Source organism: Scleropages formosus, chromosome 19, assembly GCF_900964775.1.
Source record: "Scleropages formosus chromosome 19, fSclFor1.1, whole genome shotgun sequence".
Taxonomy (NCBI): domain Eukaryota; kingdom Metazoa; phylum Chordata; class Actinopteri; order Osteoglossiformes; family Osteoglossidae; genus Scleropages; species Scleropages formosus.
The window spans coordinates 5,782,340-5,907,844 of record NC_041824.1 but is presented as its reverse complement, the minus strand read 5'-3'; the positions used below and the strand labels follow the sequence as shown (position 1 = coordinate 5,907,844).

Here is a 125,505-nt window from a genome sequence, read left to right as displayed (position 1 = left end):
ACGGACCGCCCGGAAACCTGGGAGACAGACTTGATGGCATCGTCACAGCAACCGGCTGCTGAGGTGTTCTGCTGTGTGTTGGTTCACATCCTTTGCACTGTGTTTGTCTAATTCCCATTGGCCGCCTCGTCAATGAGTGTGACCCCACATGAAGCACTGGTACTCGGATCATCCCGACATCGTTCCAGATGCTTCCGCGCGGCACCCGCAGCCCTGAATTGGCACTCACTCCTTCTCTGGAAGGATCCCGTTTCACGTTACAGGCAGTACATTCTTAATCCAATAATGAGCAGGATTTGCACACGTCTGACAGAATAATTACTCTGAACCCAACAGTTACAAAACACTGTGAACGGCACGATAAAACATAGTAATTACCCGGCGGGTTTAAAGACCAACTTGAACCAGCGTTTCGCCGCAGTTAAATACGGTGCTCAGTCACATCAGAGCGAGATGAAGCTAAATTCCGTAATTCTGGATTAACTCTGCTTAATGGGGCCGGCCGTGTAAATACACTGAATTTAGTTCACATATGTACAGATGTCCTCAACTGACCCAAAAGAAAGTTGAGAGTAATTAGTGTGGCACTGTATACATATACATACATATATTTGTGTGTGTGTGCGCGTAAATACTTACAGATAATAGACATATATATATATATATATATGTATATAAAAATTTATTTGTTGAGATCAGGAATATGAAAATGAGGCTATTGGTGCTGCCGCATGACCTCAGGAGGGTTGCAGTCCTTGTAGGTCCACAGTTGCTGTGGAATCAGGATGAGAAGGAGGACACTGCTGTCACCAGGGTCCCACCAGTGGACAGGGTTTAAAGGGCAGGGTCGCTCTCCCTTACTCTCCGAACAGACGGACGGGGATTTGTTGGTCAGACTTTGGGTTTTTAATGCACCTTCGTAGCAAAAACTGCTTCTGTTCGTTTTGTATTCCTTTTCAGGGTGGCACAGCGGGTGGCGCAGCTTGCTCTCAGTACCTGAGCTGTGCATTTGGGCGTAGATCGGAATCCCGCTCAGGGTGTGCAGTTGTGTCTTCTCCCCATGTTCACAATCTTGAGACACGTGTAGAGGCAGAGAGCGGTGAACCTCCTCCGTAGCTTCCCTTACTGTGACAACCACGCCAGTGGTCACCGTAAGCCAAACCCGGCTTGACAGCACTTACGTACCCATGCACAGAGTGGCTTATTACACTTATTTTTTTACATCGTTTTTACAGCTGGGTTTTTACTGAATCCCATTATTTTACACACCTTTCTCGAAAGCGAAGCGGGAGGGTGGGCTTCATTCCTGCTCCCAAGCTCAGCTCCTTTGACCACTACAGCACATGGGGGCCCCCGATGAACTGGGAGTCAACATGGTGCGAATGGTGCCACAGTTTTACGTAAAATATTCAGTTATACAGCGATAAATTATTAAAAAGGGTAAAAAATGATCAAGGATGAAAGTTGTCTTAGAGCTGTATTGTAAGGGCCATTAGGTGTCATGTATAAGTGTCTTTTTGTTGCCATTAAAGTGATGTTGTGTAATACTGAGAATGGTAAATACTGTGTGGGCACTTTCATCGATGATCCCGACATCCTGTAGCGTTATGTGAAGACACAAATACGCACTTATACTATAAGCTACTGTCATTCTGGGGGGGGGGCACATTTCAGCCTTTTTCAGTTTTCACGTTAAATGTTTTCATTTAAATGAAAGTGTTTCTTTGGAGAAGAGCATTAGAAGCTGACTCTTAAAATTTTTCTGCAATATAGAGACAAATCTGAATACTTCTTACTTTTATGTGGGTAGTGAAGGTGATGGCTTCTTCTTGTATTTATAATGTAACAGAGTGCACTGCGAAGTATTAATTTACATTCATTCCCTTTAAAGTTAGATGCCACTTAGTCACCACGAGGTGGCACCATCAAAGACCAGTGGGGAACCTGCCCTGCTCGCTGGGGCTCTGGGACTGGTTCATCCAACAGTGGCTCCCAAATGTTTTTGGTGGTGACCCTGACCTGTCGACCTGCAGACCCTGCAATGTCAGTGACCAACTTTGATTTGCTCAAATTATTCAAACAGATTTATTGAATTTATTTCCAACCCCACAATGATTTTTGCAGAATTCTTAATTGGACGAAATCTGAAAAAAATTGACATGAAAATGACACTCAATTACACAAAGATTTTCTCGGTGGCTACTGCGGTGCTGCTTCATTTTGTGAATGAGCTCCTTTACGTGTGGAAATATTACAGCTCCTTCTGTAATATTGCATTTAGATGAGAATGCAGCTTAACAACAGCCTCTTCTTTGATCTGCTTGATGCACATGTGCTGCACGCGAACGGACTCGACCATTTTTATACCATGCATGGATGGATGCTACATTATCCACAGTCTCTCTGCTTTAAGTACTATTTCAATAATACAGTAATACCTTGATTAGCATTCTAGATGCATTCTTGAGAAATGGGGTGCTAAATTACACACCCCTATAAGAAGTCATTAATTCATGCATTTCAAAATATTTTTTGCAATGCAATGTCTTACAACCGCTCGTCCCAAGCGAGGTTATGGTGAACCGGAGCCTATCCGGCAACACAGGGCGCAAGGCTGAAGGGGGAGGGGACACACCTTGGACAGGATGCCAGTCCCAAAATATTTTTAAAATTTCTTAAAATATGGTAAATTATTGTGTTAAATTACTCAAAAGGCAGAAGTAAGAGCGCTATAGCAAAATAGTCCTATAGAAGGTAGTGTTAATCAAGGTAATACTATACTGCACTGTGCCTGAGAATAACCCCCGTTATACGGTACTGTTTGGGTCACGACCCTGGGTTTGGGAGCCACGGTCTTTACATGGTAATGGTTTTACCTGTTGATAGTTTTATATCTTTGTAAGATAACTAGTTTACCGGTATGCAGCTAAACATTTTACAATACAAAACTTGTTGCCTTCGACCTAGAGTGCCATTTACAGTGTGTTGAGTTACCGAGAGCAAAGCAGGATGTCTGGGCAGAAAACTTACACCTGGTTTACCTTCTTTGCCTTGTTTGAGCGTCATATCAGAAAAGGCCCGACCCAAAGTGGTTTTCCAGCAGTTGTCCATTAACTGGCTTATCAAGGCTTTCATAGGAGACCAACCAAAATACGTCTCTTAGGTGCCCTGTCCACCACATGCAGGCCTTAAGCGGCTTTGGCATTTCACTAGAATCTAGAGGGTGTCGGCACAGAGCAGAGATTATCGCTCGTGCTTTTGCCACGGGTGCTTAAAGTCAGCAGAGACGTGTAGAAATTGGTTTTCCAAGCTTTCCCTCCAGGAATCTTTGAGTATTTCCTTTCCCTGGAGATGAGGTCTGACAGCATGCTCTGAAAGTAATGCAAGTATGTTCAGGTGCACGAACGATTTGAGAGTAGAGCATCCAAAGCAATGGTGGGCAATACGTCCACCAACTGCCGCAAGTGGCCGATTTGTAAAGATATAAGGCCAACTTGATTTAGATTAACAAAATTATTACGTCAATAGCATTAAGTATTTCCGAAAAACTGTTGAGTTACTATATGAGTCTATGTTATTATGAGATTGTTTATTGGACTATCCTCGGCATTCAGAAAATTTTTATTTTTCGTTGTTTTCGATACCACTGTCATCTGACGGCTTGGCACGAAGCTAAATGTCAGTGCTGCGGGTGACGCACTCCATCCACGAACTTCGCAGTCTATTATTATTTTTTGTAGTTTCTGCTTTATTAGGTACATCATCTATATCACAGCATTACAAGATGATGTATAAAAATGTTAAAGATAAATGACTTATAAAACAAAAATAAGCAAAATTTAAGTTTTTATTGAAGCAAAATACTTTTGTAAATTCAGTATTACTAATATTTATCTAGCAATTATCAGATAGTTCATGCGAAATTTTAATATATTAACTACATAATCCCTATTTCAGTCATGGATAAATTTTTAACAAGAGCTGTGAAAATTTTTCGGTTACCTCTAAAGTTTAGACATTGTGTATATATTTGAATTTGAATGTCATCAGAGTTCTGAAATAAATTTTAGGGTCTTTTTTCTTACATAATAATATTGTGTCCATTTCTGCGGTTCGCTGGCTACGGATATGGCCAGGAAAAAATTGGTTGCCCACCGCTGACCTAAAGGCTATATGGGTTGGAGTGTGAGGAAATTCATTTTTTGTTTTTGCCAAACTACATATTGACAGCGTATAACCTGGGGCATTGTGGGAAGGAGGAGGAATAAGTTCAGTTGAAGACCCGCTTTGGTCATGCAACTTCTACACACTCCGCTATGCTGGATAAGACAACATGTGTATCCAACTCATAGGACTGAGTGTGAAGATGGGTGACTTGTCACACTAGATCCCATTACTGAGCCTCGTGGGTTCGACCCCCAGCCGTGCACTAGACCTATAAAAAAGCACGGTTGGGTCTCACGAGTTCTCTGCACTGTACAGCCCAACTGTGGTGCATCACCATGTGATATCCCCCGTGCTCGTGACCCACAGGAAACACTTGCCGTTTCATCCAATATCACCGTGAATCACGACAGGCACCGAGATGTCGCCGGGCCCAACCGATGAAGATCCCTCTTCCTTTCTTGTTGGTGTCATGTTTGATGGCACCATGAAAAGGCTGTGGAGCCTCTGAAAGATGTAGCACTGATTCCAAGCTCACAGGGGTCCCTTTCTAAACCCACACAAGCTCTTAATACAAAACAAAACATGCACATTCCTTGAATATATGCAAAAAATATGACTTGAATCTTACTCATTACTTACCGTGCTAGATGTGCATCTGTGTGATATGGAGGTAAATTTAGGAATACCAGTTAGTGTTGTGTATATGCTTAAGGGCTACCGCTTTGCTCAGAGAAGTCATTTGCATGGGAAGAAGGTCCATTATGGCAGCGTGAATGAACCAGGAAACCACAAAGACCCAAAATGAGAGCTCCCACATGCCTGCATAGGTACAGTTTTGTCATTCATAACATGAACATAAGCCAAAGATTCGTGTAGAGCTTCTGTTATGACTTACCATGTGTCTGAGGATTGTGTTTGAGTGTCTGTTGCTGTATCATACTGTGAATATGTATACTACGTTGTATTCTGTGTCATATTAAAATAAAATATATGTTTTTTGTGGGACTTCATGATTTTTTTCCCATTAATTTATTGAAGTTACATTAGGATTAATTATGCAAGAGGAATTGTGTTACTTTTTAAAATTACTGCAACGGGAAGCAACCTGACTTGAAACACACTTATTTGGGTAAAAGAGCTTTAATTAGCACTGCTGGGGTGCCTGATTTACAGGCTTAATTGGCTAATTTGTGTGAATAAGTATGCAGTAAATTAAGCCGGTTAAATAACTCGATCACAGATGAGAGCTGAGGAAATGAGCACGAGAGAACTGAGAGGCACTGGAACGACTCGAGGCTCGCGGTATTATTAGGAGTCGTGTGTGTGTCCGCGTACGTGCTCCAGTTATTTGCGTAAGATATCGTGCGCTTGCGGCTGCTATTCTACAGACATGCATGCAGTTATTTTCTTTCTTTGTAACTGTTGATAGTAAATGTTCAGTTATTTTGTTCACAGTGGTCTGAGCATGTGGGTGGCTGTTGATGCTCATTGCACATGTCATCATTTTCACATTTTTTTAATGTGTTTATTTTTTCTTATTTTTTTTTTTAAGATAGACATTTTTTAATCTAATTTCTCTTTGTGGGCAAAAAAAAAAATGCTCGTTAACATTGTGAGACCAAACCTACGGGGCCACAGTGATGACCATAATACCACTTCCCTCAAAGCATAAATTTGCACTCCCCCCAAAGTCTCTGTTGCTCATATTCTTTTTCGGTTAACCTCGTTCCTGGTACATACACACAATGAGCAGATTAACATGAATGCCAGAAAGAACAACAGTGGAAGGAGTTAACGCAAGTAAAAACGTAACGAAGAATAATAACGTGTACCGCATTTGTTCTTGCTTCGTGCCACCACCCACTGTCTCTCGGGACGTGTTTATGAGAGCCAGCTTTCAGCAGTTTTGCTATTCTGATTCCATCCTCTGGAAAAGATCTGAGGCAGATTAAGATCTGCAGATTAAAACTGCAGGGATAAACTGTCATGATCCTTGTACACGGTGATTTTGCGTTTCATTATCTCCTCTTTGCGCAAGATGTCGAGTCAGTGTTGCTGATGTGGTAAGAAGAGCCTTGCTGTGCGGAGTAGTTCGGACGAGCGCCTGCACATCCACAATAGGTGTCCCTCTATGTTTGGTGCCCCGATTTCCTCGCCTGGGTGACCCCTTGAGTTTTGAAAAACCTCCAGCGCTGCACTCTGACAGATAATCCCTTCTCACTGCCTCCAGGAGCCACATTATGCCAGCAGTGCTTCTCATCTCCGGGGCACTTGAGCTTGATGAGATAAGTGTGTGACAGCTGGAGAGGCGGCGAAGCTGCCTGTGTAGGTTACACCTTGTACCGGCTCGCTCTCACAGTACCTTTGCGAGGCCTCCTCTGCGCTATACCCCTATGCTGTTGCACCTGTCTGCAGGTCCGGTACTGCAGCCCTGTGGTCACTGTACTTGGCATACAGTGGACCTGAGATTGTCCTCCATCCTGCCTGGACAGTGTGTTAGAATGTCATCCTGACACGAAAAAAGGTCCAGCAGCCGGCAATGGGGGAACAAAAAAAAAAAAATGTGTGTCTCCCAGGGCATCGTCTTATACCATTTGATGACACCATTCTTAAACTAATAAGTGTGAAAATCTATTTTAGAAACACACCAACTATATTCAATCTGTACACTAACATTTGGCTTGTCCTGAAAAAGTTTACTCTTCCTCCCGTGTGTTAGAATTTCAAAGTTTATTTTTTTAATTTATTTTCCTAGGTGTGAGCAAAGGCTGCATCCTTCTTTTTCGCTCTGTTTATATGATGCGTGCAGAACGTGTCCTGGGTGAGCCGGCTGCTGCGATAGGCAGGGCGGAGGTCAGGGTAGGGCTTGTTATCAAAGCAGTGATGCGTTTCACTTGAGATGGTTCACAAAGGGGCAGAAACGTTTGTATTTCTGTGCCTCGCCTAAACAAGAAAAAAAAACATGGAAACAAATAACAAACAGGAGCACTTTTCCTTCACACTTTTGTAAAAGGCAACAGTCTTCTCAAAAATCTCAGCTGCATATTCAGACTCGTAGTATTTGATCTTATAGACTGGCGATGAAGTTAACATTCGGGTGGAGAAATGTATTAGAGGTGTGGTCTGAGTTACTGAACCATGTATGTGTAGGTTGTTCTGTGCAGCAGATAAAGCATAATGGAGATTTACAGATAGAGAATGTTCTATTTCAATGCTGTGTGATTTTTTTTTTTCTGCCAGCTGACATGCTGGGCGAGATGTACCAAATCCCATGTGCTCCAAACTGCCTCCAGATATTTTCCACTTTCATTTGTCATTCTGAAATCTGATGTTGTCAGCTCTGCTGCATGGTACCACTGCAGACTACCTTAAGTACTTCCAGAAGTCTGCTTTTTTGCTTAATGGCATGATCTCTTTATTGTTTATTTAATACTGCCAACAGTGATTTCCTCACTGATAGTTAGCTGCAGTTCAGTGGGTCTTTACATTTATGCTATCACATGAACACGCATGACTGGGGCCTCTTTGGTTAATTTTACTTTAATTTTATTTAGCTGTTATTTGTATACAAAGAAATTTTAACCTTTCAACTTATAACATTTTAACTTTTGTTATATTTTCTGTTTGAACATTAATAATTTTTTATTCTTGCATTTTGCATCATAGCTTTGACAGGAAGTCGGGAGCATTGTACTAATGTTGGCTATAAATGTGTCTATTCACCTTTACAAAATGCCTGGTGCTTTGTGGAAACCAAACGGTAATGTCAGATACTTGTATTTTCCATGCCTTTCTATTTCTAGGTCTTTGATGGTGACCCATATTTAGCGATCTTAAAAGTTTATTTCTTAAGGTAATTTCCTACCAGGCTTTCTGTCTATTTTCAGGGTGAAGATAATAAAGTGACGAGAACACAAGAAAAGTTTGTTTAGATAAAGTCTTTATCGATTTTAATTTATTTCGAAATAACATCGCTATAGTTAACATGAGCAGTTCTCTGACCGACGTCTCATTCGAGACGAATCCTGATTGCCATCTGCCCTTTGCTTCTGCGATAGGCTCTGGATTGTCACAAGCTGATGCTGGCGAACGAGAGGGAGTAAGTATATCTAGGTTTATTGAGAACCTAATGGGTAGATAAATTTAAGGGGCTCTACATTATTACACTTTTGTTGATTATGAGTTATGAGTAAAAGTGACTTTGGAGAAACAAACAAAACTGGTTACACACAGCCCTCAGGTCCCAGGCTAAGGAGTTAGTGTAATCTTTCAGCCTGTACAACGAGAAACTCACCGTGTACCTTGTCAGTTTAAGACACCAGCTGAATGCGACAAATTTGTGTATTAGCAGAAAGTGCTCCTGTGTCAGTAAATTCTGAAGAAAGTTGAGGTGATTAAAAAAGAAGAAAAACTGCTTTAAAAATGTCTGCATAACAATTTTTACCTTGCCAAGGATCACTGGCTGCCATCAGAAAGCGGCAGGGAAGAGGAAGCACATTAACCTAATAAGGGACATCTGGCGGCCATTCATTAACTTGACCATTCTCCCATCCTGAGCCTGAAATGTCATTTTTCACTTTGCCAGTGTCTGTTTCACGCAACGATGGTCTTCAGCTAAAGAACAACAAACAGCAAAAGTGAGAGGGGTTCGGGCCAGTTCATTACTTTTATTCGCTATTCACAGTAGGGCAGCTTGACGTGAGCTGTGCAAAAACGTCAAAGGAGAAGACCGTTGGCGTGTGACGCAGGGGAGAGAGCAGGTGGGGTACGGGTTGAAGGCTGCCTTGTAGAGAAGGTCTCTGTGCACGGAGCGGCACGCTGGCATGCATCACTGGGCCGACCTGCTTCAACACCAATTTGCCAGGTGAAGCACGTCTCGGCCTTCCTTTCACGCACACAGTTGCCTGCCAGGCTTGCTGCCTTACTCCTTATCGACTCGATTTCTCCGCATATATGGCACGTGCTGGTGGGAAACTGGTCCCTCGTTGTTCGAACACGCAAAGGTTGCATGCAAATATTTCCATTACAACCAATTACGGGGCATTTATTACGAGTGATATAGCCTTTGTCACTCTCTTCATGTATAAATAGAACTCTTTTTGCAGCCACAGCAGCAGAAAGTGCTTCATTATGGTGTTTCTTTGATCTTGCCAAGAATCCCTTTCCCTGGTGGAGTCTGACCTGACTGTGAATCTCGCTCTTCACTCCTATGTACCCCGGAGGCTCCCCATGGCTCTCTCACCTACTAATTTGAGGGCAAAGGCCAGCAACAGCGTAACTATAGAAAAGTAGAAGATTCAGGATTTCAAACCAGGTGCACATGATGAGAAATGATGCTGAGAACCACAAAAATACACTTGATAGACCAGTTAATAACAAGAATTCAGAAACTGAGACATAATAGGGACAAAGAGTACATTTAATTAAATCAAATGAATAAAGGCTTTCAGACTATAGTAACTGACATTGCGTAGTCCACATACAGCATATAGACTATATAACTTCGTAAGGCCTTGCTAGATTTTAGCTCCACATTATAAAATGTTACATAAAATGTCCTGTGTTACCTGATGATATTATTTTGCATTCATGCCACTAAGGCCGCAGTACATTTCATCTAAATGTTCCTGCTATGAGGAGGTTGAATTAGCAAAAAAAAGCCACCAAAAATAAATTTAAATACCAAATGCAGGACAGTGACAACACCAACATGTTTTATAGTTTATATTATAAAAGCGATCATATTCAAATATTCCTTTCTTGTTATATTTTCATTCATCCATTCATTAGCATTTACTTCTTGTCATCTAATGGAGAGTCACAGAGGTCAGGAGTTTGTTCAGGAAGTTTGGGGCATGATACAGGGTTCACCCTGGATAAAGACATTTTTATTATTTTGCCCACACATGCACATTATACAAATGAAGTACACAAAATCACTGCGTATGTATTTCTCTCTGCAAGCCATGCAAGCATTATGCCGTCAGAGGTGATGTAAAGGGTTCGAGTAAATGTTTGGTGATTATTTATGCTAGTGTTAGGATATTCATATTATTAAAGCTGCTTGTATGATTTTAATAACTGAGTTAAAAGATGGTGGTGGTGGTGGTAGGACCACTGGGCAAGGCCCGACCACCAGGTCTGAACCGCCCGCCCCGTGAGTTAAAAGATACATGAATATAATTTATTTCCAGTTTATTTCTATACATTAGCTACAGTAAGACCCCAGTTTAAGTCCCATTCTTTCTTTATTACCTTTGTGCAAGTTAGTTACCCTGAATTGCTCCAATACAAATTACCCTAATATGTAAATATGTAAATAATTACAAGCAGCTTAGCACTGTAAGTCACTTTGGAGGACAGCGTCAGATAGATGTGATAATAATGGTATGCAGCTATATTAGTTGTGATTTATTTTTTACCTTAAATCTTTACCTTAATTTAACTTGATGAATGACTGACTGGTTGACTTGTTATGGAATGAGTTTTAAAATGTTAATTAACTACTTGAAGAAACACAACATGTTCATAGTGAAAGGGAGAAGTCCAGCCAGGGTGGCGTAGAGGTCAAAATAACACATTTAGACAGAAAACAGCTGGACCAACGCAGTGAAACCTTTCACGTTTTAGACACCTAGTATGTATCTCTGTCAAAACATTTGATAGAAGTGTCTGATGCAAGCCATTGTACAGAATAAAATACTCTTTGTGGAAGTAAAATGGTCACATAAAGGGCAAAAACAACACTGTACTGAATATGTGCTGTAAATGAATTATACATTGTATGAAAAAGGGTATATATTTTCATAAGCTGTCAGAGTGCTCTTTTGTTGTATGAGATCACATCATATGAGGGCTTAGTACATATTATACATTTAGACTGGACAATTTTTCTTTGCACTCCAGTGCCAGCGACGTTCAAATTTCCAACGCTGCCACCCTTGATGTTTAAATATATAGAAGGTTAGTTAAAGCTTGTTCAGTATTGAATTACCAGCGATTGCGATCTTCAAAAAAACTGATCAACTTTGCTAAAGATGCACAAATCTTTAAATTACGTTTATTACGTTTACGAGCAAATACGTTAAAAATCTTGCCATGTAAACGTTCCTACCTATGCCATGCATTCCTGGTTGGTGCTTCCTCAGAAGTGAGGGGCGCTTGGCGCACAGGTTCAGTCACAGCACGAGCTCATTTTGGCAAATTGCCATGGTAACGGGCGCCACAATTTTCGAACATAAAACTGCCAATCCTCAGTGGTCCGACACATGTACCGTGACCCAACTGAAAAGTAATCAATTAGCATGTTGCCAACTTTTTTGGCAGCTCTCACCGGCAGAGCAGTTTCCGTTGTATCGCAAAACTTTTTTGACCTTGACATGCCAAAAATGTGGATTACTGTCAAATTTTAGCATCAGCTAGATTCCCCTTTCACTTTTACCCACTTTTGTATTGCTGTCATTCAAAACAGAATGACAGAAGCTGGATGTTTCTACTTTCCCCCCTTCAAACAGGGGAAAGTAAATTGGACATGGCAGTCTCTCAAACATTTGCTATTGTGCCAAAATTATAAGCCATGAAAGGAAACACAAAGGACACCTTGTGTTGCACCACAATTTTTCTTTCAATAACATGTGACCCTGATCATCCCGGCCCGTCCAGCAGTGTTTATTCTGCATAGCCAAGCAACAGACTGTTTGCGCTCGCTAAGCGTACACGGCTGCGCGGGCCGATAATCCGACGCTGTGTACTCATGACGCGTGTGCTTTATGTGCTCAGGTTGCTCGTCAGAAAATTTGAGGGCTCGGCTATGAAGCAGCCAGGGCTGAATAATGATTAACCTTGAAACCATTAATGTCACCGGCGCAACTGCGAAGAGTACTGGCGGAAAAGGGTTACACGCTGAGGTCTGGAGAAGTCCTTGCAGTGCCTTGTCTGTGAGAAGATCTTCGAGGTGCAATAAATTTTCCTACAAAATTAGAATGCAGGGAGAAAACATTTCTCTAGGTTCAGGAATCACCCATCTGACTTTTGATAAAACTACAAATACTACTACTACTGCTAAAAGAATAATATGAATTATTAATAATAAATGTATACATATATTTACATAAATAAAAAGATCTAAAAAAATTATCCATCCATCCATCCATCCATCCAATTTTAACCATCGGTTGTCCTTGTGAACCAGAGCCTATCCCGGAAGCACTAGGTGCAAGGCTGAGGGGTACACCCTGGATGGGATGCCAGCCCATTGCAGCGTGTATTATTATTATTATTATTATTATTATTATTATTTCTTCTCAAAGGGTCATGGTTATTTTCTCACAAAGTTATGATGCCATATAAAATGAGAACAAAAATAGAGATTTATTGCAACGAGGACTAATCCAAATTAGAATATAATGTATTTTCCTTTTGACTATAAGGATTATTTGCACACCAAGTATTATTCATTCCGCTGTCGTTGGCTCCGTAATGAGACTGAAGTGGATGTGGGTTCAGGGCAGCTGCAGCCTCTTGCTCAGCAATGCCATGGAGATCACCATGGAGATGTCGAGCTAATTAACAACACCACAGGCTACTTGGGCAGGTACACGGGTACGGGACGTGTGGGTTCGATGACATGATAAGGAAAACAACTGCGTGACTGCAGTGTTTAGAAACGCACACATGTGTGACTTCAGGATGACATTATTACTGGCTACTGCTAAAGGTTTAATTTCACAGTACGATATAACATTCGGCAACTTGTAAAGCCGAGAATATAGTCCATTACATTTAGCTGACACTTTTTTCCAAAGCAGCTGAGATTGTTAAGATACCTACAACTATTCACCCATTTATAGAGGTGGGCACTTTTACCAGAGCAATTTTAAAGTAAGTGGGATTCCAACCTGCAACTCTTGGGTTCAAATACAGCTCCTCTAGCCACTATGGTACCAACTGGCACAAAGATTTAAATGTTATGGTTGTGTCAATAGAAATCTATGCAATCTAGAAACCTTTCGGATCATTTGAAAGTATATAAGCGTGCATGTAACGTACATTTAAGCATATTTCATATTCTTATTATATCCTATCTGCTTACTCCCATATTCACGTATTTGTCCCAAAACGCATCATGGCAAAAATTTTCATTATCAATAACATAACCGAAACCCACAAAGCATTGTATTGATCATTGACCAAGAATAAAAATATTCATGTTCATGAATAAAAACATTGTTTACCATAGTCTGCCCAGAATAATTGTTAAAATTCTAATTACTCCAAAAATTATACAGTGAAATTTTGTATTGGCTATGAGGGAGTTAAATGAATAGTTTGAGAAGTTTATTAAAAGAAGTTTATTCTGAACTGTCTGAAATATCCCCCATAGTTTTCTCATAGACCAAAGTCAGCTCAGCTGTCTGAACTGTTTTTGAAATATTTTTTAAACAATTTTACATGCTATTTTGACTTGTTTTGGAAGAACAAGCACTTTGCCTTTGGCTCCCGTTGGACTTGGTGTTGCACTGCTGATGTATAACCACCTGCAGAGAAATTCTGATGTTCTTTTTAAGCTTGATGAGAAGAACTCATTCCTTTTTAATCACCATGTCCTTAGTCCCATAAAATATGTCAAAAAGCTCTTGACCTCACCGGTGATATTTAGAAATACAGTCAAACAGTTTAAGTCTAAAAACCATGTTATCAGTTTTAAACAATTTATACTATCTCCTATACCAGTGATGCTATATTCCCATATATTAAAATATGTGCACGCACACAAAGTGTACTGATAAATAGTTACAATGTGTTTTAGACTCTAGTCCCTCTTCAGGTTTTGTGAGGAAATGCTGTGTTGGACAAAGAAGCTGCTTCTCAAAGATAGTTCACTTCCAACAAAATTTCTCAAAGTACTTCCAAGGTTCCCAGGTGATTCTGGCAGAGACACATTTTATGTATCCTCTTGGTTCTAAAGCAACATCTTACTGTACTTCAAATTGACCTTTTAGTTTAGCCTTTTGGGGAGTGCGGTGGTGCAGCGGGCTTGGCAGTGTCCTGCTCTGTGGTGAGTCTGGGGTTCGAGTCCTTCTTGGGGTGCCTTGCGATGGGCTGGCGTCCTGTCCTGGGTGTGTCCCCTCCAGCTTTACACCCTGTGTTGCTGGGTTAGGCTCCGGTTTGCTGTGACCCTGCTCGGGACTAGCGGTTTCAGACAGGATGTGAGTTTAGCCTTTACTGATAGAAAGGTCAAATTCTAAATTTAAAATAGATAGATATAGAGATGAAATAATAAACCCATCCATTTTCAGTTACCGCTTGTCCTGATCAGGGTCACACTGATCCGGAGCCTATTCCGGAATCACTGGATGCAAACGTTTTGGAAGAGCACTGTCTTTGGCTTCTGTTGGACATGCTGATAATTATATAATAATTATAAGTGACAATATGGATTATATTCATGCTTGATGTGCAATATGAGGATAATGCTTAAGAGTATATAGATCCCAGTGGTTAAACTCGTTTGTCTGGCTGCTCGCCTGAACGTACGTTGAATTATTAATTAGACTAAAAAGACATGGTTAATGCAAACCTAGCACTTATAGATTGGAATGTTTGAAAAATAAAGATTACTATTTAGGAAGCCTGGGGCAAAAATCAATGTTTGCATGCTTTTGTTCACTCTTTTCATTAATTCAAAGACACCGAAGTGCTGAGTTTATGTTGTGAAATAGAATTTTGACCAAAATCGCTAATCAAAAAACTTTTGATGGGATTGTTTTCTTTTTCCTTCATTTCTTCCTGCATTTATTGCCCTAGTTTGACTGTGTTCTTGGAAGTCGAAACATGAAAAGCATATGTGTGTGTGTGTGTGTGTGTGTGTGTGTGTGTGTGTGTGTGTGTGTGTGTGTGTGTGTGTGTGTGTGTGTGTGTGTGTGTGTGTGTATATATATATATATATATATATATGTCAACATTTGTATATATGTTGTGGGGTAGTGCAGTGGTTAGAGCTGCTGCTTTTGGACCCAATGGTTGCAGGTTTGATCCCCCCATGGCTGTAGTACTATTGAACAAGGTATTTACCCTAAAATTGCTCCAGTAAAATCACCAAGCTGTGTAAATGGGTAAATAATTGTAACCTTAACAGTATACGTTGCTCTGGAAAAAAGCATCTGCTAAATGAGTAAATCTGTGTGTGCAGGTCGTCCCTGATTTATGATGGTTAGTTAACAATAGATATCCAGTGGAAACCCTACTTTGATTTTTGATTTTTCTTCCCGGGACAAGAGGTATGTGGAGCGATACTGTCTTGTGATGCTGGGCAGGAGCACCGATCTGCATCTCGCAGTCTGTCACACAGAGGTATGTATTAGGTGTATTAAACGCATTTTCAATTTACAATATTTTTGACTTCCAATGAATTTTGCGGAACATAACCCCATTGTAAAACGGGGACATGTTTCTCAAAATCTTAGACATTTTGATCTAAAGGCATGTGCTTGAATCCTTAAAACTGGTTTCTAAGACTACACACACACACACACATTTTCAGAACCGCTCGTCCCTTACGGGGTCACGGAGCCCACCCGGTAACACAGGGCGCAAGGCCGGAGGGGGAAGGGAACACACCCAGGACGGGACGCCAGTCCGCCGCAAGGCACCCCAAGCGGGACTTGAACCCCAGACCCACCGGAGAGCAGGACTGCGGTCCAACCCACTGCGCCACCGCACCCCCGTTTCTAAGACTAGATATACCAAACTGATGCCTATATATGGATTTCTTTCCAAAGTTCCAAAATTACAAATATATATGTATATACATATATTTGTCGTAATTCCCCCCAATAATCAGGTTTCGTTAAGAACTTTAGTAAAATTTACAACTGGAAAATGTCACTCTACCGAAACCTAACAGAGATGGTTTGGGATGAGATGGAGTGGAGAGTGAAGGAAAACAGCTAACAAGTGCTCAGCATGTGTGGGAACTGCAGGAGATGCATCCAGGGGGCTCCTCATGAGGTTGGTTCAGACAATGAGTAATGCTGTGAGACAAAAGGGTGGCTAATTTAGAAAATCTAAAGTATAAGATGGTTTTGATCAACACTTTTTCGGTCACTGTGTGTTCGGCCATGTGTGTTATTTCATACGTTGTTTTGACGTCTTCACTATTATTCAAAAATGTAGAAAAAGTGAAAAAGCACGAAAAGTAAAAGCCATGTGGTCAGTCAGTGTCAGTTCTTATCATTGACATTTATATTAAGGGACATTAACATGATAAAATAATTGATGCATATGCTTAAGCACTCTGGTCAGCTGAAGCCATTTTCTATGGAAGATTTCTTCCTTTACTCACAAAAAAATTCCATCAAATGTTCATTTACATACATTCACAATCATTTTTTGTTTTATTTTTTAATGATCAATAAAATAAAAATATATCGTATTATCAGGACCTAATACACTCGAAAAACAGAAGGTATACATAAGTATACAGTATATTTATTATTGTTATTATTATAGCAGTATAATAATAATAATAATAATAATAATAATAATAACAACTTGCATCAACAGCAATGGCTGCAGGCACCATAAAATTAAAAGGCTCAAATTCAAAAGATTGTTTTTGCTTGTTAGAAGTGTTTGACACTAACACTGTTTTTATAAGAAAATTAAATAATTTAATCATGAGATACAAAATTAACACAAGCACAAATAAACAAAATTATTTCAATTATTAAGAGCCTATCTTGCTTCAAGTCTGTGGAAATATTTCTGAAAACTGTTTTAATTCCTTCCTTGTTACAGATGAACTGTCTCAAATTTTGACAAGAGCTACTATGTACACTTTGAACATAGCCTCTCAGCAAGACATCAATACTTGTTAATATTTAATCTCCCCCACTGACAGTGCATTTGAAAAAGCAAAGGAAAAAAAAACTGAAAACCTTACTGGAATAAACTCTGGAGAATTTACAAACAAATATGTAAAAAGCCCAGCACATTATCCAGCATTTGCTTATTGCAGGTTCTTCTGGAAGCTTAAACTATCAGTATCTGATATGTAAAAGCAAAGAGTTATGTACGTATATTAAAATGTACAGTGAAAAACCTGATGGTTAAATTGTCCCACCGGACGACAACTTTTTATTGCGTAAGAACTGAACGAAATTTTGTCTGCAAGCGAATCGCTTTGTGAAAAGGATAACACGGATCCTTTAAAACTGTTTAACTAATCAACCTTCATTTGGAGAAAAAGAGGACGGTCATTATTTAAAGGTAACAGGAGGACTCCTCGCACGGTTCCTGAAAAGCATATTTAGTTTCAATATTTATTTACGTTGTGCCTACGGTTGCGAAGACTTCAGTAATATACCACGACCACATAAAATATTTTGTGTGCTGTGCATCGAGTGAAAAAGCATTACACTTGACACTGACGTTGCGTGCGCCTTCACATCAGTTTTCAATACAGTTATTATATTTTTATACATTTTCTTCACAATTTCAACGGCATAACAGGGGTCGGTAAATATCAGCAAACAGTAACGCGCATTTTCGGGCCTGGAAGAGGATGGAAACAAACGTGTTCCGTTTCGCACCCCGGTCCTTTTCAGGTGGGACGGCAGATGTGATGCTGCGTGTTGTGAGCGGACTGTTCAGCAATATTTTCTCCTTTTCGCAGCAGAGCTGTGATTCCAGCACCAAGCCACCAATAACCAAGAACACCGACATCACTGTTTTATTCGTCTCTTTTATTCACTTAGATGTTGAAGTGTTAAAGCAACAAAAACACTTATATTCTCCTTTGGTGGATTCTTATTACATTTCAGTATATATGTAAACTCATGTTCTCCGATGCCAGCACGCTGCAAATACAGAGGAAACGGCACAAACAAACGAGAAACCGAAACAAAAGATGCTCTCAACCTTAATTTTCATCTGAACTCTGTTCCCGAGTAGCATTTTGTCATTAATTGGTGCTTATTAAAGTAAATTCTATGATTGATAATATCACTATGTAAAGAAAATAAAACGTATACGGAAGTAAATCCGTACGTTTTCCTCTAAGCACTTCTGCTTATGAACAAATCTGGGAATGCAGTTCTCAGCAATGTGGGTTTTCTTGTGGGGAAGGCGGTTTTACACCTTTGTTTCATTGGTACTGGGAAAATAATCTGTCTGTCGACAAGGGGCACGGCGTAGGATTCACAACAGCACCGGCGAGGTGGACGGGGGGGGTCACGTGGGAGGGACAAGTGTGGCCGAGGGCCGTACGTGGCAGGTTTCCTCATACTCCCCAAAGCTCTTTTTTTTTTTCTTTTCTTTTTTTAAAACACAGGAGCCCGTACGAGCGGGATGGTCCTTCACCACTTTGCATCAGTGTAGCCCGCGCCGGTCCAGCCAAAACTCAACACCCGCAGCAAGTGTTGCACATCGTTTCCATCGCGCGGTCACGGCTGCGGTCGCCGTGGCGACGCTCAAGCGCGGAGCTCTGCCATCACCATGCTCTCCTCGAATATCTTCGGTCGCTGGCCTCCCGTTTGCTGCCTTGTCAACTTTACGAAGCAAATTCTCAGTTATTATGTGAAATATGCCTTGATTTTTTTAAAACGTATATATATATATATATGTTTTTAAATTTCCATATTATTTTTTTTATCACTTTATTATTATTACTATTCTTTTTTTAAGTAAAGTTTGCTGTCATTCTGGCACATGTGTTGTCCACAGCCTGTGTCCCGTGCGTGATGGACTGCCGGAGAGGGCAGCGCCGCTGCGGTCCCACATATCCGTTGGGGGCCTCAGAGAGGGGCGGCCCAGGCCGGCGCCAACAGCAGCGGCAGCAGAAGCAGGGGGGTCGGCGGCAGGCGCAGGGCGGCTTGGCCCGAGTCGGGGTCCCCGCAGCCCGCGGCCTCGCCCTCGCACCGCGGCTTCTCGCACAGCAGGCCGGTGAAGGCGGCGGGGCACTGGCAGCGCAGGTTGTTGTGGCACACGCCGCCGTTCTGACAGCGCAGCAGCTCGTCACACACACGCGCTGCGGAGAGCAGCAGAGGGACAAGGTGAGAATGCGGGTGGCCCGACGCAGCTGCCACCGGCCTCCGTGACAATAAGCAATAAATTGAACTTCTCCTGCGGTCTGATTCATAAGCGCAGTTTGTAGAAACCATACTGAATTTACTTTTCAATTTATTCAATACCACACAGGAGCAGGATAGTTATGATATAGGCTGAAAAACACGGTAGCATTTTGTCACACCGAATACAGCACCAGTCAATAGTCTGGGTACACCTGGTTAACCCCGGCTACACCTGTATAGGACAGATTGGAGGGAAGAGAGAAACACACATGGGATGACATGGGGGGGGTCGTTTCCTGCTGAAATATTCTCCAACAAGCGTACTCAAAATTTTGGGAGATGCTGTATGTTAACTTCCGTTACATATTTTTTTTTGGCCTGAACAGAGCGATTCGAAAAGGAGAAGGTTGGACAAAACTAGTACAGATGTTTTCAATAAAGAAAATAAAACGAAAGGTTATAACAATTAAAAAAAGAAAGTTTTAATGCGCAATAGCGCTTATCATATCTGTTGTGTGTCAAAATGAATGCAACTGGTGGTTGTGTGAACTTTTCAAGCGGCCCGTGTGTGTTTTGCGGGCAGGTCGAGAAGCCGAGCGATGAGGATACAATAGGCGTCTTTTTCCGTCGAGTGGAATCCACTGGAGGAGGCGATGCTGAATGGGGCCCCTCCTGAGCTAATCGCTTGTTAAACCGGTGTTGTTGCGCCTCTGCGGAGCGACACAGTCCAGCCTCCTGCACGCTCATTACAGTGCGCCTTTAACATGCAAATCAGTGCCGCTGCCCCTTTCTTCACTGCGGCACACGCCACCTCCTGTACCGCGGTATTCTCGCAAGCTGCTCAATCGGAAAACGTTTCATTACCAAAGGGTTGGAAATGTGTCCGTCGTCGCAACACGTTTAGCTCATGTGGAGCACACCGAAACATTTTTAATCTAATAAGAAGCCCGGTACGGCGTTGCAGTTAAAGAATACATGGGGGTCATATTCCCACCAAAAATCAAAACCACTGATATTCAGTGAGAGAACGCAGCACAGTGCAGCTTTACTTTAATTCTAATCCATCGAGAGCAAAGTTCTGCACTTTGCATTGAATTTTATTTTCACCCAAGTTCAGTTTCTTCTAAAATTTTTCCCACTGTGTGCTCCAACACACCAAACACCTGACCGAAAAAGCTCAGATTCATGATGACATGGGTGGTACAGGTTTCTTCAGCTGCAACATTTAATTTTCATGCAAAAAAGCAGATTCAACAGGTACAAATTTATCAAATGATTTGTTGTCTGTGAAAACTAAAGTTTGTAATGAAGTTTTTTGTCATCAAATCTCCCTATAACGCTACACACAGCTACTGTAAACATAACATTTGACAACAGAAACAGTGGTGTTGGACTAATGGACGATTGTACTATTGGACTAATGGACTGATGGTCTATTGGACTAATGGACGATTGGACTATTGGACTAATCGAGGATTGGACTATTGGGCTAATGGACTATTGGACTAATGGACTGATGGACTATTGGACGATTGGACTATTGGACTAATGGACTGATGGACTATTGGACTAATGGACTAATGGTCGATTGGACTATTGGACTATTGGGCTAATGAACTCATGGACTATTGGCCTAATGGACTTTTGGAATAATGGACTAATGGATGATTGGACTATTGGACTGATGTACTGTGGGACTGTTGGACTACTGGACTAATGGACTGTACTTTGGCAGTTGCATGTCTGTCTATATCCCTCCAGTTTTTGGTGAAATTCAGTTGTGTGAGATGCACATCACTTTGGAGAAGGGCATTTGCTGAATGAATAAATGTAAATATAATAACAAACGTATATTAAAAAGATTACTTTTTTATAATTCTAAACATTCCATCACGGGTTTGCAACATCAATAATGCTCAGCCTGTTAACTCAGTATTACCAATAACTATTTTGGGCAAGTCAGGGTCTTGGTGTTTCAGAACCTATCCTGGAAACACAGGATGTGAGGCAGGGTGCATCCTGGACGGGACGCCTGTGCACCGTAGGTAACACACACATACTCACACGCTACAGGCAATTGAGAGTCACCAGTTCACCTTGAACACATATCTTTGGACGGTTTGAGGAAACCAGAGCACTTGGTCGAACCCCACACAAACCATGGGGGAAAAGGCAAACTCCTTACAGAAAGAATCGAATGCTATCCCACATCCAAATGCACAGCCCAGGCGCTGAAAGAGATTTTACATGCGAGGACAAGAGGCTGTTTGGGATGGAGACAGACTCCTTAGAGTTGTTTGCATTGTGAACAGTGCGGTTATGGGTATGGATCGGACACCTGCTACTTATTTGGACGCCCTGGCGGGGCTTTCGTTTGCTCCGACCTACAAAGGTTTTTGTCTAGAAAAAGGCCCACACTCACCCATTGTCCTCCTGGTAAACTGTCTTCTCTTTTTCCTCCCAACTGTGTCAAACCCCTCAATGTGTATCTTTCAATTTCCCTCCAAAAATTGTCTTCAATGTTTGAACCGATTCGTTCGTTTGCTGCGAGCAAAAACAGGCAACACCCACTGTATGGGAGACTGGGAGAAGGATTGACATTCTGTCGCTGCAGGAAATTGATCTCACGCCATCGCTTATCATGTTCCAGAACATTCTACAACCAGTTCAATTCAAACAAATGTCAGATGTATGACAGTGAATGCCTTTCTGCTTTTCAATTTATTTTTATATTGGTAAAACATCAGGTAGGAAACGTGTGACAGAAGACAGTGTATCTCTGCACTGGGTGTCATGTAGAAAAGAATGGCTTTGACAAAGTTACAGTTTTCATTATTTACAATATAACAAAGACTTTAAAGAATGGTGTAGCCAGATATTACACATAACACAGTACTTTATTTAAAGGAATACCCAGAAAATGTATCTGGAAATGTATTAATATCACCTTCAGTATCACCTCCAATCTGTCCTGTTTACTATTTCCCATAATGCAAACAAGACCCACAGCAACAATAAACTGTGAGATTTATTATGTTTGCATTACTGCGAGGTGTAATATCTACTGAGAAAGTGAACAGAGTGGGCGCGACATCCGAGTGAGAGGGGACTGTTTGTGGAGAGATTTTACTTTTAATTGCATAAGTCTCTTTGCATAGAAATCATTTTTCAGACCTCTTTTATGCACACGCTTCTTGAAAGACCTGCATAGGAATAAACAAAAAATAAATAAATAAGTGTACCAAGTCTATATTCTGGAACAAGAGGAGGTTACTGGAAGTGTGGGGTTATAGGAGTCACTGCTAAGATGTGTCATATTTAATGAGCATTTCTAATAATCATTCAGTCTCAGCATTATGGCTGTTAAAATGTGCTACGAGTCAAGCGGCTGTTCCGCTGATGACAATGTGACCTCCCCTTCATGTTATCAGGAAGAAATGGCCAACAACAACTATGAAAGAAAAAAACTGTGCTGCGAGTATTTTTGCGCTTTGACGTCCAGGGACACTTTAGCATCTGACACTGTTTATAAACTTCGGTGTTTATATTGATTCGTATGGATCAGATACTAAACGGACGTAATTAAACCGGTCTTATCACCGTAATTCCTAAAAAAAAAAAAAAAAAATTAAAAGGAGTATGACTGCAGAGGGCAGAAAGCATCTCCCTTCTGACGGCTTTCATCGGATTTTGCCTGCAAAGCAGCGAAGCATTTTCATAAGTCGAAGCACAAGATAATTGAGGTTAAAGGGGCTCATGAATATTTCTTCAGCACCTCTCCACGTTTATCCCTCCTCCCCTTTCGTTTGATTGCTTGGAGAACAGTATTTGCACAGCAATAACTAGTGTACATGATTAGATTAAGAGGTTAAGCAAGTGCTTTGTGTTTTTGTCTCTGTCCCGAGAGACCAGCAGCTCTGGAAGAACCATCGATGCTGAATGCCTTACATGGCCTTGAATCATTTGTGAGAGTCTGAATGCAGACAAAGTTCGCATAATGCTTATATGAGTCTCTTGAGCTCATTATGCTGATAATATTTGGTTTTCCTTCAGTTATAGGATTTATTTTGATGGAATCTACATACAGATGATTCACCGACCATGGCATCAAGCCTTGGTGAACATGTCTAGCACCAGCTACTGGTTTTCCATTATGGCTGGTGCAGTACTGTATATATGAATACCTGTACTAAGCATGATAACAGCAGATCAGATTTATGCCTACATAGGTCAAGATGTGTTTACCAGCATCCTATGAGCAGTTTTTGCTCTGATTTGCTGTTCTATAAACACTAGCACTTGTGCATGAGCTGCCTTGGGAAATGCACTCGAGTCAAGACGTTCCGGGCAACTGCCGTCTGGAACGGACTACAGCCGTTGTCAAGGACACTACCCATCAGAATGGGGCTTTCTGATGTGTGATTGATCACTGCAACAGGATGTTTACCTTCACGTATTTCAAATAATAAACAAGCACACTGAGTTAAAAATCCAGATGGAGAAACACTGATGTTTTGCACCAGTCTTCTATAGCAAGAAAAAAAAGGTTTACATTTCAAACATGTTGTTTTTTTCCAGAAAATCTGCTCCTTCTTGGCACCCATACTTTTGCTGGTTATAGTGTATGTATATATATTTTATCGATTAGTAAAAGTACAATTGTAAAATTATTTGAGAATAAGCTGGTGGACAAAACATTAAATAACCGTTATGTTGTAGATGTACAACGCAAAAAGATGCGGCAGGTGGTTAATATGAAATCAATTGGTCTGTTTTGCTGGTGAGTAATTTTGCAGTGCATGAAGCCCATCTGCATGCACAGCACATGCCCATTTCTAGCTATAAGAAAAAAAAAACAAATGCCGCAGAGTCAGCAGAAGCAGCTAATCTGTAACAATGTTAGAAAAGTGACAAGTTAAATACAGCATTAGACCCAAAAAGCATTTCCAGCTGTCAATGTCAACACATTTTTTACACGCTGGCATCTTACGATCAGTTCTAGGTTTGGGCAGGTAAAGAAGAGGGGCAGGAAATGTAAAGGTTAGGGGCGTGGCCTGCAAGATGGGTGTGGCCCGCAAGATGGGCGTGGCCTGCAATATGGGCATAGGCGGGGTCATTCTACTCACATTTGCAGCCATTGTTCCACAAATATCCCGGCTGGCACTCGGTGCACTTTGGCCCTGTAGCTCCTTCCTTACACTTACAAAAGCCTGTGCCATTACAGCGATCGCTCTCTGAGCCAAACGGGTCACATTTACACTCTGCAGAGACAAGACACACACACTTTCACACACACTGGACACTCCTCTGTGATGCAGTCATTCGAACCGATAATCTGCTGAAGCAAAAACAATATATAAAACTAAACGAACAAATCATTCTGTGGCTTTACCGAAAATTAGTATTATTTCAAATGAAATTAGATGTTTTAAAGTATGAGCTACATTGCATTGTGAAGGTAAAGTTAATAACTTGCTTACTTCTAAAGTTTATAATAAATAAAATCAGAGATAATCCAGCGTTATAGTGGAAAGTTTAAACATGCTAAAGATGGTAACCTAAATAAAACATAATTTAACTTCTCATTCAACATTCCCCAAATTGACGTTGTTAACCGTATAATTGTCATGTGTTGTCACAAACAATCAGTGTGCTGGTTATTACACAGCTTTTTATTTTTCAGGGCATTAGAGTGTTGTCTGAAAATTTTAATTTACCGAAAATGTATTGCTAAAAATTCCTGTTTCTTCCTTGTTTTTTGCCATGCTAATCTATCAGTCTAACGTGAGGACACTAATTTATTATCAATGAACTATACATGCTTGTCACAAATACTGTTTTTAGTATTATTTTGATCAAAAAATGATGCAGCAACTAAAGCAGTGATTGGTGGTAGTTACGTGGATCACTGTTGTGATTTATGGCCATGTCAATATTTGTATGGTTTTGGATTCGTGGTCAAAACATAACAGAAAAGAAAACTGGTGACTGCAAAAAAAAAAAAAAAAAAACCATTAGGTTACCATCTTTTCCAAAGCAAAAGAACAAACAAACAGACCCATTAAATAAATCTTGATGTGTACAGTTTCATGAAGAATGGAACACAAACATAAAGAAAATGAAGCTGGAGAAGTATGAACACGCGAAGGGATCTAATGGATGGATGGGAGTTATAGGTTTTATGTACAAGCACTTCCTATTGATTTATTGTACATGGAAATTGTTTTTGTTATGTCTGCAATATCTAAAAATATATTTTTCTTCAAAAGCAGAGAGTTCTTTAGGGATTATGAAACTGCTTTATCAGACGCTCACTGAATAGTGGAATATTGAATCCACATGATTTAAAAATACATCTGATATTTTATAACAAATATGTATTTGTATTCATGGAGACTGTAGAAGGTAATGCAATATTCATGTCTTCTTGGGCAATGCCCATTTAACGGAAAAGTAATACCAGGCTGGTTAGGCCAATATATGTTTAAAATGTCAGGTGAAACTGCAGCTTTATTCAGTGATCAGTGGACCCTGTAAAATGCGGCAAAACAAAGAACCCCTATTTGTCAGGCTTCTTGCCTTGGCTGCAGGGCCAGTTTCACAACTTGGCAAAGGTAGGCCATTGTCCAGGGGTGCCAGATTTTGCAACTAAAATTAAAAAATAAATTGCAGAAAGAAAAAATTTTTAAATCTCGTACAATTATAAAGAATCAATTTTAATACAAAATTGAAGCTCTGACACCTTGTATATGATTTAAACACGTTGTGACCCATTTGCACCTCGTGTCTTTGAAATGTTGCGCCTTGGTAGGTGACATTTTCTATCAAACAAACTGTTGCTCTCTGCGGTAAATAGTGTATATCTCTTTACTCCCTTCGCGGACATAAGCCTTGAAAATGAAGATATGTGTGTGTACCTTCATTAAATTTAGAGATAGAAGTGTAAGGAGCGCCAGATTGATTCTTGCCTAGGGGCACCAAAACCCAGAGCACCGGCCCTGCTTAGGTGGAAGCTAGCACAAGAAGGTGACAGCAAAGCATCTTGTCCAGAATATTCCAGATGAGGCAGTCAGAATGAACTGTTGTGTAAAACAAATACTAATTATAAAAATCACTGCAGTCAGCAACCAATACTAACTAGGTAGTGCACATTGTAATAAACATCCAAATGTACCAGACTGAAAAAGGCCAAAGCTTACATCCTTCTTCGAATCATTTTATGTTTGCTCACGTCAAAAAAAGTCTGATTTTACAATACGCTGATGTTTGTCATGTGAATTTCAATGTTCGCCTAACTCTTTCCTAATAACATCGTCAAAATAGCATGGACAAAGCATAGCAAACGGACCTCTGTGGTTCCGGCTCAGCGGTAGGAGATACTTTTGATAGCGCGATGGGTGTGGTGTCAACGTGAAACATTTCCGGAGTTTTCTTCACAGCATATTTTTGAATCAAGAAACTGTGGACCTACAGCGACCGGGCCTCATGAAATAGGTTTAGCTGTGCTACACGTGGCACTTAATGACCCACAGCGATAGTAAAAAGTACAACGCATATGTGTACATGAAAACACATGGGCATAGCTAAAAAACATGTATAAATACATAAATATGACATACAAATGACATTGTATGATTAAGCAGCTTGGGGAACGCAGTTTAACATGTGCCAAAGTACAGCGTGAAATAGACAAATGGAGAAAATGAAGAAAGGCAGAGGTGTGAGAACCAAGAGCTGTAACTGAAGGGCTCACGGTGGTGGGACTGACCTAGGCAGACATTCTTATCGTCCAGCTCGGCCGTGGCGTTTCGGTAGTAGCCGAGCTTGCACAGCTGGCAATGCTGCCCCCTAGTGTTATGCTTACAGCTCACACAAATCACAGTGTTTAGCAGCTCAATGTAGCTGCACCGGTTGGAGTGGCCGAAGCATTCGCAGTCTTTGCAAAGAAGAAGAGAGGCGCGTGTCTGCGGCGGCACGCCGAGGCAAGGAGAGAGAGAGAGCGACGTCGCATGCGTGGCTTCCAACGGGCCACAACAATGACTGCAAGCGGGCACATGTAGCAATGCCAGGCTGCGGTTGCTTTCATACGCGGGTGCGGCGCGGGACGCCCGCTGGGGGGGAAGCTGCGTTAGTGGCATGGCAATGAAGAGCGACGGATAGAGGGACAAGCTCCGAAATGATGCAGGAAGCGGCGTCACACCAACAACGACAAGACGTCAGGCAGTCAGATGTAATTTTCAGACTCGGCAAGGTGTGTGCGCTCCGCTCAGTTTGAAATTTACATCTAGATTGTGTTCCGCAGGTGGTTTCTCGCGGAAGCGATGGGCCACTGTCCAGCGTGAGTAAGAAGAATGTGGTGGAGGAGCTGGAACTTTCCCACGTGGATGTGTTTCTGTTGCGCTTACTCTACTCTCACACCATCTTTGACTGGTCCAAATGCGAGCGGTGCTACTCAAAATGATGGCTCTTGCGCAACTGGTCGACACTGTAGTTCACTTTTTGTATCACGGTAAAAGATGCAAATAATGTACAGGCCTCAACCAAGGCTACTTTCTTAGAAAGAATGGCTCACAGAAGCCATGAGCTGCCACAACTCTGTCACCAAGGTCAACTTTGTCTGATGCTGCTCTCCATTACTTTAAAACTCAGGTCAGACAGTCTATTGCGTGTTGATTATGGAACGAGATACTTTCTCCACAGTGCAGTACTTTTCTATTTTTTGTTATGAAATGGGTTTTGAAAGAAAAAATGTGAGAAATATCAAACGCGCAGCAAACTTATATTGCTTATTCTCTCAAATAAATTACAAACAATTCAACAATTCGGTGGTGAAAATTCCACTTCCGGATGTGGCATGAACAAAAAGATGATGAAATCTGCATGTATCGCCTTGACCTCTGTATCCACATTTTTAGAAAGGGGCCATATTTTTTCACTGAATCCACAGTGAATCCACAGATTTGTGTGGATACATTAGAAGCGCTTAGCTGTAAAAATACACAGTAAAGTATATTTTGTGTTTATTGTTCATCTGATTAGGACAGGCATTTTTTATTGTTCAACTTTTATGTCTATACAGTATTTTTACAGTTATTATTGAGTTGCCACCTTTTAATGTACATCCTATCTTCAACAGTCTGCACCGTTGTAATGAATGTACTTTTTAATATTTGTGGGTCACACATTTGTCTCTATAAATATTTCTTATGATGTTACAAGGACTGATAATGTATTTTACGAGCCTTAAAATTCAAAGATGAGATGTGATAAACCCTTTGAGCTATTTTTTCATGAATGTGAAAAAACATCATGTTGTCACCGAGCCTTCAGACGGCATCGAAAGCTGAATGTGCTGTTTTTTTTCATGAGATAGCTATTTAAACTGTAAAGTGTTACCGATTCATTTTCATTATGTGTGAATTTAGTATGGAGGAATTCTTCAAAATATATCCCTTATTTAACATTTACTTCCAGGCAAGAATAAGACATTTCACCACCAGTGAATTCAACACAATGACAATAGGAGATATTTGTGTCGAGATACAATATGCAACACTTACTAACATCAAAGGAGGACTGTGAAGCCTAACACTCACACACACACACACACACACACACACACCCACACACACATCTCATTCCAAATTCATACAGGGAGAATCCTTCAACACACACTAGCACAGGGTGCACTGTATGAATGTTACATGAATTCCTACCTCTCTTTCTGTTTGCGACTCGAACGGAAGGAACAGTTGACAAAGCAACTTGTGGAGCAACTAGGTAATTAAAAAAACAGACACAAATTTAAAAGAAAAAAAGAACGAAAAAACAAAACGGGATTGTAAAACTATACATATTCTAAAGAGTCGAGAAGTACTAAACCTTAAAACTAGCTAAAATTGTCAGTTTGTAATGTTAACCTGGACAGAATTCTTGATTTTAGCTGTGTTTCTCAAAGGAAACAGCTTTTTGTTTGCTGATGAAAGCTGCCACCGGGTATCGGATCTACAGCAGCCACAACACGGCAGCCATAGAAGAATTCAGAATCAGAATCAGTTCAGGGTGTCGATGAGTCATTCTAATATTTTATTGCCCAAAATCATACTTTGGGAGAAACGATTTTGATTGGTTATGGGACCAGAGGTGCTAAAGAACAAATGTACCACATTACATGTATTGCATGGAGTTTTCCCAGGTAAGTGTCCTTAAAATTTGTCTTCATTTCAACAATGCTCTCTTTGAGTCAGTTTCCAAAGGTCAGTTTCAGCAGTCGTTGAGGTCAGAATACAAACTTTGCATCACTTGGTTAACATAACTAGGTCCAATAAGGTTCTAATTTGTCATCATATTGCATCAATGCACTTGTGTGTCAGATTCCCCAATACTGATGTATCCATCAACACCGTAATCTCCCAAATGCTTTTAGTCAAACTGGATAATACCACCTACCATGTGAAAAAATACATGTACAAGTAACTCTTCTTCCTGGAATGTGGTATATGGAATAAACGGCTGTCCTCACTTTGACTTAAAGGACTATATAGGGGAGGTTCACCTGTAAAGTACACAAGTCCACTACCAACCATTATAGAAAAAAACCTTGGGGAATATGATAGTCCACTGGAAGTTCTTTTTAAAATTAAATTCCTTTCAGTTAAATTCCTTTCTGCGATTCTCAGAAAGCCATCCAGCAGTACGAGGGAAATGCAGGGCTGCTCTCAGATGTTTGCACAGCACATCTGCGCTGAGGATTAACTCGAGATCAACTGGAATCAATCTACGCGAAACCTCTGCAGTTCTCTGTGTCACGTCAGCTGGAGATGGAACTGAGAGTGCCTTGAAGGGCTGCGCCTAATTAAAACGGAGGGGATAATCAAAGACTATTGAAATCAGCAAAAGAGTTCGTTTAATTTGGCCTGATTCATGGATATAGACCTTGTTTGAGACTGGAGGGGGACTGCAAAGAAATCACAGCTCAGGCCTCTAGAAATAATAATTATCCTGTTAATGGCTGCTTTATAATTTCTTCTCCAGAATGAAAGGAAACATACGTTTACATTTTAAAACAGACATTATTAATCATTCATGACAAACAATAAACAAGGAAAAAATCCATAATGTCATTGTTGCTTTGGCGCAACTATTTCCGTTTCCGATGTCTATTGTCTGTTCTAACAGTTGTCATTGAGCTATGAAAATACTCAGTCTTAGATTGAGGTATCCTACCTTGATTTCGATTTGCAACCCCTAGGGAAGACACATTCTGCCGAACTGCGTGCAATTGGGAGAGATGAGGAGTTATTAAAAGCACTGCTGCTGTTTTCAGACTAGTAGGGCTGACGGGTTGACAAAGATCTCCAGACACACTTCTATGTGTTTTATGCCCTATAATCCTATTGCATAACATGACTGCCAAGCACTTGATGCATCTGCAGACCAGTGAAAGTATGTAATTGTGTGGTTTTATGGCTCATATGGCATTGAGTATGACATTGGCAATGATATTAAACCCTTGGAAGCTAACCCTTATGTTAGATAGCATGGGGATAACTCTGTGTCCCTCACATTTTTAGAGCTCCAGAAACAAGTTAAATTGATTTTATTGAACAAATAAAAAATAAATGTAAATTCTCAATGGTGAGGACCAATTTTCTCAGCTTTGGACCTCAACAAGATCGGCTGTCAGCCAACAGTCATGTTGCTTTACTCCAGCAACATGACCAGCTTGTTTCCAGACAATGTTAATAATTTAATGTTATTTTGTCCGTGGTTCTGTGGTATTCCATTTAGTATTACTCTCTTTTGAAAAAACAAAAGCTATTGAGTTTGTCTTGACCTACAGACAAAACTTTATCATCTCTATTTTCTTTGGCAGCACTGGGTGATTCTTTTGCAAAACCACTGTCCATTCATCTATTTTTAAAGAACTGTGTTTTGAAATATCACTAATATCATCAGACTCAAGACTTTGAAAAATAACTATTATCAATTTCTGTCCAGTCTGCAATGAGTTTCGCAGCTTCTGCAGGAGGAAGCCTCACCATCTTGCAGTCACAGAACAGCAAAATGGCTGACAGGAAATGTGTCAGTCACATGACCATATATTAAAAAGGAAGTGGCATCAGTAAACAAATTAAAAAAATTAAAAAAAAAAAAAAAAAACCTTTCCAGATACCTTGTGACTTTTGGAGGTTTGAAAAATAACACTGCAAAAACTTCAAAAAACTGGTATTGAGGTCTGAAATGCACCCCATTTTAGCCTCCAAGGGTTATGCTAAATTGAGATGCTCTAAGCATAGCAAACAAAAATAAGTATGTCAAGTATAAATTATTCATTACAACTAAGAAAAAAAAATGACACAACTGGTTTATGTTATAACCTCATAATTACATACAACTGCTGATTTCCGTTTTGGGAAATAGCGGCTCAGTGTCTTGTCAAGCAGATGCAGCAAGGACTAATAAGCTGTTATAATCCAACCCCCTCAAGACCTTATAGCCCATCCCAGAACCAGCCTCTTTCGTGTGTGTTCTCGATGATACAGGAATGTCACACTAAACAAATTATAATTTTTCATTGCTGGTGCTAAGTATGTCTTCATCTTCAGAACTTTTCCCGGTAGTTCGAAATTACTAAATATACCTGTTTTCTTGTGTAATACATGAGCCTGACTGCTAACAAGGATTCGACACAAACAGCATCTACTTTTTAAGGCTTGAGCTGAGAACGTATTACTCTTACATTACTCACTGATTTACTTGGGGGAATTGAATGATAACAAAAAAATGACAGAAACTCCATATTCCCTATCGGTGAACTATAATGTATTGTGAACAAGACATACACTGTGACTACCGATGGTTTCCAGATTTATAGTTATTTGGTGTTTTATTGGTTCTCTTGTGCTTAGTGTGGTGCATTATGTGGAACTGAGTTTACAGTTCCAGCTCCTGCAGTGTTGCTTGCTAAAAAACAAAAGTTTGTATTTCTGCCATCGCTATATTTTATTAGGCAGTCCATCAATAGCAGCCTTAATGGGAGTCTTTCGTTCACTGTGAAAAATGGACCGAACCAAAAGACAACGTAAATAGAAAAGACACACCGCTGTCATAAAATATTAACTATTAGTGTATATACAGTAACTGTAGAGAAATCCCAGATTCAAAGTGACGGTGCTAATTTTTTCATTTGGTATGTGAATTGATTAACACCTGGGATCGTCAGATGCACTTTTCTCAACAGAAACCTATCCAAATCTGATTAAAAAATGTAAATAATTTGTCTTGTATTAGCAATTCATTTGCTCCAGTAAACATCACAGCTGTTTTTCTGTATTTATTTGAGCGATTGTTAAGGTAGGTGAAGTCAAATGAAAAGTGGTTTTAATCAATGCCAATAATGCCATTCAATCTCACGCAGCCGGAATCGTTTTTAAAATATTAATTTCATCTTAATGGCTGCATTAGGCAATCCTAACTATTTTAATAAACTTGAACTACAATTACACAGAGTCAATAAAGAATTCAATTATGTTTAAATGACAGTACAAAAATAGCTCCATTTTATTTTTTCTGGGTAATTTGTTCAAGGTTTGGTCTGTTTCTTTAAGCTCATTGAATGGCTTTCTGTTATGTACATTTTTTTTCACTGTATCTGAACAAATAGCTTGGTCTATGACATGCTCAATTTTATTCCTTTATGATTAATTTCATGACATAATAAACCTTGCAAGATCAAACATATCAATGCTTATTTTTAATGTCAACAATTTTTTTTTGAAGAAGAAGTAGCCTAAACCACAATAATTCATGGCTGAACTGAACAACAGATATAAAGGCCTTCTGATAATTTGTCCATTATGTGCGGCCCAGGTGCAAATTTTTATGATGAGACTCCACATTAAGGATCGAGCAGTTTTGAACTTGCCGAATTTGACTGCACGTGATGACATGATGCTTGAGTGACACTGCAGGCATGCAACACGGACACTACAGCTCATGCAGGTGAAACAACATCAGGGACAAGCAGCACTTATGTCTAAAATTCCACTTTGTCTAAAATTCATTTCTTACATAATGTCAGTATTATCATAATACAGTATTTCCCCAATATATATTTTTTATACAAGGGAAAAATGAGAGAATAAAAATGATAAATACATAAATAATTGTTTTTTAATGATTTATATTTAGTCCAATATTTTTTATTTTTATTTAGGCTCTTGACTACAATATCTGTATCTATATCTGTATCTATCTGTATCTGTTTCACATTTACAGAACACTGTAATAATAATACCTTGGATTATTGGATTTATATTAAAATGACCTTTGTACCATCAAATGGGTGTATTTGGTATGTATAATTTATGTATAGTTATATTATAAACGTATATATAATTTATACATTTATAATAATTTTGTCAGTCTCTTGCACTGTTGACAAGGCACACAATTTATGTTCCAATAAATATTAATCATGTTAGCTTTATATTATGGCTCAAAATAACTTCTGCAAAAAACTTTAAAAATTATGAACTCAAAATTAATTTAGGGACTAATGAATTGTCAAAATACTCAATGAAATAACTGCAATACATAAAAATTAGAAATGAATGTTAGAAATCAAAGTGGATGACATCATCAATTAGCAGAGCAATGCAGTTAGAATTTTGATGTTTTTCATGTTATCCATTTACTTACTAACTGGACCAACAATACTGGGGACACCTGAAAGAGAACAACAGAACAAAACTGAAAAAGCACAGCAGTGTTTTTCACATTTCCACTGTGAACAGCTATAATCACATATGTCTCATATACAAACACAATTAGGCAAAGAAAGAAAGAGAGAAAAGGTATTTAAATATAATAACTATGGACTTCATTTGCTCAGAATTGCTACCACTTGACCAGTTTAGAGTCATGGTGGTCCGAAGTATATCCCAGAAGGACAGGGCACAAGGTATAGAACAGCTCAGGCACCCCCATACTTTCACTGTGAAGTTAATAGACTTCATACAACCCTGACACTGCTGAAGATCTGGAAACAAATTGTGAGCAGCTTGTGTACATTTGGGTTGCAGATGTTTTTAAAAAGGTGCAACAAGTTTCTGGGAACAAATGCTTTGCTGGTTCACAGCACCAATTACATTTACATTTATTCACTTAGCAGATGCTTTTCTCCAAAGCGACTTACAATGGATTCTATGTAGTGTTACTAACTCACACGCCTTATTCACCAAGGTGACCTACACTGCTAGATACACTACTTACAGTGGGTCACTCATCCATACATCAGTGAAACGCTCCATTTTCCACAAGAAATGCTGCAGCAGAAATGTTAAAATATATACGAATGTGCATTTCATTTATGGTTTCTTTTTTTGTGCTATTCCATGTTTCGTAGATACAGAGGTGAAAGTGCTTCTACACAAACTTGCTCTCGCTGGGGACGGAGGATATGCCCTAATCCCACTCCATTTCCGTCTTCTGCAGCTACAAACGTGGCCTGGAAGATGCTGGCGCCACCGGCCTTGAAGCATGAGGGCTCCTCTGTGAACCCATCTCCTCCACTGATCCCCTGTCTGATGGCCACAGCTGCCACTCAGATGTCACTTTCAGGAGGGAACACGGACGAGGTCATATAAAAAAATGCGGCGGCCCAAAGCAAATGCTTGCACATGGGGAACCAAGAGAAGAAATTCAGGGAAAAACAGGACGGAACTCAAAGACGGGTTCGGACATCAGCAGAGTTTGCCCTTCATAAAGAAAATCATTTCAAAGCTAGGAGAAGCAGCAGGAACTTAGCATTAAATATAAAAATGACTTGTAATCGTGTATCATTGTTGGCTATGACACAGCAGATGGTGGCCAGGATTTTTTGCACAATTATAAGACTTGGGTTACATTTTATTACAATTCATCTCTTAAGAGATGAATAACCCTTTTGTGCTCAACAAAGCAATTATCCGCTGCATATATGAATGTAGGGGGTTATTTGATGAGACAGTTTCCATACAACTGGAGCAAATCACATACTCTGAATTGGCTATATTCCATTTTACATGAACACATTCATTATGCGTATGATATTGAACTAAAACGCACACGCACACACACACACACACACACACACACAGTAAGAAACCGCCCGTCCCGAGCTGAGCCGGAGCCCAACCCGACAACACAGGGCGCAAGGCTAGAGTTCTCACTATGCTGTTTATGTTTCCTTGTTTCAAAAACTTTCCAACAAATTCATTAGATCAAATTTTATTTAAAGTGAGTACGTACAGCAGATGCAGTTAAGTCTCAGTTTTTTTCTCCAGAACTTCCAAGTACATTGTAATAACTGTAATCATCGAATATAATGGCAAACATGAGTGCCGTCTGGACATACAGTTCTCCGTGCCAAAACTGTGCAATGATGCTTCACACTACCTGAATGTAGTCGATACTGGGTTCTGCTGTGCTTAACTTTACCTGGAAATACTGCAAGAAACCTGCAGAGTGTTGTTTTCAAGGCCCAGAAGGACCAAAAGGTCAACAGTACGACCATCTCACCAACAGTGGAAATTGAGCTTTTGAAACTATTTTAGGAAGCTAATAAATGCTGCTGTCCTCCACATCGTTGACGTCACTTAGGACCTCTGTCATGGTCCAGGAAGTGTGACAGAGCTGCCGCCACGGCAGCCGTCAGAGATGACTTCCTATGAGCTGAATTTCCAATCACAACCACAGTCACAAGCATTCAGCCCATCTAACGAAATCAGAGAAGATCCAGACCCATCTAATGAATTCAGAATGCAATTATTTGATTATTTCTGAGGCTGAAACAATGAGAAAAAAATTGACTTAGGAATCAATACATTGAACGAGAGCAATTTTAATGAGCAATTATTCAATTAAGTCATTAACGGACTTGACAAAAGCACACAAGATTAGAGGGCACTGCCGTTTCATACCACAGCAAAGCCCTTGTTCTTATTTGCATTCAAAAGTACAAAATTTAATAAAGCCGCATGAATAGTTTTCCAAGTGACGATCCATATAACATTAATAGGTTTTTATTTCGTTATTTATCCATTTGCACAAGGCATCATCATGATGCTATGCCTCTTTATATATTTATTTGCTTTATGGACTACATGCAGGGAGGGCAAGCTGTTGAAGATCATATGCCACTTCATTAGATTAATTTTCAATCACCGTCATTTTCAATCCCCTTTACTTGCCGATTATCTCCATTATGCTCCATAACAGGAATCTAATTGTGCAGTATAATAGAGGAGCGCATTAGGCTATTTGTGTTTACCGTTCACCTCATTGATTTTCATCGTCTTCAGCCCCTTACCTCTACCGGGCTACGCTGCTATCTCGTCACGGAAAAACTGAAAACGGGGGATCCTGCACGCACACACGGCCTGAAATCACAGATTCAACTGCAACCTTTTACTTGACAACTTTTTTTGTGGTCACGTTTGTTTTTCTACACTTTTGCTACTTGCATGTCTGCCAAAGTGACAAATTTACTCAAATATCCTCCCCCGTCAGAATTAGATCGCAAATTTGTTGAAATGTTGCCTGCACACCTAAACACACCTGACAGTTTCTCCAAAGTGCTTCAGTAAGTTGATGGAATGTGGCTGACCCTTCTTTGGCGGGAGAGCATCTGTGGGCACTTCTGCCCTGTGCAATATAACGGATGGATTTGCCCGTCCAGGCCGTAGGCTCCGGGGCATCATTGACACACACACACACACACACACACACAGAGCACTGAAGAATCCATTTTCTCTACCGCTGAAGGCCTAATCCACCAGCGAAGCTTTTCTCCACGTAAAGTCACACAAAACGGCCACGAGAACATACCGGCCTCCTTATTACCTCACGTAAAGCTGCGCTGTGACCTTCACAAGGTCCTGAACGCTGTGTCCACCTGAACTGTCCACAGAATCTTATCATCTGAATTTGCACCACGGGCGAGTTTAGTAATTACGTTCCTGGCTGCTTCTGTCCTCTGGCAACGTATGAAACCTCACCTGGTTGAGGCAGAGGCAACTGCAGTCATGGACAACGATAAAGAAGAGGCAATTCCACGTTTTACTGGGTGAATTTTACATGCAAAAAATGTATGCAATTCATGTCCATTACAGTCCAGTCCAGGCCACATGGAATACCTACTTTTTCATCTTGTTATCTGGGGATGAAAAAGCTTGTACTGAAGAAAAATTTGAGGTTGAGTCATAAAGTATCTGCAATAATTTGTATATGACTAGACTTTCCAGTATTGCGGATATTTTTTTTACTTAGCCTCGTGTTCAAGGGAAATAACAGTTCAACAAGAAACAAAATTATTGAGAAAAAGTGGTCAGTAACCTCTATGTTGAAAAACATGACAGCTGCCTTTGTGGTCCAACGGTTGCAGGTTCGAAGCCCACCTCTAGCTGTAGTACCCATGAGCAAGGTACTTACCCTAAATAACTGCAGTGAAGTTACCCTGCTATGTACATGGGTAAATAATTATAACCTTAACACTGTAAGTGTAAAAACACTGATGTTACAATTCTAGAAATTTAAAACAAAAAGGGCTACATTTCATTTCAGTGGATGCAAACAGATAATATCAGAACAGAGCTAAAAAATGTGCAGGCTCATAGTTTTTGTCTAGAAAAAGTGAGTTAAGCTTTTTCTTTAGAAAAATGCAGTATTTGTGCTTCCTATTAAAGTCAAATGCCACGGGTCACCTTGGCTCTAATTACACCGTCCTGCGTTCGCTGAAGTAGCAGTTGCCGTGAAGGTTTTCCTTAATTACAGTTCAAGATTGCACTCGGAAGGATGTCACATTTGCAGGGGTGGAAGCAAAAAAGTTTATTAAACACCTTGCAGTGATTAAGAGCTTTATGAGAAAAGGGCATAAAAATGCCAAGGAAGCCATGTAACAAGGGTTTGAGTAAACACTGCGACGTACTTCAGACGTGTGGAAGTACTGTGGTCAGAAAAAAAATCATCTCAGAGGAATCATGTTAAATTTGTATAGATCTGTACAATATATTGTGGAGGGTATAGATTAGAAACTGTTATTTGGTCTTTTCAGTGGGACCCGGGATCTACATTTTACATTGACATGTATTCATTTAGCAGATGCTTTTCTCCAAAGCGACGAACATCTCATAGAAAATACAATGTGTTCATTACATGAGCAAGAAGAGACACTTAGATGCAGATGTGTGATTCTTCAGTGCAGTTATTTTGTTTCTTTCCACCATATGAGCTGATGTTCATCACACGAGTGGCTGCATAAAACATTATCAGAATATCGAGGATTCCTAACCACCTTCCTAGTAATTTTTAAAATTATTATTTATTTTTTTTGAAAATACTTATAAACATTTACGTTACATTACACCTATAATATTACACCACATATAATCCATATGACAAACTATAATCTTACAACAAATGTGTGTAGTTAAGAATTAATTACCACTACTGGGTGCAGTTTACAGAGTATAGAGGAACGAGGATGATAGACAGACAAAGTGAATTTAGCAGTAGAAATCTGTCCACAGCTCAATGTTCAGTCTCTGAAAATACGGACGATAACATAAATCAGTAAGCAGCCTGGAATTTGGTAGTTGTATCTGTGTATGAGTCATAATCGAATAAGCGACTTCACCCTCCCTGCGGCTGTCACCTCCCTCACCTCGAGGCGCCCATTGAACGGTCAGCAACAGCTCCAGACCGTCATTCAGGTTATCTGCATGTTGCGTATCATATTTAACGGCAATCTTCAGAGATCCCGTCAACAATATTTTATGCGGAAAATAATACTGCAACAGAGAATAATTAAATGCTAAAAAGCTGTAAAATCAATAATTCACATAAAAGCTTATATCATGTTCAGCTCTTATCCCCGTAGACAAAAGTCTAGGTCAATGTGGAGTATTTAATCCTTGAAAATCCTCTTTGGAACATGTTCTACTCATACTTTTATCTGATGAAATTTACAAGCCGAAACTTGCTGATTTGAAGTTGTTGTTAATCCTGGCAGGAGAATGGAAGTTCATATATAGAGACATCTTTATTGGGCTCACATCAGGAAGCCCACGGAGTAAACACCTTTAAAAGCAGTTCAAGTCTTTCGGCAGGCAAACTGTAAATTGTGAATATTAGTTTTATTTAGTGCTTCAAAACAGCTGTCACCCCGAGGCTGTGCTTACTGAAAATGTGTCTCTATGAGAGTAACTCGTACAGATTTATAGAATTTATGAAGTGTCAGCAATGAATTCAGAGGCACAACCTGGATTTAAACCACAGCTGTAATAGCTCCATAAGCATATCTGAGTCTCACTGACACCGGCATACTCACACACCACTTATTTGCATTTTAGGGCACAAGCTATATACATTTATTCATTTAATTGATACCTTCCCCAAGCAAATTATAGGGTTCAGGCACCTACAATTAATTCCTAATTTATACAGTTGGACATTTACTCATTTACATATCCAGCTGTATTAATTCAGGGCTGTTACCACGTTTAAGGGCACTGTGGTAAGAAGTGGGGCCCGAACCTGTATCCGGTGAGTTTAAAGGCAGCAGATATAACCACGACCTCACCTGCCGGCCAGTGCCACGCACTTGGCATAATTCATTACTGACTCTTTTTCAAGCAGGGAGGACAGGGTTCCGATGAGATGCTGTGCTCACGCTTCGTACGGTTCAAGTGCATAGCAATACACGAAATATTTTTGATTCTGAAATGTGACTCTGAGACCATGGAGGTCAGCAGGGAGCACCCAGAGCAAGAACAGCACAAACGTGGGGGTCTCCACATCACACCCGAATGTTTAAGTAGAGCAGATTCCCTGCCGACCTTTAGAGCACAACACGGGGAGGTGCCCCCCCCTTATCAGCAAAGCCACCCCGCAGGCTGGCATCCCCTTTCACACCCTTAAAGTGGCCTGTCAGAGATGATTCCGGAACTAATCCTTCTCCGTCCCTCTCCACTGACAGACACAGAAATTCCTGTAATGAAGAACGAGGCCTTCACCGTGACGCCGGCGGCTTCCGCTCGCTCATGTTGCCCTGATGTTCCAAAACTGGAGCTCCTGAACTCTCACTGTATCAAAAAGCTGACATCTTGTTGTATTGGCTTTAATATATTATACAATGATATAACACAATCCTATGGAACTGCTAATTATAAGTGTAGTGTTACTATGAAGAAAATCACTTTGCATAAGTGCACTGGTCTGAAGTTTGTCTGTTCATATCTATGCATATATGTACATATACACACCATTAAGACACCGTATATATAAAAAACTGATATCCTGTTACAATGGCATGACTGTATTGTAGAAAGATACAAAACATACAAATGAATGAATGAACACACTAATTATAAGTATTATATGTATATTAAAGCAAGGAAGAATTTCATTCTTTGATGTACATTTGTAATATATACATCTGAGAATAAATGTGAGTTGAAACTCAAACCCATTGTGTTCATTAAATAACAGGAAAAAATTTAATAAATTGTGAAAATCACAAATGTTCTCTGTTTATGTGAGTTTCACATGTGAGTGGTCTCTTTTGGAATTGCAAACTCCACCATACAGGAACTGTTACTGAACAGCACTGGCTGGTACTACATTTACATTCACAGTTATTTAGCAGACACTTTTCTCCAAAGCGACTTCCGACGAACTCTATGTAGTCTTATCATCCCACACACCTTATTCACCGCGGTGACTTACACTGCTAGATACACTACTTACACTGGGTCACTCATCCATACATCAGTGGAACACACTCTCTCTGTCTGTCACTCACACACTATGGGGGAACCTGAATAGCATGTCTTTGGCCTGTGGGAGGAAAGCCACACAGACACTTACACTTATTCATTTAGCAGACACTTTTCTCCAAAACCAACGTACATCTCAGAGAAATACAAAATGTGCATTGATGGAGAGAACATGCAAAATCCACACACAGTGAGTAGGGATTGAACCCATGCCCTTTTGCACCACCCAGGTGATGCAAGACAGCGGCGCTAATCGCTGTGCCACCATGGTGCCCATGTACACACGTAAACTGTGTGTTTGGGGCTGAACTGCCTGTTCTCTGGCCATCTGAACCATCACCTGCAAGATATCGCTCAACCAGAATTACGGTGTGTCTTTGGCTTTGAATCCCACCTCTTGCTGTAGCACCTCCAACCAATGTGCTGATCCTGAACTGATAGAGTAAAAATTACCTTGGTGTATGAATTGGTAAATCAGTGTAAGAGGCATAATACCGTAAGCTGTTTTGGTCAAATGTGTCAGATAAAGGATTAAATGTAATATAAGGTTACAAAGAAAAGAACACCCCCCCACCCCCCACCTCAGCTCCTCTTTCCAACAAGATTATCCCAAGGAAAAGGGGGGGGGGGGGGGGTTGTTTTTTATTTCAAAATCTGGGTGGTCAAAAAAAGGACCAAACAAAAAAATTACTGAGAAGAACTCAATCATATAAAGATTATATTTCAGTTTTTTTTTCACTTACATTTACATTTATTTGATTTAACTTTACAATATCAATTTACCTACACTTATTTACCCATTCATACAGCTGGGTAATTGTACAGGAGCAATTTAGGGTAAACACCTTACTCAAGAGTACTACAGTCGGAGGTGAGATTCTTTGGGTCCAAATGCAGCAGTTTGGACCATTACGCTACCAGCTGTCACTGAGAGAGAGAAATGGATAAGGAGCAGGGATAACCCATGATGTAAACAATAAGAGCAGATTGAATTACACGGCCCAGCTGTCAATAGTGATCTGTATTTTCCACTTGCACCCCCTATGAAGCAGGGGGTGCAATAAAAGGGCTACTCACAAATATTGGCTGTTCCCTTTGGGATGGGCAGATAGGAGCCCGAATTCCATGCCCGCCCTTGGTAATTTTTCTTACATCTCCCGCAGTCGGGCCCGGTGGTGTTGTGCTCACATTCGCAAGTCAGCTTCTCTTTGTCAAAGACGCAGCTGTTGGCGTGAAGGTTGCACTTGCACCTGTCAAGAAAAAGAAAAGTGTCAACACTTGTAAATTTTTCAGTTTCAGGCTTCAGTTATTTGGGGGAGACGGCGACTCCGGAATGCACCCGAAGGCCAGACTGACCTTGACTCATATTTGCATCTTAACGCAACACAAATTTGCATGCTGTGCATTTTTGTTTCCCACAATCGACTTCGCTGAACTACTGAACAGCAAGTTCTGCCAAGATTATTTTCTTTTTCTTGGAAACATGAAATATTTTAATTATCCCTGCAGAGAAATGTTATTCCAGTGAGATCGCTATTATAGTAAAAGTACAAGGAATCAAAAGAATGAAGAGCATCTCAGCAAAACCATGCTGCCAGTATACACAACTGTAAAGTCTTGTATACACAAAAGAGAATATGCTTATGGGGAGAAAGGCCAAAGCCATTTTCATGAAAAACATTCATTTTGAAAAGAAGTCTAAGATCTTTACAATCGAGAACAAGCACTGCTAAACACAAGCAGCATCATAGTTTTATATTTTATTCAAAAAGTGTCCCTCTGCATTACAGAAGCAGATTTATTTACTACCTATAGAGCAGCATTAATTGAAAAACTTTGAGTGCATTTTTTAATAGTTATTTGTACTCTTATTAATATAGCTACAAACAGATTTGCGATGCATTTGTTAAAATCTCTCTACACGTTTCATGTTGCCTAAATGTTGGCAATAGCTGCTTATGCATTGATTTTAATACTCTCGTTTTCTAAATATAAAACATTATCATTGATTTTGAAGCATGAGTCAGAAGGTTAGAATTATGCCACACATAACCGATCTTGCCAACACAAAAGGAGGGAAACTGAGGCAGTTGGCGATGTAAGTAATCATACTCTCCTAGTGGGAATTTATGGACAGTTTAATGTCATGTATACATTCTTTTCCCCTTTTTGTACAACTTTACACTGGTCTTTCTGGATCTCTTGCTGGAGATGAGGCAAGTTCTCTAATCGCTAGATCCACAATCGGCAATTTGCTGCGAACATGAGACAGACACATTACAGAAATAGCTAGAGAGGAATTCATTTTAATGAACTGCCTGCCAATTGTGGCATTTTTCATACATTAATAATTCGCTGCTTTTTTGGCCTGGAAAAATAATCTACAGTATTGATTAGATAAATGAAAATCAATGTTTTCAATTATGTAGATCCTTTCAATCATCAACGTACAGCTGCCTCTCCCTATAGAGAGAGAGGCGCAGCCAGGTTAACAAACACTGAAAGCACTGGTTCGAAAAGCAGTTTAAAAGCTATTTTCATAACCGCAGCTTTGTGCTATCAGATGGTGGGACCATTTAGGGAGCAGTGTTTCCTAAACCGTTTGACTTTGATCCTGTGTTCCACTCGTACACACACTTGATTTAGCTACGACAGTCATTATGAGACTAAACGGCTGCGCGATACATTTCATTTCTCCTGTGCGTGTACAATTTACACAGCTCAAGTGTAGCCCTCTTTTCAGACCTATTATCCTGCCGCATCAAAGGCCACGCATGTAGGAATTGATGTGCATAATGCACTGGACTGCTCCTCCGTGACAAATGACTCCCGTGTCCCCCCCAGGTATACATGGATGGCATAAATGATAGGTCATTATTCTCCAGAGGGGCTGATTTGCATCTCATTATTAAGAGGTTCTCCAGAAGGGTACTCTGAGCCCACGACAATTGAACAGAACCACGGCGTCCCCAAGAGAGACAGCTCTTCATGTGTGTGTGCACAGTTCTGACACACAGTATAATGATGGGCACACCAAAAAAAATGTACAAAAAGATATATAAACTCAAATTAATAGTTTAAAACCTACTATGCCATCCACAAATTATAGCTAAAAGGATGAAACACATACAGTTCAAAATACTTTTTTCTTTTTGGGGGGGATCAAAATTCAGGAGGGGATAGTAAACTCTGAAATAAAATTTTACCATCAGGTGCCTTTCAATATATATTTCCTTAAGATCCAATGTTAGCATTTTTTGACAAAATGTATATCTATTATAATACAATTCTCATCACACAACAGATACAATACAAAATGTGTCAAATGTGTCAATCTTATGTTACATCTTCTAGCGGAAAATCAAAAGTGAGGGATTAAAATCAATAATAATAAATAATATAAAAAATAAAACCAAGTCAAACAAAATTTTGCCATTGATATTTTACGCCTTTAGATTTTTTTTTAAATACAAAGTTTATATTTATTTGAAAAATGTAAGCCTATCATAATGCACAACTCAAAGCTCATTCACAAATCATATCTTAAACAACATAAATACAAACATAACAGGGACATACTCTGGTATTTATTTCACAAAGAGGCAAGGTGGACAAAACAATGTGAAAACCAGATAAATTATTGTTTTTGTGCTCTTGAGTCATCATCATTCAGCCAGGCCCCTTTTATTAGGCTCCTTTTAAATCCGTCAAACACATGTACTAATGTGCGCTAAAAATGAAAAACATAAAAATCAAAATAACAAATTGAAATAGAGAGCACAGACAAAAACACACACTTAGGGAGTCTAAGAGCAAAATTTTCATTGTTAGCGAGCAAAAATTTAAGTTTAAGACCTTCATTTTTTTTTGCCACAATCTTTCTTTTCTTTGCTACCGCTTTTGATTTATGTAGCAAAGCATTATTATTGCGAAAACTGACTGACAATGTTACTTATAATGTTAAGCTTCAGCATGAAGCTGGTTACAATGATTTACCCATTTATATATATTTTTATGAGAGCAATTTTAGGGTAAGTACCTTGCTCAAGGGTAGTCTTATGTGTTTCCCAAGAACTGCAGCCTTGTTTTAAAAATCCGGTGAAATGATATGGCGCCAAAGACACCATGGAGAATGAGCGTTGATCTCGGGAGCTGGGTCTCTGCCGCAGGGCATGTTTGGGTGAAATTCAAAAAGCTCAAGTACATCATCCGTTATTATTATAGTGTTATTAGGGGTGTGGTTACTGCCTAGTATAACCACACTCACAGCAGCCCTCTTGTCTTCCATCCATTGTTCTCTACAGACCAGACCCTACTTTTCACATCAACAGCTTTAAAAAAAACAGCTGGTAGTGTAGGGGTTAGTATTACTGCCTTTGAACCTAAAGGTTGCAGGTTTGATCCCCACCCTTGGCTGTAATACTGTTGAAAAAAGTTCTTACCCCAAAACTGCTCTGGTAAAATTACTTGCTTGTATAAGTGGGTAAATATGTGTAAGCTTGTAACTTCTTAACATCGTAAGTTGCCTTGGAAAAAAGCATCAGATGAATGAATGTAAATATGCAGCAATAAAAATGAATGGCATGACTTTCAAAGAGTACCTTTTCACATCTGCTTAGATTATGGTATTTTTGCCAAACTTATTTTTAATATTGCAGAGAACTGAATATGTTGCTGAAGTGACCTCTTTATTTATTTAGAAGTGGAAGCCACTCCGTGTGCAAACACACATCCCTCCGGATGTCGGCGTGAGGCTGTGACCTTCGCAGTAATGGAATTCTGATTGGTAATGGGGACGTTATTGCTGTTCCTCTCCAGCTTCGGGAAGGAGAGGGAAACAAATAAGACAGAGAAAAGCACAATGCAATGACTTTCAGGATTGCTTTCCAGCACTGGGGGAAAAAAAAGCAACTTCAGGTCCAGATACCAGCTGGTTCAGCAGTTTTTTCCGTTTTTCTTTTTTTTTTTTTTAATCTCATGCCGAAATTAGTTTCAGACACCCTTAAAACAACACCATCCGTGATGAGTTTTCCACATGATTTGCCAAACAATTCTCGGGCACACAAACAACACTGGGTTTCAAACAAAGAAAACTTGGTTCAAGTATTACTGAAGCACACGATGAAAAGGGTGGTCCAAACACAACCGTGATAGGTCTTCTGTGGGGTGAAAAAAAAAAAAAAAAAAAACTGCATACGATACCTGTCAATGCACACTGCCTCATAATACATTCTTTATCACAGACTCTAAAAATTATTAAAACTTAATAGATTTTTGATCGATGATAACGTATCAGTAATGCCTGCTAGATGTCAGAGTGCATATGATGAATTGTTATGTTTTATCTTCGTGAAAGGGCATCATTTGTTGTGTCTGGTCACATGGTGCACGACAACGTTTTATAAACAGTCTACACATATTCCAGAGAGATCATGTGTCACCATCTACATTTAGACTAGACCTCTACAAATACTCCCAAACTGAATATCATGAAAAAATCTGTTAATTGAATAATTGCGAGTGCAACACGGCCAGGCAGGCATCAAATTAAAAATGCAAATACGTGATTAATATGTTAATAATGTGTCATCGTGAAACTGAAGCCTTTTGAACCACGATGAAACCAAGTTATTGTGCTGAAATAACTGTAGATTCGGTTACTTTCTCATAGATAAAATATTTTTAATGCCCCAACCTTCACCTTTCGTGTCATAAAAAAGTCTGCATATTCATCCATTTTCTTGTTCTTTCACATCTCCAACCACTCCCGAGTGTCAAAATGAATAATTCACTGATAACTTTCACAGTCACCTTAGACAGGCAATGCAAACGATGTCTGAAATCGACAGTTTGTATTTCTTCTCACTATGGAAAGTGGGGTAGCGTGCAAATAAAAAACAACATTCCTCGAACACTCACACATACATATTCATTATTTGGAATTTGACTGAACAGGATCTGTGTAACCAAAGCTGTGGGACAGATTCCAGCTGTTTGTGTGTATTATTGTAAAACCGCGTGCTGTCTGGGTTGTCACTCGGGACAATAGTTTTTTATAAATTTTCAGAACCGCTCGTCCCATACGGGGTCACGGAGCCTACCCAGCAACACAGGGCGTAAGACCGGAGGGGGAAGGGGACACACCCAGGACGGGATGCCAGTCTATCACAAGGCACCCCAAGCGGGATTCGAACCCCAGACCCACCGGAAAGCAGGACTGTGGTCCAACCCACTGCGCCACCGCACCCCCCGGTTTTAAATATTTTTCTTTATTTACTTATTTTTTAATTTTCAAATTATGCTAAATCTGAGACTTTCTGCTAATTTTTGACTGAATGGCCTCCTCTATAAAATATGAATTGGGGAGCTTCTTTTTATTTCTAACTGCATCTCCTCTCAAACAAGATTGCTCTATTCTCCCCACCTACATTTTTGGCTTTTCGTGGCTCATTTTACTCCAAAACTTGAGTTTCGTCACCACACTGGGCTTATAATTATGGACCACATTACATTTCTGTAACGATATTGATATGAACCGTAAGTCATGCTTGGCAAGAGCACATCCTAGGCTGCATGATGACAACACGAATAATAAATGTGCAGAACAACTCAAAGTGAACCAAATGAATAAATCATGGCCCTTAAATGAGCTAACTAGTTTCCAATTAAATTTAATCACAGGTGCAGCTGTTAATCACAATCCAATCAAGTCAGTTACACATAATTAGGTGAAATTTTATTAAACTAAATGTTGGTTTGTGTCGCTATAAAGATTCTGTTTTGTGAGCCATTATCCAGAACAACGGTACAATTACACAAGTCTACCTGGGAGTTAAGGGCACCCTGGGAAGGAGGGAGGGTACATTAAAGCTGTTTTATTGGATTGGACAGGCATGAAACATTGCTTTGTGAGACACAACAAATTGGGGTTTGGAAGAATGACTGCTAACGTGCTGGTGCTTTTTGTTTTGTACCGTTGAGTCAAATGCCCTATATGTGTAAAAGAAGGGGGATTTACTTTGCAATATTTCTTATTGAACAAGCAACATTAACTAAATAGTGGATGTTTTGTCGGATTGTCTGTCACTCTTCTCGTTGACGTGTCTGTGTATTCTGGTTATATAAAGGAAGTCATTGCGTCATTAGCAGTGCAGCACTGCCCTACCTGGAATGTGTGATATAATGTGTTTTAATAATACATAAGAAATCTCAGTTAAAATAGGTAACAATACCAGAGAAGATTTGCTCTTGTTGTATGATTGTGACATTTCCAATTATGAAAACTCACAAGGGTGTGTGTACTCCAATGCCATTCAAGAGACCTAAAGATATTGACTATTTCCCAGTTGTTTTCCAGTGTTGTGTTTCAATGGTATCTGTAAACATAATCAAGTGAAAATTCACTTCTCCAATTATGGACTCAAACTGAGAGGAGGAAATGAGCTGTGAATGGAATTTTGGTATTCTACCATTTCTTTTTGGTGTCCAGCCATGAGGAATGACCATTTTTAGATCATTGAAATTTGACTTGTGATAGACAAAATAGTCAGGAAAATACTTGAACAAAGCCAACAGAGTGGATTTTTTCCACCTTCGATGCTTCATTCAGCACATCAATGGCGAGACTTGACGTAGACTTAACTTAGAGCAAGACATGGTAGCTGATCCTGTGTAGTGCCACGACCACGCCAGCACCACAACCAGTAGCACCTTACGGCAATAGGAGCAGTCAGCTACAAAAACCATGCCCAGCGCCTTGCCACTTGTGGAGTTTAGATAGTCAGTCCTCTTGTGATGATGGGCTGTCCATAGTCCCCTACCTGCTCTCTCCTGTCTACCTCCCTCCTTGTTCCTTTTCCTGCGTACTGCGGCATCGACCCTCGCGACGTCCTCAGATCCTCCCCATGTACAACGTCTGCGCCTCAGTTTCACCCCGACTGTCCCTGGCTATGAGTACTGCCTTGTCTCAAGAGCCTTAGCAACAAATGATCCCACGATTGGGTCCACACCTGGGTCCCCAGTCTGCACGGAGTGACATGTAGAACGAATGAATATACAGGTGGTCCCCGATTTACGATGGGTCCACATACAATTTTTTCGACTTTACGATGGTGAGCTGGCGATAGACATTCAGTAAAAACTGTATTTTGAATTTGAAGCTGCTCACGGCCTTTCTTCGCGGTCCACAGGCTAATGCACACGTGTATACAGAGCGTCTTCCCTCCTCCGGGGCTGTGGCATTGTAACAGTACACGGGGGAGAATTAACTGCCCCAGTATTCCCAGATCCCTGGAGCTGTGGTCATTTAGGGCCTGGCTGATCATGGACACGTGTGAGGCGGAAATACAAAAAGGTCTGGGGGCATGATTTCCATGGAGTGACAGACACAGATCCTCTCCGTGGCTAGAATAATGAGAAGAAATTGAGAGGTAACAGACAGAACAGAGAAAGGTCTCCCAGCTAAATATATCAGTGGCTAAATATAGCAGGACTGGCAGTGCAGAGCTGTATGTAGAACATGATTATTGCACGATATTAGACCGAACTACTGGGGCTGTGCCTTTGTGCTCCTGTGTTTGGCCTTCAGATACCGTCTCTCATTTTCTGTTTTTGTCCAACAATAAATGTGCCTATTAGCCCATCTATGTAACTATGAATACTAATACAAGGATATTAATTGTGCCTTGTCTTGAACGTTATCATTAACTGTTATATGAAAATCATAGCGCAGTCTGAGTAGCAACTCAACAGAGCTTATGGTTTCATGAGCGATGTTATTTTAACCAGCTCAAACGTGAGCGCTGCTTTCGAAGTGCCACTGGATCTGTTGATATACGAGTGTTTACTTTCCCTTGTCTGGTGGAAAAAAGATGATCTCCCAAGAGATCGGTGTCATGTTTATGTATTCCGAGGCGAAACCGGCTATCCCAGCAAAGGCCAAGTTGCTCCGCTTCTGATCTGATGATTAAAGCACTAAATCCATCAGCAAATCTCTAAGATATGTGTGTGCGCTTGGGCGACCGCCGCTGCCAGATGTGCCACGCATCATGTGCCAGCGGGTCTTCCACATCCAGCATCCCAGTCGTCTCAGACTCACGTTTCTGCTGTTGCGTTTGAACGCTGACCAGCTGTGGCGGCAGAATTTAATGGACAGAAAACACGAGCCAAACTGCTTTAAGTTGGATAAAGCTGCTCACTTAAGCTTTTTTCCCCTCTTCTTAAGTTAATTGAAATGTTCCACTTTTTTTGTGTTTCTTTCCGTTAACCGTCCAAGTAATCGCTGAGATACAGCAAATAATTTGAGGCAGGAAGATTGCATTATTACTGGCACTATATTATTCTGTCAATTACGGTACCTCTACACACCCATTTCTTGGTTTACGAACGACTTTGTTCCTGATATCTGTTTGTAAGGCAAAATGCACATCGAAACAACTAACACCATTATTTCTTATGGAGAAAATTATACCTCGTTCCAAGCAGGACCCAAGCACGGTCAGAAATTACCCCAAAATACAAATACAAAAAGAAAAAGTTATTACAATTAATAGTTGAAAAGTCAGTTATTATAATTCCCAACTGTTATTAAACAATTACAGTTAACCCTTGAACAACACGGGTTTCAACTGCGTGGGTCGACTTATACGCAGATTTTTTTCAATAAATAAATAGGACAATTTTTTTGGAGATTTGCGACAATATGAAAAAACTTGGGAGGGCGCGCTGGCGCAGTGGGTTGGACCGGGTCCTGCTCTCCAGTGGGTCTGGGGTTCAAGTCCCACTTGGGGTGCCTTGCGACGGACTGGCGTCCCGTCCTGGGTGTGTCCCCTCCCCTTCCGGCCTTACGCCCTGTGTTTCCGGGTAGGCTCCGGTTCCCCGCAACCCCGTATGGGATAAGCGGTTCAGAAAATGTGTGTGTGTGGAAAAAACTCGTAGACAAACCGCGTAGCCTAGAAATATCAAAAAATTTAAGGATTAGGTATGTCACAAATGCATAAAATATATGTACATACTAGTCTATTTTATCATTTACTACCATAAAACATACACGTAATACGTATAACATCTGCAGTGTTTTGTATCATATAAGACAATATTGATTTAGGTACTGATAGACAGACGATTCATCTTGTAAACAGATGACATAAACTTGCGGTATCGATAAATACAGTACAGTACTGTGAATATATTTTCTCTTCCTTATGATTTTTCTTAACATTTTCTTTTCTCTAGCTTACTTTATTGTAAGAATACAGTATATAATACTGTACATATAACATACAAAAATGTGTTAATCGACTGTTTATGTTATCGGTAAGACTTCCGGTCGACAGTAGGTTATTAGTAGTTAATTTTTTCGGTGTCAAAAGTCATACGTGGCTTTTCAACTGCGCGGGGGGTCAGCGCCCTTAACCCCTGCATTGTTCTAGGGTCAACTGTACAAATACTGTGGTAATGTACAGTACTGTACATGCATGCAAATATCTATATATACTTTTATGTATGTGGGCATGCATGGTGAGGAGAAAGGAAGGAATATTAGACAAAATACTGCAAATGCAAAAGATTATTCTTGTTTTATCATGAATTATCCTAAACATAATAAAGAAAGATTAAGTAGTTAGCTACTTAAAGAGACAAGAATGTGACTAGCCTAGCAAATTCTTTATATTAGTTGGATTTTTAACAACAAATAATCACAGTACACAGCATACACTGCCACCTTGAAGGAAAGCACAAACTAATATTGTAATAACTGTTGGTTCCCACAATCCTCAGTACCCGAGAGATACAAACACTGGACTACAAGGTACCAGATGAGAACAGAGTCCAATCTAAAAGAGTTCACCATAGTGTATGAATTACTTACTAATTTATACCACTGGGTCCATTTTACCACATTGCATCAGGGCAAGTACCTTGCTGAAGGGCAGGACAGTAGGGGGCAGGATTTGAACCTGGGTTTTTTAGGCCTAAAGGCAGCAACTCAAACCATTTTTACCTCCCACTGGTCCAGTTAACTCCTTTTATAAAATGCTGAATATTTAAAAAAAGTTGGTTTGGCTGAAATGCCTGGTATGATAGTACAACACTCCTTTTGTGACCGAGACCAACAACCTTCAGACTACTTGTTGTGTGTGTGTGTGTGAATGTGAATGAAAACACCCATTTTTAGAAGAAGGGGATATTTCACATGTACACATGAACTTTGAATGTCCTCGGATGAAGGCCGTCATGAGATGTGGTAGGGCGGCAGATGAAGTGAAGGTGAGGTCAATGAGAGGATTAGTCATTAATATGTGACAAGAAGGAACATTTAGCAGCCTGAAGCAGACCCCGCATAATAAAGAGGCAGCGTTGTTTCATGTCTAAAAGTGCTCTCCATTAATTTAATGGGTCACTCCATGAATGTTGAATGTGGCTCTAAATAAAAAAAAAAATGATGTGTTCAACGTGACTGACCATTTCTATAATGCAAAATGTATGAAAAGGACCAAATTCCAGCGAGAGAATAAAATACTAAGAAGCCGAATATATACAAATGAGAATGTAAATGGCACAATTGCGGTACGGGGCATTTATATATTTTCAGATACAAATGGTACCTGCAGATAAAAAGGGTCATTCACATCCACAGATCTTGATTATACAGTGATTTTCTGAGATTTAGCTGGAATTTCAAGAGTTCCTTCTATCACATTACATATCCTTTTGTAGTTTTGTGGTTGGGTGCAAGACTTTGAAATCACACACTCCTCAATCAAACCATGGTGACAAAACCGCTATACTGTTTAATTCTCTATGTGAACATATAAAAATCTGAGCTATTTGATTTTTCTGTTATATATTTTATATATTTGATTGAATACAATGGAAATAAAGTATCTTAATCATATTTCTCAAACTCATTGAAAGCCGGTATGTGTAAGCGATGACTACGATGAGGCTTCCTGAAGACGAAGGTTGAGGAGGCCAATAAAAAGCCTCTTTAATTTGGACTGGAAGTGTTCTAAGAGGTGACTTCAGAAGATGGTAGCTGACTGTGAGCAGCTATTATATTTCAGTGCTCTTTCTACACTAAGCGAGACCTCTCACACGGATCTGAAAGGCTCTGAAGAGAGACATTCAGCCTGGCACACTCTATCTGACACCCTTTTCCGAAGATAAGGGTCAACAGAGCTCTGAATTTCCTATTAGGACAGACTTTACAGACTCAAAATCCCATTTATTGTGTCTGCGTGTTACGTGATAGCTCTGCCATCTACCATCTTAATTTACCACATATAGGCGTAATGTTATTCTGACTTGAGAGCACTAGCACAAAGTACTCAAATGCATGATTAGTCGGTGAGTTATGCTTGGACTCTATTTTACTCGTTTCTTTCTGGTAAAACTCAGGTAAGATGCGATGAGCTAAGAACACCTTCTCCAAGGTTCATTTGATGCCATCGCCATTAACGTGGACTGTCGGCACATCTTCACACATCTTACATTCCACTTTCTTTAAGTTTTGAACTCAAAACCAGGTAAAGTTGAACTGTAAAATCTATTTGTGTGTTACTATTACAGTAAATTAGTTTCATCATCTGGTGCATTGCTCCATTTACCCTTATTCATTTCAGATTAATATAACTAATCTTTGCATAACATTTTTACTTTGCTTAGTAAGTAATAAACCAAACCATGTAGGATTCCCTAAGTTACTTGGGAAGTACCGGTGCATCGGCATTTAGTAGCAGCTTTTCGAATTAAATTAGATGCATAACAGTAAGGTCTGATTTGGATCAACAGCACCAATGGCTGTGACCTGTTTCCATGACACTGTTTATTAGTGAGGCTTGCATTGATCACGTCTGTAATATGTTAATGGGGGTTCCTGTGATAAAAACACAAATGCGTATGGCTGTTTCAAGATGTGTAGTATAGTGGTATTATGCAGAAGTATAAATGGGTAAATTAAAGTTTGAGTTATCTTACTCTTGTAAGCCACCTGAGAGAAAAAAAAAATAAAGAAAAAAAATTGAAAACACAAACTTGAGACTTGTGCACCTTTATAGGGCAGGTAGTTTGAAGCAAGGATTACGTCAGAGCACTTGTCTGTTCTTTTGTTTATCAGATGTGTTTTTCTTAAAATAACAACAAAATCAGTTAGAGAATCATTGTGAGCCTGACGGCTTTTGTCACTCGGCCATTATGGAGAACCGCTTGTCCTCGGCACGTTTGCAGCGCTCCCAGAGGCTATCGCAGAAGTCTACGGTGGTAGGCTAGGCAGGATACACCCTATATGGGATGCCACATAAATAGTTAGTCACTGTAGCAGCTGGGTGTGTGGTTTAGTGATTCACGCTACTGCCTTTGGCTCCAAAGGTTGCAGGTCTGAGTTCCACCTCTAGCAATAATACCCTTGAGTAACGTACTTACCCTTAATTGCTCCATTGGAATTACTCAGCTGCGTAAAAAATTCAAAGTATCGTAACACTGTAAGTTGCTTTGGAGAAAAGCGTCAGGTAAATTAATAAATACAAGGGCAACTTTGATTCACCAGAAGCAACATGTCTCTGGACTGTTGGAGGAAACCTGTGCAATTACTAGGTAATACTGAATGTATGAATCTTGTTGTATTAAAATTTACAGTCAATTAAATATGTTGTGCTCAGTGTGACTTCAATTTTTTTATTTCTTTGTGTGTTTATTCCGACACTTTCAGAAACATCAACAGCTACATGATGCTGCAGTTCGCAAAAGTGGCAAGCGGTGGAAGAGTGTTTTTTTTTTTTTCTCTCTTCGAAATTTTAGTTGGCCAGCTGAATACTTTGAGAGTCATGCTTGAGATTTTACCTTGGGGAGAGTTTATATTTGCTGCAGAATCTCTAGCTGCTCGTTTATTATTTACCAAAAAGCAGAGTTCCTAATGAGAGCTAATTAAACATCTGAGCTGAGAAATGATTGGCAGAAAACATGGCAGCATATGACATGCATCTGCTTGAACAAGCGCAAAATGAGGGGGAAAAAAAAAAACTGCCCCGTAAATCCCGGATAGGAAATGAGAGTTTTGGCCCTGCGTTGCCAGGAGCCATATGCACACGACTGGAATCTGGCAGCTGGGCGTGCTTGATATTGCATGTTTCACTCTAATGCTGCCCGCCAACTGGGCTGAGAATTTTCCTCTTTTTTTACCTTCATGGTCCACAGGTGCGGGGTTCGAGGAGCCTGTAGTGCTGTGAATATCCAATTAGGCTAAGCTAATATGGATGTTGGCTATGCTCTCATATCAGCGACCTGTCCGTTTATGTGCACAAATTTGTTTGATCCAGGAGAACTGGAGGTGATGTACTTTAACATTCCTGGTTGGTAACAACTTCCTCTTATTTATCTGGGGATAAAAAAAACTATGTAAATATTTCCAGAGTGCGTAGTGATTACTGCCCATCTTTGCTCCTTGCTGAAATCTATTAAATACCTGTCAGCTTATTGCATTTATCACACTTTTATTGGGAAAAAGAACTTAAAATATTTCGAAAGTGCAGTCATTGTTACACATCTTAAACATCTTTGAGTCAACGTCATACCGGGGAGTTTAATGCCTATAAAGGAAATAGAGCAAAGTCTTCATCTCTGTGAATCTGGACCACAGCTGAGTGAGAATGAGCATAGCTGCCATCCATCGTCCAATATGTTATTCTATTAGGTGGCACAGTGGTGCAGCAAGTAGCGCTGCTGTCTCAGCCCCTGGGTGATGTGAGAGGACATGGATTCAATCCCTGCTCAGTCTGTGTGGAGTTAGCATGTTCTTCCCAGGTCTGCATGGGTTTCCTCCCACAGTCCAAAGCCATGCTGTTCAGGTTCACCCATAGTGTTTGAGTGACAGAGTGTGTGTGTTCCACTGATGTATGGATGAGTGACCCATTGTAAGGAATGTATCTAGCAGTGTAAGTCACTGCGGTGAATAAGGTGTGTGGGCTGATAACACTACATAGAGTTCATCGGAAGTTGCTTTGGAGAAAAGTGTCTGCTAAATAAATAAATGTAAATTAGCAATTTTAGTCCACTCCATATATTACTGAACTCAAGTTTACAGTTTTTTTTAAAAACATATCCTTTCAAATGAGCACTTGCTCACTCCTTCACATTAACTGCCTGTCCAATCCAGAGTCACAGTGGTACAGAGCCCCAGAGGCACAGGATGCTGCTTCACGAGGGGAATTTGGGGTTGCGGAAGTGACTCGGGCCTTTTGTCCCTGAAAGGATTACATTTCAACAATGCCTCGAATAAACGGGGTAACCGCATGTGCTTATAGAATTATTTCCCCGGCTAAGATGACAAAGGAAAATGCTATTTGAAGGAAGCGAGGTGACAGCATGATAAACGACATGCCAGAGTCAAGGAAGTATGTAATTACACATTAGCACTGCCTAATTTTAATAGTAAGGTATAATTTCCCAGCAGCTCATGTGGCACGACGGCGCAGATTCTGATACCACGCATCACGAAAAACAACTGGTAGGGTCTAGATGAGCAACAAAGTCCTTTGAGGGAAAAACAGAATATAATCACGGATGGGCCTATATATAAGTCACATCCTTCAAACTGCAAGTGCACAGCTTAATAACAATATAAAGGGCTATTTTTCTGCTTACATGACGAGTGCACAAATGTGCTATTGCTCAGCATGGTAAACATGGTAAAGTAAGAACATAACTGCACATGATGCATTGAGTGTTTGTTTTAAATACCTGCTGCCGATGCCAAGCTGGGCTAAATGTGCACAGCGCAGCAGAGGGTGTGCAACTGTTTAGGGGGGCTGATTGAGACATGACTTACGACTTACTTGGGGGTGGAGAAAAAAACGTGGAATTTGCACAAATGGATTAGTTGTCTGTCGTTTTCAGACCGCGGCAGAACCGCGGCAGCAAGGAATGAAAAAAGAATTGAACACCCAGGCAACTCCTGCACAGTCTAGTGGGAATTGTGATTAAACAATTAATCATCTCATCATCAATCAATAAGCAAAAAAGATGCCATTAAAGCCTGGATCGTAGTGGTTCCTTGGAGATTCCAAACTATTAATGTTTTCTCTTGGTTTTCAATTACTGGGTTGCCAAGTTTTCATTCTGCATCATTTAGTTCTCGGAAATATAGTCATCATACGTATATACAGAGCATAATAATTTGCTACTAACTGAATTATTACAAAGGCCAAGTATGATGATTTATAGAAAACATGATGTAAAGCAGACCGCATATCCAGGCTAGAGAGTAAAAATGCAAAGAATTGACCTCAGTTTCAGCTTTTATAGGCAGGATGTGACATGAGAAAACAAAATAAAAAGCAATTGTTGAAAACGTAAAACATACCTGTCTTGGCACGTAAAAATGAAAAGAAATCTCGTGATAGGCTGGAGGCATCTCGGACTGTACTCCTGAAGAGCCGGGGATGGTTCCGTACACCAACCCAGCTCACCGATAATTATACAGTCAGTAAAGTAATAAAGCAGGTAACTATAACTGCCTTGAGTACCACTTGGCCACCCCGTTGTCTGCTCATAATCTGTCAGCGATGGAAATGTTAACAGTCATCAGTAATACCTATAAAAGGTCTCGTGAAGGATATCAGCAAGCAATACGCAATACTGTCATGGTGATATACTGTATATCCAAAGAAAGGTCCAAAATTCACTCAACAATGTGCATCTGAAGCCTCAGACACCACATGGGGAACTAGGTCTGTGATTCTGGACAAGCCCTAAAGCTTTATTCCAAGTTATTTAGCATTTTCCGAGGTATTATACAATAAGCTTATGAGCCGCGATACGGCCCCGTAATCGTAAGTTCATAACATCTTTTCAACAATATGAAATGGATCTTGGACGCAATTCTGTATTGGAATTGGATGAAAAGAGCACACTGTTCTGTCTGAAACGATTCTTCACGGTAAAAATATCATCAGCTTGACATTGATTTTGCATTATTACCCTCGGGTGGACACAAATTAAATTAGCCACAGGTTCTCGCGATGTTAAAAGGCACTGTGGTGAGAACGGCGATCCATCGCAGAAGATTTTGCCGTAACAAAATCGGGATTCGTTCTTTAACTTATTGGTCCGTTTCTGTTTTTCGCGGCATGTTTTGCTGTCTGGGGGTTTCTCACTGGATCATCTCAGCTGCAGAGTAATACAGATGGTGGTCTTTTGCCATGTTTAATTCAAGGGGGGGTTTGCAAGGTGCCACACTGTCAATAGAAGGCGGCACCCGCCTGCCTAAGTCCTGCTTTAATTACTCACTGCACATCAGATCACAGCCACAGGGACGGGGGGGTGGCAGTGAGACCAGATGCTGTTGAGACCCACACAGCGTAATTAGAAAAGCACATCTATTTTATCGTTATTATTGTCAGCTATTGCAGGATAGCTGAGACAAGGCAGGTTGCGAGAGCGACAAATTAATTTCGATCAACCCAATATGCATTATTCAGTCATTCTAAATAACTTCTCGATTTTTTTAATATGCTAAATCGGTCCTTGCAAACACTCTTATATATTCCCATTGCCACACATCTTTACGTATAATATATTTCAACGCACAAAAAAGTAATTTTAAAAGATAATTTTCAACTTTGTTTCAATGTATAGCCTTTGTTTTGTTTCTGGCTTTCGAAAATACCACAATAGCAATTTCCTTTGTTTCATGCAATTGTGAGCAGAGCATTACAGGCCTCTTAATGCCAGGGAGGACATTGTCCACTATATTTTACTCGATACTCCTTCAGGAAATTGCCATTGCCGTGTCTAGCATAATAGTGTTTTGCGTCAGGAAGTGCATATATCTTGTGTCCTTTTCATGAGGTATTGCTATATAGTGAATTGCCATGGGATTAAAACTATAATGAAAAACCTTTTGTGCAATACATAACATTAACCTTGAGCTGTACTTTACATTTGCTAAACAGTAGGTGTTGTGGAGAGGACCATACCACTGGAAACAAAGAAGTGGGGGGGGGCCTTCAGGGTGTGAAATAAATCCCCTAAATTTAATTCAGGGGACAAAAAAGGAATATCTTGAATTTAATTCCCTCACTATTAAACAGCACTGAGTGGATGTGTGAATAATTTCAAGTGCAAACCAGTACAACTTGCCATGTCAGATGACCTACAGTCGTTTTGGAATACAGTGCAGACCGTTCACAAATAATTGTGCATGGATGTTAGACGGGGCGCAGCGGGTTTGGCCGAGTCCTGCCCTCTGGTGGATGTGGGGTTCGAGTTCCGCCTGGGGTGCCTTGTGACGGACTGGTGTCCAATCCTGGGTGTGTTCCCTCCCTCTCCAGCCTTGCGTTCTGTGCTGTCGGGTTAGGCTCCGGCTCACCGTGACCCCGCCACGACAAGCGGCTTCAGCCAACGTGTGTGTGTGGATTTTGAAAACTGTTACTCTCACTATACAATGTTAATTTTAGCTACGACTAAACTCTTTATTAACAATGTTCATTTGTAAGTTTTTGCTGCAGATCTCTCCCCCCCCCGCCCCCACAAAGTATTGACTATTGGGGGGGCGTGGTGGCGCAATGGGTTTGGCTAGGTCCCACTCTCTGGTGAACCTGGGCTTTGAATCCTGCTTGGGGTGCCTTGCGATGGGCTGGTGTCCCGTTCTGGGTGTTTCCCCTCCCCCTCCAACCCCTTTATTTATTCATGTATATACAGTATGTATGTATGTATGTATGTATGTATGTATGCACTTATTTGCTGTATCTGAAAAGTTATTCTTCCACCTTTACATAAACCTAAACCTAAATTTATCCAGCAGTGTAGTTTCATTTTTACAAAACTAATTTGTAATTCTGGCTAATGTCCTCTGAATGTCGGTTGTCTGTTTTAAAAATGAACATATTACTGTTAATTTCCTGTTCTCACTTAAAGCCTTTTCAGTAAGTGGGATATTTAAAGTATAAAACATAACCGCTTTAAAATGTCTCTTAAATAATCTTTATACTAACAAGGAGAAATATCCTTTTTTTACAATCATCTTGGGACTTCATACATCTGACACTAATTAGAGCAGATCTCACGACCTGATGGATTTGCAGGTACAGAATTAGTAATTCATAATTAGGAAAGAGCTATTTAGTCAAAAGGCTCTGCTTTAAACATCCAGCCTTCATCAGCATTTTACAAATTGACTCAAGCAGCCTGTAAGTTCATTTTTCAACAGAGGTTTTTATATTTTTTGTAATGGTTATAATTTATTTACAGAATGATGTTATGGCATGAGCAGCAGAACTTTTTATGGCATAGGCAGCAGCAAAACCTGCTTTAAACAATGATGTTCAGCACTAAGTCAAAAAAGAAACTATTACGAATATGGAGAAGGAAATTAATATTTTCCACCTTTGCCACTGAGAATCACCTCGTTGCCCAAGGTCTGCCATCACAAGTCAGTGAAAGCTGTGTGTGCATTCTGTATTTACAGCTGAAAGTGTATTTAGTTTTAAGAAGTCAAATATCTTTATTTTACCTTCCTTGGACTTTGATGTCGGATATGGCGTAGAAGTATCTGGACAGGTTATTCTCGTCCACCATAGTGGCTCCAGTGGCTGGCCTTAGAAGCCTGATCCTGAGGTCAGTGATGGTGAAGAAGTCCCTCAGATTCTTGGTCGTGTCCAGCTGTCCATACAGAGACGCCATGTTGTGCAGCTGAGGTCCGGCGAACAGGGCAAACCTGTCCTTGATCTCAAAGCGGACCGTTTTATCGTACTTCCACACGTAGCCCCTGGAGTAGTCCTCTGTGCAGATGATGTCCAGAAGGGTATGCTGGGTGAGATCCTGCACCGTCTTGGGATCCATAGTGAAGGCGTCGAGGCAGTCGGTGGCGTAAAACTGGTAGGGCTGCCAAGTTCGCCCGTAGTCCAGGGACTTCTCCAGAACCATTTGCTCTGGGCGGCCAGACTCGAAAGTTATTACGATGTCATCTGTCAGCTCAATAGTTTTGTTCCAAGACATGGTGATGTTGACCAGCAGAGGTTTTGGGTATTTCCTCCACGAAGTGGACTGCCAAAATGTAGTGGGGTTTCGACCTTCGAAATCAAACATCAGTTCAGGGGGGTGGGCCAGCTCCACCGTGTTGGCATCACATTCGTTGTTACACATGTAAGGATTTTCCTAAAATGAGAGAGAGAGAGACAAGAAGAGAAGGGAAACATTAATGACACAATATTATTAACAGGCATCATTTATCTTTCATATGGAGCTTTGCTGTTTCATATGTGAAGACACGGACTTTAAAGGTCAGTCTGTATGTATGTCCTGGAAGATATGGCAGAGCAACAATGGAAATTAATATGCTGTTTTGAGCATGTTGATCTTAATCTGCAGCTATGGAGGAAGTGAACTCCAGATGAGAAGGTGCCGTGAAATACCCAAAGAAGCATTTATTATATATACACTCTGTGTGTGTGTGTGTGTGTGTGTGTGTGTGTGTGTGTGTGTGCGTGTGTGTGTGTGTGTGTGCGTGTGTGTGTGTGTGTATTTTATGGAGCTGTTTCTGTGAATGCCCACACAAACTCAGCAGAACAGAAGTCAGGCAGCAGTTTTGCATTTTAATGATCTACCCTCTGTTATAGGTCACACTAACAGCCTTTAAAAATGCTTAAACAACTACTTTGATCATTTATCCTGAGATTCATCTTGACATTTCATAACAATGGTAACAATGGTAAATTATAATGCAGTAAGAAAATTCCACGGGGCACCACTTTTAGTGGCTGAAGACCATTTCTCAAGTAATGCTATGAAGTGAAATCAGTGGGCAAAAATTTCTAAAAATATTTTCATAAACAGATAAAAGCAGTATCCCATAATAGACAAAACTGGTTTCCAGTTACTGAACTCATGAATACAAATGATTATGGAAGTTCTTCACACACACATTGGCTGAAGGTGCTTGTCCCAAGCGGGGTTGCGGCAAGCCGGAGCCTAACCTGGCAACACAGGACACAAGGCTGGAGGGGGAGGGTACACACCCAGGACGGGACGCCAGTCCATTGCAAGGCACCCCGACTGGAACTCAAACCCCAGACCCGCCAGAGAACAGGACCCCTATTTAATTCAGTAAGGCTGTGTTCTACATTTCCCTAAATGTGCAATAGGAACACATGATAATGAAACATTAAAGTGGTGTTATACTCTGCATATATAAAAACATAAACTTCCACATGAAAAGAAGTAAATAAAGACAGTTAAAGTACGTGGCCAATGCTGTTTAGATGATTTCCCTTTATTTAAGTTTGCCTTACTTAACATTCTGTAATTTTATTAATTCAGACTATGATATTTACAGTTATATACCAGTGGCAGTAGCATACCACAACATTGTGTAATTTTAAGACACTGTCTTCCTAAACCAGTATATAATGGTATACTAGAATTATTAAAAAAAACAAACAAACAAACAAATAAGTGAGTAAATGGAGGTCAAATACACCAAATGACTTTGTTGAATTCAAAGGTTATTCTGATGGCTTTCTGCCATACAAATAGTACTGTGAAAATTGGGCCTTTATGGCATAATCGTTTTTAACGCTATGCGGTAAAAGTTGTTTTTACTTTTAAAATGCCATTTCATTGGTGAAGGTGAAACCTATAATGAAAAAGGGAAAGTCTCAGGATGAGTTGTGGCAGAATGAGAAAATATTATATTTTATTTTTTTTTCTCCCCTGGTTTTCATCCAACTATCTTTGTCCATTTCTTGACATCCTCAGCCTTGCCTTTGGTTAATTTAATTCTATTGATTTGGCGCAGCGGAAAAAATTCATAAATAGACAAATAATAAAACAAATAAATGAATTAATAAACACATTAAAAAGAAACACTACTTTTCTCTTACAAAGGTAAGGAAGAACCTTGAAACAGTAACAGAGGCCTTGGAGCACATCTGAATTATCAAGTTGTTGTCGTCACAGAATGTCTTAATGAAAAAGTTTCAATGTTTGCCACAAATGATTTTGTCGTATTGTACGGAAATCTCTGGGGCACCTTCTGAATATTGTGCCGGCCAGTTAGTTGTGGGCAAGTAGTGGTATTCCAGAAAAGGACAAACTGATCCATGCGTGACCTGGAATACAGGACCCATGAGGACAGAGGGAAAGTATAGTTGCACTGCAAGGCTTTGACTTTCTTTGTAAGCCAAGCGAAGCAAAAATTGAAGCAATGCAGCAGCGGCCGACGAGACTTCCAACATTAACATTAATATCCACTCTATTAAGGAGACAAGACTCTCGACCTAAAAATGAGCTTGCATGCGCAAGCAGAATTTTCCATTTTGATCCTAAATGTAACGTCCCTATTAAAGATCAGTTGCCATTATTTATCATCCACAACATTACAATAGAAAAATGAAACATGCTTTTGGGAGCGCGCATATTTACATAGCAGGAAATAGTACACAAATGACGTTCACCCACTATTTCCAGAGCTGAACAGTCTTTTGATCACTTAATTTGTACAAATAAGAAAAACCTTTGTTATGTATAAGCTGTAAAAGTACACACTTTTACAGTGAGGTGTGTATGCGTTCCGTTCCACCCACTACACTCATCTGTTCCCTTAAGAGGATTAGAAGTGGAACATGAGAAATTTTCCTGTCTAACATGTATATCATGTTATTCCACTGTAAGCCTCTCTAGCGTTAAATCCAGGGAATTATTAGTAATTACTCATTGCTAAGACACTTCACATGAGAAAAATTATTTCAAAGTTAGCCATGTCTCCGTTTTCTATCTATCTATCTATCTATCTATCTATCTATCTATCTATCTTCTGGGAGCATTCAAGGAATTATTACCAGTACAGTGTGGACTTTAAGCCTCATGGTTGTGCTCTGATGTGTGGCAGCTTTGAGCCTTGATTCAAAAACTAAGACCAGCGCTGTGGGGGGAGGGGGGGGGGTGCCTGGGAACAGCACAACGAGAATAGTGGGAAGGAACCAAGACACAATGTTGGAACTTTAACTGCACAAGATGCACATTTTATACAGGCTACCAGCTATTGATCACATAGTTACCTCAATATTGATGCATCAGAGAGCAAGTCTCCAAATTCTGAGGGTCTGCCTTACTTCTGGCATGCAATATGTTAAACATCAACTAGGTGTTACATGATTGGTTGGTTTATGCTGCTTGTTGGGTTATTTGAAACATTCCTGAATTAGGCAGAGTTTAAAATTTTAGGGTTGATGCTCCAATACTGTTGGCTTTATGGTTTTACAGCTTCATGTACTTAATGGTTACTGGTCCCTTTAACTATCATGCACTACATTCTAGACACGCTAAACCATAGCAACTTCATGCTGGGTTGTGATTAATCAGGGGTGACTGTTCGGAGGGTTCAGCATGAGAATATCCCTACAAGTGTAAGACTCAAACTAGATTGTGTAGCATATTGTTGAACTGAACACAATTTTTAACCCTTTTGCTTTGAAGGTGACAATGGGGACATTGTGGTACAGCAGGTAAAAGCCAGTGTCTTACAGCACCTGAGCAACTCAGTTGGCGCAGGGTTTGAGTCAAGCTCAGGGTGTATGAAGTTTGCATGTTTCTCCTCATGTTTCTACCCCCTGGACATGCATGGAAGAAGGCTCTGACAAACCACTGCTGTTCCTCTCTTGCGTTGGAGACCTCACGAGGGGTGGCTATGAGTCAGACTTAACTCAATGGCACTTCTATCCATCTGTTTCTGGAGACAGCTTTTCGTTTCTGGTTTTCCCTCCAAAAATTGGGCAGCTCATTATAACTGTTTACAAAGCAACTTAAAAACACAGATGCTCTCCTAATGTTGTTCCAGATTTTAACCAACTTCATTCCTAGTCATTATCACAAGTTCTACACTTTTTAGAGTTTATAGTCTATAGACTTCATTTATCTGAAATGATATTACTCGTGTGTGTGTGTGTGTCTTGAACTTTTGAATTCTGCATCTGGCAGTCTTTGTTCTTTATTATATTATCATCCATTTATTTCCTATGATGCCCTGATCTGAACACACAACACAGATGTAGAAAATGTGAAAAAAATAAACAGGTGAAATTCAGTGAAGCTCGTGATCATTAATTGTATGTGGTCAGATGGCTGGTGTGGAGGATCTCATGAAAATCTCATATGATTATCATATGAGATCAAAATTTGATGATCATCATATCTCATATGATCATCGGATGACAGAAACCATATTTTGGATAAAGAAAAGTTTTAAAAAGGTCAAATTTTCCCAGAACATGACTTAAGTGATAAGCAGCTCCTCTTCATACACTCAGCTTTATGCAGCGGAAGTGGATAGATAACATTGACTAGTATATACCGCCATTTAGGTTAGGCCCCTTCATTAGCGATACAGCTGGTATACATTTAACAGCGAAACAGTGCCACATGAAGATGTATTCCCTTGTTGTTCGTCGTGCTGAAAAGCACTGAGCACAGGCATCGGAAATCGATGGGACGGTTCCGTTTTCCTTAACAGCGCTGAGTGCTCTATTAGGGGATTAATGGTTCGGCACACATTAAAATAAATGAAACGATTGCAACGGCAGACTAGATCTGTAATCATCGGCGATCCCCCTATTAATCCTGATCTGATCAACATGACAAGATATCGGGCGAAGGCGTGTTTTCCAAATTACAATATATTTATATATTTCAAACAGATGTCAGGAGTCGCTTCGCTTTAAAGGTTGCATTAAATTGCGGCTAATGAGGTCTTTCCCGCGAAACACGCAAGGTTAACCCCACGACAGTGATGAAGTGGGGACGAGCCGTGGTCTGAGTGCCGCATCCCTCATAACATCCAGCAGCTGCGCCAGTCTGTCGGCCGCCTTCCTCCTGGAGAAGCACCCTGGGCCATTCTACTGGCCCACCACAGACTTCACATAACAAATTGAGGTAATGTCACCTTTAAAGCAAGTGTGTTTCCCTTCCTTCTTCTTCTTCTGTTTCAGTATAATGAAGCTATTCAGCTTAATTTTTTTCTGCCCGAGTTATTCACAGGTAAGTAATAATGCACAGAACACCACCCCAAATATAAAATTAATACTCAGTTTTGGTGATATGGGGGCTCAACAGGTCGTGGCATTGTTGGCATCTCCAGGACTGGGGGCTTGAACGTGGCTTTGTGGAGTTGGGGTGCTCAGTTTGAACTATATGAATATATTATAATCAAGCTCTCATGAGCCAAAGCAACCTGCTCAGTGTGTGGGACACCACGAAGGGTCAAGGTGTGTCCTGCTTCACACTCTCACAAAATGGAATTGCTGTGATCGTGATAAATAAATAGTTGCTTAACATGGTACGAAATACTCAGCTGCATCCAAAACCATATTTTCACTACTGTACATATACACACAGTCCACTTTGAAACGCTTGAGCATATGCTTAGGTGATATATTTGAGTTTTCAGTGATGTGTCACTTGGATCTCAGCAGAGCAGTTTTAAAGTGAATAACATACAGCTTTTTCAGACTGACAGCTCTGGACCCCAGATTACATGATCACCGACAGAAGATTTGACTGGGGAACATAAATTTACTCTCCACTGACGGAGAAGCCTGAAATATGGGTCTGACTAATCAAACGAACCCTTTTGTGTGACAGATGTTTCTGCCTCCTAACCCAGATTGCATGTTGCACCCTTGCTTCCTCTTCCCCTCATCCCCCTCTCTGTACCTAACATAGAGATGATCTCTCCTTCAAGAAACTTAATGATGGTTCAGGATGTCTGGCAGCACTTTTACTAGTTGGCAGTAAAATGGGACTGACAAAATGACAGTGGACAGCAAATATAAAGGGTGTAATTATACACAGTGTAGGTATAAGTCTCTTGATCCAAGTACATAACAAGAGGAGCTACAATGTCAATATCTATCTATCTATCTATCTATCTATCTATCTATCTTATTCTTATACAAAGTATTTAATGATTTTAAAATTTAGAATGTGCATTTTCCATACTTAGTGTGTTAAAAACCAACACTGAAAACAATGTATTCCAGATAATCTGTACATCTTAGATTGGCCTAGTAAGTAGAACCACCACCTTAAGACTCTAAGGTCTCAGGACAGAATCTCACATCCTGTTGTAGTACTGAACTCCATGGAGGCAAACAATGGGGGAACTTCGGATCCCACCGGCAGTATCGTTGCTGTTGCAATGTCATTTTTCAAAGATTCATTGTTGAACCATGCGCTCTCAGATATCTGTCCTTGATTATTGCATTTGTTGATGTCACTTCCTTTTTGATATACAGTCATGTGACTGACATAATAAGTACTTCCTGTCAGCCATTTTGTTGTTCTCTGGAAAGTGGTGAGAAGAAGTTCGGTTGCAGAAGCTGCAAAACCCATTACAGACTGGCCAGAAAAGGATGATAGTGACGTTTAAAATGTTGAATTTGATGATAATAGTGACATTTCGGAATAAGATTCTTTATGAATAGTTGTGTGTAGAGTGATTTTCCTGTACAACTGTCAAGAGCGAGGGGGCGCGGTGGTGCATCGGGTTTGGCCCGGTCCTGCTCTCTGGGGGGTCTGGGGTTCGAGTCCTGCTTGGGGTGCCTTGTGACGGACTGGTGTCCCTTCCATCTCCAGCCTTACGCCCTGTGTTGCCAGATTAGGTTCCGGTTAGCACCGCTCCAGATAAGCGGTTTCGGACAGCATGCGTGTGTGTGTGTGTAATTATCAAGTGCTGCTGGTAGAAATAGAGTTGGTAATGCTCTGTCTGTACATCAAGACAGTTTTTCTTTTGACAAAACATCATAACAATAAATGGAGCACTACAGTACCACGGGCACAAAAGAAACGTTCAGTTACTGACAATACAAAGCTGAGAAAATTTATCCTCACCACTCTGCATGTATACTTGTTTGTTATTTGTTCAATAAAAACACTGTAACTTGCATCTGGAGCTCTCAAACTTCTGAAAAATTCACCCTATTTCATCTATTACATGATTTTGTAGGGGGTTAACTTCCAGGTTAATCAATGTAGTTACCCTGAACTGATACAGAAAATGTTGCTCAGCTGTGTAAATGGGTAAACCGTTGTACGTCTTTTGACAGTCGAATCTGCAGTATAAAAAAATGTAAAAGCTTTGTTGCAGTGCAGGTGTATTCTGTCTCCAGGTGATGCTAAATGCTGACTCACAGGCCCGGAATAATCCAGTACCCACACAGTGACACCTCAGCTGGCAGATGCAGAACAGTCCTAAAAGACACACTGTGTCTAAGACTCACTGACGTGGACAGGTGACAAATGGATCACCCTGCAAATCTTGACACCGAGTTATGGTTGTGATTAATGGTTCCATGTTTTGTACAGTTTCCCTTTTTTTCCGAGGATGGAGGAGCAGGGTGACTCAACCCATCTGACATATTTCCACGAGTCACGTCACAAGAAACCATTGGTCAAAACCTACCGGCTACATGTTACTGTGCCAAAAAACATGACAGATGAACGAGAGGTACTGTTTAGCTTCCTGATTCCATGTTTAGGAATCTCGGGGAGAAGGTGGTCTGTTCCCTTCTCAGACAGCTTGCTGTTCCTCCTTTTGCTGTAGCTGAAGCCCTGTCAGTTGAATTAGGTGTTTCTACTCTGGCACCAAACCTTGTCGAAGCTGCTTGTTGCAACCTGTTTTTCAGCTCAAGTGGTCTGGCACCTTGGAGATACCGTCGCTGTTTGGTAGAGAAGACCCGCAGGCTTGACGTTGATGCCGCCTGAACAGTGTGTTGGCTAAGGTATACTTATAAGGTACACAATAAAACTGCTGTAATTTGCACACGAGGTCAGGTAGGAACACATGGGTTTCAAAATGAGCAGTGATCACATTTCGTTTGACTAGATTTTCTAATCATAGTGACAGAGGATCGGAAATGAGTGCTGATATTGGATCACTAGACACAAGGCGAAAGTGTAAAGGTTACCTGGTGAAACACCATAAGTGTTAATGTTTCACTTGTCACTTATGGACTTATGAGCACTCTGGCACTACCTATCTGCAGATGAGGTTTTGGTGGGTTTTGATCAGTGTTTAGCTATTCCAATATCTCCAGTAGTTATGGCTGAGGGTCACTGGTGTATTAAGGTATTACAGTCATGGCAACCAAGTTCTTTGATTTCTTAGTCCCTTGCAGCCTAAAACCGTTCAGGCTCAGAGAAATTGTCGTGCAGTGCTTGTTAAAAAAACACAACATGTTATAGCACCCTTTAAACAGAACCAAAGGCCCCTCTGAGCAAAATAAATGTGAATTTGAGAGCTCACTAGAGCACACTGTAAAAATATGGAATATTCTGAGGCACGCTACATTGACCACATGCCAGCTAGAACCACACAGACCTTGTTAAAAAGCCATGAGGCACCAGTGCTACCTGCTGAGCCACTGAGCAGCCCCACATTACAATCAGCAATGTATTATTTTGCTAAGGAATAGAAGAAGTGATTGCAACACCTTATGAAAAAAGCAAGTTTTCCTGTTTTTTCATGTTTCAGAAGAGAGGGAAACTCGCTGACAAGGGCTGCAAAATCTTTTGCACAGTTAGTAATAACCAGAGTCAGTTTTTCTCCCAGGACAAAATGATAACTGCACGCTCTCTTCTCACAAAGGAGCTATGATTCAAACTGTGGCAATTATTTTAAGGATGACTTAAAAATCTTTACATGATTTTTTAGCTCATCTCTTGATTGAATGGTGCTTCACCAGCACCAACAATGATTTTGAGTATATATAATTACCCATTAGATAATTACAAAGGCAAAAAACACCCAAATTAGTCTGAAGATCTCTCAAAAACTCCTGTCTCGACAACTTCCCTTTCAAACAGACAAATCCAATCAAGGTTTTCAACACCTGGAAAGACTTTTTCAGTTGGATGAGTGTATTTTTAGATGGAAGAGCAGAATCAGTAACAAATTATCTATCTATCTATCTATCTGCTGCTATTCACCCCCTTTTTATGTTGTATTGTTTTACAACATTGAATCGCACTAGATTTCATTTTTCTGACACTGATCAACACACAAAACAGGCTAATGTAAAAGAGGAAACACTTAGAATTGTGATTTAATACTGCAGAACATTAAAACACAAAAAAAGGGTTATTTATACACACACACATATTTACTTTTTAGTGTTTAACTGTTTCACAGTATTTGTGTGTGTGTGTGTGTGTGTATAAACTAATTTTGATAAATTTAATTAATATTATATTTAAAACCTTATACATATAGGGTTCCTGAGCTGCTTAGTGTCCAGCTCAGGTTGTCCGGAGTTTGCTTGTTTCTCCTCTTGTTTCATCTTCATTACTTCTTTATATACACTAACCAACAGAAAAGTACTCTACAGTGACACACACACACACACACATCTGAAACCACTTGTCCCATACAGGGTCGCTGGGAGCCAGAGCCTAACCCAGCAACACAGGGCGTAGGGCTGGAGGGGGGAGGGGACACACCTAGGACGGGGTGCCATTCCATCGCAAGGCACCCCAAGCAGGACTCAAACCCCAGACCCACCGGAGAGCAGGACCCGGTCCAACCCACTGCACCACTGCACCCCCCCCCTACAGCGACACAGAGAAAATTTTAAAAATCTATTAATTTCAAATATATAACAAAATAACTGAGAGCATACATATTTAAAGAGATTTGGGTATTTTGTACTCTGCTAAATTAGCACAGTATATGTAATACATGATCTCTTTGTGTTATATGTTTTACTTAATTCATTTTAGTTTAAACCACCTTCACAGGTGAGTGTGCTGGAAAAATTTTCTTTGGCATTTTTCACACCAGCAGAGTCCATATTCTATTGACAGCTACTGTGCTTCCTTACAATTTTTTTGTGATACCCCACCATGGTCATTTAAAATGCTGCCCTTGCACTTGCGCAGCAGCCAGCATATAATCACATGGAGGCCAAATTTCTGCCAGATGAAGGCGACTCCGGGACTCCTTGACCCATACCAAGACACAGCCGCACTGCCCCGGGGATGGCTTGCAGCTGAATGCTGGTCTGGAAAGAATGAGCTGCCAATTAGCCCCCACACGACTAGCAGGAGCAGCCAGGAAGAGCACAACTCAACAAGTCTCAAAGTAACCAGTGGTGGGTTCTATCCAGTTTGCCCAACAACCTATAAACTCCATGGCAATCTATGAATCACCCTTCTCCCACTGATAAGGTTTGCTTTTCTGATTTTTCCTGATAGTTACTTCAGGGTAAGTACCTTTATCAAGGGTAGTACTGCAGCAGTTGGGTTTCGAACCTTGATTCAAGTGCAAGGCAGCAGCTCAAACCTGCTGCTTGTATGACATATTGTACATGAAATACAATAATACAGATATATAAACCTTTTAAATAAATGTTTCATTATGAAGTAAAAGGGTATTTATAAATAATATGCACTTAGTTTATAGTACATTTAAAAAAAGTATTCACCCCCTTGCACTTTTTCAAGATGTATTGTTTTATAACATGGAAACACAATGAATTTAATGGCTTTTGTGATACTGGTCAACAGAAAATATTCTTCACTCTAAAAGTGAGAAATATTTCAACAGTACTTCTATGTGTCTTCATACTGGCAGTATTCTTCTGATGATCAGTATCAAAAGAATAATTAAAACCATTGCAGTTCAAAGTTGTAAAAGAATAAAATATGAAAAACATCGGTGTGTGTGTGGAGGGGGGCGGTTCAATATTTTTTACGGACACTGTATTAGTTAAACATATCTAATGCAGCGTGGATCTTTATAAACAGTCTGGATTCTTCAAAAGATGACTTCTAGTTTCTTGGTTTCACTTCATCCCAAAGATGCTGTGCTGGGTTGAAATCTATATACTGTGTAAGGCACTGGATTAAAGTCAATATCAAGTTTGTATGCATGTTGTGTGACATGGTGCACTTTTCTTCTGGAAGCATCCTTTCGATCAAGTATTGACTGTGGCTATGATGGGATGCACCTGCTCAGCAGCAGTGCTTAGGTATGCTTTAGTGTTCAACATTGCTCAGCTGGTAGTTACAAGCCTAATTAATGGTATGAAAATGCCCCCCACACCAATACACTACCACCACCAGTTAGTACCATTGATACCAGGCAGGATGGATCTATGGATTCATGTTGCTTCTGCCAAATTTTAACCTTTCCATCAACATGTCACAACAGAAGAATTTATGAAATCAGTCAGTGTTTCCATATTTCATATTAATTGTCCAGCTCTGATGACCATATGTACTTTGTGTGGCCCTTTCCAGCATTCAGGGACACAGTAACTAGAATTGACTGCATGCTTAATACTATGTGTTTCAGGCAGTTCACAGAGTTGTTTGAAGAGAACATTACACGTGTTAAAGGGAAGGTGTACCTGATAAAATAACCGATGAGAGTATATATCCAATTATGCATAGTACAATTTTGTTTCAGTAGTGTAAAGGATTAAATTCCAGTTTCAGTCATTTAATTTTTAAAAATATTCCAATCAGAGAAGTCTCTATAGTCTCACAGAACATAAATTGCTCTCTTGACAAGTCATGACCTGCTTATAATCTGCAACCCATTTGAGATTTCATTTACATGAATTTTTCATTAATTTGCAGCATGTCATAGCAGTATACCTTAATGAAGATTAGCAGATGAAACAAAGGAGTTGGGAAAAAAGGAGTCTGAGATGTGAATGACAATCGCAAACCCCACCTCAAACCACACATCCCCGAACCAATAACTGATGCCTAGCAGATCCCACCCTGAGCCCCTGTTTCATCCTTAGTACCTTCACCCCATAATAACCCCCTTGGGTCACAGATACCCCCCTTAAAACACTAATTCTGGCATTTTTAACACCATTGGAATTGCATTTGGCTTAAATATAAAAGTCCAAATATAGGCACATAATCTATCTGGATATAAATTTCTCAAAACAATGTCATAAAGTTACGACCATATGATTTTTTTTTTTTATATAATTATACAGCGTCTTTGCAAAGTTTGCAAACACTGACTTTTAAATTTCCCTTCTACGAGTGATAGTCTGTTGACCATCTATCTGTGCTCATACACTGGGGCATTTACTTTACAAGTTCGCAGTCTCTTGTTCTGACGAAAAGCCATTAAAAATTAACAAAAGGCGACAAAAAGAGGGTGCTCTAATCAGCTTCACTCCGTAGAAATAAAAAATGAAAGAAGTGCCCAGATACCGATGAATGAAGTCATGAGGCTCAATTAATAGGTCCGCACTGAACAACGTGAATCTTCTCGCTCGAGCCACTCGTGCTGGACATTCCTCCAAAGTACCCTGAAGAACGAAAGCAGCCCAATTGTGTGTTTCAAGTACAATCTATTTAATAATAGATCTGGAGAGAAGCAGCCGCTGCTCAAGTGACCACACAAATTCCACACTCCAAAATGTTCTCTGAAATATCTCATTTGAAATTACAGCTTCTTTCGTGAATTGATTAAACCTTCTATGATAATATGAACTAAAAAACTTTATAGTCTCTCATTTTTACAGTTTGGAGGGGGATTTTACGCTGTCATTTGGGACCACCAAAAGGTCACTTTCTGGTAGAATTAAAAGATGCTTATAGCTTTAGGTATCAGTTACTGTAACCTTGTTGAACAAGCCAAGGTAAACGTGAACTGTACCAGAACAATATCCTGCTATTGAAAGGACAAAAATGAAAATACAGAGGGGGTGCGGTGGCGCAGTGGGTTGGACCGCAGTCCTACTCTCCGGTGGGTCTGGGGTTCAAGTCCCGCTTGGGGTGCCTTGTGACAGACTGGCGTCCCGTCCTGGGTGTGTCCCCTTCCCTCTCCGGCCTTACGCCCTGTGTTGCCGGGTAGGCTCCGGTTCCCCGTGACCCCGTAAGGGACAAGCGGTTCTGAAAATGTGTGTGTGTGTGTGAAAATACAGATGCTCCTCGATTTCCGATGGTTCGACTTGTGATTTTTCGACTTTGCGATGGCAAGCTGGCGATAGACATTCAATAGAAACCGTACGTCAAATTTTGAATTTAGATTTTTCCCGGGCAAGCGATATGCGGTGCGATACTTTCTCGCGATCCTCATCTCCCATCCTGTCACGTAGTTGCAATACAGATACCCCCCTGTACCTACGTTGTGTTTTGTGGATCCATAATGTCACAGAAGCATCCATCTGTGTGTCCTGCTACTGGTGAGAAGAAGAAGAGGAAGGCAATTACTTTTGAGGAGAAACTCAAGATAATTGTCCAGCATGAAGACAGCAAACCCATAATGGCCATCGCATATATGCTAGGCGATGATGTTCGGTAGGTTAGGTGTATTAAATGCATTTTCAACTTGGATATTTTCGACTTACGATGGGTTTCGTGGAACGTGACCCTATCGTAAGTCAGGGACCACCTGTATGTGTAAAAATATGCACTGTTTTTGATCGTATCAGCTAAGCAACAGAATAATAATTTTAATAATATGAGATTTGAAGACACAACTCCAGACAGCTGAAAAGTGTAAACACATTAGTGACTCTGATTTTCTTTTTTATTATTTCATAGCAGAGGGGGCATGATGGTGCGGTGGCGCAGCGGGTTTGGCCAGGTCCTGCTCTCCGGTGGGTCTGGGGTTTGAGACCTGCTTGCGGTGCCTTGTGACGGACTGGTGTCCCATCCTGGGTGTGTCCCCTCCCCTCCAGCCCTGCGCCCTGTGTTGCCGAGTTAGGCTCTGGCTTGCCGCGACCTTGCTTGGGACCAGCGGCTTCAGACAGTGTGTATGTGCATTTCACCCCATAGTATACAGGACATGTACACCCAACTGTTGTGTTTGTGGTGAACATATAAGGTAGTAATTATTGTGGGTCCAGAACACACAAACACCAGAGGATGAATGACTTCAACACCTGCCATTTCTATGTCCTTCAACAGAACAATACACAGCGCCCCCACTCCATTTGGAAGACTCCTTACAATGAACATTTTAAACGTATAACCACAACCTGTAAGGTACAAAAGTATAAAAGTGGACAACTTTTACCTAATACAAGATTTTTTCATACATGTGCATTGGGATTATATCAGGTACTCTGAGAAAATATATAAATATATAATTGAGAAGCAGTTAATAGAGGCAACTTCTGAACAAGAAAGGGTGCATAGTTGAGCTGTACACACAAAAGTACTGTAATATGTTAAAGAAACAGACATGACCATTAAATAGTTTGATATTTTCAGCTACTATTTTAGAGAGCCCTTAATGTGAATCATAAGAGTAATATTACCCTACAGTATAGTTGTGTTTGACTTGTCGAAGCGTTCCCATGTATCTCCTCTACTCGTTTCTCTGCACTAGCTTCCCATAGCTGCCCGGATAAAATTTAAGATGCTGATTATGGCCTAAAAATGCATCAATACAACTGCACCCACATATCTAGAGGACTTGATCATTCGCTACACCCCAACCAGCCTACTACGCTTTTCCACATCTGCCCGCTTGGTGGTCCCACGCACGGAAGGTAAAGCACGGAGGTTCACGGTTCTGACTCCGTTGTGGTGGAACGACCTCCTCCTCTTACTCAGAACTGCCAAATCTTTGTCCACATTTAAAAAGGGTCTTAAAACTCATCTCTTCCGGACTCACTTTGCCCATGATCTCTTAAATTCATGTAAGGTGTAAATGTTCATGGCTGTAACGCATAAATGTTCATGATCATACCCAGGTCAATCCTTTACATGGCTACTCCTGCAATGTAACATAAATGTTTATATGCCCCTCAAAAAAAAAAAAAAAAAACTACTATGAAGGTGATTAGGAATCCTCGATATTCTGGTAAGGTTTTATGCAGCTACCTGTGTGATGAACATTGGTTCATATGGTGAAGGAAACAAAGTAACTACTTAAGAATCACACATTCGCAGCTATGTCTCTTTCTGCTAATGTAATGCACAAATCGTGTTTTCTATGAGATGTATGTTGCTTTGGAGAAAAGCATCTGCTAAATTAATAAATATAAATGTAATGTAATGTAATGAAAACTGGCATATTAGATCATCACTGCTTCATATCTCTGGCACCGGGGTGATGCTGGGACTTGCAACCAGTCAGCCATTACATCCCAAAGGAACTAGGCTTAGACACTTATTTTATGATTCAAATGACTAATTTTGAGCAAAGTTTCTTGGACAAATATATGCATGGGATATTCACACATTTTATAAACATATTAACTACTCAATGATCTGACTGGGAGAATTAAATTTAAATTCAAGTAATGTAATTATTACAGATATCAAAACTATGAATTATAATGTATTTGTCTATTTATAAGTCTAAAGACAAAATAAAGCTCTGTCAAAGAACTTACGTTCTTATGTGATAAGTCAGTCGGCATTGGATAGGAGATTATGCACTTTTTTTTTTAACTGTCGGTAGTTTTACACTTAATTTTAATGTTGTTTCAAATTAATAAAAGATGAAAACTGAAAAGTCCACCAACGGACTGGATCTCAGCAAGTTTCGAGGGCAGCCTTGAAAACACAGTGACTTCCCTCCATAGGAGGAGCAGCTGAAAATGGAATAAATACTGTTTTACACACACACACACACACACATTTTCAGAACCGCTTGTCCCATACGGGGTCACGGGGAACCGGAGCCTACCCGGCAACACAGGGCGTAAGGCTGGAGAGAGGGAGGGGACACACCCAGGACGGGACGCCAGTCCGTCGCAAGGCACCCCAAGCGGGACTTGAACCCCAGACCCACCGGAGAGCAGGACTGCGGTCCAACCCACTGCGCCACCGCACCCCTCCAAATACTGTTTTAAAGAACGTTAAAAAAAAAAAAAAAAAACGAAAATAAAATGTACCAGATTTTTACAGACAAATTTACAAACAGACTTCTGTTCCATGTTGTGCTTGTAGGAGTACTGCAGAACCTTAAAATTCACGACAAAGCACAGTATGTCTGTATGCACACAAATGATTTTAAAAGATAACCTTGCCGGGCTAGATAATTTCAACTCGTCATTTCGCAGATAGCGATTTTTTTTTTTCTGTTTTCAGCCCCAACCTCCACATGATCACTACGTTCTCGTTCCTCTGCACCATTCTCTGCCGCGCCCTTGTTTTCTCTCTTTATTATTATTGTCAAACTGCTCCTGTTTCCTTTCTGTTGTCCTGCCTATTATTCTGAAGGCCTTCGGCTCCCTGGATCTCGCTTTCTTTCAGCCGACGTTTCCTTGCCGGAGATCGATGGCGCTGACAAGCGCTGACAGAACAGAACAAGGAGTTTGAGGTTTTCTGAGCCCACTCTTTCCTGCTCAACACAACCTTCAATGGCACATCTCTGTAATTACTGGAGCGCGCTATATTTTAATTAGCCCGTCCCTCATCCTGATTTTGAATAATTTTCTTAGATCGCCTAGCGAATTAGATCGTCCGCGGAGAAACGCAAACATGGTATTCAGGCGGTATTGAGAACAGCTGAGACAATCTCTACAAAGGACGCCCTTCTGAGAACTGTTTGGACAACATGCCGTCTTTCTAAAGCGATGTCAAAAGTGAAGCCGACAAAGAGAACATGTCGACCAACATGTAAAACACGCGCTTTTTCTGATGTGTCTGATAGGCACAAATGGCTGTCGGTTACAAACCACTAAATTTAGAGTTGTTGCCATCCAACCAGCAGTGTTTTTACCTCACTTTACCATCCCGACGCTGCTGATGATGTATCGCGGCCTCTGCTGCCTTTCCCCTCAAGTGGAGCAAAGAGAAAAGTGAGGGATTCACGCGCAACATATCTCATCCTTCCGAGTGCAGAATTTGCAGGCGAGCCAAAATTAATAATGCACTTTGACTGCTGCTATAAACATGGGTTCGCCGGCACTCTGTGGCTCCTAAAAAAAGACAAGTAAAGACACGGAGCCTCGTTACAAACTGCTGTCAGTTTACCGCAACCCTCGGTAGGTTTGTATAGTACATGCGAACATATATTAATAATGACACAGGGAGATGCTACTGGACAGTCACCCAGTCTGGCTGAGTAAATGCAATTGAGGTTGTATTTTCCAGTGTCATCGTTAACCATTCCACACACACACACACACACACACACACACGGAGGCATGGTCAGCCACATCAGCTTGGCTTTAACAGATGAGAGAGGGGTTCCACAGAGGGGCCGGAGGATGAGATATGATTCACAGCCGTCTCCAGCCGACTCCGCAAAGGATCTTGGGAGGAGCGGAGCAGCGTCTGGCAGCCAGGAAGAGCAGCCTTGCCAAGACCTCCCTCTCTCTCATTTTTAATCAAAATATGGCCATGGTTGCTTATAATTAAATGAGACACCGTGAACTTCATAGCCACGGATGATTAGAGGTGGGCCTTTAAAATAGCATCACAACTGTGCACGCTCACTCTTATACTGCATGCTCTCATCTTTATATTGGTTATTGTGGCAGGTTGTTTATTTTATTTTATTACATCTTTATCGCACAGAAATTGTGGTATTGGTCACTTTAACAATGTAAATTTCAACGTTTCACACAATGAATGCAAAATTTCCGGGAACTAGAGCAGAGAGAAAATGTCTGACAACATTTTTTAAAAAAAAACATTTACTGAGATTTATAACTGTGAGAAAATGATAGTTGACAGCAAATGTAACTGGTGTAATTACGTATTATTGTCTAAATGTAGATTTAAATGTCTTGCACCAAGCATGTAACAATGGGAGCTACGATGGGGAAATGTCAATATCTATCTAGATATCTATCTATCTAAGGAATCCTGTATAGACACATTACGTTGTACCTTACTATCTATCCATCCACACACACACACACACACACACACACACACACGCACGCACGCACACACACACACACACGCACGCACGCACACACACACACACACGCACGCACACACACACACACGCACGCACACACACGCGCACACGCAGAACTGCTTGTCCCATACGGGGTCGCGGGGAACCGGAGCCTACCCGGCAACACAGGGTGTAAGGCCGGAGGGGGAAGGGGACACACCCAGGACGGGACGCCGGGACGCCAGTCCGCCGCAAGGCACCCCAAGCGGGACTCGAACCCCAGACCCACCGGAGAGCAGGACTGTGGTCCAACCCACTGCGCCACCACACCCCCTATCTATCCATCCAGTTATTTATTTATATTCTAAGAAAATTTTTCTAATTTTTTAAATGAAATTTTAATTTTTTATTAAAATGTTTCTCTTACAGATTACATTACAGCAGTAATGCTGCACACACACTTTCTGCACAGATACCTAACAAAAGAGAAAGTCCTTCTACAGCTGGTGCCGATGGTCAGCTAAGCAGACACTACTGCAGCCGCAGACTCCCTGCAGATTGTTCTCAGTACAGCCGAGGCGTGTGACATCTCCAGCATTTCAGAAGTACATAGAAATGCCGAAGAGAGCTGGTGAAAACGGTGGCAGAACTCCTGCCACGGCAACAAAACCAGAGCACGTGGCAATGATTTGCGGTGTTTTTCAATAGTGAAATTACCTGATTACTGCAAACACAGAAAGACAGTGTGGGTGGTATGGTAGCACAACAAGTAATGTTAGCACCTAGGTGGTGTGAGACAACGTGGGTTTGATACCTACTCAATCTACAGGGTGTTTGCATGTTCTCCCTGTGTCTTGCCGATTTCCTTCATGTGCTCTGGTTTCTTCCCACAGTGCAAATATTTGCAGTTTAGGTGAATTAGGGACTCTGAGTGACTATCATACGATGGACTGGCATCTCATCTCGTTTATAATCTTGAAACTAGTAATTTTTTCATAATATTTGTAATATCATTACATTCAATTTATGACAAATATGTTTTTTATACATCTTAAGTATAAATGTAATATTTTCAGTACAGTTTGTTAAATATAACATCTAACATCATTTGACCGTTTGGGAAAGCTACTATTAGCTGTAATGGATAATTAATCAAGCAGTTCTATACTTGATGTTGAAAGTGAAACAGCAGAAAACTTTGTAGCTCTGAAAACAGCTATATAATAACCATTTACAAGCATATGAAAACAAGTGTAAGATTTTAAGGACAATGGGGGAATATTGTATGCTACAGTCTATAGCACTCAAGAGGAGGTAAAGCAAGGGAAACAGGGAAGGGCCCAGATTCATACATCTACTTAGCAGATGAATGTCTCCAAAGCAACTTACAATGGATACTCTGTAGTGTTATCAGCCCACACACCTTATTCACCATGGTGACTTACACTGCTAGATACACTACTTACACTGGGTCACTCATCCATACATCAGCGGAACACACACACTCTCTCTCTGTCACTCACACACTATGAGTGAACCCGAACAGCATGTCTTTGGACTGTGGGAGGAAACCAGAGCACCCAGAGGAAACCCACACAGATATGGGGAGAACACGCAAACTCCACACAGACCGAGCGGAGATTGAACCCATGTCTTCTCTCATCACCCAGGCGCTGTGAGACATTAGCGCTACTCACTGTGCCACATTGATGATGTTCTTGTTTTCAACACTGTGGACTTTCCAGACAGCACTCCCTACACTCCCAGGCTGTCACTGGAGTAACTGGGCTTCTGCTGAACAGGCAGCTTGTGAAGAACATTAACATGGAGGCAGCTGGCACCGTAGCAGTAAGCACTGCTGTCTTTGGACCCAGAGATTACAGGTTCAGCTCCCAGCAATAATACCCTTGAGCAAGGTAGGTACCCTAAATGACTCCAAAAAAAAATTAAAAAAAAAACTACCCAGCTGTATAAACAGAAAACAAAATTTCAAGCAGTTTAACACTGGAAGTTGCTCTGTAGAAAAGCAGCAGATAAATGAAAAAATTCAATATTAATCCATTTCCAGCAACTGTGGCGTAATATGACTAATCTCTTAATTATTTACATTTGTGAAAAATAAGAACTTATATACAAACTTTCATTTCATATAAATGGTGGTGCCAGTTCCTCTTTATCTGAGCGGTGATTTTCTGACTGCACACACAGAAACAAAAAGAAAAAGGTGAACATTTCCCACATACAGAACACGGAAGAGTAAATCTAAGTTGTACAGCTACTCGAAGCTTAGATGTTCGTGAATTAAAAAGCGGAGGTCCCTTTGTGACAGCCGTCACAGTCGGTGACGGAGCCGCTTGTGGATTTCCGACTGTCACGGTGAAGGCCAGCAGACGTCGGCGTGAGCGATTGTTTTGGAGGATGTTTTGTGGCTGCCAGTCTCCGCTGCATCTGGAGCACTTCAAGAGGCCTTCCAGCACACGATATTAAATATTCATCAGCCAGGGCCCACGGTGTAAACGAAGCTAATGCCACAGGCTCTAAAACACGCAACACATATATTAATGCAGTGTTTATTGTGGACTGTGGCTGTGTTTTACTCCTTTTCACAGTTTTCTGCATTTGATTTTAATTGTTTTTATTTGCAATAGTAGCGAGAAGTGACGCTGTTTGTAAAAGAAATTTACATTTATTAATTTAGCAGAGGGTTTTCTCTAAAGCGGGAGGTGCGGTGGCGCAGCAGGCTTGGTCGGGTCCTGCTCTCTGGGCGGTCTGGGGTTTGAGTGTTGTCTGCGGTGCCTTGTGATGGACTTGTGTCCCCTCCTGGGTGTGGTCCCTTCCCCTCCAGCCTTGCGCCCTGTTTTGCTGGGTTAGGCTCCGGCTTGCCGCGACCCTGCTTTGGACGAGCGATTTCAATCTGTGTGTGTTTGTGTGTGTGAACCTGAACAGCATATCTTTGGACTGTGGGAGGAAACCAGAGCACCCAGAGGAAACCCACACAGGCATGGGGAGAATATGCAAACTCCACACAGACTGAGCAGGGGATCAAACCCATGCTCTCCTGCAGCGTTACTCGCTGTGCCACCCGTAAATACATCCAATACTGTAAAAATTTCGAGAGGGCAATTGTGCACATTTCACGGGAATGAAATTTAAACGTTAAACATTAAGTGGCTTTACATATAAAAGAAATTTCTTGTTAACGCTGAGTTAGTTACACAACATGACACTCTTCTTCTCACTGGTGCATGAAACCAAGTACAAGGATATAAATTTTCACTGAAGGAATAAATTTCATTTTCACCTTCTTTTTTTTCATTACATACTTTTAGTCACCCATCCCGACTACAAAACCTATATCCTTAAACATTAGTGTGCTTTTTACAAATATATCTATGAACCATATTTTACCCCCATTTTGTCTGTGCTGTGTTTAACACAAGAATTATTTTTTTTTATTAAATACTTAACAATTCAAACAAAAATAAACATTAGACTAAAGAGAACAGAAAACAAAATGGAACAAAAGCCAGGGTGAAAAAAACAGGTTAGACAAAACACTTGAAATACACCATTCAACAATCTTTCATGTCTTAGAAATACTGGAGGTCAAGATGGTATCATCATGGAGGACAACATCAGAGTTTTTTTTTCTTTTTTTCTTACATTTACTATTTAGTAAAGTACTACTCTCTTTTCCTATCGGTGTTATAGAAACCATGTGGTTCACTTGTGAATAAAACACAAGATAGGGGTTGATATGGCGGCACAGCCAGGAACGTTGCTATCTCACAGTGCCCGGGTGGTATGAGGATACGGGTTCGATCCACGCACAGCCTGTGTAGAGTTTGCATGTTCTCCCCATTGTCTGTGTGGGTTTCCACTGGGTGCTCTGGTTTCCTCCCACAGACATACTGTTCAGGTTCACCCATAATGTGTGAGTGACAGAGAGAGTGTTCCACTGCTGTATGGATGAGTGACCCAGTGTAAGTAGTATATCTAGCAGTGTAAGTCACCACGGGGAATAAGGTGTGTGGGCTGATAACACTACATAGAGTTCGTTGGAAGTTGCTTTGGAGAAAAGTGACTGCTAAATAAATAGCTGTAAATGCAGTTTGAACAGTAGTCTAAGGTGGGTATGTTACATTCATTTTGCTACCTAATACTATGTCCAGACTGCTGATCAGAGTCTTCTGTAGACATTTTGGACACAGTGGCAAAAATGGGGAATAAAGGAAAGACGGAGAAAAAGTGGAAAAATTGCATTTTCTTTCCCTAAATATGACAATGCCGATTGCTGTGTGGATCATGTTGGGGTATAACCGCTGTGAGCTTTCCCAAAAATGCTGGGGACCGAACGGGATCTCCTGGAAGGGGTCTTGTGGATCGATTCTCTGTGTGTGAGGGTGTGTTGAAGGAAAGATTGATCTCCCTAGTCTGAAGTCATATCATGTCTCCTTTTCCCAAGTTTTTCATTTAAAACTGAGAAATATGTAAAATGCACCTTTCGAGGGACGGACATGCAGTTCTGGCTTTGTGCCAACTGAACCTCATTGACCCAACGGGGTCTCGGGCTCACAGAGCCCCACACTAGGGTTGCCACCTCCAGCTCTGAAACACAGAAGAGGTTATATAGTTGGGTTTAAATCACAGCCAGACTTTGGTGTTTGTAACCCTGGAAATTTCACTGCAAAAGATGAAAAAACAGGGGTGAACACTCACTGAATTAAGTCAATTGACGCGATGCATTTTAAACTATTGTAACGCTAAACCTCGAAATCAATAGGGAAGCCAAACTTTCTTAAGGAATTCCCAGAAATTCTGGAATTTTTTTGAAAAGCAATTCTGAAGTTTGAGTCGCATTCAATTTCTCTCTTACCATCTTTTTACCTCATTTTTTCTTACTTTCCCTCATACTTTTAACTTCTTAAATTTTCCCATCCTTCATAGGCCCTTAAAGATTCATAGGACCTCGGCACTATGCTTATACTGCCTAAAGGGAAATCTGCAACTGTTTTAAACAATATAGGTGTTATTGTGTTTTTAATATAGCATAATAACATATATTACTTATACTTAATGTGAAAATACATTAAGCTCAGGAGACCCCATCAAAACGGTCCAAATTGGACCCCACACTTGCCAAGGCAGCTCTTTGACTTGTTGCTGCTATGCCAATACCATGAGATGCACTTTCGTGCTGATGTACTAAACGATGCTGCGGTCGCATGGCAAAGTGGCTCTTTTCCAGATGAACAGCAGGTTGCGTCTCGAACTTCGGTTGGTTTATAGGACGAGTTTGCTTGGTGAGGGTGGGGTAGACGAGGATACTGGAACGGGCCTGCTGTCGCAGACGGGTCATGGTCTCCAGGGTTCCCAAACGCTACAGCTCACACTGCAATTAATCTTTAAATTAACAGCATAATTCCATTTGCCGAGTATTAAAATGCTCAAGGAGGCACATTTAGCAAGTGTCTGCCTTCATGAAAGGAAAATTCAATTTGCCAAATCAAATCAATTTTGTTTTCACTCTGCCAAATTATATCACTTGCATTTTTTTGCAATTTTGCACGGATACGTGTATTGGCGCTCCCACTGTGACTTTTCTTTCTTTCCCCTCTTCTTACCAAACAGCACAAAACATTGTCAGCTTCAGCAGAGTACTTCTGCACTCCCTCATTTGAGTATCCAGCTAAATATCTCATGTCATCCGCACTTTCATTTCAATAATTCCAATTTCCACGCTGAGGACTGCAAAGGATGACCGGATTTGCTAATTAACGTCAGCAATTTTTGCGTACTGTCGCCTAGAGAACAACAGTGAATAAACAAAACAGTCGTCTTACGCACAGGATAAATAATGTCTCTACAATATGACTGTATATATGGAATAAAATAGAATATATCCAGCATTCAGAGAACATTACCATGAAGGCCTAAAGTCTTCAACATGGCTTCTCCACAAATGGCCTAAATTTTAATTGAATTCATTTATTTATCCATCCATCCATCCATCCATCTTCCTCCGCTTTTATCTGGGGCCGGGTCGCGGGGGCAGCAGTCCGAGCAGAGTCCTCCAGACTTCCCTCTCCCCGCACACCTCCTCCAGTTCCTCTGGGGGAACCCCAAGGCGTTCCCAGGCCAGCCGGGAGACATAGTCTCTCCAACGTGTCCTGGGTCTGCCCCGAGGCCTCCTCCCAGTGGGACAAGCCCGGAGCACCTCCCCAGGGAGGCGTCCAGGAGGCATCCGGAACAGATGCCCGAGCCACCTCAACTGGCTCCTCTCGATGCGGAGGAGCAGCGGCTCTACTCCGAGCTCCTCCCGGGTGACCGAGCTCCTCACCCTATCCCTAAGGGTGCGCCCAGCCACTCTGCGGAGGAAACTCATTTCTGCCGCTTGTATCCGCGATCTCATTCTTTCGGTCATGATCCAGAGTTCATGACCATAGGTGAGGGTAGGAACGTAGATTGACCGGTAAATTGAGAGCTTCGCCTTACGACTCAGCTCCCTCTTCACCACAACAGACCGGTACAATGACCGCATTACTGCGGACGCCGCACCGATCCGTCCGTCAACCTGCCGCTCCATTTTTCCCTCACTCGTGAACAAGACCCCGAGATACTTAAACTCCTCCACTTGAGGGAGCAACTCCCCCCTAACCCGGAGGGGGCAATCCACCTTTTTCGGACTGAGAACCATGGCCTCGGATTTGGAGGTGCTGATTCTCATCCCCGCCGCTTCGCACTCGGCTGCAAACCTCCCCAGTGCACGCTGCAAGTCTTGACTTGATGAAGCCAACAGGACCACATCGTCCGCAAAAAGCAGAGACGAGATCTCGCGGCCACCAAAACAGACACCCTCCGTTCCCTGGCTGCGCCTAGAAATTCTGTCCATGAAGATAATGAACAGAATCGGTTACAAAGGGCGGAGTCCAACATGCACCGGGAACAGGTCTGACTTACTGCCAGCAATGCGAACCAAGCTCCTGCTCCGGTCATACAGGGAACGAACAGCCCGTAGCAGCGAGCCCCGAACCGCATAATCCCGAAGTACCTCTCATAGGATGCCACGAGGGACACGGTTGAATGCCTTCTCCAGGTCCACAAAACACATATGGACTGGTTGGGCAAACTCCCACGAACCCTCCAGCACCCTAGTGAGGGTATAGAGCTGGTCCAGTGTTCCACGGCCAGGGCGAAAACCGCATTGCTCCTCCTGAATCCGTGGTTCGACTATCGGTCGGATTCTCCTTTCCAGTACCCCGGCATAGACTTTCCCAGGGAGGCTAAGGAGTGTGATTCCCCCTGTAGTTGGAACACAATCTCCGGTCCCCCTTCTTAAAAAGAGGGACCACCACCGCGGTCTGCCAGTCCAGAGGCACCGTTCCCGAACTCCACGCGATGCTGCAGAGGCGTGTCAGCCAAGACAGCCCCACAACATCCAGAGACTTGAGAAACTCGGGGCGGATCTCATCCACCCCCGGAGCCTTGCCACCGAGGAGTTTTTTGACTACCTCAGCAACTTCAGCCAGGGTAATGGACGAGTCCCCCTCCGAGTCCCCAGCCTCAGCTTCCTCTACGGAAGGCGTGTCGGAGGGATTGAGGAGATCCTCAAAGTACTCCTTCCACTGCCCGAGAACATCCTCAGCTGAGGTCAGCAGCGCACCACTTCCACTGTAAACAGTGTTCGTGGAACACCGCTTCCCCCCTCTGAGTCGCCGGACGGTTTGCCAGAATCTCTTTGAGGCCGACCGAAAGTCTTCCTCCATGGCCTCACCGAACTCCTCCCAAGCCCGAGTTTTTGCCGCGGCGACTGCCAGAGCCGCGCTCCATTTAGCCCGTCGGTACCTGTCAGCTGCTTCAGGAGTCCCATGAGCCAGCCAGGCCCGATAGAACTCCTTCTTCAGCTTGACGGCATCCCTTACTTCCGGTGTCCACCACCGTGTTCGGGGATTGCCGCCGCGACAGGCGCCGGAGACTTTATGGCCGCAGCTCCGAACCGCCGCCCCGACAATGGAGGCGCGGAACATAGTCCATTCGGACTCAATGTCCCCCGCCTCCCTCGGGACTCCCATTCATTTATTTAGTAGATGCTTTTCTCCAAAGCAACTTCCAATGAACTCTAGGTAGTGTTATCAGCCAACACAACTTATTCACCAAGGTGATTTACACTGCTAGATCCACTCCTCACGACGGGTCACTCATCCATACATCAGCAGAACACACACACACACTATAGGGAACCTGCACAGCCTGTCTTTGGACTGTGGGAGGAAACCCACATAGACCTGGGGAGAACATGCAAACTCCACACAGACTGAGTGGGGATCAAACCCACAGTCCCTTACACCACCCAGGCGCTGTGAGACAGCAGCACTACTCACTGTGCCACCATTCCATCCAATAATATATATTGTAAAGAAATAAAAGAAAATGAGAGAATAAATGCTTCAGTTTCACGGTGTGAAAAGCTCAGTAAAAGAAGGAAGGGAACTATATTATGGTACACAGCAAAGGAAAGTTACCATATATGTTTAAGCACTGTGCCATTTTCTACACCAAAGTTTTAATTCAAGTGAACATGTTGGACACAGAAATGTTAATCAATAGGACCAGACAGCGCGTTTCATAACTCAGTGCCTCGCGCCCCACCGAATGACAATGACACTGACCTCTCTCTTGTGTGTAAAACACAGCTATGTCTTAAAAGTACCATTTAGAAAATAAGAATGAAGGAAACATTTAGTAAATTTTGTATAATGTGAAAAACTTATTCTCACACACACACACACACATATTCTGAACCGCTTGTCCCATACGGGGTCGCGGGGAACCAGAGCCTACCCGGCAACACAGGGCGTAAGGCCAGAGGGGGAGGGGACACACCCAGGAGGGGACACCAATTCGTCACAAGGCACCCCAAGCAGGGCTCGAACCCCAGACCCACTGGAGAGCAGGACCTGGTCCAACCCACTGCACTACCACACCCCCCGCAACTTATTTTCATTTGGGTATTTTTTTTTTTTTTCAATTTTATTGATTAAATGCTAATATATTAATCTGTGAAATATTAATGATAGAGATCATGTTAAAATGTGTTCTGGAATTGTAGCCACAGCAAAATAAAAAAAAAAATGTTTTGTGGTGCTTCTCCTCATGGCACTGTAATGTTTTCGTGTTAAAAAGCCACATTTGATCATTAACTGAGGTGGGATCCACTTTATGGCAACTGTCTTTGCCTAAGAGACAAAAATGGTGATGATCTCCACTCATGGAATTACCACAGAGGACTACCTAAGCAAAGGGCCCCTAAACAAGTGTTTGTTTTAAATATGAATGGCTAAATGAAAATATTTTGTAACATTACTGTGAGTCATCATAAAAGGTGCTTTTTTTTTGTTTCTTTTTTGCGATTAAGAGAGAAATGTTGTCAATAGCGTTGGCTCAAACTCAGCAGTCTCAAGAAGCAATTAAAGAAAGGGTGCAGCATCAAGCAAAATCAATCTGTATAGCCTCTGCTAAGCACGTTCCAGCCGTCTTCTCTATTGAAGCTATAAATCATAAGTACTTCAAGCATGATAACTCTTACAAATACGCTGCTCTGTATAAATTTTCAATAAATCAATATGTCTCGAAAAAGAATCAATTTAATGTTAGGTGGGACATTATGTCACTTAAGGCAAAGGCAAAGGATGGAGGAAAGTAACGAAAGATAATTAAATGTTGAATGGAGTCCTTAAATTATTTTCATTAATACCATCTGCTTCTCCTCCCAGAAATTTCTGTAACCAGTAGAAACCAGTCAGTAATCCCAAATTTAGACAAAACACTTTATGCAAAATTGCAGGTCATGATTATTCCTTCTGTCATCAGCAGGCAACAGGAAACGGTTTGGAAGAAAAAATTATATTTTTTAGGAAGAATATGTAATATTTTCGGAATAATACTAAATGATACGCTGCCTAACAGCTCTGCATTTAACATAATTTCCCTTAAGTTACACATGAAAATGTTTTTAAAAATCACCTACAGATACAAACAAAACACACACAAAAAAAATTCTGCTATTCAAAAACCACGTATCCAGCAATGCCTAAAAAAACTTCCCTGCCTGTGGTAAAACGCCATTAGTGATTGGCCTGTTTAAAATATCCATTCAGTTTGGACACATCCATAGCGATTTGCCTTTCGAAAAAAAAGGTTAACGCAGCTAAATTCCAAATTCCGAATATTACGTGTAGATTCAAATTGCAGGTGGATGGATGAGCCTTAAATAGTTTCTTTACGTGCTAATAGATTCAGTACTATTTTGTCTTAAACCTTAATATAGGTACCACCCACTGCCTCCTTCTGAGTACCACATTCACACTCACACTTGACTAAGCTGTTGATGGTGCCTGTCAATAACAGCTTAATACCGAAAAAAGAAAGAAAAACTCATTAGGGATTCTTCAAAGGGGCAAATTCCATTATCCGCAGGATGTCCGGGGAATTATTTAGCATTTCATTTCCAGTTTTGATGGTATTGTTATTGATCTCAGGTTCGGTCCGGCATCGCATCGCGCCGTCACAACAGATCATTAAATTCTGCAGCTGTCAGTCTCCGCGATCCGAGCCGTCTGAGTGCCGACAGCCATCGTCCCACTGGGGGGTTTCTGAGGAAACAGTGGGGGCCCCAGGACCACGGACTCCTCTCCCGCAGAATTCCTCACATCGTCCTCTACAGATGGAGGGGCTGCTTCGGAAACCCGCCTCCCATCCCCTTTCCTCCTCGAATCTGAACGGACCCGTCAATCGCACCGCTTCCAGGCCTGAGCATCCTCTGTCTCATTTGTTCCTCTTTATCCCGGCAACTTTTTAACTTTTTCCCAGGAGCGTCCATTTAGGATCATCGACTTGTCTATCAATATGCTCATTCCTTCTTTTCGAGCAAATGGCTTTGTTTTGGCATCCAGTGCCCACACGTGCCCATCAATCTCCCACTCTTTTTCGCTAGTTAATGTGACCGAGAGGTTCGGAGTAGCCCCGCCATCTCGAGTGTCTCCAGCCCTCACCCTCAGCTCGGCAGCTTCAGCTCATTGATCTAAATGAGCGATGTTGTCCTACACGTCTCCATTTAACATGCGTGCGCTAATCGCTTTTCGCGAGCATGAAAACGAGTTGGTGGTGGTGGTGGGGGGGGGGGTTGGGGCCGTCCATCGGGCGATCCATCACCTGGAGCAGGCCGCCGAGTCCTTTGTTCTGCTCTTTCACGCAAGACGTAGCGGCCCTTTTTAAAATGCCATGACGAACGTCCAGACAGATTGAATCTCCGTCCCTGTCTGATACATTAAGTGTAAGAGCGCTTTCAGAGCGGGAGACGGACACCCAGAGGCAGGAAGAGCAATTAAGATCAATAGAATCCAGAGCCGTGTCTGAGACGTGCTGCCGCATCACAGCGGAACGCAGGAGAAGTTTCCGCTAATCATTTTCCAAGTGTGATGAACTGTGAAACGCAACAAAAGCCCCATTGTTGGGAGAGAGATTTCGGTTTGTTCGCCAGTAGAAAGAGAGGAGGACACCAGTGAAACAGTGTCTATTTCACTGAACTCACATTGCAGGTTAACCCTCGGGTCGTGTTCTGTCTGACCCATTTGCAACTTTTATCTGTCCCAGATATGGCTTCTATCCTCTGATGATCATAAGGTTTCACAGCAGGTGTGTGAACACATAACACTAATGACCGCCAGTTTCACTGAATTTTACCGGTTTTATTCACTTTTTATACGCCTGTGGTGTGTGTGTGTGCTCAGATCTGGGGACCATAGGAGATGAATGGGTGAGAATATAGTAAAGAGCAAAGAGCGTCAGATGCAGAATTCAGGAGTTCACATACATGCACACGCAGGACTCGTCTTTTTTTTCTTTCAAAAAAATCATCTTTTCAGGTAAATGAGGCCTATAGAGCATAAATTACGAAAAGAAGTGACAATTACTATTGAAAAATTGTTAGGATTATCAATTTCTATAATTATCAAAACAAACTTGTGATAATGACTAGGAATGAATTTAAAGGCATAATAACATCAGGTGATTTGATTTTTAATTTTTTTTTGTAAGTCCTTCGTAAATAATTACAGTAAGATGGGAAGATCAGAAATAGAAAGCTGTCTCAAACATAATCCAACGGTTAAATTGTTTACCAGACCGATGTTGAACAGAAATGCGGAAAACCTCATCACAGCATACAGTAATCAACTGCAGTCAACATAACAGCAAAATGACACAGTACTGTAAAGAACCACTGCTGTAGTGGAAGGAAGTATCAGAGCAAATTGCAAAAATGTGACATCTACAAGGCATTTTACAAACCTGGTGTGTTTGCTGATTTATACCAGTCTATAAGCCAATCCGTGCAAAAGAGAAATGTTACACTGGCCAGTGTGAAGCACAGTTCAAACCAAACCCCTGCTGTTGCCTTACATTGGCATGAAGGTCCAGCTGTACGTTTACATTTACCTTTATCACTTAGCAGACGCTTTTCTCCAAAGAGATGTAGAACAGTGTCTTGACACCCTTCTAGGATGTTGAGAGGGATTCAGCAGCTCTGAGTGACAGGAGGAGCTCATTCCACCAAATTAGGGCCAAAACTGAGAACGCTCAGACTTTTGATCTGGACCCCTCATGAGAGCAACCGTCAAGTGTCTGATCAGTAAGGACTTATAGGGTCCTGCAGGTATGAGGTGCAGATGCATTGACCGTCTCGTGGGCCAAAATGAGAGAGCTGAAGGCTGCTACAGGAAGTCAGAGGAGGGAGACGAGGAGGGCAGATACACGGGAACACTCTGGAAGATCAAACACAACTCGTACTGTGCTATTCTGTATCAGCTGGACAGGCCAGAAGACCAGATGTTCTGTTTGTTCTTCTGCTACATTTGTTACATCATACATACTCCGTTTCCTTTAAACATAATGTGCAAAAAATATAATATAATCCTCATTTCAGCCGTCTTTGTTACATTGCTTAATATTCTGGGATAAGCACAATAAACCAAACAATATTTATTTTATGGAATCTGTGTAAATGTTTACCATAAGCTCTCAAGCTATGGGCTTCTGTCAAAACTATTCCATTTATAAACACATGAAAAGGGAAGGGAGACAAAAGTGGCACAGAGAGGCCAGGAAAAACCGAATCCAACAACCACCACTGATGGAGCAATATAGATAAATAAAGGTAAAACCTCCAGACCGACACACACAGAGGTTCTGGTAGTCCTAAATCAATATAAAGGGCAAATACAGCAACTTCTGATGTCTTAGGCCTAAAAGCCAAGATAAGTTATAAATAGATGAGCACTTAAGGGGCCACTTAAATCACTATCACTGCAGGAGCTGTTTATTTCATGGCAGCAGGATGAATCAGTTTTGTGGTAAAAAGGGTAAAGATATATCCAAATATAAGTGACCGTTGTACACACAAATGTAAATGTATTCTCAAAATATGGGTCCATATATACAGCTCACATATATATACACAAATATACATGTATACACACATGTGTCTGTGTATATGTATACATACATATATATGTATATATTATATACTATGCACACTTTCACTATGTATGTACAGTGCTGCTTGAAAATATGTAAACCTTATATGGATGGTGATTATTATGGCATAAAATATTGAAATAAATCAATAAAATCTAAATCTTAAACTTAAAAGATGAAATAATTGATTTACACACCTGATTCTCCTTACCTACTTGTTTTCACCAGTTCAATCACTTTTTTTTTAAAAAAAAATTGGGATTCACTTATTTTTATACCTGCACTACTTGCATGTTTCTACGACACACATGTTTTGCTATAAAGCAACATGTGGAATTGATCATTACACCCCTATTATGCCAGATGAAAAAAAATGCTTCTCGTGAAATAACCATCTCGGAACACAAGGGGATCACATTGTGTGTGTGTGTGTGTGTGTGTGTGTGTGTGTGTGTGTGTGTGTGTGTATATGTATTGTGTAGATATATATATAATATATATATATAGACACACACACACATATACACAATAAATTCTGCAGCCCGTCAGGTGTGACCTCACTCTCGCTGCAGCGTAAGGTGGAGGCGAAGGCAAGGACCAGACCGCCACCCTCTCCTCCTGTGGCGTGACAAGGCCCAGGCAGCACCGTGTCGCCGCAGGGAACGGCGGCCCATGGCCGAGCCGAGGACACGGCCATTAAAATTAAAATGTGGAAATGTCCCCATCGCCTCCGTAATGGTTTTCTCCATGCCCACCAGAGCAGATGGATGAACTTTCAGCAAGGGACAGACCTTTCGAAATGCACTTCGCGACATCTTTCCTCCGCTTGGCCACTTTTGCACAAAATGACACCGCCTCAAAAAAGTCATTAATTTATGCATTGACAGATATTCTCGTTTGTTACCTTTATTTACTTATTCACTTAAATCTAATTCGATGGGTGCTGCACGGACAACGTTTACACTGGTCATCAACACAGAGAAGAAAGTTTCCTTTTCGACAAACTGTTAATGGGATGTTTAACCAAAAGCCACAAATGAAAAAAGGTTTACACAAATAATTCTAAATATATTTATACTTTCCGATATACGAGAAGCACGAAAGAAGCAGAAACACTGATATCATGCACATTTATAGCAACTGCTTTACACCGGCAGCCAAAGTAAATTGATATGTCAATGTTCATTTCCATGTTTATTTTCATAACTAGACAGGAAATGCCTATAATATGACATTTAAAATACAAAAAAAGCTGATAAAAGGCCCCAACTTTTTTTAGTCAAAATTCACTTCATTTTTCTCTTTTTATTTTAACATGCTGTTCTGCGGCTTAACAAAAACAACGACGACGAAGAAGTTTGCTTTGTCACCCGATGTCCGAAAGACGAACCGAGTAAATAATTAATTTGATTTTGAAGGCTGTTAAAATGCAAATATTTTTTGGGAGTCAACTCTTATCCATAGAAGTCAGCACTTCTCAAAAGCTGCTTTGTAGCTCACTTTGTACATTTCCCCACGAATGCAGCATGAATAAACAATTTGATTAAAAATGAAATGTCACCATTTGTTTGTCTGAGACAACGTAATATCGGAAAGAAATCCTCTTTCGCCTTCATTGAAATGCATACATATGTAAATTCCGAGCAGCTGCGAGTGAAGAAACTCCACTAAAATGTCAGACCGGAACCACTTGAGGAATGTGAGATCCATCTTGGAACGTGGTGCAGCGAGTCGGAGCGAAATGCTTCAGACCGGCCTGAATCTGGTGTGTCTGTTTGTTGACTGTGCGTGAAAGGTCAAAATTAAAGATCGATGGCAAAAAAAAAACGTTTCACGTAAATAAAAAATATATAGTACTTACAGTGGATAGATTATATTTCGGTTGTTAAAATATATAATTGTCCAATCTTCTTTTCCTAAGCCATCTTTCTAGGCAAGATGGTAATGCAACCATGACCTTCAAATCCTATCAAATTACTTCAGGATCAAGAGGCAATTTCTACATCACTTTCTTCCTCCTTATGACAGATGTAGCACAATCCTTCATAGATTGCTCTTCTCCTTTCCACATTTTTTCTTCTTCTGTTCTTTGAAAAATATCATTAGAAATAAATATCATTACACAGGCGCCACATGTAAGATGAACCTATAATTAAGAACATGTTGCATTTGTAATATGCCAGGTCTCCCCGGAATACCTTTCGCGACGTCTCTTAATATGATGTTACGCAGCAGGCGCACAGACGAATTCTTAATAACCTCGTTGCTTCCTAATTTAGGTCTGATTGGCTATGAAATCCATAGCAGCACTCAGCGGTTTGGGTTTCACCCACCATCAGCACTCCTTGACCGTAAATTGAACAAATTGAACCCTCTTCCACCCAGGGACCCTCAAATAACCTCCTCCCAGAAAATATATATATATATTTTTTTCAAGATATAGATGTGAACATATATCGCTTATATATTATATATATATATATATATATATGTACACACACACACATATATATATTTTGTGTATATAAAACACCTGGGGACAATCACTCAAATCAATTCAATGATGTATGGCTCAGAATGTGGGCCTCTTTGCTTACCTTGCTTAACCCTGGTTATCCCTGCTTTAGCCCTGCTTTATAACATCATTCACTAAATTTACACGGTTTGTACGGAAAGCTTGGAACAGCCATTACAGTTTAAGCTCTTAAAATCTTTTAAATAAAGAGGTTTTTGTGCCCCCTTTGAATAAAAAAATAAATAAATAAAAACAGCAAAAAGAGCACGGCGAGACCACACCCCAGATGAATGGAAATCAGTGCTTCCACTACACCGGTACTACAAACTGTCTGCACAGTGTCTCTGGTATGTACATAATCCTTCCAAAGCCTGCAAATGTAGTCCTTTTCTCTCCACCTCAGTATCAGTGTTTATGGTCTGATACCAAAATTATTGCAGGGAGCAGCAGGTGGCTGTGTAAACAGGTATGTTTGCTGACACAGGAAGCCCTGAATCACTCTCAGCCAGAGCAGGGCTCTCATAACAGACTAAATAAATAATGTGGATGCTTCTAATAAAATCTGGGTGTGTCATCGTAACTGAATTGCCAGCTGTTGAGAAACGCATGGCTTTCAGCATCTCGTTGTTGACAGAACACGCTCGGCTTTTGCGTTTCACTTGTTAAAGTGCAATATGTAAAATGGAACGTAACAATGCCATTTTGAAAATGCCTGAAAAGTGCTTCGGTCACATGACATTGGGGGAACAAATCAGTTGTCTTCATCAAAGTGATTGCTTACAGCACCAAAAGGTTAAAAATACACCTCCCAGTGAAAAAATGGGTAATCAGGTAGTGAGCTCTATAGTGAAATGCAGTCATGGAAGCACTTAGTATGAAATTGAGCCCAAAATGCTGAAATTCCCCTCCGTGACAGTTAAATTTACATTTACATTTTTTCTCTTTTTCACTTTTCACTCTTTTTCACTTTTCTCCCCTCTGGAAAGCGGCTTAGGTCTATTCGAACCCGCACTGCTAGGTTCAGGAACAGCTTTGACCCCAATGCTGTTAAGAGTGTTCAACACGCACCCTTCAACAATGATATTGGACTTTACACTGACACTTTTTTAGCAACTAGAGTTTGCACTGATCCCTCCAAGCACATCACTTGCATTGTCACTTCTAAGTATTCTGGGAATTTATTGTTACTGGCATTATTGATTGCTTTTTTTGTGTGTGTGTGTAGTACTATCTATTATGCTGTCTATGGTCTGTGGAGAAGCATTCAAGCAAGAATTTCATAGTACTTTGTACACAGTACTTGAACTTATGACAATAAACCTTGAACTTCAACATGTACTCATTTAGCAGATGCTTTTGTCCAAAGTAACGTGCATCTCATAGAAAATACAACGTGTTCATTACATTAGAGGGAAAAGACACTTAGATGCAGACGTGTGATTCTTAAGTGCAGTTAGTTTGTTTCTTTCCACCATATGAACCAACGTTCATCACACGAGTAGCTGCATAAAACTTTATCCGAATATCCACGATTCCTGATCACCTTCCTAGTAATGTTTTAATTTTTTTTGGAGATACATATAAACATTTACATTACATTAGAGGAGTAGCTGTGTAAAGGTTTATCCGGGCATCATCTTAAAGTTATGGAGCATGAACATTTACACCTTACATGACCTCATGAACTCAAGAGATCACGGGCAAAGTGAGTCTGGAAGAGGTGAGATTTCAGACCCTTTTTAAACGTGGACAGAGATTCAGCAGTTCTGAGTGAGAGGGGGACGTCGTTCCACCACAACAGAGCCAGAACCAAGAACCTCTGTGCTTTACATTTTGTGCGGTGGACCACCAAGAGCGCAGATGTGAAAGAGCGTAGCGGTCTGGTTGGGGTGTAGCGGATGATCAAGTAATTACGCACATTTTTTATACTTTAACACACATTTATTATGCAGCTGGGACGAGGTTAAAAGCTTTATCAGACGTTATAGGACAGCAGATTTTGGGTAAATTTGCCATATTCGGCTGTAGTATTAGGGGGGTATGGGGGTACAAAGCTGCACTGACGGTAATTCTAGTATGAGCCCTCTGGATGGCCAAAGGAGTCTATCAGGGAGCGTTAGCTCTTTGAAAGTTCTTCTCAGACAGCGGTCTAAATAATGTATCCTATAAATAAAACACATTAGTTACAAACACACTGAATAATTCACTCCTCAAAGTTCCTACACAGAAGATATCAGGCCTTCCGTCAAACTCTATATTTTCATCCACGTCTCTCTGTCGCTTCTGCTACTATCTATTTTTGTTCTTCTCTAATTTACTTTTTTAGCCCCTCTGTTTATCTAAAAAAAAAATAAATAAATATTTTGTCTTCTGCATAACAGCAGAACCCTGAGTTATATTCATCTTTCATGTATATATGTTCTTTCATATTTTGGGTCAGGTTTGACTTTAAAAGTGCAAATCCTAAACTCTGCACATTCATCCTGCGAACGTGATAAAAACGTTACTCATGAAACAGATCCCGTTTTTCTGTACAAGCAGAACAGCAAAGTAATATCAAAAACGCATACACTGAATCGTCAACCTACAAACACACCTGGGACCTGAAGTTTGTTTGTAATTTCATTTGTTCTTAACTCCAAAGTCACTTTTACCATTAAGTCCCAATCAATAAAAACTGAATAATACACACACCCCTCCGCTTACTAAGAGATTAGGTTGCGTAAAACCCTCAGACAAAGCTGTAATAAATACAATATACTCTGTAACACGTCCATCCATTATCGATAACCGCTTGTCCAACACAGGGTTGTGCGGTCTGCTGTATCCTAGAAAGAAGACACGCGGCAGGGAACACCCTGGGCGTGGTGCCACTACACAATAGAGCAACACATTTTATTTTTTAGTTTCCTCAAGCTAAATTAAAAGTCATTTAAAATTACTGAAAATGAAAATTATCTCCACCAGCCCCTATTCAGCGCCGTTGACCCTGAATATGCATATCGAGCGTTCGTCAGCTTTGAACCGCTTCATCTACAGAATCGATGTAAGCTTAATAAAAGAGATGTGCATTTATTTGCATGTAAGATAACGTAAAAATCTTGACTGTATAGTAAGTAGAGTCTTGTAAGGTGTATCTTACTACTGTAATTTGCGTTAAAGTTCTCATATTAACATTTTTACACAGTAGCTGCGCTTTTCGTGTTAAAATCGCCACAGCCAGCACATGGATAGCGTAGAATTTAACAGGAATTCTTAAATTTATCTTGATATCATAGCTCAGAAAAGCTATTCCCTGTATTTCTGACCAAATGATACAACAACACTCGCGGTAATTAAGCAAATTACATATGCAATTCCATAGCTATGAAAATCGGAACGCTCACAATTGCATGAATACACTGTAGCTCGTCTCTCCTCTCACTCCATTGCTCGACTGTGAACAATCCCAATCCAGACCGGCATTCCCAACTTACCAAGGCACAGTACGTCTCTGGTGGGTCTCCACACGTGATGTTGGGTGGGTCCAGCGTGACTCTCAGGTATTTGGTCATGTCTCCAGCTTCTGGCTGGCAGGCCATGTAATCCCACGTGAGGCCCTCGTCTGTGTACACCTGCGATTTGCACACGTCGTAGTGCCCCCAGGCGGCTGGATAGTGCTGGGTCGCACGGCACAAGCAAGACCACGCGGCCTGCATTGCCAACAGAAGCACGGGCTGGCGCATGGCGCTCCCTCCTGTCGGTGTCCTTTCGCAAAGAGGCTCAACAGAACACTTTTCCCCCACCAAAGGGGAAACAAAAACTTAACAAATTAAGCAGCAAAGAAATCTTACAAAATCATCTAACTTCTCCCCAGCTGAGAGCGATGGGACACTGCCACCATGATTCTGTAGGGTCTTCTCTAAGGTTTTGGTGCGTTTCTTTCCCCACTTTCTCCTGCGAAGATCCGGTGTCCCACTGTAGAGCCGACGCAGGTCGAAGCAGTCTGAGCTAAGTGGAGTTTGGGGCTCAAGGGGTGCTCGACTGGAGGAGGGATGACAAGATGTGTGGACAGTAGTAGCTGAAGGGAGCGAGACCCTTTGAGATACCCTCAGATGTCCCGACAGCACGGTTGGGTTCAGGTTTGCCTCTAGTCAGACCGCATCTTTCACCTTCACGCCGATGCTCTGCAAGACACAAGGAAGGGAGATGGATGCCTTTCAGAAGTGAGTCGTCTGACAGTGACTAAGAACAAGGCGGAGGTGGAGATCTCCAAAGCTGCACCAGTGTGGGAGAACGTATTTACAACTGGTGTAAACTAACAAATATCTGAACGTGGTGCCAAGCAGTTTTATTATTCCACCATGAGGTTCCAGTGCTGCACCTTTAGGTTGATCAATCCCATCAGCCTCCACCCCCCCCCCCCCCCTTCCCTCAAGCTCAAACACCACATATAATCCACATATACACACTTCTCCTCTCATTACATGCAGTGAAGTCAGGGTGTTATCTTGAGTTTGCATTTACCAGTACAAAAAAAATAATAATCATAGTATAGACTTCTAGGCAATTAATTCCTGAAAAACCCTTCATAAGGCAAATTCTCATTAACACAAGATGTAATAACCATTAGTTTTAATGAGAAACATTTTTATGTGTTCCCAAAACTGATACTCATTTATGCTAAAGTATCCCAAAATCCCATTAAAATGGACCGAGCTACTACAATACTTAACATTTGTTATCATAACAACATAACAGTGCAGTTTCCTTCAATAATGACTCTGTAATGCTCTATGACTGTCTACCTGCGCTTGACCAGCTCTTCCGAACCTATTATATACTGTACACTTAACAAACACTCACAAACAAAACATACATACATATGATACTCTGTGTTCATCTAATAATTCAACAGTAAAGAGAAAAGAAATCAATGAAAACAGTTTCGAATTAAGTGACACTCAGTGGAAAAGTGGACATGGTTTGGACAGTCCAAACGGGGACATGATCACTGACATTATAACAGGTGAAACTAGCAAACAAAGTATAACTGAGAAGAAGAGATCATGGTGACTCTGGTCTCGTACTTCTGAGTTGTCAGGAAGAGCAAAATCTAAATTCAGTCCTCGTAAATGTGAAGAAATGCCTCATGAGTTGAAGTAGAGGTATTAAATGAAACTCCTCATTATTTCTGATTCGAGTAACCTCAGTGGACACATGTCGGGGCATGACGAATCATTACGCAGGGAGTTTCCATTGCGCTACATTGTATTATTTATTTTTCTCACAAGACAGTTTTAGCAATGCAACATAATGTAAAAATATTACCGCTTTTTATACTGGATCTTTACAATACATAGTCCAGTGCAATACATTACTGAAGGTTAAAACACTTCAAAATATTATATTTCCTTGGAACACACATTGTGGTAACCTATCTGCTGACATTAACAAAAGCTGGAGAAACTTTGCTTGGCTATGCAGCATTAGTATAGTTTGTAAGTATAATTTTACTGGACAAGAAATGTGTGATTAAATATATATATATATATATATATATACGCACACACACACATTTTTTCAGCATAATAGGTGAAAGATTTCTATACATGATTTACACAACATATCCAGCCTTGAAGAACCAGATGTTCTTCACAGGTTGTGACAATGCCTTCTGGTACTTCTCAAACAGTGCAATCTGTCATATCTTTGTTTCGCACTATTTTATAACGTCTTATTTTCTCAGTCTATCACTTGGCTTATATTTGGCAAAGAAACCACTCTGAGACGGAGAAACAGGATATTGTGTAACACCGAGGAGGTAAAACGGAGTGTCAGAAATGGCGTCTTTGGATTTTATGACTTCCACGACAAAATGGCCACTTCTTCAAAGGCCTGGTATGATTGAGAAAAATTTCAGACGCAAGCGGAGGAATGCTGGGTGACATGTACCCACCAGGCATTGACCTACTGCACGAAGGTAAAAAAAACACTTCAAAACTTCATCCGTCGTGTCCCTTTTGTCATGACCCTTGCATAAGGAGTCTTTCCCGTTCAAAGTCTACCATATGGTGAATATCACCCCAGGAGCTGCTCCTCACCCCTGGCCCACGAGTTCAGTCCTTGTTCCTACTCCTTGATGTGTAAACATTAAATAAATACGAAATAGCTGAGAAAAATACAAAACCGCCTACAACTCGAGAACAGACCATGTCTTAAAGTCTTCCCTTCCCCCGTCAGCTATGTGTAGGGACAGTTGTTGAGGACCTGCTGAAGGGTTTCTGTCGAAGCTGATGAAGACTTGCTGAGCAACCCTATAAGTGGAGCGTTGTACATTTGAGTGCAGGTTAATCAGCCGGTGGAATCAATGCGACTGCTGACCCGGCGCATCTGCAGTCCCTAAGCGATCGATCTGTTTGGGGAACCTCGCCGTGCACCACTATACTGAGAACTGACCGTGAAATGTCAGCTTCTAATCACTGCACCGTTTGCAGGAGTCCACGATGCAGCAGCAGCGCTGGCTGGCAGCCTTAACAAGCTCAGCAGCCATATGGAAAAAGACTTACCCGACATATCGAGACAGATGTGGAGTAGGGGCATTCATCCTCTGTGTGGGTGTCTATGCAATAAATAGACGTGTCTCAAAATATTTTTTAAACATCATATCAGTCTTATTTATCACTTATATTTTTTCTCTTTCCCCCAAAGCAACTTACAGTGTTAAGCTACTTATGCTGATTACCCTCTTATACAGGTGGATGATTTTCAGTGGAACCATTTTTTGGGTAAATACCTTACTCAAGGGAACTACAGCAGGAAGTGGGATTTGCGCCCATGTGGTTTAGGCAAAAAAGGCAGCAACTGTAACCAATAGACTATATATTGGCCTGTTGCCTGCTGTTCCAAGTCCTTATAGATGGCAATATGCTCTGTGCATATGGAATGCCCTCTTATGTCATATTTTCATAGGGGGCAGCCAGCAGCATAATGGTTAGAGCAGCTTGCTTTGGACCCAAAGGCTGCAGCTTCAAATCTCACCTCCAGCTGTAGTACCCTTCCGCAAGGCATTGACCCTAAACTGCTCTAGTAGAATTACCTAGTTGTGAAAAGGGGTGGGTGTATGTAATCGTATGTATTAATTGTAAATCAGTTGACTTAATAAGTTGCTTTAGAGAAAAGCATCAGCTAAATGTCTGTATGATTTTTAATACTGAAATAAGCTCCAATATCAAGTCTTAGCCGGTTGGCGGACGGCTGGACACTCTTCAGGAGAACTATCCATAGAGTGTCCATGAATCGAAATCGACTCGACAGCACCTAACAACAACAAGCTCCAATACATAGGTCTCTTACATACAGTATACAGAGAAGAACACATATATAGAGGAGGAAAAAAAAAAAAATTGTGCTGTATTTCTATCTCACGGTGAGGACTATGTTACGGATGTAGGTCTTGACAAGACATACAGCAGTGTGGGGAAAAAGGAGCTGCAGAAGAGGACTGGAGAGGAACTAATTTGTTAAAAGTAACGACGTCAGTGGTACAGATGAACCAGGTGGAGAAGGAGCCAATTAGGAAGTCAAAGTTTTGGCACAGAACTTGTAATTGGAGGCCATTAATCACCACATTAGACATATTGCTAATGCAGTAAAACCGCTGACGCTCACCAAGATCAGACCCAGCAGCCCTGGATGGGTGGTGGGGGAGTTTATATGAATGAACACAGACTACATGGTATTCAGTGGACTTTGGATTGAAGGAAAAAATCAGCTTTAATAGATTTAATACATTTATTGAGGCTGGAACTCTTAGGGTTACACCTGCTGGGCCACTCTCCACATTTACAGTACGGATGTGTGTTTTTTTTTTTTTTCCTATAATTTACAAACACACACGTATTTCACTTACCCTTCACCATTTCCCTGAAAATGATTTGACAGAACACCTTAGCTATTTAGGTCAAGGCACAAATGACAATATAGAAAAACTACATGGATAAATGACGTTTGTACAAGTAATCAACATAAACACAGGCATTTGCAGAAGAAAAGTAAATTCTGAATACACGGACAATCCACCTTCGATAAATTGAAATCTTGTTACTTTCTCTTGGCTGTGGTAGGAAGGAACACCAAGTTATTTAATTTTAATATGTCATAAAATGGGCCCTCTCAAAGTTCTTTTCTTGGCTCAGGGATCATGTTCTGCAGTTTACAGCATCATACAGCTCCCAGTGAGCATTTCACCATCCTTTATACTACTTTTTCTCTTGGCATCAATTATTTATTGGGAAAAAATAAGGATCACAAACCCAGAAAGGAACAGACAAATGAAATGTGCAATTTAATGTAAAAATCCCTGGCAATAGTAATTTTAACTGAACAAATTTAAGTTTGTAACAGGACACAACTAGAAAAACATGCAGCGGGAGTAAAAGTCCAAAATAATAATTATTTATGCCATTATCACATTTTTTCTCTCCTTACTTTCCAAAACTAAACGGGACACTATGATGTAAGCAAATGTAGCAGGACCCTGTTTAATGCAAATATAATATAATATCTCCTTTCTTTTTAAGGGACTCTAAAAAGAAATAACACTATTTACGGCTATGCTGTTTCTCATTTTAATATTATAATAATGCTATATATATAATCCACAGTGTGTTCGTAGACTTGGTACTTTGAGCTGGCAGCTCAGGCTTAACGGATGAGAATGTATTTTTGGATTAAGGAGGTCCAACAATGAAAAGATGGATGGGCTCATTTTATATTAAAGAGGCATAAATGTTTCAGTGATTCTATATGACATGCAAAGAGCTACGGTGGATGAGACCCCCCCTCCCCACAACCCTCACACTCTTAAGTTGAGAAACACCCCCATGTGTCCGCTTACGTTTCGTCCCGTGGGTCACTCAGCCATAGCCATGCGTTTAAAACCGGGCAGACGTAAAATCACAGTAAAATCACGCCTATAACCACTTACTTCATCTCTGCAACCTGTGACTCCTGCTGTCACCCAACACTCCCCATGTCCCTTATCTTTTCCTCTTGATAAAGTCTCTCCCCCCATCCCCACCACTATCTCACCCTCTCTGTGTGCCCTCTGTTTTCCTCTCTCAGCTTCTTCCCCCTCTCATCTTCCCGCCGCGATGCCAGCAATGTGCAGAGGCTCACAAGCCTTTTTTTATCCCTCATATGGAGGAGCGTTCTGAACAAAAGAGCAGCGAATGCTCGGCGTGCACCGCAGAGGGCCTCAGCCATCACTCCCTCCCTAATCTTTACATAAGCAACCTGCCAGGCTGCTCGTCTGCGTGAATTAGCACACGGCCGCTGTGGCACCTTCCTTCGGCGTGACGAGCCCGAAGACGCGCGCGGAATAACGGAGCAGCGTTTCAAACTTCCCTCCAAATGTTGCCGTTTTGAACAGGCACACTTAGTATTACTGTGACAAATGCCTGGTTCTTCTCACGAGACCATGCAGAGACACAAAGTCTGAAATCAATAGGCTTTTATTTGCGAAGCTCTTTAAGCTGGAACGACGGTGTCGGGGAGGAGGGGAATTAGAGCGGGAGGCTCAGACTCAGATTCCTGAACTCTGGTTCCTCTCAATCTCTCACTCCGGGGGGGGTCTCTCTCTTCTCACTGCCAAGCAATGAATTAAATAGGGGAGTCATGGCAACTAGGTGTATATTTCCTTTTACAACATATTTCTTTATATAGCTGATGCTTTTCTCCAAGGCAACTTACAATTTTAAGCTACTCAACACTGATTTGCCCGTTGACATAGCAGGGTAGTTTTTGCCGGAGCAGTCCAGGGTAAATACACCTCAATACAGTAAGCAGGATATGTGTTAAGTTCTGTTATTACAGTGAATGCTGTTCACCATTTCAGCGATGTCAGCTAATAGAGAGATAACAGTGGAAGCGAAGCGTCGTTTCCTCACCAGGGACACTTGGGTACAAGATGGGCCTCACTGTAATGTGGTCTGACTGCAAGGGGCAGCCAAGTCTCAAGCCCTTCATAGGGGAGGCAGGAAGAAGAGTGTCCCTTTAGCTCGGCTGCCACAGTACGCTTGAATTGTCCAGGAACGATGCGGTGACCGTCCCTGCGTGCGCTCAAAGAACACGCACTAAGGGGAGCGCCGGCTCGACAGGGTCACTCCTGCCATTCCATTTGCCTTCGTCCGCTTTGGTGAGCATGGGGCTGAGGGCAGGGGGGGTAGCGGCAGGGTTCCCGCTCCCTCTCGCCCCCAAGCCACAGCACCTGCCACCAAGCAGACACTTCATCACAACGCAGGAAAACGTCATACATTTTTAAAAACACTTTTCCTAAAAGGTTGCCATGTTACTCAGGTTTCTCGGCAACATGTCACCCTGTTCCAAATGTTCACATCAGCTCCTCACCAAATATTAACCCATGTGCTTAAAACAAAAACAAAAAACGAATTCCTGCCACAGACAACAAGAGGAATATAGCATCTATTGATTAAATACAAATAACCCCAACTTGACCAAAATGCCCTAGGATGTTAATAATAGTTCAATATTTTTATTTGAGTGACAAACGTGTGAGCAATGAAATTATTTTGAACTCAGAACCCTTTGTTGCCAGAATATAGCATACCAGAGTTGGTTCCTGGTCGGTGCCGAACATGAAACACAATATAACAACATATGAGGCTGAATGGCAGACGATAGCAGTATTAAGAAAAATTAAATTAAAATAAATAAAATAACAGTTGCCATGAACAGTAAATGAGACAATGTCAGGATTACAGACATGACCAATAGCGCAATTAATACACAACAGTGCCATTTAGCACCAAAGCGCAACTGAAAGTAACACATGACTGGCTCAGTGCGCAGTCAGCCTTTGGTGCTTGTTTGCCAGCTGCCTGCATTAGTAATGTACTGATGCCTCCTCCAAATCATCATCATCATCAGCATCATCATCATCATATTACAATCCTCATTGCCCAGGGAACTCTCATTTTTTTGCAAAGCATGTGCTGATCCCCAATAGTGTACAACAGTTACTAATACAATAAATTAAAAACAGACATGCAATGCAATATTGTCTGCGATTCAGTGATTATTATATACATTTTATAATCGTCCAAGTATTGATATATTCTGATCTGCAAATCTGTGGGCATAATTTATTAAATACGCGTGAGAAAAACACAAAATCAAGAGCAAAATGAAAAAAAAAATGAAAAGCCTTGAACACAACCTGAAGATTACACCAAGAATGTTTTCTAATATAGATTAATTTTTATTTATAATATATAATCCCACAGCTACGACCACGTGGTTAAAATTTAATTATGACAATGATGCGTACGCATTTTCATATTGGCTTAACATGATGAATCAGAACCAGCATAAATTGTTAGACTTATTTCAAACCCCACTAGCACACAGACACCGGAGCGGCTGAGCTGAATGTACAGCAGCCTGAAATATATTTTAACTGGATTATGAATAACGGTCAGATGCGGTACTGGCGAGTGAATCTTGCGGCCGAAATTCTAAATGACTTTTCGGCGATGCTTATTCGCGGACGCGTCTGCAGCCGCACGCACGCACGCACGCACGCACGCACGCAGAACATGTGGACCCAAGGGCAAACTTTCGTCATGAGCACGGACGCGCGCGTGCGAGCGCGCGCACCACACGCGCACGGGCGTGACTGGCGGCGCGCTCGCGCGCGCACGCGCGGGCCGCACAGGCGACCGCCGCGCTCGGGTTCATATTTCATTGGCGCAGCAAATCAGAAATGATCAGAAATGATGTCCCGCGTCGCGATCTTCGATTGAAATTGACGGAGCGACGAGCGCGCAGGATTTCGCGCAGCCGCCAGCAGAGGACGCTGCGATGAGACCCCGCAGAACCGGAACGAGTGCGTCAACTGAACCCAAAGTGTTGTACGATTTTCCCCGAGCAGTGCTTATTACTCACATACCACATCATGCCTCCTTGTGGACTTCACACTACACGGGACCTTAAACATATTTTTTTTCTGCGCTTTAAACACATACAATACTGGCCTTACACATATATTATACTGGAAATTATGAACATTTCATTTCTAATTTTCTCCCAAGGAACTCACACTGATTTATACCCTGCCACTTATATATACATTTACATTTACACTTATTCATTTAGCACACGCTTTTCTTCAAAGCGACGTACATCTCAGCAAAAATACAATTTGTGCATTACATTAGAGAAAGAGACATAGCTGCAGACATGTGATTCTTAAGTACATAGCAGGATAACTTTTACTCTATCAATTACGGGTAAACACCTTGATCAAGGGTGCTACAACAGGAAAAAGGATTGGAACCCGCACCCTTCGAATGCGAGGAGAAGCTCTAACCACTACGCCACCTGCTGCCCGTATTAGACATGCACTACTGGGTTTTAAATATACTACAGTGATGTTGAACATGTCTTTTCAAATAGCCGAAGACATCGAAATAGGTGTCCGTGAATTTAAATACAGTGTTTTCAGCACGTGCAATATGTGATAAGGTAGCTAGGCTAAATTTGACATGTACAACACACCGTTTCAGCAGGATTAACATCACGCGCCCCATAAAAGGTGGCTGTGTGGCAATAATGCGGCGGAAGTAACGGGGCGAAAGGAACAGAGGACTTGAGGGAAAATAAAATACTTACAGATGAAAGGTTTCCATGTGAACTGTGAGCCCGACGAAGGAGCGGCGCGTCTCGGTGCTCAACAAGTTCAGCAGCGAGCGCCAGCTCCTCTTTAATAAGACTCCTGCCTTAATGTGAACGTGAGGACTTTGGAGGAGAAAAGTTGATGATGCGGGTCTTTTCGCGAGCTGACTAAATGAAGGTGTCTAAGAGGTCTGTCAGCGCGCGTCAGTCGGGCGTTTTTCCTTTACGCGCCGAGCCGGAGCGCATCTGTTTGCTTCTGCTGCCACTTCACCATGAATGAGTGACTGTTCCCCTGGGCGCCGGGTCAGCACCGCTGGAAAGAAGCACTGAGGACTCTCACAGTGTGTCCTACGCGGTGATGAGGATGATGATGATGATGATGGTGGTGACTGACTGTCCAGGAAAAAAAAAAAAAAAAAAAGAAAAAAGAAGCAAGCCGCACTTAATTTCTCCAAAGCAATCCTCGTTATTTCTCACAATTTTCCTGCAAGAAGGCTTTGGGGAAACTTTCACTTGACGCGTCCCTTTCCTCCCCACCCCCACGGAGTTGTCTCAGTGATCTCCTCGTATCAACTCGGTATCTCCAAAACCAGGGGGCTGAACTCTGGGGAGCGCAGAGCGCAGATGACAGCGACCACTCAGCCGGGCTCCTTTCAGACGCTCAGGTGGGACCGTGGACCCTCCCTAGAACATCCTCCCCTCATCGTCGAAGAAGACGCCCCGAAAGATCACACACTTCGAGTCCATGATCTGGCGCGATGCTGAGCGCAGAGAAATCCCCCACGCAGACCCACGCTGCTCAGCGCATCAGCATCAGGCCCCCCTCTCCTCTCCTCTCCTCTCCTCTCTCCGTGGGACCCCCGATCGCAGTAGACACGGCAAGCAGAGGACTCCTCCTACGGCTCATCCAACACCCCGGCCAGAGAGATATATGAGAAGTAGGCAATATTTTCCAGCGCGAGCTAATATAGGGATTGCAAGCTGCCTTCTGCCTCGACACTTAGGCGCGCGCGCCCCATGGTCCTAAAGGTACCATTTAAAGTTATACGCTTGGATTCCGCTACCTGGAGGCACGATTTAAACCATTAAAAATATTAAGGAAAAAAAAAGGTATCGCGGTGCATGTGTGTGCTAACATCTGGAATTTACGGTGCCCGTACGATGTACAAAATGTGGCTCTAGAGGAACCAGGAGAAGGATTCTGCTCAATCAATGGACCCGCTTTCCTGCCTAGGAAATGTGTCGCGCCCCCAGTCTGGCGCGTGCCTTCTTCTCGTGCCTTAATGAGAAAAGTTAGTTTATCCTAAATTAAGACGTACGTGACCCTGCCGTCATTCTTCACTCGAGAAGATGCGTTCTGGAACAGGTGGATTGTGGTCCAGCAGACCCCCCCCCCCAGCAATCCCCACCACACTGCGATCACCTCGCGCACCCACCCTAATTGTTCTGCCGCAATTAACACCTGCGCCTTTCCTCCAGCAGACACCCCAGAAACAGTGCATGCGCGCACGCACACACACACACACACACACACACACACAGTCGGCCAAGTCCCAGAAAGGTGTGAGAGATTATACCATTAATCAAAATTACATTAAATATGCAATTAGTCTGAGACACGATTTCACCTAAATAACAATATTAAGATATGAAATTAAAATGCACAGGACCGTAAGCTTTGACTGAAATGCGGGATCACTGCTTGGAATGATTTTTCAGTTGCTTCGGTGCAAAAAAAACCACAAACAGTTTAAATCATTCTTGTGATTTATGGGGCAACTAATCACATTACTGTAAGGAGCCAGGTTCGAATCCCACCTCTTGCTGTAGCACCCTTGAGCAAAGTACTTACCCTAAACTGACACAGTAAAAACTACCCAGCTCTACAAATGTGTTAATAAATAAATAATTTTTTTAGCAAGGTAACACCGTAAGCTGCATCAGATAAATAAATATAAGTGTAATATTATGATCTTCACGCCTAATGGCCTACTAATTATTAACAGCTAATGTAATTAATGACCATTGAGAGCTATTTTCGCAATGGTGTCTCACAATGCTGTGTCAGCCTTCGGATCAATCCCCTGGAAATAACTCCAAATCTTATTATAACAATTATAGAGTACCGCACTAATTATCATAAAACTTCCTGGGTGTGTGTCAGTGATGTGGCATAAAAATGGTATCTGAAGCTCATATAAATTAGAAAAAGAATAGATACTAGAAAATTAAGTGTTTTGCTTTGCTTTCTTTCCCTTATTGAACAAATTGCTTCATATGTACCAAGAATGTAGCATAAATGAGATAAAAAAAACCTGGATTTGGCTTCAGAGGAGTCCGCATCTATAATGTTCTATGTTAAGGACAGTCCGCTATTCATTTAAAATGTTACATGAGTCATGCAAATTCTATGTATAATAAAGTAAAGAAATACTTAAGTAATAGCCTGAATTTACAAAAGCAACACGATGAAGCTATTTAAAAGCTCTCAAATTCCACAGAATATAATATTGTTTTATATGTACACATAAGGGGCCTACAGTGTGTGTTCAGCATTCCACTTACACTTATGCTGTGAGAGCTGTTGGCTGCTGCCCGGTCTGTGTTTATTCGAAAGCAACACACTCCTTTCAGGAAATGTCACCTGGAACCCAGCAATCACAAGCGAGAGCCGAAAGGCACATTTTGTCTTTTTTTTTTTTTTTTTTCTGGAGGAGGGGGGTGAAAGATTTAGAGAACATCTGTGGAAACAGATGTCTGCTTCACTGCTGTCCAACCCAGCTAAGGAGAAATAATGTATTTATTTTATGACAACGATGAAGACCTTTAAATGGAGCAAAAGACCGCGCGAGCATCCCGTGAACACACCCGAGCCACGCACTGTACACGCTGATTCATGAGCGGGCAGGGCGCTCGGAGCGCTCATGTGGTTAAGGAGCTCTTCGGACCCGACGCCTTGAAACAACGCTGCTCTGCGCGACGGACGCAAAAAAAAAAAAAAACCCCAGAGACGCTCTTCTTTTTCTCCTCTTTCGGATCCTCCCCTCCTGCATAAGAAAACTTCAGAAGTTGCATTCAAAAATAACACTCACCTTCGGCTCTAAGGGCTCGAGCGGAGCGCCGTGACCGCGTGGCTCCGCAAAGCGGGACATCCTCCGAGCGGAGCGGGACGGTCACCGAGTCACTCCGGGAGTTGCGCCGTCCGAGCGCAACCCACAGGGTCCCCGGGACGGGGGGGTGGAAGAGGGTGAAGGCGCCCCCGCCCCCAGAGACACACACCCACTGCCAATATCCATCCTTACAGCATGTAGCTATTATTTAAAGACAATCTGAGCCGTTCTTCCCTAAATTGAGCGCGTGGAAGTGTGGGCTGCGCTCACACAACCGTGACCAGCGAGCAGCACGTGCTCCCCTCCATACGTGCTGAACGAAAGCAGTGCCAGCAGTTCATTCTTATTTTGCACGCGCTTGACGCGCGGCAGCGCAGTAGGACCGGCTATAATATGATGACTATAATAATAATAATCATAATAATAAACATGTGTCGGTTTCTACACCCATTTACACCGGTTGCCCTCGCAGTTGGGGCAGAAGAGAAAGAGCTGTGCTAAGGCTGACTGAGGATTTTCTCAAATGAGAGCAGCAAGGGACGATGCGCTGTGCGTGTAGGCAACATCTGGAGGGGCAACATCTGGAGGAGAACGCGCCGGGCGCGCAGAGAAGCGCTGCTCTGGGAGGCTGGAAGAGGGCGGAAGTCGCGCGGCCAGACACTGTAACTGTTACCTTGTCCTCTTTATCCGCCACTTTTGAAACACCAGTTGCGATGAATAATATTCGCGGCAGAGCTTGAGGCCTTATGAAATGCACTTAATAACACGTTCTTCTGCCCCGGCAATTCCAGCACCGTGCCGACCCCCACCCCCCTGCCCTCTACCCCCCTTCCCCTCGAACTTTGGTTTCCCCTGCGACTATGGTGACTGACAACAGTAGCACGTATTCATGGATACATTATTATTATTATTATTATTATTATTATTATTATTATTATTATTATTATTGTTGTTGTTGTTGTTGTTCTTGTTACTGCTGCTGTTGGATTGCTGGTGGTGTAAAGGTTAGAGCTACTGCCTGTAGACCCAACGGTCACAGGTTCGATTTCCACCTCCAGGTGTTGTACCCTTGAGTACGGTACTTACCCTAAGTTGCTCTAGTAAAAATTATGCAGCTCTATAAATGAGTAAATAATTAGGTACCCTAACGTTGTAGGTCTTTTTGGCAAAAAGCGTCAGCTAAATTAATTAATGTAATTCATTTCTTATTATTATCAAGAGGGGGGCGTGGTGGTGCAGCAGCCTTGGCCAGATCCTGCTCGGTGCCTTGTGATGGACTGGCGTCCTGTCCTGGGTGTGTCTCTTCCCCCTCCCCCTCCAGCCTTACACTCTGTGTTGCCAGGTTAGGCTCCGGTTCGCTGTGACTCCGTTCGGGGCAAGCGGTTTCAGCCAGTGTCTGTCTGTCTGGCATTATTATTATTATCATCGCATCTTACATATAATGACACACAACTGAACGTAGGGCGTAAGGCTGGAGGGGGAGGGGACACACCCGGGACGGGATGTCAGGCCGTCGCAAAGGCACCCCAAGCGGGACTTGAACCCCAAACCCACCAGAGAGCAGGCACAGGCCAAATCCGCTGCGCCACCGTGCCCCCCCAGACATATTAATAATTCTTAATAAACAATTTCTATGTGAAACTCTTCAACAACATATGGTTCTAATTTTAAGTGCCCTGCTGATGCCCTGCCTTTTGTATATATGATTTTCCACTTAATCTAAGAATGTCCAGCAAACACACCCACCAACCTGATAGTTACACACACCAGGGCTCCGTTTCCCGAAACCACCGCATAATGATCCTAGTTAATTGATTTTTTATCGATCTCTTCTAATGATATGATGCTTTTGGGAAATGGATCCTAGAGCCAGTATTGCGAAATTAAACAACTGCACTTAATTTAACATGTGCTTCTGTTAGTCACACCAAGTAAAAGCCATCCCTACCTCCTCAAACATGAAAAAAAGTAAAATAAATATATTTCACTTCAATTTATTTTTCATAGGGAGCTCTTCTCACCAGAGTGACACAGTGATAAATAGAATAAGGACACCTACAAAGCTGAAGTGATGAAAATTATATCGCAAATATTATCTCTACATTTGTATTCACACAGTGAGTTTTAATAATTTTCTTACTTTACAGCACTAATCCAAATGGGAATTCTGATCATCACACCTGTTAGGATTTCACACAGTATTTAAAACGTTTCGAAAACAACTGGTGTTCCGTTCATCTGTTATGTGTATCAACAAAACTCAAGTGCAACAGAAAATACAGTAAATATAACATAAATACATAGTTGATGTTTGAGCAGAATCATACGTGGCTTTTTTCTTGCTGTATTACACTGTGTGACTGAAGAGCATCAGAGCTGCTGATGATGATGCGTGAAGGGAAGCAAACATTTTAAATTTATTTTATTTTTCTTTCATTTTTTTTTCCCACCATTCAGCTGTGGCAGCAGTGCATCCTCACGTCAGTCTGTGCTTTTCAATCCTCTTTTCCTCGACTATTGCCTTCAACTTCTCTAAATTGAAACGTGAAACACAAAAATGAAAAGAATTATGTAGAATTTTAATGAAAAAAGTGCTTTATTGAAAAGGGATTATATTGCCCTGGAATCTGTGGATTTATTGTGCGCTCAGGGAGATTGGTGAGCTCCCAGCTGATTACCATTTGTACTCAGGTTCATTTTGTATGTGTTCTGCAAGCGATTTGGAACTTGTTTGTAGCTCCCAGTGACATGTGGCCCCCTTTGTTCCTCCAAAAATATAATTTCAACCACTTTGTTCACCTTTGTGCAACCTTCATTATTTCACCAAAACTTCATCCAGGCAGCTTCATACTGTGCACATGAATACCAGAATTAATGAAAAAATTAAAATCTGAGTCATGGTAATGCTCGGCAAAAAAAAGAAAAAAACAGAAGGGTATAATAAACAAATAAACTAATGGTACATTCATTGCATATCTTTAAATGTACTCAATAGTTCAGCATTACAAAATATTAAACAAAAGTCAAAAAGTTTGCCTTGAAATATGACTGGAAACGTGGCCTGCATTAAGTGAACCACCAAACAGTAGAAATGAGTAATAATGAATTATTGTAATTAATGACTAATTATTACTAATTCAGTAGTAATAAAGAAAAACTAATTTGTGTGCTCATTCACTTTCTCTGTGTGGCTGGTGAGTATCACTCATGTTCACATCAGTGCTGTAAAGGAGACTGGATTTGGTACTATATAACACGACAAATCACAAAAGATGGCGCGTGTATCTTCGACAATAACAACACCACAAATATGTACAATACAAGTGTTTTTTCTTTTTCAAAATAAATATTATGAACAACAATAAATCACCGCAACGCTGAAACAAACAGGACACAGAGAAATTAAAGATATTTCCACATATATAAAACAAGAGCAAAATATTTCAATATTTTACAGGTATGATCGCGCAGCACTATCTGTCCAGTCTGGCTTCCTTAATTTTTAATCACATGAGACAAAGATAATGTACATACCCTTTCTTTAATAAACTTTATTAAACCTGCCTCTAGTGCTGTTGCGCAATCTATATGTACTGTCATTTTTTTTTCCATCGCACTTTGTTGTGTTATTTCCTTGTAATGGCAAGACTGATACTGGACGTTAAAGTGAAGAGATAGAATTAATAACCTCGCCTGAAACGAGCTTCTCGTGAACCAAGGTTGACCTACATTTTCCGTGTTAAAGAGGAGTGAGCGGAGGAGTGCGGCCGTCTGTTACTGTGTCAGCACTGCAAGAGCCGCGCTTCAGACAGGCGCACGGCGGGCAAGGCCGAGTTCTTCTGGCAGCCATAAGAAGCTTTCAAAAGCTTTTTTCTCTAAATTGGTCAGAAAAAAAAATCAACAAAAATGCAATCGCCTGCTTCTGTGCTAAGGCCACAGTAGGAAAACTAATCAGACCATTTGTGTGATGTGACATATTGACATTTAAAAAGCTCTCACTATAAAAATTCTTATTTTTGCATGTTTCATAAACACAAAATGCATTTCTCTTTGGTTTTGCCATAAACAGTTTTATCTGTTTATGAACAGAATTGGAACCAGGAGTCTGTTTGTAACTGAAATCGCTCATAACTCAAACCCACTAAATCACTGTCAACAAAATTTCAATAATACACCTTAATTGCTCAATATATTCACAGGTTAGATGCTGCAAAAAACTTATTTTATTATCTCGAATTAACTGAAATGTAACTACTCTGAACTGACTCAGAATAAAGTCTGTGGTCAGGTGCCATGGGAGTGCAATGGAGGAAAGGGTGTGGAGAACACATTAAAAAAACGTTTGGCCTTATATACTGACTGTGTGTCTCATTTGCAACTGAAGAGAACCAAAGCGGTGATAAGGAAGCAAACTGATGTTTTTCAACATCTGGTCACTTTAAGTGTGCAATCAAAAAAGTAACAGTACACACACCATCTGAAACTGCCCGCCCCAAGTGGGGTCGCGGCAAGGCAGAGCCTAACCGGGCAACACGGGGCACAAGGCTGAAGGAGGAGGGGACGCACCCAGGACGGGATGCGATATCAGTCCGCTGCAAGGCATCCCAAGCAGGACTCGAACCCCAGACCCGCCAGAGAGCGGGACCTGGCCAAACCCACTGTGCCACCGCACCCCCGGTAACAGCGTACATGTACCTCTATTTCTTTTGCTGGGTAGTTTCTTAAAAAGTCTCAGCTATAAAAATTTAAAAAAAAAAAAAATGTTGTAAGGCTGATTTGGGTGGCACAGAGAGTAGTGCTACTGTCTCACAGCACCTGGTTGGAGTGAGAGGACATGGGTTTGATCCCTGTTCAGTCTGTGTGGAGTTTGCATGTTCTCCCCATATCTGCATCCATTTCCTCTGGGTGCTCTGGTTTCCTCCCACAGTCCAAAGGCATGCTGTTCAGGTTCATCCATAGTGTGTGAGTGACAGAGAGAGAGAGAGAAAGAATGTGTGTGTTCCACTGATGAATGGATGAGTGACCCATTGTAAGTAGTGTATCTAGCAGTGTAAGTGACCATGGTGAATAAGGTGTGTGGGCTCATAACACTACATAGAGTTCATTGGAAGCTGCTTTGGAGAAAGTGTCTGATAAATAAATGTAAATTTCTACATTTTATTCACTTCTAATAGCAACACACAGTATAGTCTCCATTAGAGCTGTGCTGAACAAAACAGGCCTTCAATCACCATTCAGTTTCTATTAGGTCTGAATGCGTTTTGCTGCCTTTTAATGGCAGCAAGTAGAAATGCAGATGATTTTCATTTCTCCACAAAGTTTGTAGAAAATACAACAGCAAAGACAATCGATTCAGAAACACACGGTGAAATTTCTGCAAGAATTCATAACTCGATTGTTCGTCGTTCGAGGCACAAGCGCGCCCTTCCACCTTCCACTTGCACCACAGGCTGTTAAAGGGATTTCGTGAAGTTTTCCTCGGAGTTACGGAACGAAACCAGAGTTTCACTAGACACAGCTCTGCCCAAGTCCCCGCCATACGTGAGGAACTCTTTCCCCCCTTACAGCTGCAAGCTTAACATTAATCTTACTGTCAGTCCTATCGTCGCTACAAGATGAACTTTATATAAGATAGGACAGGTGCATGGCCCTATCGATTTTCCACACAATTACTATGCAACAGAAGACAAATAATCCCATTTCAGGCTTGCTGTGTAATTTATGTTCATTTTAAAGGAATTAAACACTAGCCAAAACCTCAGTTCTATTTAGTTTAACATCCAGCAGAGGTAAACAGCTCACTGTTAGGGTGGTAATGCGCCGTTCCCAACGCGTTGATAGCAAACACTGCAGATTCATTAGGTTCCATTACATTTCCATTAATTCAGAGACCTCCACATCTGCCGAGCGACAGAGGATGGAATCCCAAACTTATGGCTGCACACAGTGTGCGTACCAACAAACTTTGTTGTTTACGCAAGCGGTGACCGGCAGTTGTGCATTCCGGCGGCTTCCAGCAGAGCCGATTGCTCACGAGAATAAAAACGAACGTGAGCGGAGTCTCAGTGACCAGCTCTCATTTAGTCCTCAGCAGCTGCACCTAATTGTTAGTCTGCAGCCCCCATGTGATGAGGGTTTTGTCTTCCAGTCATTTAAAAAACGGCAGACGCCTCTTCATCCGGTCGTGCCTGAGCGCCCTGAGTGATGGACTCCCAAATATCTGAGATGTTGTTACACATTATTTAGGGCTTTCAACTTTCTGCTTCTGCTACTAATGATAAACAAGCTATAATAAACACTTTATTTAAATGCTGTGTGTGGAATGCTGAAAACTCCTGTGACTCAAAATACAGAATAATATCTGGAAACGGGACCACTTTTGTTCTTCCATATTCATTTTTTTTACTGTGATTCTTAGTTATTCTCGAGACTATATATTTGCTTGCATTACCAGATTATGAAACCTTAGTATCAGCACGTTCTATAGAATTAATGGCCTTTGTGTCATACTGTATATATGTGTTAGTATTTGCCAATGTGTGAAAATCACAACTGTCATAGCAATGGAGTTTTAACTGGAGGCCCAACAAGATTTCATAAATACATTGTATATTTTTGGCTTATATAATAATCATCTGTGGCTCTTTGCACTGTATTAAATCAATATTTTGCAGTGGGGGAAACAAGGTGAGGTTTGCAAATATCAAACTGGGTTTAATAAGTGTGTGTGGGGGGGAGGAGTACCTGCATTATGCTTATAAACAGTTTTATTGTGTAATGGACTTAATGTGGCATCCAGCAAAAAAAAAAAAAAAGGTTGCTTTTCATACATTTTAGCCAATAGGCCCCTTTTATGTTAAAATGGTTTCAATTCAGTTGGAAAAATACAGAAAATACAGGAAAATTCCTTCATAATTTTGAAGAAAAAGTGTTAGGAACATTCACGGTCACAGCAATTAGAGTTCACAACTTGCATGTATATATACACACACACACAAAGTGAATTTTGAGGTTTTCTAAAGTATTTCATCCCATTGAGGACATAAATTACAAAACTAAGACTATAATCCATATAGTTCTTCACAATTAACCTCTTATTTATAGGCCCTGGAAAAAACTGTCAACCTGCTTCCAGAAGTACAGTTATTGAGAAAGGCCAGTTTGTTCTGTTCAGATGCAACACATTAGGCCATTATAAAAAACAGCAGTGTACAGTGCCTTCTAATAAAGCTTCATCGTCATTCCCTGGGGAAAAAAAAAATAAAGATGACCTTCCTACTGTACTTGGCCTAAACAGGACACAATAGGAAAAAACACTAGAAGAGGAGCATAAGCTGCAGGTGGGAATAATTAACCCTTTGCACGCCGCACTTATGCTTCGGCAAGACTTCCTTGCATTGATTCTTCACCAAGATCTGGAGCGCGAGCGTGAGGCGCAGAGGTGCCGCTCCACAGCATCAGTGATCACACCACAAGAGAGGGGGGGGGGGGAATTCTATAATTTATTGAAACACACAGCGCACGGATACAGGAGGAGGAGGGAGGGGGTCACTGCACATCGGGGTAGCCGTCGGGGATGGAGAAGGTCTTGCTCTGCTGCCGGAGGCCCCCCACGGCGCACTCCACGTGGATGCAGAGGTGGCGCGCGCTCTCCTCCGACGGGAACATGCGGATCTCGCCCTCCACGCGCGTGTCCTGCTCCACCTCCACCGGCTCGTCCAGGTACAGCACGGCCTGCTTCCAGTGGGTCTCGGCTTTGAAGGGCGACGTGGACAGCACCAGGGGCTTGTCCCCGCCGCCGCCACCGCCGCCGCCGGGGAAGCTCACGGCGAACCAGACGCAGAGCGCGCTCACGGAGGCCGAGCCGAAGCAGTCGCAGCGGAAGGTGCCGCGCACGTTCTGCAGCTCCTGCTCGGTGACGGCGTGGAGGTCCAGCTCGGCGAAGCGCGCCGGGTGCGAGAGCACGTCCTCGACGGCGACCGCGCTCACGGCGATGTCCCGGTTCATGATGCAGCGGCGCGCGAAGTCCGTCATGCAGGACATGTCCACGCCGTAGCGCTCCTTCACGGAGCCCCAGAAGCGCAGGCGCTCCTCCAGCACCAGGTCGCTGACGGGCGCCACGAAGAGCTCCGCGCGGGAGGGCAGCATGAGGCCGCCGGGCCGCAGCCAGCGGTCGCGGGCCACGAGCACCGAGTTGAGCATGGACTCGTGCAGCAGCGCGTAGCCCATCCACTCGCTCACGATCACGTCCACGGGCTCGGGCAGCTCCACGTCCTCCAGGCGCCCGCGGATCACCTCCACGCGGTCGGCCACGGCGTTCAGCCGCACGATCTGCGCCGCCTGCTCGGCGATGGAGCTCGCCTCCACGGCGTACACCTTGCGCGCGCCCGCCTGCGCGCAGAACACGCTGAGCACGCCGGTGCCGGCGCCCACGTCTAGGACCGCTTTGCCGCGGATGGCCGCGCCGTTGCGCGCGATCCCCAGCCGGTAGGCGTCGGTGCGCACGCTGTCCGCGATCATCTCCTCGTGGATGCTCACATCGGCGTAGCTGTCGAAGTACAGGTGGTCCTGCACGCTCTTGTCCAGCTTCCTCTTCTTCGTGCAGCGCGACATGCCTGCTGTCCCCCCCTCCGTGCCCCGCTTCGCCCGCCACCCCACGAAACCCTTCCTCGCTCACGCTGCGTCTCGGCCTGTCCAAACTTCCTGGAGACGGACGCGCTGTTGCATGCTGGTCATTGTAGTTTTCTTAGCCGAAGAACACTGTGGACAGAACGGCCGATCTGCAGTTTTAAAGACTACACATCCGACAATTCCATCGTGCATTTGTCAAATAAATTTAATTAATCATCTTTCAATTAGAATTAGGCGTTGATCTATTTCTTCAGCCATTGCGCTGCACGTAAGTACATTTACATTTATCTGACGCTTTTCTCCGAAACGATTCACAAAGTTAGGGTACCTTCAAATATTTACCTGTTAACAGATTAGCAGTTTAGGGTAAATGACATCAAGGAATACCTGAAAACAGGATTAGAACCCGCAACCCTCCGCCCCTGTAGCAATGTGAAACTCTACTTGTGGAAGGGAACTGAAGTAAACAGCACAAAAGTCAAATTAAAAGTGTTATGGTAGTGTTGAAAGGTATAAAATGAAGGTCAAGAGAGGTAAAACTTGAAGTAAATGTATTGACCATCAAAAACATTTTATATAATATAATACAATATATGTACTGCTGTAGTACACATTTACATACACTTAAGGACAGCTGGTAGCATAGTTAGTTAGAGATGCTGCTTTTTGATCCACAGCTTCTTATTGTATCATTTTTAAATTGCACTGCATTGATTGGATATGTAAAAATAATTATATTAAGTTATTGTCATGTTAATCAGAACAGGAGAACTGTTCCCCCCCCCCCCCCCCCCCAAGGAATACAATAATTTTTACTTGTTTTTAAGATTGTACCTTTTTGTCAATCTTTGTAAACTTAAGTAAAAGTCTAAAAACAAAACTATTTTGTGTAAAAATGTCAAATTCGGCCCCTTTACATCTGGAGAGTTATCTGACAGTACTGGTCGTGGCTGTGAGCAAACACATCACAGCACTAATCGTAGCACAGTGTGGTCCAGTTTCACCTGTTTTAGCTGAGACAAACATTCCACTGCCTTTTTATTTAAATTTACCATTCAGTTTTTACAACATTCCCATGCATAATGCAAGAGGGATTTTAAATACCCCATAACAATTACGTTGAGGTGTTTAACCTCTCCTTTCCAGACATGGTGAGGTGCACATCCATCAGTTACAACCGTTGTTCATAAATGTTTCCGGCTGAGTAAATCGAGCAAATCTGATGGTCGTTTCAGTTGCATGATTATTTCTTTTCTACTTTGGAGTGCAAGAGCACAGAAGTTGAAGAAGCTCACGTTGTTTTGTATTTCGTGCCTTGTTCAGTAAATTGGGATCCATAGTGGAAACGGGGGCTCTAATGTGCTGCAGGTACCGGCTGCGTAGGACTGTCCAAGTAAATCAGAAAAGAAATTCTAGTTCTGCTCAAAACAAATTGTCTACAGTTTTAAGCTTGGGAAAATTATTACGATTTTACCGTTATTACTATACAAGTAAAATTAGTACCATGAAGGAGTGACAAAACAGATGAACAGGAACTGGGGAATTATTCTTCACCATATATATAGTTTTCCTTTTTCATTTGTCTCACTTATTTTTTTTCTGCAGTGATTTTCACCAGAAATGAGTCCCATGCAATACAACATCCTCAAGACCGCAGATGATACGGTGATTTTTCTAAAAGGTATCGATGGAAGGCATCCCTGGGCTCTTATTGGTTGCTTGTTACGCCACATTACTCTACACCTGGTGGCAGGGATGTATTCATCAAACGTGCAGCGGGCCTATATATATCCTAAATACACGCTGTTCTCCACCTGACTGGGACTTGCTGAATGTTCCTTAGTGCTGAAATGGGCTCTGGAGGCTCAGAAGCACCATCAGCTGGGTGCACCCTTCGCAACAGCCTTGGCCTGAGGCTGGAATGGTGCCGCACACTTCCCTGCCATCGTTCCACCAAGAAGAAACACGTCTCCAGGAAAAGGACTGTTTTATCACGAAAAACAGCAAAAAAAGAGCAGAAAATAATGTTTTATGAGTGACAGACTAATAACAATTACTAATATTCATCATTGCTCTATGTGCAGTGTTGCTGTGTATGTGTAATTGTTTAATTTTTGCGCTTGTACAATTCAGGAGGTTGGTCTCTTTTTTTTTTACTATGTTCCAACAGTAGACTCATGTATCCAAGTGAAACTTACACTGTAATTTACAGTGTAACTCAAAATAGTTCCTTTTCGTGTCATTACAGTATCATTTGTTTATTAGATATACGACAATACGCTGTTTGTATGTGCATATTATATGCAGTGTGGGATGGTGGTGATGCTGTGTCACGGCTCCTGGGCTGTTCGGATGTGTGTTTGAATCCAGCCCAGTCTCCGTGGAGTTTCTGTATTCTCTCTGTGTTTGTGTGGTTTGTGCTCTGGTTTCCTCTCACAGTCCAAAGATATGTGTTTTAGGTGAACAGTGAATGCCTTGTATTGTGTGTGTCTGTGTGTGAGTGTGGCTATTCTTGGTGGACTGGTGTTCTGTCCGTGATGCAACCTGTCCTCTCACCCTGTGCTTCCAGGATAGATTTTGGATCACTGTGACCCTCAGCTGAAATGAGGTTTCTTCCAGCAGCAGGTTTAGTGGGTCTAACCACTGCCTTTGGACACAGAGGTTACAGGTTTGAATCCCACTTCCTGCTTGTAGTACCCTGCTGTATAAAGTGGTAGATCAGGGCATCTAGTAGCATAGTGGTTGAAGTTGCCAAAGGCTATACGTAGGTTCAGATCCCACCTTCAGTTGTTGTACCATGTGTACCTGGAATTGCTCCAGGAGAAATTCCCAGTTGTATTCCACTGATGTATGGATGAGTGACCCAGTGTAAGTAGTCTATCTAGCAGCGTAAGTCACCGTGGTAAATAAGGTGTGTGGGCTGGTAACACTACAGAGAGTTCATTGGAAGTCACTTTGGAGAAAAGCGTCTGCTAAATAAATAAATGTAAATGTGTAAATAGATATTTGTAATTATCTTGACATTATACGTTGTTTTTGAGGAAAGTGTCGTCTAGACAAATTCAGTTAAGGTAAATTACTGTAAGGAGTCTAACATTGTGAGTCACTTTGGAGAAAAGTGTCAGGTAAGTAAATGTGAAAGCAGTGAAGGCTTCAAACCCATATTTTTTTTTTTTTATATGAGGCAACAAGGTTCTGAAACACTACGGGTAAAAAAATTAATATCAAATGATCATTAGTTTGGGCCATAAGTGGAGAGTGTGGAGATGAGTGTGTGGTCCAAGTTTCCTCCGTAGCATGTGTGTGTGTGTCTGTAAAAGGGGGGATGAGCACCAAGCAGCTGTTTCCACTGACTGTGGCCATCTGGGGGTTGCTGGCGCAGCGCCAGCTCCTGTCAGAGCAAAACCTCATTTTACACCGTGATGGATGGTATGATTTGTATTTAACCTTAACAGAGTGATAACACGTCACTTAACGTCGGCTGCGAAACGCGCTCTGCTCTCTGACAACATGCAATTCGCGGCACTTCTGTGTCCTGTGACTTCGGTGATCTGTGCAGTGATTTACAGTCTTCTGATTTTTACGCATCTCGGCTTCTCTGTCCTTTAATTCTCTTATGGATTTATATTCAACTCTCTGAATTTATGTTCCTGAATTTCCCTCTTTTTAATTACATCTCACATGAGGCCGCAGCTTATATCTTCATGACGTTCTAATTATCCTATGTGAACGACCATAAAATTATCTGACAAATTATTTGAGATGAATGTTTTGCTTTGGTAAAATGTAATTTTATTCATAGACTTGATTTACTGTTGGAAAACTTCATGAAGATCTTCGGTCTCCAGAAGTGCAATTTACCAGAACTGGTTTAAACAAATCAACAAACAAACAAAACCTGAATTCTTTGCTCAAAGGAAAAACAACCGATTTGTGCTCTTATTAAGTAGTGTTATTAATGCATAAATTGTACTTTTGCTGAGATGTACGTTGCTTTGGACAAAAGCATCTACTAAGTGAATAAATGTAAATTTAAAAGTAAATGTAGTGTTGGATCCAGTACAAATGACTGAAAAATAGCACACATGAGTATGAAATGCAGGTTTTCTTCTTGACCGAAATATCAAAACCTGGCAGAATTATGTGAGCTCGTCCTACATTTAACTTGATATTGAAAATACCTCTGTGTTCAAATGACAAAAGAAAACACTGATTTACTGATCCTAGTGAAGGAAAAAAACGCACGCACGCACGCACGCACGCTGAAGCCGCTTGTGCCAAGGGGGATCGTGGCAGACCGCAGCCTAACCCGGCCACACAGGGCGTAAGGCCGGAGGTGAAAGGGACACATCCAGGACGGGACACCAGTCCGCCACAAGTTACCCCAAGCAGGACTCAAACCCCAGAGTCACCAGAGAGCAGGACCTGGCCAAACTCGCTGAGCCCCCCTAAAGAAAAACAGGACATGACTAATTCTCACGCAGTTGCTAAATCGTGCGGAAGTGTGTGTGCCGGTCATGATAGACTTGAACCCGTGTGTTCGTATTGTTTTTAGTTACATTGTTATTTCATGTCATATTTGATTAGTGATTTCAGAACAGTGAAAAGCAGCAATTTAAGATTAGACTCTAATAGGGGGCAGTGCAGTGGCACAGCAAGTAGTGCTGCTATCTCACACACCTCTGAGTGCTCTGGTTTCCTCCCACAGTCCAAAGACGTGCTGTTCAGGTTCCCCAGAGTGTGTAAGTGACAGAGAGAGTGTGTTCCACTGATGTATGGATGAGTGACCCAGTGTAAGTAATGTATCTAGCAGTGTAAGTCACCACGGTGAATAAGGTGTGTGGGCTCATAACACTACACAGAGTTCATTGGAAGTCGCTTTGGACAAAATTGTCTGCTAAATAAATAATTGTAAGTGTAACACTGTAGTTCAGAACCGCTGTCTTTGTTAAAAGCAGTTTTTTTTTTTTTTTCCATTCCATCATATTAGAGGGAACCTGTTGCCAAAGAAAACTGAAACAAAGTGAGAAATGTGAAATTTTGTAATGAAGCCCCATTTGTCTAAAGAAATAAATAAATAAAGAAAATTTCCCCTTAAGCAAAAGTTTTCCTCCGAAGGCTCTGTCTGGCACCTGGTTTCATGATGCAGAAATAGTGGCCTGTGAATCAAAAGAATCCTGGACTGAAATTATTTTGTTTTTCCTGATCATTCGGTCATGTTACTGAAATTCGCGTACTATGTAGATCACACACACACATTTGCTGAAGCTGCTTGTCCCAAGCAGGGTCGCGGCGAACCGGAGCCTAACCCGGCAACACAGGGCGCAAGACTAGAGGGGGAGGGGACACACCCGGGACGGGACGCCAGTCCATCACAAGACACCCCAAGGAGGACTCAAACCCCAGACCCACCAGTGAGCAGGACCCAGACAAACCCGCTGCTCCACTGCACCCACATCAATGTAGATGCATTTAAATAAATTTTATCAGCAAAGAAGTCTTGGATGATTTTGAATAAGTAAATAAATAAATGGAAAAAAAAATGTACACAGACATCTGTACCTGATCTTTTTTTAATTAAACCGACGTATCTCTGTTTGCTGATTTAAAGCACGCTGTGTGTGGCTTTACTGGAAAGCTATGTGCGGAGGGAAAAATCATTTGTTTAGCGGAGCTGGATAGCATTTGGGAAATCCAGGAATAATTTTTGGGTCTGGGCATGGTTTAATGTGCGGAACAGGCACAGAAAGCAAATTACTTTGTGAGATGCACATATCCTGTTTATTATCAGAGTCACATTCTTCTGCACAGTGTGTGTGTGGCATAGCATGGTACAGCATGGCAGGGTATGGCAGGGTATGGTATGGTATAGTATGGTACGCCATTGTATTCTCAGACTGTTATCTCACCCCCTGACTCTCAGCAGAAATATCAAAAATTAGCAGCTGTATCAACACTCAAATATGATATTTATAGGCCAACGGTTAATATGCTAATGAAGTTGACTTTATTCCCTTGTCGACGTTAAATATATTTTGAAGTGAAAGCAAATGCAGTTCAAACAAAAACCAATTTGGATGCGTTTCAGGCAGTGGTCTGTGAGCTGGAAAGACAAGATTGCTCCGCTGCTTGGCCAGTCCCTGTCTGTCGCCTCGGGCCC

At 41.5% G+C, this 125,505-nt stretch overlaps 2 protein-coding genes and 1 long non-coding RNA gene across 7 annotated transcripts; 1 reads left to right on the top strand and 2 right to left on the bottom strand.

Moving 5' to 3' along the window:
* Nucleotides 1-18,821: 18,821 nt before the first annotated feature.
* Nucleotides 18,822-110,767, bottom strand: ntng1a (netrin g1a). 5 transcript variants are annotated; one of them, XM_029246115.1, is made up of 8 exons: nucleotides 110,697-110,767; nucleotides 98,406-99,095; nucleotides 60,564-61,207; nucleotides 42,134-42,306; nucleotides 33,942-33,968; nucleotides 27,007-27,174; nucleotides 24,365-24,499; nucleotides 18,822-19,195 (listed from the first exon to the last, which is right to left on the bottom strand). In XM_029246115.1, exons 2-8 carry the CDS (start codon nucleotides 98,652-98,654, stop codon nucleotides 18,963-18,965), a joined length of 1,629 nt encoding a protein of 542 aa, XP_029101948.1. In that variant the 5' UTR covers nucleotides 98,655-99,095; nucleotides 110,697-110,767; the 3' UTR covers nucleotides 18,822-18,962. The 5 variants fall into 5 exon arrangements, with proteins under 5 accessions (XP_029101948.1, XP_029101949.1, XP_029101947.1 ...); XM_029246116.1 differs by lacking the exons at nucleotides 27,007-27,174; nucleotides 110,697-110,767 and adding exons at nucleotides 30,465-30,509; nucleotides 107,602-107,987; XM_029246114.1 differs by lacking the exon at nucleotides 110,697-110,767 and adding an exon at nucleotides 107,602-107,987.
* A 7,374-nt stretch (nucleotides 110,768-118,141) lies between these two features.
* prmt6 (protein arginine methyltransferase 6) lies at nucleotides 118,142-119,467 on the bottom strand. The gene has a single exon (XM_029246175.1). The coding sequence runs from the start codon at nucleotides 119,325-119,327 to the stop codon at nucleotides 118,263-118,265; it is 1,065 nt and encodes a 354-aa protein (XP_029102008.1). The 5' UTR covers nucleotides 119,328-119,467; the 3' UTR covers nucleotides 118,142-118,262.
* An 87-nt stretch (nucleotides 119,468-119,554) lies between these two features.
* LOC108927681 (uncharacterized) lies at nucleotides 119,555-121,472 on the top strand. Its single transcript, XR_001965604.1, has 3 exons — nucleotides 119,555-119,613; nucleotides 120,951-121,026; nucleotides 121,189-121,472. It is a non-coding gene; the product is annotated as an uncharacterized LOC108927681 (long non-coding RNA).
* Nucleotides 121,473-125,505: the final 4,033 nt, after the last annotated feature.

Excerpts from the sequence above, each read along its gene's own strand:
- ntng1a (XM_029246115.1), bottom strand. The coding sequence starts at position 98,654 with ATGCGCCAGCCCGTGCTTCTGTTGGCAATGCAGGCCGCGTGGTCTTGC. Across the intron at positions 27,175-33,941 it reads CAGTATTGTTGGTCCAGTTA|ACTGCGAATGCTTCGGCCAC; the intron begins GTAAGTAAATGG and ends TTCTTTGCAAAG. Across the intron at positions 19,196-24,364 it reads GTGGAACAATGGCTGCAAAT|CGCGTGTGTGTGACGAGCTG; the intron begins GTGAGTAGAATG and ends TGCTCTCCGCAG.
- prmt6 (XM_029246175.1), bottom strand. The coding sequence starts at position 119,327 with ATGTCGCGCTGCACGAAGAAGAGGAAGCTGGACAAGAGCGTGCAGGAC.